Consider the following 143,865-nt stretch of genomic DNA (forward strand, 5'->3'; position numbering starts at 1 on the left):
GGAATTTCTGCAGTACCTTTCTGTAACTACCATGACCCACAAAATAATGAGATGTAGCCACACCCTTCTCAGAACTCTCTTTGATATGAAGAGTTGCATAAAGGAAGATGTTTGTGGTACATAAACCCCCTTTTGTTCACCCTACAAAAACATGGACAATTCAATATACCTTTCAACACCATGTGCTGACACCTTCACCATTTATGTTTAAGATGGTGGCTAAACTTCAGGTCTAGCAGCACTCTCATTTCAGTGGTCTCAACTATCCCCTTATGTCATAAAATCCACTACTTTATTTAGATTACCTTGACATTTTCTTTGTCTTCATGAGGAGGTGCAGAACAGTCCCCAGTATAAAATGGGGCTCTGTTAAGTAACTATGTTCTTAAAGTTTGCTTAGTGCATAGCCAGGGTTGAAACTATATCTCTAATTATGTTTAAGACTTGGATTTCAAAAATTGTGTAATACATAATCATAAGGGGCACATAAACTATGTCATGTAACCTTGACTCTACCCTCCTTGGAGGAGATGACCAAATGTATGAATTGCGCCATGCTCCTGTAGATAATGCACAACACTGGGTTAACAGGGACCCTCCCCACTGAAGAACATAATCTAATGGCTTTTGAATGCTAAGACAAAAGCTGTATATAGGTCAGGGAACTCAGTAAGAGTTAATTACACTCAGCACTCCCAAACAAAAAATCTGCCTCACAAAAACAAGTCCTCATCTACTAACTTTTACAACACTTCATCTCCTTTTTTAATTCTGATATTATACTTACACGTCTCCAGAAGTAAATCTGTCAAACACCCTTCTTAGATGTTCTTATCATTTTTTAAAGTCCACCCTCTCTGAACATTCTCAAGGACATTGTCAAACTGCTGGAGCAGAGTCAAATCACACAGATCTGTATGGTGGTAGTGTGACAGCCCAAAGTCATTCTAAGTGACAAGTCTTAGGCATCCTTTACACAGCCATACAGACCTGAATTCACTAAAGGAATTTACCAATAACTGACACTTTAAGGCCCTATATGTCCAAGCTTTAGATGCTTAAAACATCCATTTTGCTCCTACCAAACCTTATGGAACCAAATTTTCTACCAACAAAACTGGTAAAACACTTAGAGCACAACTGCTGGGCATTTGCAGGAACAATTGCATTTTGATAGCACCTAAGCTCCATGAGATTTGCAAGTTGGGCTTTTACCTGACTGTGGAGATTGATCCAAGTGTTCTTGGAGACTGCCGAATAAGCAAGCTTTTGATATTGTCACACGTTGATATAACACATGACAGGCAGTGATTTGAAATATACACATCTCACCCTACTGCCACACGAATAGCTCTAAGCACGTGGGAAACTTGGTCTCAAACCCTAATTCTGCCTGAAAAAGAGTAGGGCTTGTTTCTTCCACTTCCTAGGAAAGAATCTCAATTGCAAACTCCTGGTGTTTGGGGAGGGTTCCCTCTCCTTTTTCAAAGATGGACTACCTTATGTTATCAGCTGAGGTCTGCTTCATTCAGTGTCTGAATTGTAATTGCCGTTTCATAACATGAACGATGCAATAACCTGTTCCAGATGGCTCAGGCCAGAAGCTCAAAAGCACAGTCCCACACATATTTTCCTTTCGTAGCCAAACATAACACAAGCAAGAATTAACAGTGCAAATTAACATAATATGTAATTGTAAAAACATCACTAGTGCTAACTAAAATGTACTGGGAACATAGAGTCTCTGAGATGTCATGTCGCAGCTCACACTACTGTTTTTAGGAAGGAGAAAGTGTAACAGTTTCTGTTGTGCTGCTGCCTTTTGGGGCTCAGTTGCCTCAACATGGTACAGTTACCATCTGTGTGAGATATCCGTGGAAAAAAGAGCCAATACAGCATCCCTTCCTTCCCTCCCATATGGGGATGTCACCCATCTGGCTGAAGCATGTGTTCCTTTGGGATGACAATACCACTGACAGTATCACTGCTTCCCAAGAACAGTAAGCAGAGTGCCATTGTAATGTTGTAGCAGATGGTCTCAGAGCATCCTACCAGACAGACCACAGGATTTAAAGTTTTTTTTTTACTTTATCTAACTCTACATCTTATAGATGTTACTATCTTTACAGGTCTGTGGTCACTCTGATACTGGTTTCTAACAGCACAGATTCTTTTAGGAAAAAAGTTATCAGTGGAAAACCCAGGCACCACTGGATCCATTCTCCAATGTAACAACACTAAACATGGACTAGTATGTGACTCCACTTTATTGCTTTGAAAACATATTAATCATCCCATTAAATGAGGAATAGTAGAATCTAGCAGGTATATACCAAAACCCAAACAGCTTAAACTTATGCCCAATGAACTGCATCTGCTGTAAGACAAAACTATTTCAGGTATATTACCTTTAGTGAGATCAAGTTTGATGTTCATGATCACCTGTTTAGCTGTAGTGTTTTGTGGGAAGGTCTAGGAAGGCCACCTGAGGCAAAAAAGAGCAATATTCTTGGAAGAATGCTTCAGTATCATTCAGGGTTTTTTCCCCAACAAAAGTAAGGTAAGCAAGCAAACTAAAAGCTTTTTATAACTTTCCCAGGAAAAATACAGAATCTTTCACAGCATTTTTGGTGCATGCGACAACTCTCAGCAGGTTCTTTCCCATTACTATTAATTTGCAACAGTATACAACATTATTCTTGATTTTTCAATACTTAAATGACCAGCATTTATGCTTTTAAAACTATTTTCCTGTAAAAAGTGTATAGAACATCATCCTGTACCTAAAGACAAAAGATGCCCTCGAGAACTCCGCACCTCTTCCTTGAGTTGTTCTGAGTATCTGAGAACATGATGCCCCAGCCACTGTTAACACTTTTACCTTTTTTTCTGTTGCATCTCATCCTTGAGCACAGCTCTGGTAACTGCAATTCACATTTTGCCTGAAACTAGACAGATATTTTAGTTTATTTTATAAGATTGACATGTACATAAGCTAGGCTGCGGTCTTTTCTCCTCTGCATTTTTGTCAAATCATAGAATGGTTTGGGTTGGAAGGGACCTTAAAGGTCATCTAGTTCCAATCCCCTGCCATGGGCAGGGACACCTTCCGCTAGATTGGGTTGCTCAAAGCCTGTTTTGGGTTTGTGTGGCGGGGTTTTTGGTAGCAGGGGAGGAGCTACAGGGGTGGCTCCTGTGAGAAGGTGCCAGAACCTTCCTCGGCTCCAAGTCGGACCCGCCTCTGGCCAAGGCCGAGCCCATCAGCGATGGTGGTAGCCTACGCCTCTGGGAGAACAGATTTAAGAAGGGAAACCTGCAGCAGAGAGGGGAGTGGGATGTGAGACCCACTGCAGACACCAAGGTCAGTGAAGAAGGAGGGGGGACGAGGGGATGCCCCTGCAGCCCGTGGTGCGATGGGAGACTGTGCCCCCCCAGCCCGTGGAGGGGAGCGGGGGAGCAGATGCCCACCTGCAGCCCGGGGAATACCCCACGCCGGAGCAGGGGGATGCCCCCAAAGATGGCCGTGACTCCATGGGAAAGCCCGCGCTGGAGCAGTCTGTGACTGAAGGACTGCAGCCCGTGGAAAGGACTCATGTTGGAGAAGTTCATGAAGGACTGTCTCCCATGGGAGTGACCCCACGGTGGAGTAGGGGAAGAGCGTGAAGAGTCCTTCCCCTGAGGAGAAAGGAGCGGCAGAGACAACATGTGATGAACTGACCCCAACCCCCATCCCCTGTTCCCGTGCTCTGCCGGGGGGAGGAGGGAGAGAGAACCGGGAGTGGAGTTGAGCCTGGGAAGGAGTGAGGGGTGGGGGGAAGGTGTACTAAGGTTTGGTTTTACTTCCCATTATCCTCATTTTGATTTGATTGGTAGCAAATTAAATTGATTTTGTTTGTTCCCCAAGCTGAGTCTGTTTTTTGCCCATGGCCGTAATTAGTGAATGATCCCTCCTTGTCTTGACCCATGAGCTTTTCTTTATATTTTCTCCTCCTCATCCCACTGGTGAGGAGGAGTGAGCGAGCAGCTTCGTGGTGCTTTGTTGCTGGCTGGGCTTAAACCACAACAAAGCCCCATCCAACCTGACCTTGAACACTTCCAGGGATGGGGCACCCACAACCTCTCTGGGCAACCTGTGCCAGTGCCTCGCCACCCTCATAGTGAAGAATTTCTTCCTTACATCTAATCTAAATCTACCCTCTTTCAGTTTAAAGACATTACCCCTTGTCCTATCACTACATGCCCTTGTAAAAAGCGCCTCTCCGGCTTCCCTGTAGGCCCCCTTTATGTACTAGAAGGCTGCTATAAGGTGTCCCCAGACCCTTCTCTTCTCCAGGTTGAACAACCTCAACTCTCTCAACCTGTCTTCATAGCAGAGGTGCTCCAGCCCTCTGATCATCTTCATGGCCCTCCTCTGGACTCACTCCAACAAGTCCATGTCCTTCTTATGTTGGGGGCCCCAGAACTGGACGCAGTACTCCATTCAAATGGTTTAGACAGTGTGGTTGAAAACAATGCTCTTTAATCTTGTGACCAGATGTTTACCAGCCCCCTTTAATAACAAGTGTAAATCCTTTATGGCCAGTTTCAGCTAAGAATGACCTTCCATAAATAAAGACATAAACTGTTAATACTTCTGGACCAAGACTAAAGTCTGTTGCACTATTTGAGCAAGCCAACATTCACTTTTTGCAAGTGCCTGGGATACATAAACCATTGGTCTCCAATTATGACCAGACAGTTAGAAGTATGTACTAAAACCTCCCTTAGAAATATTCAGGACCAATTTATTTTATGCTTAAATGCTTCAAGACTGCAATGTCTTTTGCAGTTTCTCAAGTTCTTTACTGACTTGTACACCACACCGTACACACTGGGCACACATGGCACAACAGCATCAGGCTGCATGTTAGAGCAGCTGACTGGAGACTGTAGTTCACCGTTCCAAGTTAATCTGGCAGCGTTCCCTGTCTGCTGGGGCACGTGTGCTAGTACAGCATCAGCTTCATCTGTGCTTCCTCCTTTCCCAGGTACATAATTTCCATCACATGGAATTTACATTTTGGGTGGGTTTTCTTTTTTTTTTTTTTTTTTTTTTTTTTTCAGATTTAGTTGAGCATCCTTTCTCCCCCCACTTTTTTTTTTTTGATATTTCATTTTGTCTGCTTAGGCAATTCACTTTGTTTTTATCCAGAGCAAAAGATTGCCCTCTGTAGCATCAAGCATATTCTGCATTTTCCATTAAAACACTTCAGGTTCTGAGCAAACCCAAACAAGTCTGTGGAAATGCCATCTCTCAATGGGGATGTTTAAATGTTCACAAGTATGTGTACTATTTTTGTAAGGGCACCTGCCAGAATCCTGCTGATGAATCCAGAGTAGAAAAATATTTGACATCAGCCCTCTCTTTCAGAGCTTCTCTCTTTCCAAGTGGTGGAAAATTTTCCCCTTTTAAATGTTTCACTCTTATAGGGGCACATATAAGCAAAGACTTCGGTTTCTTTTTCCAGTAAAACAATCGGCAAAGATTCCTACATTTTTTGATCTTTTCCTTATGATTTCCAGGGTTAAATGTTAGACAAATGTAGGAGTGGCAGAAAGTTTCTGTATGAGGAGGATAATTTTGACTGTTTTGTCAACTTACTCAACTGCTTTCCTACCCCAGAAGACATTTTCAAACTTCTCTTCAATTTAAAAACTACTACACTTAATTTACTTATTCCCATAGCAGGGATTACACCATTTCACAATTTGCCTGTTTACTTTGGGGGTTTTCTAAGTTAACCATGCTGTTTGGAAATAAATTGGCTATGAAACTGGGTGATAAAAATGATGTGTGTTGTCTTTGTTTTCAGACTCATCATCCACTGCTCTGCAGCAATGAGGGCTGCTATAAAGAAGCAATTCAGAAAGCTACAGGTAGCAATTCCACCGGGCAGGGGATGCTAGTCCTGTTTGCTAGTTCTGCTGTATGCATGCTGTGGGACGCACAAAGTCTTGCAAAATGATGCAGTTTACAGCACAGATTGTTTCTCTTTTTTTAACCTGCTGGCCTCTGCTTTGACTTGTGCTGGCTGTCACAGCAGAAGGAGCTGAGCGGTACTGGGAGTTCCCCCTGCAGAAGCAGCCTGGCTGATCCCAGGGGCTCCAGCCTGTTGGGGTGCTGTGGAGGACCAGAACCTCAAGCAGCCATGTGAAAAATCAGTGGCATGGGACCCTTCTCCCAGCAGAAGCACTTGTACTGCTAACAGAGACCATAGCTGGAGCCTGATAAAGCAATCAGTCCCCAGTTGGTCCACTGTTTCAGAGCAAAATTCAAGAAGCTGAAGTTGTGCCAGATGAAGAAAATAGAAAGGAACAAAACCTCTGACAGGTTAAATGTAAAAAACAGAAAAGCAAGCCAAGAAAGTTTGAGAAACAAATTGTAAGAGGCATAAAAGCTAATAATAAATTCTTTTTCAGACACACCAAGAGCAGGAGAACTGCCAAACAGTCTGCAAAGCCAACAAATGAACAAGGTATAAAAATAGTAAAGATAAGATCACAGTAGAAAATTAAGTGATTCTTCTTCATCTGCATTTGCTAGAGAAACTTCAAGAGGTTCCCATAGTGGAATTAAAAAAGAAATTATACTTGGGAGGATCTGCCTAAAATTCAAGTGCCAGCAGAAAGAGGCTGTAGAATAAATCAAGAAAATGAAGAGTAACAATTCATCAGAACTCACTTGACATTTAGAAATTAAGCGTTGTAACTGAATTAAAGGTGAGGGTATGTAACAGCTGAATTATTTATCCTAAGTGTGACCTCTCACAAAAATTGCCTTAGTACTAGAAGAACATAAGTTACCAAATAAGATACTGTATTTAACAGGTTTCCATATAATGCTTAATAAAATACAGAACAGTAAATCCACTCTATCAGGCAAATCAGTAGCACAGCACAGGAGACTGCTGTTCTTTTAGGCATAGATTTTCTCGGAGATTACCCTTAACAACTACGTATCTCAGAAAACTAGCTCTGATCCAGGGTATGTGGATTTATTTTTACATTTACTCTGTTATTCTATGCAACTGAAACTGGCTCCAGCCGTCTCCTAACTGGCACCTGTAAATAGCAAACATGAAATTTTCCCAGCAAAAACTTGGGAATTTGGGTATAATAGTTGTCATTTATTTCCAAGTCTAGGATTTCATCTACAGCCTTTGTAGCCAGCCTTGACAGCCCAAGAAAGGGACCATGGAATGGGCACTGAGGCTGAGTTTGGTGTGGCTAAGACTCCCAGAGGTCTTGGCACTGGAACATGCCATTAGGAGGTCTTCTGAGATACCTTTAGAAGACCAGGGAGTGGGGAAAGAGGGAAGGATCCAAGAAGGTAAGTCCAACCACTTTTTGAAGTGGAACTTCTCAGCACGAAGCCCATCTCCTCTCCTCTTTTAGTAGCAGTCATAGACGCATCAGCACCACATGCAACTGTTAGGCTCAGTGCCAAGCACAAAGTCAAGACCATGTCACTGTGACAGAGCACGCGTAACCTTGTTCCTGTGAGTTACAGGCTCAATTCAGCCTCAGTTTGGCCTCTCACCAGGGTTTTGGTTATACCTCCAGAACTGGAAGGTTGACCCTTTGGGTTTTGATCAATTCCCATTTTAGTTTCTAGTGGAAGTATTTTCTTTCATGTAACTAGGTTTAGTAGTCACATTTGGCCAGGGCAGCAGAGGCTTCAGGCTGCCTGCAAAGCATCTGACTATTAAATGTACCAGTACAAGGAAGTGAGAGCCACTGATTGATTGAGTTCAGGAGAAGAACATCGCAGCCAGAGTGCTGAGGGCTCTCTGAATCCCCAGTCGAAGTAGGCAGGTTCTGGGCAGCACACCATAGTTGTCGTTCTGTCCATAGTCCAGTAAAGATATAGGTACCGTCTGCAAGACCTTTGCCTGCAGGTGACACTCTGCAGGGCCTTGAGCCCAAGACCTCTGCAGACAACGTGCTATTCAGAGCCTGGGTTTGGGTCCAGACAGATCTGGCAAGTCTAGTCATGACTCATTCATTTGCTTTAGAATGCTGTAGTCCTCAAATTTTTGTAGTTTCATAAGCCTCCTCTAAGTTAGCTGAAAACTGTTGAACACATCTGTTCCTGCTCCTATTGTCAAAAATAAGGCAGTCTTCTGTGTGCCTTTTTATTGGCACCCTTTACTTGAGCATACAAAGTGCAGTCTAAATATTTTCCAGTTCCATTTCCAGAAAAAGTTTCAGTTTTGATGACTATTTTTCAGTGCTCCAGTCTGCCATTCAAGTCACTTTCTTTACTATAGTTTTACTCCTAGTACAATTTACTGCTGGATCCATGGTATGGCATGTAAACCGAAACATACGGATGAACCAGAATCAGCTCAGTGATTTGCTTGTAATTCTGAAAACACACTTTTATTACAAACAAAAGCGTCACTCAAGTACTTTAATACCCTGTAACAATAGAGAAAACTGCTGCAGGAGACAGGGAAACATTTTTACATAAAGGTTAATTTTACAACCAACATTTCATATAGTTGGCTCTTCTCATGACTAGCTGAATCTTTTATTTCCCTTCCTAAATGCAGTTTCTCAGACACCTGCACCTGAAAGTGTTCAGGATCACTCTCATGGGCACTGTTTATTCTCCTGAGAAATAATGTTTGCAGCTCTCATCTTTCATACATGTTCCTATTTAGGAACTAATATTTTTATCCAACTCGCCTTATTTGCTCAAAACTGCTACTATCTCTTACTGTTGCGCTATTTACAGCCAGTTGCCACTTTGCTGCTTAGGCTAAATGTACTTTTATTGATAATACTATACTTACTGTTCAGGAACCACAAGGATTCAGGGCACCCACGTTGTATAAATCAGGGTACCTTTATTTAGTTGTATAAATCCAGATGCACATTTTAGACAGACTTCAGTAAAGGAGCGTGGATGCTAGCAAACACATTTAATCTTTCTCATCTACTTGCAGGAAGTGCACACAATCTCCTTTTTTCAGCAGACTAGGTTAAAATTTACCTCACATGATAAGCATACAGGCCCTAAAAGACATATGTGTTTGATCTACTCAAACATACGCCCAATATGAACATTGTAGCTACGTTTCACTATTGTACATTAAAGCGTCTTCAATCAGGAAATCTGTTGTCCCACACTCGTTTGCCAGTTTGACTTGTTTTCACATCTTCATGAAACATGTCAACTCCTCTGTTGTCACTGACTCTGCATGTACTTGCCAGTTAACCATAAAAAACACCTAAGAGAATTTGGGAATATATTCCTTCAGAGCAGGGGGTGTAAGTCGCAAGACAGGCTGGGTCTTGCCAAAGCAAAACTGGACTTCATTAAAAGTAGATGACTAAGGACTCCTGCACACACACGAGCTTCCCTCCTGGGTCTCTTCCAGCTGACTGGCCATTAGAACCAGAATCTGAGATTGTACAGGTTTTACGATTCTAGCAAAAAAACCCCAAACCAAAACAAAAAAGTTTACACTCATTTCTAGTAGCAAAAAACCCCCCAACTAAAACAGAAAAAAGTTTACACTCATTTCTACATAATTCAAAGGGTAAGATATTTATACTCCTAATATTTGACAGTAGATTGATAGTTTGAGGAAGACTAGCTACGTACAGTATGATCCAAAGACTGCCAGTCACTTAAGAAAATGGCAAGTTGTCTCTCCCAGTATAAATCAAACCACAAGGATCCAAGGGATCCTTTCTCCATGATCTCATATAAGGAAACAAAGCTCTGGCCACAGCTTCTATTGTTGAATAAGAATCTGCAGCCATCTTCTCCTTTCTTTATTGATTTAGGGCAAAATTCCAGCAAAATGGAACACCGCTACAGAGCTTTGTGCAGCTGCTACCATTGGTCACCAGAAACCGCCTAATGAAAATGTGATTATCTGCACTGCTGTCAGTTTCTGGGGCTCAGCTCAGTTCGTATGTGGCTGAATGATCTTGAAGGCATAACCTTAGCTGTGAAGTTTCCTCATTTGTGTATTCAGTGAAGTTCCTTCAAGCTTGAGATGTCAAGTTTGACCTTTCTTTAAATGTGGCAAAGCTCCAATCCCTACCAACACACTGTATCTTTAAAATAGGAATTACTCTTTCATCTTATGAGCATAATGAACAGTTTTGAATTTGTCAGGGGAATCAATGTTAAATTTGATCAACATGTAAGCATATTAAATTTATCAGATTAATTTATTCTCATTTCACTCAAAAACAAGCCTTCTGGGACTATGCTACTACATGTATGTTTTTCTTGACTGCTGTATTTTTCTAGTCCACCTAATAAACGACAACAGAAATCCAGCAAGAGAGAGTCATCTGTGATGTTCCATCCCCCCTCTTTTTTTACCTTGAACTTTTGACTTGGTGTGAATCTGCACCTCTCAGAAATTTGAGAAGTCACTACATTTTCAGCTGTGAACTGCACAACTACATGCAAACATCTGAAAGACATTCTTATCTCTAGTTAGGTGATCTAGCAGCATACACACTCAGCTTCTGCAACCACAAGAGCCATCCCAGCTGTGGTACTACAACATTCGCAAGAATTTATAGTTATAGGAGGAACTCTAAATAGTGTACATTCACACTGGAAGAAAATATTGCTGTGGTAATAGGAATGAAACAGAATTGGCAGAAGCAGACTTAAAAACGGGGCAGTTTCTTTCTGGGTGAAACGTTCCACATAGCTGGAACTATGAGTAGCAAGGGAGCTGCATCATGTTTCCTCAAAGAGGGGGGAAACGTGTATGGTTCCCAGGGAGAACAATCCAAAAAAAAACCCCCCAAAACAACCAACCGACCCAAGGTGTAAAAGAACTCAAATCAAAACACCTACAAATAGAGAAAAAGGGGTGTTTTCAATCTGCTTAGGAGGCATGGGAAATGTTTTTGGTGTTACTGTGGATATTCAGAGTAATATTTATTAGCTGACCATCACAGACTAAAAAAGGTTAACCTTTTCAAAGGCAGTTTGGCAGACTGCCAGAAACTTGAGTGCAAGCAATACTAGTTTTAAAATCTAATCTGTGAGAGGCTGTTTAATGGCTATCTTAATACAAGAGTAGAGAAAGATTAGCTCACTATCAGTGCTCAACAATGAAGTACAACATCTGTGAGCATTTAAAAAGAAATTAGATTTAACCAGCAACGCCACAAGCTCAGTAAGGCACAGAATGACCCTAAATTACTTAATATGGGCACTGACTGAATGATAAATGCCCTTTTTTATGTATGAAAAAATTGCATTATCTTTCAATTGTTATTTCCTACAAGAAAAATAAGCCTTTAATGACTTGATACAATTTTCTTCTCCTTGGCAAAATGTTTGAGAGTTTCAGCAGCATGGCTGAACTCCCAATTTAGAACAGATTTGTCCAAATTAGCCTTTCAACAGATGTAACACAACCAGCAAACAACAGGCACATTTCTTGCACACTTATGCTGGTAACATGTTTAATGACTACTTATTACAAAATGCGTTTCAGAGTTAGATAGGTGATGCTTTCGGATAATGAAATTTAGAATGTCATGCTCTTCTATAAGCTTGAGACGACTACAATAGTCCAAGACTCAGCATTGCTACTGCTGTAAACAACATGCCATGTACAAATTATTTTTTCCTTTAAATAAAATGCCAGCAGCTGTCTATTCCTTTATTTTTTATTGAAGACTGGTTTCCATATTTAAGCTTTGTGGGGCTGCAAATAAATTCAGCAGTATATAATGGCACAACACAATAGAACAAATATTGTAGGCTGGTGATTCTTATATATTACTTCCTAAGAAAGCTAATTAGAAGCTCTCTACCTGAAAGACAACTATGCAACTATTAAATTTACTGGAAGGGGAAAAAAGAGCCAAAATAAAACAAATACATACGATGTTTTTAATTCCTCAAGCCTTATTGCTACCACTGCCATATGTGTATATATACATATATGTATTTTATGTTTTGGGTTTTTTTAAATATTGACAAGACTACTTTGGTTTGAATGCCTAGATAAATCAAAGACTTCTGTTTGAAAGAATGCATAAAGCTGTTATCCCCGCTCTTTCCACAGTGTACTAATGTCTCTCCGTATTAAATGTTTGTAGTTTTTCTTCAAGTAGGTGACAAAAAAAGAATTTAATTTTATTCTAGTTAAATCTACTCCCAAACTGGGAGTCTCTGGGAAGATGCGACATCAAGTTTACAAGTATGTCTGATTAAACGAGTTGAGAAAATTATTCTTGAACTTTCACATGATAATGTGGCAATAAAGTCATCAAAACTGGCAGCAAGATGGTATGAGGCTTAAAATTGCAAAGCTTTCATGAGGTATGTGATAATGTGAAATACTTACAAGGCAAGCATCTTCCATTCTGTCTCTTCTGCTTTATCAGTCACTGCTATATATATTCCAGGTAGCCTGCCTTATTAGTAACTATTCATGCAAAATGGGTCAAGAACATGAATAAGAAGCAATAATAAAATGCAGGCTGGGAACTGACATTTGGTAAAAAAAAAAAATTCTTTCTACACTGGTCACTATAATGTGACAAATTATATAGCTGTGACTAAGTGGGTTAATGCAGGAAAGTTTAATTTAAAAAACAAAAAACCCCCCAAACTGTGCATTCTTTTACAGTGACAATTAGAAAGATCAACCAGTTACTTCCTTCTCTTTGCACAGAATGCAGGATGAGCAAAGAACAGCAAAAAATGAAAGAGTCCAATGTGGAGAACAGAAAATCCTAACCCTTATTTTTCACCCTTATATCAAATTTACAAAATTAATTCCTTACTAGAATTCTGTTAGCTTACCACTAAAGATAACTGACAGCTTGTTAGACCAAAACTAGGCAGACCATACTCTTTTTCCTTGCAAAAGCAAAGTGAAAGAGAACAATTAAGTTAAATGAAGAATGAAAATTTTCAACTACTGCACCTGCTCATAAATTCCACAGAGAATTTTTTTCCCCCCACCCCTGTGTGAAAGACCCACACAATTCACAGGATAGCCTACGTGAGTCACATACTTATATGTGGGAAACTGGTAAGGTAAATAAGTATGAAACAGTTGTCAAGCACAAAGTAAACACAGAAGAAAAATTAGAGGAAAAAATATCTTTCAATAAAAACAAATCTTGAAGGTTTATAATAGTCTGTGAAACAGTCTAAGAAAGAAGAGAGAAAAATAGCAATGAAGTTTTCTACACTTTTCAGTGAGAAAGTACTGCCTGGATCACAGAGCACATTTGATTTCTAACAAAGCAACAAACCTCACCGATGTAGCTGTGGAATAAGCCCTAGAACAGCAACCTCTAAGCCATGGTGATTTTCTCCACAGCTCAGACCTCCTAGGACTTAAGGACTGAAGTCTCTTGTATCTCTCCTGTAGAGGATTTTCTTCTCTCCAAAGTAGCTTAATGAGGAACTCTGAAGTTCTTCAATACCTTTGCTTGGTTTAAGATTTCCCTCCTCAAACTCATAGCTCACTGTATAAATGGAGCTGATTTACAGCATGCCGAAACAAATGGTCTTACTATGTTTTATTTACTGGTATTTATAAAGCTTCCTGGAAAAGAAACAGGTACATATTAAGTTTCCTGCAATTAAAGAAAAACTTCACACAAAAAAGTTAAGATCTGCTCAGTATATTCAGAGGACAGTGAACAGCATAAGTCCATTTGTAGTTTAGAATATGCAAGTCACATAATTTTTAAAAACTAAACATTTCCTTCTGCTTTGGCTCACCAAAAGGCAGTTTTATTCTGAAGAAGCTATATATCCTTAAATAGACATGACTACAAGAACAAGAGCAACTGCACAGAACCCATCTGAGTTTTCTTTATATTTGTTATAGAAAAAAAGGTACCTATTCCAGTCCAGCTTAAATGAAGATGTACCTTTGAAGTACCAAACTGAAATGTTCTCAGCCGAGGTAACTTCAAATTCTCATTACATTTACCATGTAATGCAGAATTTACTTTGGTATACTACGTGTGGCTGCTATCCTTTCCAAACTCAAACTGTCAAATTAATTACCTTGTCTATAATGGAGTAAAAAATTTAAAATAAAAATTCAATATGGTCAATCCACTTCCAAATTTGCATAAGTCTTCCATGAATCATTAACATACTAGAGAAAAGGGACTCAAGCAGTTCTTAAGGTAAATACAGTAATTAAAAAAAATTTGCTAGAGTTCAAGGCAACAAAAGAAATTCACTATTTAACCTCTACATAAATAAATGCAAAGATTTTTTTCATTATTTTGGTTGATTCTGTACAAGTTTCAGTAATTAATTTTATTTAAATATAACTCTTACAACAATTTAATCCAGGATCTTAATGAAAACGAGAAGTAAAGGTTGACAGTTCTAATATAGAACTTGCACAACAGTTACCTTAACACTGACTAAACAAGGAATGGCATATAAAAAGATTTAGAAATTACACATTTTAAACTGAAGATGTTTTATCTCAGATTCACTATGAAGATGACTTTTGCAAGATGACTTCTATCCTTTAGTAGGCAACTTCATTCTTTACCTGCCAAACAAAGCGTACAAGTTATCACAGCAAAATTTACAGAAAAATTGACTTTGGCCTTGGTCTTACAAAGATCTATTTACACATTTGACATAAGCAAGCATCATCTTCCCTTTAAATTCTATACATGTGTTCAAGCTTTAAGCCTATATTTGGATCTACAAAATCCTGCAGTATAGAAAGTCTCTCAAATATACATCTTAGACCATTAGAGTACAGTGTCTTTATATATGTGAACCTATCTTTTGCTGAATTACTCACTCTTCATCACATCAACACCTCTACAAAATGAAGCACTCACTTCCACAGTTAACTCCTTGGTGCTGATGCATTTGACTGCTGAAAGCAGCTATTAGTCTGGGGGGAGAAACAAAAAAATCAAATCATTGTGCAAAAACAGATTAACATGCCTCAAATTGCCCCCAAATGTGACCAATCCTGTAAATAAGAGATACTTGTCCTAGTGCACATTAAGTAAATGTCATAAATCCTGTGTGGGAAGACTGCAGCTGCTCGATAATGACACTCCCATATGATTACCGTCCTATTCTTCGGAGTTTGTGTCATTAATCGAACACGTTAAATAAGATCAATTTTGCTGGTGCTTTTTAAAAATTTATTTTTTTTTTTAAATTCTGGCTCTTGAAGGTCTGCTGCCAATGGCAGATTGTTTTAATGGAAAATCGGATCTCAACACCAAAGAGTTAATACTGTCTATGCATAACTGAAACAACTCAAGACTATAATTAAGGTGTAAAAATCCTTCTATTTGTCTTGTGACAATCTAGCAACAAGATAAGATTTTTTTCTTCTCAGTTTAAGATTTAACCCACACCCAAAATGAATGCCTGCTATAAAGGCGGCAGTTATTCATCCCACCATTAGAATTTCTGAAGCACTGATTAGTTCATAATCAAAAGAAAAGCAAGGTACAATTGCAAACAAGTACATGACTTTTTACAGAAGGCCTCATTGTGGTAAATTATACACAGCATAGTGTTCTCATTTTCCTTAAAGTGCTACTATCATCATTTCGATACAAGATCATCTATTGTTTTAGAAGGTCTTTTAGTACAGCACCAGCACTGGCATCAGGGGACACTGGCAGTGGTGTAAATGTAGGCAACGCATCAGAAATGGGTTTCATAAGCAGATGTCCAGAACTACTAGCAGGTGTTATGAGAGGCACTGCTGCAGATCGAGGTGCTAAAAATGGATTTGTAGCTGGTCTTCTGCTCATTCCCGAGACTGCAGAATCTGAAATGTAAAAAAAAAAAAAAAACAAACCCCAAACCAAAAACCACCAACAAAAACACTTTGTTAGAAAGCATTTATAAGTCTACCCAGTTTTACAGCATTTGTTCACAAACAAGTTCTAAAATTGCCTATTACTTTTGCAACATGAAAATCCTATCTTCTTTCCATGGACTGTAGAGGCTCTCAAAGACTTTCATTCTCTCTGCCTTCTCTCATCTTGGACCTCATCTGCCACTGCTGCTTTTGCTGAACAATTCCTATGTCTACACTTCAGGCCACCAGTTACAATACTGACTTAAAGATCAGGGTACTCCCAGGACCTGCCAACCATATTGTACTTGTTGGCAGCTGAAATTCAGTAACAGCTCAAGCTATCCAGAAAAATCTATGCACCTCTGACAGGCAACATGAACACCCTTTGCCAAGGTTCACTTCACGCATGCAGTGTCAGACATGAAATAACTGTCACATTGACTCCAGGACTATGCAAAGGCATAAGGGCCCTTGTGCATGCACTACAATGCAGCACGCAGGTAGGTTTCCCACCCCATGGTGTATTGGCACAGCTTCCCCAGGGTCAGCCCCAAGAAAACCCCTATGAATAAACATCACGGACAGTGAGTCACAATTTAGTCTTGAGGCAAAACTTAATGTTCGCTCATTAGTCAAATTCTAACAAAACTTTAGTTTTAATAAAGTATTAATAAACTATTTTTTTAAATCTAACAATCGACTTGCCCCTCCTCACCTTTCCCCATCACTCAGCTCCAGATATGACCTGTTCTCAAGGTTCCTATAGTAGATGTAGAGCAGAAACTAAACTGACATTCCCATATCATACTAATTGTTTGGATAGGTGATTTTCTTCATATTTTTTTGTTTTAAAAAAGGTCTTTCATCATGTAAACATCCTAATTCTCATAAATGCATTTCTGTGTGAATATTATACTGACATTTTTGTCCAGTACTTAAGAACTGCTACCATATGGTTTATTTCTAGGAACAAAAAACTTAAAGCACCCAAACAATTAAAGGGATATATATATATATAAAATGGGTGTCTAGTTTTACAAGCAAGCAATTTAGCTCCTGAATGGATAAAAGGAACCAAGAATTTAGTTCTTCCAGACAAGGAAATTGGGTTTTCGCCAAGTAAAATAGGTACTTTACTTATTATATTACTGTTATACTACAAGGAAGAGTAAAAAGAAAATTAAACTTAATTTAGGCTTATTAACAAAATAAATAAATACTGCTTTCAGAGATAAATTGGTATTTCACAGTAGACATTTACACTTTGTAACGTCTAACTACTTTAGGCGAATTGAAAGGGTTTTTTAGCATAGATATCTCTGTAGATCTGTATAATACATAGGTTTTTGGGGTTTGGGGGGGTTTTTTTGAGTTTACAGTTAAAAGTTCCAGTCAAAACAAGCTTCTGCAAATCAGCAGGACTGTATTAATGTGAAGTCTTAAATGCACATACAAAAATTAAGTACAAACTGGATCAAATTGAAGATTTGGATCTTACATTACTTAGACAAAAGTGCATTAATTTCAACATGCATGATATAAGCATAATTGTTCTCTGCCTTAGAAAAATCAAAGTTAACACTCATGCACAGCTTACAGAGACTTCAAATTAGGCCATATACTCAACTGATTTTATTTCAGTCCTCTCTGAGCAACCAGGTTCTACGTACCAGAGAGGCACTACAAGGCTGGTATTACTTGCATTCTTCACTCAGTGAGACCCAAACTGATCAACAGGGATGCTGCAAATCAAGACTGGGTTCACTGATATATCATATGGAGTTGTCTGCACAGCATCTGTTTGGCTCTAACAGGTGCTGTTAAAGCTTTTCCATATCAAAGGGAATTTGGTCCCTCTAATCTTCTGTACTGAGATTTTAGGAAGCGGGATATAGAAGCAGTGGGAAGGAGGCGTGGGGGAAGAAGGAAAAAAAAATGCAAAGAGAAAGTAGGATATTGGGGGGAGGGAGGATGGAAATCAAATTCATAGTTTTCAAGTGAGGAAGCACAGAATCATTGAAATGCCCTTGAAAATTCTACCTTTAGTTATTTATGGTCTGTGTAAAGATTAAATTTTCCTTCAAATGTTACCTTGTGTTTGACTGTTGGATGGAGTACTGCTAGTTTTACCAGTTTCTGCTGCTCCTGAAGTTTTCATATCATGAACAGAGAGCTTGGGTGGAGGAAGGCTTGGACAAGATTCTGTTTCGAGGAATTTCACAAACAATTCTGAAAAAGACTACAAGAGGCTACTAGTTATATTTTACTGATGCTCTGTTGAAAAGTAAGTTAAAAATATGTACACACATAAAACAAAAAGCTGTCAACAACCTCCAAAGAATTTTTTACTCATACTTAGTACCAAGTAGTCCTTAGTGAGTGACAATGAAATTTATTTTCAAAACACACAGTTTTTTGTTGTCTCAGTAAGTGGTATTTATGTGAAACTGATAAACTCTAAAGATAACACACATACTGCCACCATGGTTCCATTATTGATTTAAGCCAATTGTTTCAAGAATCCCATGCTGCTACTGACCTCACAGTATTTCCTGTGTCCATGCTCAAGCAAATCACTCCTCCAGAAACACATAAAACTTAAACTCTTAAACTCTTTAAACTCTTAAAATTTTAAACTCTTAAAACCCACTGCTTGCTTTATTTGACGAAAAGTCTTGAATAAAGGAAGCTTGGAATGATTAAGGTGTCAGTAGCATCACAAGATAAAATTTTGCTTAGTAAAGCCTGTACTATACATACAAAAGCATTAGTTTTCCTCTTTTACATCCATAGTTAATCAGACCAAAATCCTCTGGTGGCCTAAGTGCCTGCATTATTTTAGCGGGCAAAAACCAATCCCTGTACTTCAAGATAATTTACAGGAATTGATTCTCAACATGCTTTTCTAGCTCAATGAGCAAAAAACCAAAGTTAATCGAAAAAGCCCAATCCCTCAGTGCTCTATACTTGAGAGCATTATCTACTGGTCTGCAAAATGTAAAGTTCCATAGATTAACTGCTCCCATGGACCATGCTATGAGAACTGTTGCTATACAGTATTTGAAAGCTTAAAATATCAACTTTATATGCTGTACGTAAGAGGCACTAGCTGCAGCAGCTGAGAAAGCTTTTCAAACGAAATTTAAAGGTCATAAGGGAACAAAGTCATCAAAATATGATGTTGTGGTCTTCTATACTGTTGAGTATTGCAGAATTCCAGACTCCCACATGTATTTAACCTCCAGCACTGTCAGTTTGCAAGATAAAGTCCATACTATAAGAAGTCAGTGATCCCAGGAACCAGTGGAACAGTAATTTGATTTCTGTATTAGCACAACACTTCGTATTGTACACTTTTCATCAATGCCTACATATATATTTAGTGCAGGAAAAAACCTTGTGCCAAAGCAGTTTTACAAAACCAACAAATTATGGAAGATAACAGTAGCATCAGTACATGAAGCTCAATATACTGATGAGCCAAACATCAGCATTAATATGCAACTGTCCCATTTTTTCCACTCAAACGTAGAGAATGCACAATTAATTCTTACACTATTAAAAATGTTCTGATGAGTTGGCCTCAAAGGTGTACTAGGGACACTCTTTGACCCAGCTCCTCCACCAAGCCAGCCAGTCACCCATCTCGTAACTCCTCTTTGGTCTTCAGATAATAACTAGAAAGTGTTAAAAAAAAAAGTTAGGAAACAAAAAAAAAAAGCAGCAGGTAAAAGAAACTGCAACATTGTGCTCATTATATTTATTCTCCATAACTATGTGGGAATCCTACAGATAAGTAAAAACTTTAATTACTGTCAAAACCTTATTCTCTGCCTCCTAAAGACTGGCAGTCTAAAAATCTGGCTCTTTACTTAAAAATAAGCCCCACATTCTTCACAATACCTAGTGGTACATATAAGAACTGGCTTACTTTTCTGTAACTGACATATTACAGCTATTATACACAACAGCACAAAGTTAAATCCCTTCCTTTCTGCATTAGCATTCCTCAGCAAAATGAGATCTATTCTATTAAAATGTTATCAAAAGATTCCATTAAGATCAGCACGTCCCGCATCAAACATGAATTCAGATGAGAGAACAAAAAACATACTTTCCTGACAAGAACAGCAGGGACAGTCACATTTACTTTAGCAGCAAGTTATTCTATTTTCAGGTAAGGATACCGCAAATAAAAAAAGGAAGTCTAGTTTTCTGCAAAGTATTACCTGATCAAGTTCTTCTTTTTTTATTCCCAAGATACTTCCCATTAACCTTAACACTTCAGGACGTTTATTTTTTGGAGTATGAAAATGTCCAACAAAGAGATTTCTCATTAGGAGCCTGCAGAACAAAGGAAGCTTGTTATACAGTCTGCTCTTATGTAACAGCTGATACTGTAATATTGATGCATTTATTCCTCATATTCTTGTCTAATTTACAATAGTCCAAAAAACCAAATCTAATACAAGGAACTAAAAGGGTACCTCACCAATTTCCTTCCCCTACAAGTTGTAACATTTCTTACACAGTAAGTGTTAATTTGGACAGTATTAGAAATATCGTATGCAGTAAGGTGAAACTGAATTGTACACAAGCAAGTTTTGATCCAAGTACTACAATCAAGGATAATGTTTATTCTAAGATCTTGACTCAGGAGAGTGTTTAAACAGATACTTATGTGCAGTCCCAAATCCAGACGTAAGGAAGGGGACAGGGGAACCTATTTGCCTATCCTTGTTTCAGTTCTAATGGGTAAAGAGAAGGGGGAGCGGGGGGGAGACCAAGGAAGAGAGATTTACACAACATTGAGATGATGCTAGCTACATGGAAGGTCTTGCTGTTCACACCTTAGACATTATAACAGATGTTCATTGAGAACTTTTATCTTCATTTGCAGAGCTCGTGCTAACGAAGTCCACTTCTAAGAAGTGTGTGTTAACTGATGTGTTAAGAAACACATCAGTAATCCAAATTTACATACACACTGGTTTTACTAATCAAAATTTACAACCACCAAGCAATTGAAAAATGTCAAAATAATCAAAGTATAATTACAAGATCACATACAGAAGCCCAGTTCTGCACTGCTCTTGCAACTGTCTTAGTAACGTATCTGTACATTGTGAGGAATAAAAACCAAAAATGTATACCAAGACCTTCATTAAAGACTTACTTGTCCACTTTTCCTTCTGTGCTGTTCATAAGATTCATTAGTTTATTTTGTACATCTTCTAACATTTCTCTTCTGATCTCACCTATAAAATGTCACGTCACAGCAAATAAACAAAAATGGAAAGTTTGAAACTGTTGCAAAACTCAATACACACATTTAAAAATAAAAATATGCTAATATTGTTATGGTGCTTTTAAAAAAAATCGGCTTGATTTTTTATAAAAAAATTGTCAACAGAATGATACTCAATGCTAAAGTACAGGAAGACACAGAAAATAAATCAATTGCAGAAGGTCTGATGAACTGTTCTGTTCCACCTAGATAATACAGAACCGGAAAGAAACTCTTGATCAAGGTCTATGGTCCTATGGTGGCAATCTTTTTCACAATCTGACCAAACTGCATGTTGGCATCAGGTCTTTTGATCTCAGTACTTAACCTCCAGTATTTTCTAAACCCAGCTCTTCTGCATATTCTACTACCAGGCTGCTAAAGCCTTCAAGTACCATGGAGGTCTCCAGTCTCCCAAGAGAATTACTGGCTAGCAGAGTAACTTCAGTAACTTGTTGTAGGTTTCTTCTTTTAGGACCTTTCCTGCTCCTGTTAACCAATGCAAGTTCTTGAAACAGCACGCTGGAACACACTAATGCATCCTAGAACCAGCGCTGTGCTTCACAATTCAGTACACTGGCAAGAAAGACTCTGAGGAGATTTATGCAAGATTCCGCATACTTTTGGGAATACAAATGTTCAGTTAAAATGGCACAGATGAAATGCCACAGCCACCATGAACGAAAGACAAAATAGAAGAAAATGGCAAACACTTTCAGTCAGGCATCATGGCCTGCAAATTAAGCGAATAGGCCAATATTGTAAGTTAATTAATATGAGGTTGTCTAGGAGTGTGCTAGGAGTCACTACACAGATTTTCTGCCTTTTTTTGCACACTGACTGCAAGTTCCAATACTATTCTGTAGTGGCTGCCAAGAAATGGGTTCATCTAGGACATCACAACACTGATAATGACATTCTTGGCCTACACAAAGGACCCTATTTTTCCTCTCTCCAAACCTGAAACAGGAAGTATTAGAAGAGTAAGAGAGGAGTTTAGATTTTGCATTTACTAGTGCTGTAACTTTTCAGCTTTCTGAAATTCCTGACCTTAATCAATGTTTTGTCTACTATCTACACACTTGAGCCTCATGATATCAGGGTGTTTAATGAGGGAGACACAAATGTAGTAACCCAATTCATTAAAAGGAGCCACAGCATGATATTGTTATATTCACTCTCGCCCAACAATTTCACAGCACCAACTTCTCTACAATTCTAAAATTCCACTAACATGAATTACTTGTTAGCTCAAATACAGAATGCACCCAATTACCCCAATCATTCCATGTCAGTAACGTGGGCTTCCTCTGACCTCCCACAAAAGTCATAAAAATAAAGCTCATAATAAAGAAAAAAAATTCTCCTAGAAGTTCTACTTGCCATAAATATTTTACAACATTCTGATTGTAAGGAAAGAAGGCACAAAGTTTTCTCTTTATAAAAACTCAGATATACTAGAAACTGGATAAAAGTATCTGATGTTCAGGTCTACACAAATTTGTACAAAAAACAAAGAGTAAAAAGTGCTAGAAAAACTTATCTCACTTTAATCCTCCAACACAGGATTTAAGAACACTGGCAGTAAAATGTTCTCAGACAAGAAAACAAATAATTACAAGGTACAAAGAATTCTTAGAAGATAAACTACAAATGGTTTCACCTCGAGACAGCAAAAATGTAATTTTTCACCAAACTAAGGTTCTGCAAGATACTACCTTTGAAGTTACTTTTTTCCTAATAAAGTACAAGTAAGCCTGAATCACACACAAAAGCTTTACAAATATATTATAATATGGACTGCCCATGTGAAGACTAACTCTACCCTACAGTTATATAAGCAGAAATAATGAGCTTTTTCTCCTCTGCCTCTATAAGGCTGAATGCTTATCTTCAAATCCTATGGAAAAATTGCCAATCAACTTAATTACCCTACCACTTTAACACTTCTCAGGATCATGCTAATTAAAAGTGCTTCATTTAAAAAACAAAACAAAACCCACAAAACCACAAAAGAACACAAAAGATACATTTTTCTTGTATCTATCTTGTAGTTAATTCCTAAAAAGCCTCAACATCTTTGTAAGAAAAGTGACTTTTATAAATTTTTATACCCTTCAAGTCATCTGGGATGCATGAATAACATTCTACTCTAGTTTCCACATGACTTGGAATCTTTAATAAACACATGCCACAACTATGTTGACACAACATGGTTCTCAATTAACACCAATAACTCCATGAGAACCTGCACAGTTTTCTTGTATATATACATCAGAGAGCTAAGTTGTGAAACGGATACAACCTAGTATGTCCTGTTCAAGTACTCCACATCTTTATATAAACATTTTACTTCACAAATACGAATTTTAGAGAGTACAGAGAAGAACAAACTAACTAGTGTCATGCTGGGAAAGTTCTTATTCAAGAAACATAACAATTAAGCTCCTGATTCAAAACAAGTTAAAAATTAAACAAAATTATATATATTATACAACAATATATCTTGTAACAACTACATCCCTATGCACTAAAATCCATTCCAATAATGTGACTGCTCTTCAGCACTCCTCTCTCTCAAAACACCAGGGTGAGGCACAGGAGAATTAATCCATGGTTTCAAGGTTTAAACTCACTTAAAATTATGCTACTTAGTAAATGTGGTTAAACAGGGCCCCAATACTTGAAGGAAAACATTTGCAATATAATTATGGAATGATAACAGTTGTAGGAGCATACACGGAAGTTGAGATGTTATTTGGGTCTCCACAGAGTAAAAGGGAATTAAAAAAGTTAAACTACTAATGCCATGAAAAGATAAACAAACAGCATCTGAAAAGAAATTTCAAGTAAATCTCATGCTGTTGCTATTGCTCTACAAAGCAAGACAATCATGAGTTTCCTTTTCAATTTTTATTCACATGATGAATTTTAAAACTAATGTATTAATAATTTCATTGAAATGTTACTGTTGTTTTCTATTTTTTCCTGGCAAAAAGACTTTTATATCAAAGAGGACCAACTTTTAAGGACAGCTACACAGCTATATTCCATCCACAGTGACTATGCAACTCTATCATTAAACTTATTTTTTAAATGGAATATTTCCTTCTAGAATAGAATCTCACAGTTGAAAGGGACTTAAACTTGTACTTTGTGTGTATGAAAAGACTGAATAACTAAAAAGACCTAAGCCAAAATTCAGCATGGACTGCTGTAAACCAGACATTTACAACAGTCTCCAATAATTTGTTAACCATTTATGGCAATCAAGAAAACCCCATCTGGTACATCTTATACTTTTCCATTAAAATCACTTCTGCTAAAAAAATCCATAAAGAAATCCTTCAAAAGATTTGGCCAACAAAACTGTGTCTGGGAATGTATTTGGCCAATTTTCAGTAAGACATTATATGTTTTCTTGTGTAAATAGAGAAAATGGAGTGCTCTTTTTTTTCCTCCAATAAAAATTATGATTTATTCTACAACAACATTAAAGTGCTGTTTCCTTTATGCAACAAATCCCTTTTCAATTTTTTTAACAAGTAATTCGCTTGCCAATACAACATAGCTTGATAAAATACTGAGATTCAGTTTTCTCTCAAAGTTCAAACCCTTCCTGCTTTCATATGCAAAGGTTTGCAATCAAAATTAACCAGTAATGAAGAGCTCCCCATCTGAGAGCGCCAAATTTGCCTATGCCAAAGTTAATTTCAATCCAGGCTGTCTGAAAACTTTTTCTGTGAATGTCTGTACTGAGACAGAGATATACAGATCAGTCAATTAAAAAACAAATCAGTATTTGGTTGTACATTCATGCAGCAGCTTGAAATTTAATTTAGCTTGTAAAATTCATATGTGAACTCAGGGAGCACTACTATGAGGCCCACTTGGATGCCAAATTGCACTTAGTCACAACTAAATTTAAATAAGTACGCATTCAATTATGTAGTAGAAAAGTTGTAACTTTTTTGTAGAGTTCTTGCTGAAATTGTGAAGACTTTCAAATGACTTTTCACACCACTATCTGATCATAAGCAAGTATGCTTTAAGAAAATATTATTTATTTTGAGAGTAAGACAAATCATAATTTAAAAATTAACAGCAATAATTAGTTGTATATGTTCAGAGCAAGAGTTACCACTGCATCCAGCAGAGATGATGTTTCAGGTCTTCACGCAGCAAGCCCTAATTAAAGGCATTCACCCCCAAAATTCCCAGAGACATGGCAGAAAAAATCCGGAGAGTAAGAGCTGTTAAGTAATTACAGAGAGTGAGCAAGCCTCTGCTCTTCAAGCTCCCTTTTTAGAGCCACTTCAGGGACCAATCACAAGTTTTCCTCTGATTTTAGATTTATCCCATGTGCTCAGTGAAAGCCTGACCATAACAGAGGATGCTGCAGTAATAGCAAAATATGGTGATCCACAGAAATAAAGGGGGAAAGAAAAAGTAGGACTCAGTTGGGAAAATGGGAAGAGGAAAAGACAGATGAAGACAATAAAAAAAAAGAAAAGCAGTCTAATATTCCCTCAGCAGTTGGTACTGTTAGTAAGTTCACCCATATCAGGACTGTCATGCAACTAGACACAGAGAAGTAACATTCCCTTTTGGTTCAACAAAACATTGCAGACAAAATTAAAAGTCAGGGCTGAAATGTAAGCACAGAAATCCAGCAAAACCATTATTAGTCCTAAGTCCTGGTTTAGCTAATGCTATGATTACTTTCTCATGAAAATTAAAACTAATGTAGTAATGAAAAAAAAAAAGTGACCTTATGTTACTCATATAGCTATTTTGTCACCTCCAAGTGAGTCTGAGCTTATAAATCTTGCCGATGTTTGATATAATGTATTTGAATATAGAAATTACCCTTCATTTTTTCCATTTGATTAGACTAAATAGCATAAGGCCCCAAACCAGAAATACATTGAAATGGTATCAGTTTTTAGTAAAAGGTTATTCTGCCTTTTTAGGCTTTCCTGCAGTTTTAATGTTAAACATGTTTAGAATAGAGAAGGCTATGCATCTTTTACAAAATTCATGTTTCAGTGATGTCAGAAAGAGGGAAAAAACCCAACCAAACCAAAACCACACACCAAAACATTCACAGAATCACAAAATCAAAGAAACATTTATGTTGGAAAGGACCTCTAGATCATCTAGTTCAACCACCCTCTGCTCAAGCAGGGTCATCTAAAGCAGGCTGCCCTGGACCATGGCCAGTTACGTTTTGAATGTCTCCACGAAAGGACAGTCCACGTCGCTGGGCAACCTATTCCAATATTTGACCACCCTCACCGTAACTATTCTTTCTTTTCAAAACTGTTTCTTCCAGCAAATTCCTCTACCATCTGGCCAAGTTTTGTCTTCAAATCCAAAGTAATGACATCCATCAAATATTAGAGTACTTAATCTGAGAAAAATATGAAAGGCATCTTTCTAAATATGAGCAATCAGGAAGCTTATTTGAAATGAGATCTAAAATACAATCTAAAGATACGTCCAAGACCTTCCACATAATCTCTTCAGACAGTCTCACATCAGAGCAGGAGCTGCTCCCTCTATATCTCTTACCAACAGCACACTCCTTCTCTCTTTCTCACTGTATTCCTGTGTCTATGTCAAATAGGGTAGTTAGTTACTTTGGAAAATCTGAAAACATTTGGTATTTCACAAACTTAAAAAAGATGCTTACAAAGCTAAATCAAGGGCTGTGGTATTTACGGGGACAAAACCCACAACCCAAGTACTACAGGGCTTTCTTTTGAGAAAGATCCCTAACAGAAGGTAAACATACTTTTTCAAATTTGCTTTATAAACAAGGAAGTCCTCAAAAGGTGGCAAAGAATTACTCTTTTCCTCATAGGAGATGAATTTTGGTAAGTTTCTAGGAATGCTACATTGTCTCCTCAGCTGCTTGGAATGTTTTAAACAGAGATTAAAAAAATGTAATTACCTTCTTTCTTAAGCTCTTCAATCTGCTCCTCTTTGATGTCAAGCTGCTCAGTAAGCCTTGATGCTGCATCCAGTGCAGCATTTGCCTCTCCTAAACTTTCCTGAATAGAGGGCAGGAAAGCGACAAAAAGAGAAGCAAAGGAGTTCACTATCACAATTACACTAATACAAACAGATCAAACATAACAGATGCAGAGACTTCATTCACTTGCTCTTTAGAATAAGTGGATTGTAAATATCCTCAGAAAATGGATGGTCAGCAGATGAATGCTACTTTGCTGACCTTCTTTTAGTGCCCTCCCCGCCCCCCCAAGGAAGAGAGAATAATTACATAACTTGACGTATTCTTAGCAATACTTAATACAGCAGTTAAAAACAAAAAATTCAGTCAAGAATTAGCACTTAGTTTCATACGGTTCAATTTCATTATTCAGCCCACCTGCAGCGATAGAACTTTTTCTTCTAAGCTTTCCGCTTTTTTCCTCCATTCTGTGCTCTGTTTTTGGTGTTTCTCCAGCTCTGCTGAATACATAGCTTTTTCTTCTAAAGAGTTAAAAATACAAAACAAACAAAAAAATCTTGATTCACAACATGTAACTTTTGGGGATATGCAATTGCAAAACCTCAGCATTATCATATCTGGTCTTCATGAAGTAGAGGTGGAATTCAAATTTCATAAATGGGATAAGGACCATGAGTTTTCACAGGGCCAGATTTGTTTTTATAAGTTTTTTAAAAGACAACAGATTCTGAAATTCGAGCTATCAAAAAGGAAACCAGGCAACTAATATTTAAAAAGCACCAAAACATAGTAACTATCCCAGCTAAAAAACGCTTGTTGCAAGCTTTTGCCGTTTCTTGACAAAACTTACTTACCCTGTTGGAATTGCTCTAGCACCATCTGCAGGTTGGTCAGTGACAACGCATACTGCTTCACTTGGTCCTGGGAGATGGTGAGCTGTAGCACTGTTTCATCTCTCTGCTTGGAAACCAGGTTTAATTGCTCTTGCAAAGATTCAACTTGCAGACTAGCTTGATGACTTAATGAAAATAAAATACATTATTTATGAAGACAATAACAGAAGTCATTACAAAGCAAATTAAATCCCAGCAAAAATACCTTACCTTTAATTTTTCAGCTCAATTTATAAAAATGAAGGCAATTTTTTTTCCTGATTCCTCTTTAAAAAAAAAATCCAACAAAAAAACAACCTAACAACAGATTTGAAATAAGTCTGGTAATAAAATTTTGGTAATCAAAAAAACCCCTACTTTTGTTTGAAGTGCATTAGAGAAAGAAGAAAACTAATCTTTGTTGTTCATTATTGTAACAGTACCTTTACCAAAAAAAGAAACCATATCTTGCTAACTGTCTGCTTCAGTTACTACATGAATCAATAGGTCTTTCTACCAGTTTTTACTTTTAAAGCCAGTCTCCAAGAACTCGGTATATCTTGCTCCATACTGACCACTGAACGCCCCATTTAACTTCCTATTATGAAAAAATATTATGAATCTGATTTACTCCTACGACAGTCTTTTTAAAGAGTGTGTATCAGGTGGGAAATAGGCAGAATTTCTGAAAAGGTATTTGACAAGTTTCATGAAGAACTAAGAAACATTCTGATGAACAGTTTTTACACAACCTTCTCCCAACTCTTCCATTTTCTCCACAATTTTTCACAACAAATTCTGCTCAACTCAGAAATCTCTTTGCTGAGAACGTTAAAAGCAGAATCAGTCTTTGGTACTTAGAAAGACTGCAGCTACATACATATTTTTTGATTAAAATACTTGTTTTTTGGACAACTGTAATAAGATGAAAAAAATAATTCTTTTGCCCAAAGTAACCAACGTTCCCTTTAAATAAAACAACATTAAAGCAGCCAAGATAGGCATTGAGTAATTTTAATACTTGGGTTTTCATTGTTCTAGCTGAAAAACATGGTTATGGCAAATAAATAAAATCCCCAATTAGCTCTAGCCTCCCAGATTCTGCTACCCATGAGAACTTCAATGCATCTTGCTTTATATATATGCCCTAAAAAGAAAAAAAGCTTACAGCAGCATATACTTTCCATAGTATCAGGTATAAAGTAAGGATAAGTACTTCTTGAAAGCAATTCACAAAGCATGACAGTCACATCTGTGCACTGAAGCGTATAAAGTAAGACTCTAAGTTAAGTCCATCTTTTTTGATTTGACAGCCAACTAAATTGATGGGTTGAGGGATTTTTGTTGTTTCTAGTTCTAAAGCACTGTCAAAGATGTGAGATTTCAATAGTTGCTACTAAAAGGACAAATACTTTAAGTTCTGAGCAGTAGCCAAGTATATCTTAAATCACCTTGATTTAGAGTAACAAAAGTTCATACCTTTTTGTTTTCTCAAGTACTTAGCATGTTATAGAATGGTAATTCAGTAAAATAAAGCCATCAGTAGCAGTCTAGCTAACTGTGGTATTTACAGCCAATGCCACTGCTGTATAAATTAAAAGGCTACCTGGCATTCTCCACTGCAGTAGACGAAGACACGAGTTTTTCTTCCAAAATCAAAACTTTCTTTCTTAGCTTGACCTCTCTGTCTTCTGCAGCTAAAGCTTCTCGCGTGTAGGAGTCTTCCATTTCTAAAAGGTGATTACGTAACCTCTCCAGTTCCTGATTTAGGCGCTGCTCTTTCTCACGCAAATGCTGTATCTATGTAGAACATACCTTAAGTAGCTCGTACTATCACCTTTCATAAAAATAATGTAAGCAAACATAAAGCATGTCCATTGAAGCACACCGCATGTGTATTGATTTTAAATGCTTTTTACAAGTGATTGCTACCAAAATAACCCAGAAAATATTACAGATGCAATTTCTTATTCTTTTTTATTTCTTGCAACTGTAAATTATTTGGTGGTGTACCTCACTCTGCAGGGCACTGCTCTCCATTTGCTTCTGTTTGAGTGCTACCATGACTTGGTCTCTCTCTTGCTGAAAAGTAACAGCCTTTTCTTGCATTGATTTAACTTCATTTAACAGTTGATTCAATTCTCCTGTCTTGCCCTGTTGAAGACACAGATAAGCATTTCAAATGTGGCAAATGGTTTTACCAATGGAGACACAGTCTTTGCCCAGAAGAGCATAAAGACAATACTGATCTAACAAGGAAAAGGCCAGGATACCCATGGCCTACAGCACAGAAAAACATCAGGGAAAATATTATTTTGAAGTTATTTCACCCACATGTTACAAGACAAAGTAAAAGTTATTGCTAAAAGACACTATATAGATGCATTGTCTTAATTGACTGCTGTGAACAGATACATACCTATTTTAGATAAGAGAAATGTATCATGCACATAGTCTCTCAGACACTTGTATATTTGAAAATTTCACTTTTCCCCCAGTGTTCGGAAACTATTCTCTGTGATACCCATTTATTACGCCATGCCCATGTAAAGCATCAGACTAGGTAGGTCAACTTGTCTGAACTTAAAAAGACTAAACACATGAAGAAATCTTTAAAAACAAACCATACGGTGACCTCATGCCCAAAGATTAGACTTCAATAAATCACAGTAATGTCCATCATGTTTTCAGGTGTCAAATTTCAATGAATAATGTTCCCGCTTACTTCCCAATTTACTACAACTTCACTTCAGCATATAAAGAAGAAGTGTGAGTATTGCAGTTACAGAATTCACTTGTACACGTGAATGCATTTTCAGTTACTTGAAATTTTTCAGCAAGCTCTTCACCTTTTGTCTCATACGTTGTTTTGGAAGCAGTTACTTTTATTGAATATGTTGGATGAAAGTAAACCAATCTTTGTTTTTATCACTAATACTTATGAGCTTCAATTATTTGTTTTTATTAATCAAACTGAATATAGTAAAATTCTTTTTGCAGTAGAACCATAAACCTGCAGGCAAACCTTCTCTTTTTATGGTGTGTTATCTTCTGACACACACACAAAATACAAAACTGTTTGAATACTATTTTTCCTAGTTCTCCACGCTGAACACAAATGTGTAACAGGAACTTCTCAGATTTGTGCAAGAAAGATGTCCAGACAAACGTTCCATGCTTGTGAAATTGAAAGCCTAAGCCAAAGACATGCAACACAGAGAACCTAGCCAGACAATGCAGATTTCCACAAGTTAGAACAAAAAAAATAAAATAGTAAGAGAGTGAATTTGTAAAGTATTAGTGTATTTTACATGGGCAAGACTGATGAACATAAAAAGTCCCAATGGTAATTCAAAGCTATTTTTCACAATGTAACTATACTTTGAGACAATAAAGCTTCTCATTGTAATTCTATAGTATTTCTTTAGAACAGCATAGGGAAACCTCTACTATGAGCAAACAGAGCTAAACATCTGTCCTAAGTCAAACTTCTCAAAACAACCCCAAACCACCCAAACACCTTGTTTTTCACTCGTCAAAGTTGACACTTCAAAATGATAAATTTAAACAGACACATATTGTTAAATGTAATTCATATTTTGCTTTTCCAAATACATTACACTGCAGATTTAGTTGGTAGTTTGAAAATGCTTCAGAGATCCGGGTGGTGAGACAATGGAACAGGTTGCCCAGAGAAGTTGTGGATGCCCCATCATTGGAAGTGTTCAAGACCAGGCTGGAGGAGGCTTTGAGCAACCTGGTCTAGTGGAAGGAGTCCCTGCCCATGGCAGGGGGTTGGAACTAGATGATTTTTAATGTCCAGGTCTCTTCCATCCCAAACAATTCTATGATTCCACGAAATTTTTTGTTATACTTATAGCAGAGGAAAAAAAAATTAATGCCAAGTTACTTAGCTATGGATTGCATAAATACCACTCTGATAATAGGCAATACTTATCACTTTGGAAAATGAAAAGGCATGCTAAAGGCAACAGGGAGAATAAGAACAGTATGCCTGGAGGGGGACGACTGTAAGAGAAGATTGAAGAATGGCGACCAGAACCACCAAGATGAAGAGAATGGGGACCTGGACAGTACAGAGGAAAGAAAGAAAATTATCTGTTTGGAATTAATTAGAAGTAAAGACTGCCCACTAGGACATACTCACTTTCAGAGCCTACAAAGCAAACCAAAAGTATCTAGATCCTGGAGTTCTGCTGTCAAGTGTTTGTCAAAACTACAGGAAGACTTTTGCACTGTACTTAACGCCTATTTCTCAAAGAGAAATGGCAATTCACACATTACTTCATTAACTCCAGCAGCAGCAGTTCATACAACATGCTGTTGACCTGTGAATCAATGATGCCACATAATTCGTTGGTCTTCTAAAAAAAAAGATTCTTCCTCAAATTACATAAGTGATAATTAATAAGCAGCTGCAACTTTTCTCTGAACATACGCTTTGAAAGAAGTATAAATTTTTTCCATATGTCAAATTCTAGAGAATAAACCATTAATTTAACTTGTCCAATCTTTTTTTTTTTTTTTTTACCTCCAGTGGAGTTTCTCCAGCCATAAAAGCAAGATACATAAACCCATTCATCTCACAGGGACATTGTGAAGCAATCACATTGGAATGACAAACACTAGAGGAAAGCACATTGAAAAATTAGTCCTGTCAGCCAACTCTGCAGAAGTCTGAGCACAATACAGGAAAAATAAAATAGGGCATTTAATGAACAACAGGGCCAAAGCAAAATATTAAGCAGCTGCTCAGTAGATGAGCAATTTCCAAATAAATGAAAAATGTAGTTTATGGCTGCACAATTAACAGATAACCTTGTAAACCACTCACCTGCTGACTTTTAATTTCTTAACTTTGCAGGGGGAGGATTTTTGTTGTAGTGTAATGCAGTAAGGAGTCACAAATGGATTTCAGGCAAACACTTGATGGCTACATATACACACAAATGCATTACCACGTGACTAATTTTAAAAGATATTCATAAATATGAATGCACATACCTCTTCTTTTTCTTTCAAGAGCTTCTCAAAAGCACGAGCTTTTTCTGTCATTGAGTGAGACTCAAACTCTTTCTCTTTCAGCATCATTGAAAATTGCATATTAGTCTCCTGAAGTGCTCGGAATTCAGTTTCTTTTTCCCTACACCTTGCAACTATTTTTTCATTTTCTTCTTTCAGTTTTCGAATATCCATTTCTAAAATTAAATTTCTTTCTTTAAGATTAGTCACAGCTTGCTTCAAAAGCTCATTTTCATTTTCTTTGTTACTAAGATTTTCACTCACAGAAAGTAACTGATCACTTTTAGATTTAATTAATATGTCTTTTTCCCTAAGTGATTTCTGTAAGACATCATGTTTTTCTCTGATTTGCCTCATCTCTGACTCAGTCCCTTCTTGACTCTTTCTTTCAATCTCTGATGCTGTAGCCACAGAATCAGATAATCGTTGATTGTTTTCCTGAAGAGTCTTAATAGTTGAATCTTTTTCTTGCAACTTTTTTTTCAGTTGTTCCAACTCCTTTTGAAGGAGTTTAGACTCATCGCTGAGTACATCAGGAGCACTGTACTGAATGCCTGAAAGCTGTGAAACAGTGGAAGCCATTGCCACAGATGGTGTTACCAAATCAAGTTTACTCAGGAGAAGATCCTTGGTGTTATGAAGCTGTCCTATGCTGTGTTGAACTTGTGCTAATTCCTGACTAAAACTTTTCAGCTTTTTCTCATTCTGTTCGTAACTCTGAATCAAGCCATTATAATCTACCTGCAACTTTGAATTACTATCGCTTTCAACTGAAATTTGTGCTTGAAGCCTGTGTAACTCTTCTTGGAGGTGAGCTGACTCATGCTGCATGTTCTGAACTGTGGTTATTACTTGTTGCTTCCACTCATCCATCTTCTTTACTTGCTGTTTTAGTTTATCACGTTCTTGTAGAAGTTCCTCAAACTGGTTACTGTTAACACCTCCTGATCCATTATCAGTACCTGTACTGGATGTCTGCAAGACAGTCAATAAGGTTTGACATTTTTGACTTAGAGCATCTATTTCAATATCTTTTTCTCGAATGATACGGGATAAATTCTGAATAGTTTCTCTAGACATGTCTTGACTGCTGTTTTCAGATCTATTACATAACTTCTGATTTTCCTCTTGCAACCTTACCAAAGCTGCTTCTTTAGCAGCAACCATATCCATGATATTACGATACTCTGTTTTTAACTGACTGTTTTCTCTTGTCTTTTCACTTAGAACTGCTAATACTTGTTCTCTTTCCATAACATAAGCTTGCAGCTGCTGCTGAAGACAAAGAACATCCTGCCTATAGGAAGCTGAGGAGACTCTAGCATTGAGAGCTTGTATTTCTAAATCCTTCTCTTGAATGATCCGAGTAAGTTTACCAACTTCATCCTTAGACAACTGATCAATTTGCTGACTTAGAGAAACATTCTTTTCATTTAGAAGCTTAATCTCCATCTCCCTTTCTTTGATACCTTCTACCAGTCTTTCAATTTCAGCTTTAGATAAGTCATGTTTTTCATTTCCATTTTCTCCATTAAGAGTCTGAACTTTGGTTTCCTGAAAAAGATCAGAGGAATCAGTCTGAATAATCTGTCTCTCTTTGTGCAATTGAGTTTTAATTTGTTCAATTGTTTTCTGCAAATTTTTAATTTCCTCATCTTTCTCCAAAGAAAGTCTTTCATGAGTGACATTCATTTGCTCACACTGAAATTTAGACTCATCTATTTCCTTTCTTTGCTCCTGCAAAGACTGCTGAAGTTGCACTGTTGTTTGATTCTGATCTTCTATTGTTTTTTTGTGAACTTCTATTTCTTCTTCAAGATTATTCTTTATCACCTTTAACTGCGTTACCTCACTTTCAAGTTCAATAATAATATCTAGAGTTTTAGGCTCAACCACAGGTGTAGATCTAGTCTGCTGATCCTTAAGGCGTTCAATTTCTTCTTTCAAATGATTATTTTCTTCCTTCATGACTGCAAGACTTCTGTCTTTTTCCTCCAAGTTTTGTTTTAAGACATCCTGCCTTTTTGAAACTTTCATATATTCTTCAAGTTCCTGCTTCACCTGAAAGGCTTGATTTTTAAATTTTTCAATAAATACCTCTTTTTCTTTTATGAGTTCTGTCAACTGCTTTTGTCCTCCTAAGCTAGTAGTCAACATCTCTTTTGTTTCTTGATGGTCAATTTCCATCTGCTCAATGCTCCTTTTAAGTTCAGCAATCTCAAAGTCTTTCTCTTGATTGAATTTAACTAGGCGCTCATGTTCAAGCTGCAATGCAGTGGTATCCATACTACGTGCGTTTGATAATTCCTCAATAGTTTGCTTATACTTATGCGCCTGTTCCAAAAGCCTCTTTTCCGTCTGGTTTAATTCGCTCTCTAACTGTCTTTTTTCCATTTTCAAAGCCTCCACAACAGTGTCTTTTTCCAAGTAAACTTTATTTTTCTCAGAAATGGCATCACTTAACTCCTGTTTTAGTTCTTCAGTGGCTGCTATCAGCTTTCTATTTTCTATTCTGAGATCAGACAGAGATTTCTCTAAGTCTTCATTTAGTTGTTTATTTTCTGAAATGTCATTCTGTAGTCTCACAATTTCTACTTCTCTTTCTTTCAGAATCAGATCTTGACAAGTGTAGTTAGATTCCTGATTACTTTTTTCTGTTAATTTTCTCAAGGATACAGAAAGTTCCTCCTCTCTTACTTTTAGTCTCTGCTGCAATTCTCCAATTTCTTTTTTATTATGCAAATTACAGTCCTGGGCTTCCCTTAATTGTTCCTGAAGATCTTTAATATTATCTTGAAGCTGCTCCTTACTTATATGCAAATCATTAAGTGCATATGAACAATGGCTTAGTTTTTCTTTCTGACTATCTAACTCCTTAATAGTTTCCATCTTCTCAATTTCTAATTCTGATACTTTCTTTCTTTCAAAATCTATGTCAAATTTCAGCTGTTTGATGATAGTATCAGTTTCTGTATGTTGTTTTGACAGCTGCTCTTTCAGTGTAATCATATGCTGAAATGAACACAAACAAGAATTCATTAGGAGAGGAGAACCAGCCAAACTATACGTTTCATTAATTTTTATCCTCTGAACAATAAAAAAAAAAATTGAGAGGAAACAAAAATGTTTCATAGTTGTCAATGTAAGCTGGCAAGTAGTATCAACTAGTCAATGCTTAATTAATTAAAACCAAATATCAAACAGGGAGAGATTACATTTCACTAAAAACAAGAACACCATCTCCCCCAAAAGAATGCTAGCTACCTAAATCAAGGAACAAAAAGAACTACTTAAGAAAAAGGACTGTCAGAATTTGTCAGGGCAGTTGGAATGAGTATGCAGCAAACACCCGCTACTTAAAAACAGGGAGGCAGTAAATTTTAAATAACAAATTACAGAAGTGAATGCATATCTCTATTTTCAATTTCTTGTTTGAGCTTATTTTTAAAACACCCTTGCTAGAATTCATCTCCTAGGAAAACACTTCAAGTGTTCAATTCCATAAAGTAAACCAATATTGAAAACACATGGCTTGCAACTATATGTTTACAGGCCAAATACATCAGAACAGTGACAAAAAGGTACCATTCCATTTTGCTTACATATAATTGGTGACCTTTTTTTACTCCACAAATGCTCGTATTATGAAGAACGTCTAATAAAGTAACTTAATTATTCAACATAATTAAAAATAATGAAAGGAAAAGAAAAAAAGTTTAAAAAATCATTCATGTTATGTGTACTGTCATAAGACAGAGGTCACAATACTAGCAGGATAAAAACCATCAAAAGTCTTGCAAGGAAAAATCAAGTAGTATTTAACTGCACTTCGGAAAGTAACATCCCTTATCGATAGCTGACATGCCATATTATTTCTTTGTCCATGACAAGTGCGTTTCTTGCACTTCAGAATTTCACACTGAGATGGCAGATATGGAGAAACACTGGTCCCAGGAAACACTGGTCCCAATATTCTTTTTAAGCATCAGAGGATAACTTGTATTTCCCTGCTACCTATGTTCAAAGATCAATTGAAAACATAAACACACACACACAAATCTAAACATTTATTTTAGCAGTTCAATAATTAGCTGCAGTATTTATTACCTGAGTAGCTTCTTGATTCTGCTTGTCTAGTTCTTCCAACTCTGCTATTAATGTTTCTCTTTCAGCAATACTTTCATTTAATTCATGTTGTTTCCTCTCCAAGTCTTGTCTTAATCGACTTAATTCTGAATTCTGATCCTCATTATACACAGAAAGAATATTCTCATTTTTACGTTGTGCACTTGCCGGTTCCTTCTCAAGTCCCCCCTTAAGTTAAAAAAAATATTTCTAAATATTAGACCTTACCTTGCTGAAATTTATAAACTGTTTAGATTTGAAATGGTTTCTTTTTTCCCCTCAACAATTAAAAGAAAAGCATGCATTTTTATGTTAGAATCTCTAAGACTACACGAATATTATCTCAGTTAAAAATTCTTCATTGTCTCTAGCATTCATATATACACATTTATCTTCTCATCACTAAGTTTAGGAGTGCAATTTACAAACCTCTGCACAAAAAGCCATGGTCTGACAAGCAAAGTTATATCCACCTTTGAGGTATGGATCCGCAGCTGGGGTAAACTATTTTATTCCCAAGGCACACCCTAAACATGTAGTATGCTGCATGGTGAGACAGGAAGTTTTAATTAAGGACATCTGAATAACGTCCTTATGAAAAATGCCATGGGAACTCTTGAATGCATGCAAAACGCAGAAGAGCCCCGTTGAAAAATACTACTGGATACAAAGTAAACTAAGCCAAAGCTCTCAAGCCTGAGATAAAGGACTAAGTCAACTTTGCCAAAAACCAAAGGTGTGTTCCAGAGAAACTGTTCCACTGCTAAACTTCATCACTAAGGTGGAATGTAGTATTATTAGAGTACTACATGGAAGAAAAGAGATATTTTACAACTGATAACAGTGTCAAAACTGAAATGTGCCAAAGTAGAAGAGGTGAAAAATGACAAATTTTACAGAATGTACTATTAATGCTTTTTAAATGTATGTTACAGCAGCCTAAGTAGCAATGGGATAGGCGGAACTCCACTAGTTTTCTTTAACAGAGTATGCTGTGGAGTTTCACAAGTCAAAATGTATTATTTCTATCAACTGCATCTAATCTACAATTATTTCCTCGATTACAAGGTTATTTATGTAGAAGTGTGAATGCTCCAAAAAAGTATAGTGCCAGAATATGTATTTTCCATCAGTTACTATTCTTACGAACTTTTTTGTTGGCTTAATTTAGAAGTTGCTTTACCTGATTTAAACTTGAAAGTCTTGCTATTTCATTTTCCGCTTCTATAAAGGAAAACAGAAAATTACATCATTTTCCTGCTTTCCAAACAATAAAACCAAATCATTCTGCCACCTTGCCCCAACAGAACTCTGCTGCTCAGAATAGTTTTCACAGAATTTTGTGATGATAAGCATCGGTGCTGTGAAAGATTCAAATTGTACCATCAATCACCCCCACCAAGTAGAGTATTACTTTTACAACTGAGCCCACATTAGGAGGACTTTGGTACTACAGTGTATCAGTTATGCAATATTAAATGATTTTCTACATACAGATATACTTCTTAAACAGGTATGTTTCAGTGTTTCTTTAAGGAGAAGGTATTAGCAATGGACTGCCTTACACACAAAAAATGTACTTTTAGAATTTAAACAAACAACTTTTATTGAGGCTTACTTACTTTTAAAGAAAGAAAAACCTATCAAACAGTTGGCAGACATGATTACGTACCTAATCAGAAACCCCTATGATAATCACACTAGTCCTAATTATGTCTCCTTTTCTGCTTAGCCTTACCCCAAAGGACAACCCTTTTCTAAAGCAACAATTTTTAAAAGGTACATATTCTCATATTTAGTTCCAAATTCTTAAAATAAATTCTGAACATGAAAAGTGAAAACCTGTGAATATATACTAAAACTAAAAAAATAAAAATAAAAAAAAAATCATCATCTTTGTACCTAACAGTGCTTGCTGTAGTCTGGCAACATCTTCTGGTAGTGACGTCTTTGATTGGAGCTTCTTCTCCTGCTCTTTCAGGAGAGCATCTTGCTCTGCAAGAGAACTTTGAAGCATACTAAAGTCAGATTTAAGATTTTCATATTCTTGTGTTATTTGGATTTTTTCTACCTTTGCCAATTCTTGCTCTTTTAGAAGAATTTTGTTTTCTTCTTTGGCAGAAGATAATTTGTGATTTAATTTTCTTATTTCATCCTCTAGGTCCTTTACAACTTGCAACTCTTCTACTTTTCCTCCTTCTAGACTCTGAGCATTTTTCTTCTGTTCACTAATTTTAGAGTCATCCATGGCATCAGCGCTCACACCATCTAAAAAGCAGAAAAGATTGTTTGCAATATTAACCAAAGCCAGCACTGCAGATCTTTTGCTTTAAAGTCTCTTTTTCCACCCCTTCTCCTAACAAAGGGAGATAGTCTAAACCAAAGACATCATCATCATCAACAGAAAGCTTACTTAAATAGAATTAACATTTGAAGCAGTGCTATACATATTACTGGTTTGATAAGCAGCTTTTCAAATACTTCGGCATCCCTGGCTTGAAATACTTTTAAAAGGTAAGTGTTGCAAGACTTACATTGTTCACAATTTACTTAAAATATACTTGACCCCCACCTCTCTTGGTGGGGAGATGACAGAATCTAATTTATCAGGATTTGGAATCCCTCGATTTTCTAAAAATAATTTATAAACCCCATCTAATTCAGCCTGATGCAAAATCCCTGTTTATAATGTAATTAATTTCAAAGGCTTGCTGAATGGTTGTTATAGAAAACAATTTGCTACAAATGAGTATATCACTTGTTAAACAATGCAGAGTTTTTCACCTAAAGATTTCATTTTGCAGAACTGATGTTTTTACAGATCCACCATACTATGATGACATTCATAGTTCTGTACAAGCCTCACAATGTAATTTCCAGGTAAGTTACAGAGTATAAAAAGGCGTAATCAAAACATGTACAGAAAAAAAAAGTTAAATGAAAGCACAGTGCTTGTGAATTCATTTTAGTGTAAGCTCAAACATTTCCTCCTGTCCCAGTCTGTATTACGTTGTTAAACAGAAGCAACAAAATAAAAATGTAAAATACTCTAATTCTTCAAAAACTGTAAGCAGTATTTATTTTACAGATAACTTGTAATGCAAAAGATATGGAACTTCTGTCTTTGACTTCATTAAATTAGTCCTGCTGGTATACCTACATTCAGTAAAAGACAGATTACATCTTAAAGGGCATCTGATTTTAAGAAATAAATTCCTTATCAGCACTACCCTAGAAATTAAAAGGCTGTGAAAATATTTCCCTTCTTTCAAAGAAAATGGATCTCTCTTTCCAAAAGGACAGTATAGACTCTTTCGAAGTCAGAGTTTTAACAGATAACAGAGGTTTACAGGCAAGTCTTATATATTTGTGCAAAGAAGCCCCTAAAGGAAACTCGATATGACTGTTTTTATGGAATATGAAATACCTACATGTACTGGGTCTGGCTAAGATGGAGTTAGTACTCCCCACAGCAGCCCTCACAGCGCTATGCTCTGCATCAGTAGCTAGAAAGGTGTTGATAACACACCAGTGTTTTGGCTACTGCTGAGCAGTGCTGGCACAGCATCAAGGCTGTCTCTCCAACATTTTTGCCAACCCCTCAAGGGCAGGCTGGGGCAGGGCAAGATCTCAGGAGGGGACATAACCAGGACAGCTGACCTAAACTAACCAAACAGATATTCCATACCATATGACGTCAGCTCAGATATAAAAGCTAAGTAAAAGGAGACGGAAGGGGGGCATTTTTGTCTTCCGGAGCAACCACTACGCGTACTGAAGCCCTGCTTCCCAGGAAGCGGCTAGACATCGCCTGCTGATGGGAAGTAGAGAATAATATCGTTTGTTTTTCTTTGCTTTTGCGCGCAACCTTTGCTTTCACTTTATTAAACTGTCCTTATCTTGACCCACAAGCCTTTTGTTATATTTTCTCCCCCCTGTCCAGCTGAGAAGGGGGAGTGATAGAATGGCTTTGGTGGGCACCTGGCATCCAGCCAGGGTCAACCCACTACACTACAAGATAACGAAAAGCTCCTGGTGAGAACTACTGAGCTTCTCCTACAACCTACTCATGCCACAGCCTAAGGCGTGGTCCTTATGGCAATCTTTGAGCTTTTGTCAAGTAACCCAATTGGCACATAGTACTTCTCACCAAAATGATTTTTGTGCTGAGATTTTCTTACCTTCAACTTTGTATGTCTTGTCCACACCCATATTCAGTGTAACTTAAAAAAACCCAGGAAGTGTAGAATTTAGAGTACAACATTTGATATATACAGAAAATGACCCTCTAGACTGATATATGTCAGAAGATGAAATGCTATCATTCCAGTGTCCAAGCCAACCACAGTGAATAAAAGATACTAGGACACACATGTGTCTTAAACATGAAGGGGAATTAAAGTTGAAATTCGAATTTCCAAACATCATGTATTTGATATCTATTACACTGTTACATACATATTTGATACTTTAACCAAAATTCACTGTACATTAAATTAAAAAAAAAAAAAGCATGTGGTAATAAAGACCTTGCTGTAACTGATTCTCAAGTTCTTCAATTCGCTCTTCATATTCGCTCAACTCTTCTCGGTGTCGACGACTTATCTCTACCAGCTTTTGTCTGTGTGCATCCTGCAATACTGAAAGTTCATGTTGATGTTCATCTATTTCTTGACTTAAATTCTGTTTGAGCTCCTACAAATATCATTAGAGAAACAGAATGGTAAAATACAGTACAGAAGCTTAAGAAAGAAAAAATACAGAAGAAAGAAAAAAGTTTTCCCTTGTAAAATTAGAGATTTATTAAAGGATTTCTCATAGGAGAGCTCAAGTTTCTTGGCTTTTGTTGGTTTGGATTTTTTTAAACATGTTAAAAGACATCCCTTTTAAAAATATGTTTACACAAACAGTATGCTCTACACAATAGCAAATACTAAACCAATGTAGAGACATTACAACTCTGTCATAGGAAGTGGATACACTAGGACATATTTCTAGTAACTTTCAAGGATGACATGCAAATCCATATTTTGCATCTGCAATGAAAAAAGGCAAGATGTTTCTGAGAAGGGAGAAGAAATTATTTTGTGTATCTAAAATTCAGTCTCATAAGTCATCAACAGCTTCTGAAAGCGATTTGCCCTCATAAATACTAATGTCATTCTTTTAAGCTTACATGCTATATTCATCAAATCACGTAAATAGCCCTTCTCAGAGTAACTGACTGTTTTTAAATATTGTACTGCTGACTGAAATGTTGCTGTGCTATTACATGCCCACATGCATTTTTAATAGAGAAAATGTAAGTGCTAGTGTTGTACACATTTTAACTACATTCACAAGTCATGTGACCATATGCAAAACCATCGAGAACACAGCAGTCTAAGTGTCATCTTACCTTAACAATATTTTGCAGTTTGCATATTTCACTTTGTTCAGCATCATGTGTCCCTTGCGCTCTGGAAGACTGAGAAAAGAAAAACCACATATCCATGTGAAAATTGTGATAAATACACGTGGTTTTCATGTGCTTCCTCTACTGATACTCAAAAGTAGAAAACAACAAAGCTAACGTGAAGCAAAATCCAAATCTACAGTACTTTTGATCCAAAAAAAAGACATTTTAATGGAAACGTTTTGATTTTCCATGGATTTTTTTTTTTTATTATTACATGCAAACTTGTAAAAGTTTGGGGTGGGCAGTGTTATTGCACCTAATAAGACAGCAGGGTTGCTTAACTTTACTTGAGTATTTCCACATGGGAAAAGTATACCTCTGAAATCTGGCTATAGCTTGAAAAATGATGACTCGCATCAACAACAGCTTGAAAGATTATATTCTTTCTTGTCTCAGCAGACCATGAATTACAACTGACTTATCAAGGACTGAGAGAAGAATAAGTAAAAACAGCGTGCAAGTATCCAACTATCACTTTGAACAGTACTGTGCTGTCAATAAATAATCAATATCACAGCCAGGAAGAAGAAAAGTATTTTTTGAAAGGCTGCACAAAAATGAAACCCTGAAGTAGTATTCTAGGCAAATGTTTATGAAACCCTTTTCCTAACATGACAAATCATGTATAAAAGCATCACAAAAAAGCATTTGGAAGTTAGTCACTGAATGTGTCCCTAGTCATGTGACAGCAAGAAAATGACTAAAACATTACTAGGTTTCAGCTCTTCTATCAAACCATGTTACTTCTAGAAACTGTACAGCATGAACTTTCAAAAGACCCACTCCAAAAAACCCAAATGCAATGAAAACGCTTATTTGGAGGGGAGAGGGGAGTGTAAGATAGAGGGGAACCACTTACCAGTGCTATCTGCTTCCAGTGGTCAACCTCAGATTCAAGCCTAGAAACTTCATTGGACAATCTGTTTATTTCTTGTTGTGACCAGATTATATCTCCAAAATCCATGTCGTCTCCTTCAAAACCTGAGGAGTGTCTGACCACTGGAACATAGGAAGCTGATGTAGCAGCTGGTGGCAAAACACCAGCTCCTGACTGTGCTGACTGAGCAGCCTTCTGTACTTTCTGCAGTTGTTCCTGTAGAGCATTCTGTCTAGCTTTTAGGTGGCTGATTTCCACCTGAATATACAGAATAAAATGCATTGTTTCAATACGAATTATCAAGATACACTCTGCTTTAGCCCTTGTGGCCTTATGAAATATGAACTAACCAAACAACTCCACTCCAGCACAAATTACTGATCACTTTCACTAAGAAGAAAAAAACCCCAAACACTCTCCTAGTGGAGAAAAGCAGCCCTAGCCGATGTTTTACAAAGTATCTCATGCAACAACACATATTAAAAGTTTTAATAGTTTTCAGTTAAGTAAAAGTTCAGTAAAAGTGTTTGCTGATTTTTTCAGCAGTCAAGGTACCCAAGTACTATAGCAAGATTCAGGCTAACATGTTGTACAAGAAATTAGGTATTTAAAGAGGGTATTCAGATATGAAAATTAAGCAATATATGATGCTCCCCCAGTTATTTATATTACATTTTATTTCTCTTAAGTAAATTTTCAATACACTGAGTTGTTAAGCCTATTTACAATAAACTGAAATTAGCTGCATGCAATTTTCTCATAACAACTCTATTATTGTATTTAATAAGCAGAATTCTATATATCTCAAAATTCTGCTTCCTCTAGTTCCTACATGCATTTACAAATAAAGCAGAAATAAAACTCCTATTGTGTAATTCTAGGCATACTGGTAACTTTCTTCATTTAAAAGGCTATGAAATTTCATGTCACACAATAGGCTATAAAGCTGATGTTCCCATCACAAAGGGACAATTCTCAAATTATGAAAGCTAGTTCTGTTCCCTCTAATTGTATATGTTAAGATAAGTAATTATATCTACAGACAATATAACTGCTTCAAATGAGAATTTGTTCCTGTTGTCTTCCTTAATAGCAGTTTAAGTGTCCTTTCTCACAGTTACTCCAGAAACAACAGAGATTCTGACATATGCTTGACATTCTCAGAGTCTTCTCTTGCCTCAACTACCTCCCTGCAGCTCTGCTTATATTACATGACTCAATGAAATACATGTCTCAGTCTCTCAGTGTCTACATTAACAAACCAAGAAACCATAACGTGACCAATACTTCCACTGAAAGAGCACAGATACTATAACAAAGAGATTACACTGCATAATACATACGTTTATTGGACATACTTACTCAAATATTTTACTCTGTATCCTACCTCTTTCTGTTGAAGCTGATTGCGGTACTCTATAGATAACTGCTTTATCTGAAGCTCTGCTGCTTCATGCTTTTCTTCTAAATCACTACAAACTTTTTTCAGTCTCTCGTTCTGGCAAAAATGAGAAAAGAATGTTGGTAAATTCGGAACAGTTCTTATAGAATTAGAAAAGCATAAGTCTGCTGAACAGTAAAGAAATCAATTAAATTGTACAGATTTCTCATGTTATTTCACTCAAAACACACAGTAATAGTAACTTCCAAGTGCGGGCCCAAAATCATGTTCATGTCCAAGCTTTCCATTTTTGTATCCCATGGACCCTAGCTTGCTTTCAGAAAAAGGTTTGTGGTGACCAGAGGTAAATGCCAAGAAGAAAAATTCAGGGCTGAATTACATCTTAGCATGATCTACAGGTTAAATTTAGGAACAGCCACAGAGCACAAATCAGAGCTAATATCCATACAGTCCGCTATTCTCTCTCTGACGTTGGCCAATAGCAGACGGCAAGAGTCTAGAAAAAAGGACAAGCAGGAACAGTTACTTCCCCAAAATACCATCGTAACTTCTCAATGCTCTTGAGGGCTGAAGATATACATGAAAGTTGTTGGTTTGTGTCCATGAAGTCACAAGACCAACAAGTCCTTTGTAAAAGTACAAAAAGTCACTTTCCGCAAGGGCACATGGGATTTGTAAGCAGTTTTGGAAGAGCACGAGCAACTGTAGCTATGTCAAAATGACCATACAGTAGGGCAACACAGACAGAGAACTGCATCAGGGAACATGTACACTCTATACTTTGAAGCCTGCTGCAAAAGACGTGCTGTCCAGCATAACTGGGCATTCTAGATCTGCTTTTATTTGTGGTCGTATACAAAATGCTATAAACCAATTTTAACTCTTTACCAGCTAAAATTTATGAAAACTTAAAAGATTTTTGCATTTGCAAGCTTTTCAGAGCCAAATCTATTGCTGCAGTCCAAGTCCACGTGATAGGTAGGAACAGTTGCAGGATGCAGCAGTTAGCAGAAGATGAAAACTTGCACCACATGCATACTCCAATAAAAAAACATACGCCCCTAACTGTGATGGTGGTTTGTCACCAAAAAAAAAAAAAAAATAGCAACATTCTAATGCCACTGTCACCCTTGTTTCTAGATTTACCCAGGGACAAGCAACTTCACTGCAGCATTTCACCTTTACAAGAAACAAATGTTATTTATTGCTTTTAATTACATTAGTGTTCCAAAATGTCTTACTTCAAACTTTTGTGCTGCATTAATACTTTCTACTTCTCTGAGTCTAGAATTGGACACGTGGAGTTCTGTTGCTGCATCTGAAAGAAGGGAAAATTTTCATTTTTATTAAACTACTTTTAATCTGTTAAGTAGACATCAGTTAAGACCACAGTTTTTAGTAAGTATCTTACTTCAGGCTGCTTCAATGTTCATTCCTAGGTAAATATCAAAAGCTGCTTTTATCAGAACACTGTCAGAATTATTTTTCAGACCAGAGAGTCTTTCTGAACCTAATTGAGTTCTCTCTTATCTAGGCTTTAAGTCAGATCACAAAACTAACAGAAAATGTATGGATTTAAGCTTTAAAATAAGGGAAAGGAAAAGTTTTTACGTCACTATTTCATGTCACTGAATCTGTTTTTTCATTTAGGACTTTGTACCTGACACGACAGTTGTTTCTCAGTAATCTCATGAGAAGTTTCAAAACAAGAATTAGTTCCTTAACATACATACAACAGTGACTAAATTTTCAGAAAAAACACACACCCAAACCCAACGAAACCCACAAAATAATCTATACAACAAAACACCAACCCTGCCACCCCTGTAAAGGCACAAAACCCTGTAAAACATGCTTTCATTTACAAAGGTGACACAATCTACCGTACCAGTTTATCTAATACAAAAAGCACATAATCCTGTCCCTGGATACTCTTCCTTTAATGATCAACCTTCCTCAAATAGGCTATGTTTACTTCTCCCATGTCCCACTTCTAATGGATAGAAGTAATGCATTTCCTTTTAGTAATGAGAAATCATCCTGAATTGACTATAAAGCAACCTTGACAATTTTTCAAAATTTGAAATAAATATAATTTTCAAGTAAATACTGTACTTCTTCATTTCCTACGTGCTGTTTAAAACTGATGCAGCTCAAGTGCTGCAGAGGCAACAATCTTCCCATGAAAACTGCTAAACTGAAGACGTTAAAGTCTATAATCCACAAACACCATCTTCAGTTCAGATGACAGTCAAAGCAGTGAATGTAAGGGATAATATTAAAAATTACGAAATATAAGAAAATTAGGGAATAAAAAAAAAAGGGATGCAAGGAACTGCTTGAAAAGCGTTCTTTAGGCCACATAGTATTTAAAGGTCTTTAAGGAAGAGTACTTAGATGCCACTAGATTTTTACACCCTCAAGGCTAGTAACCCATAAAAACATACTACTCTGAAATTTTTTGGAAACCTAAGTTGTTCACAACAGTATCTAGCAGTCAAGTACCCCTGGAGGTAACTACTGAACATCAGCACACCTCTCTGGCACAAACTAAACACAAATGTGTGAATTGGAATCTCAATTTATCTTTTAAAAAGGCAAAACAAACGCACTAGATGACTACACAGTTCAAAGGTGTAAATTAAGCTTCCAAACTAAACTAATGCGGATTTTGGAATGTAAAACAATTCTAAGCAAGTCTTTCAGAAAAGCAAAAAAAAGAGATAACTTTGCAGTTATCAGAATAAATTTCTCTTTTCCGAGCAGTCTACCCGTATACAAAAAAACCCCATCCATATGAGACCAGCAGTATCAGCTTACCAACAAGGTTTATACAGTACTTTCACAATGGTTCATAGTTGTGAAGTTGCAAACAAAGTAGAAGTGTTTAATTTCACGTTTAAGATGAGTATTCAGAAGTCTTAGCTGTTCTTTGTGGTTGCTACTCTTCACACTGTTTTGAGAATGCTAATTTTTCTCAAGAAGTTATAGTTTCAGGATGGTAAACGGTACTAGTGGTATTAACCTACTGATATTTATTACCATGCTATACAATTGCTTTACTAGAAAAAATCAAAAGTTTTATTCAAAAACTCATAACCAAAAGGCATTATCAAAAATATAAACAAAAAACTATAGTCTAGAATAAATTTAATATTACTTTATTGAATATCTTACTCTGGTATCTCAGCTTTTTTGTTTCAATTTTGTTTCATAAATAAATCATCCTAGCTTCTAATCCCTACAAAACAAGGGCCATGTTCTCCTACTTGGCTGTAGGAGAATGGTAGAACTCCACAGGTTTCTCTGGGCCCAACTGAAATATGACAAAAACATCAGAAACACTGGACCTTTGCCTGTGTGACACGTCAGACTTAGATCATCCCAGTAGCAAAAAAACTCCTTTGCACTACTACTACTACTCTGCAGCGTTATGAAACCACTCTAAAAGCAGCTAATCAAACGGGGTTTTAGATGAAATAAGCAAACAGAACGGAGGAAGAGCGTTGTTTGTGTGCTTTCGTTACTGATCAACACAACGCTTCACGCACTTCAGAAACTTCCGAATAATAAACCTAGAACAGGTTTACCTCTGCTATTACAGCCTGGGAATACGTGTGTTTATTCTCCAGATCCTGAGGTCACTGGCGCGGAATAAAAACGAAAACAAAGCCAGCAAAGCCAGCGACTCTCCCGAAAGGTACCCAGCCGCGGTTTGGCCGGACCCTTCAGCTCCCTCACGGCCGGGTGCGGGTGCCGGTACCGCCAGCGCAGGCCCCCGCCGCTGCCGATCCCTGAGGAAACCGACGGCGGGAGGAAGGGCTCTCTCATGAAACCAGGCCTCTCCTAGCAGTGGCGCACTCAATAGAGACAGCCCCGGCAAGCCCAGACACACACCCCCCCGTCCCCCGGCCGGCCCGGCGCCTCAGCCCCCCTTACCGCCCACTTCCTCCGCGCCCTCCAGCAGGATGTCCTTGGTGAAGCTGGAGATCTGGCCGGTGAGCGAAGACAGGCTGCCCCCCACCTGCCCCAGGGACTGACCCAGCCCCGAGCCCAGCCCGCCCAACCACGACGCCATCGCCGCCGCTCAGAGGGCTCCGGGCCTCGCTCAGCCCCGCGCCCGGCGGCCCCCGCAGCTGGCAGCCGGCTCCCGCGGGCGAAGGGGCGGCCGCGTCCCCTCTTCTCCTCGCTAGGGAGGGTCAAGGCTCCCGCTGCGGGCTCAGCAGACCGGTCTCGGCGGCCCCTCCGCCAGCGCCACGCACATCCCCCTCCGCACGACCCGGCTCAGCGGCTCCTCCCGGCGGCTCCAGCTTCTGCCACCTCGACGGTCGGCATGACACCCCCTCCCGGAACACCATAGACAGCGGCCGCAGCCAGCTAGAGCGCCCCCGCGGCGCCGATGACGTGTACGAGGCAGCGGAGGATGCCGGGACAGTGGCGGAGCAGTGACGGGGGCGGTCGGGCGGACAGTAGCTGGCGGCCGAGGTGTGTGGCGGGTGACGCACGGAGGCCGAGGCAGCGTCCCCGCGAGCTGACAGGCTTCCCCCACGGCAGGCAGCCGGCCCGGGGCCGTGGGGACGCGAGGTTTTGAAACGTGGTTGCCTTCAGAGGAACAAAACCACAACCAGGGTACGTGGTTGAGTTTGAGCTGCTGCTGCTGGGCCCACCTTGTCAGCAGGCCCGGCCGGTGTGCCTCGTGCGTGTGTGTGTAAAAAATAAGTAAATAAATCTTAGTCCGTGTAAAAGTAAAGTTGGGGGAACGGAGAAACTGGCACACGAAGCTGTAGTGAAGTTGGGGGAACAGAGAAGCTGGCGAGGCCGGGCGGAGGCAGGTGCCAAGGGGGCCGGTGGTGGGGCGGGGCAGGGCCGGGCCGCCGGCGTCACGGACACGTCAGCCGGGCGCGGAGATGGGCCTGTAAGGGCCTGTGATTAACGTAAACCCGGTGAAATACACGTACTTGGGTCATGTGTCATTAATAAAACACCGTGTCCGACTGCTATAGGAATAGACACAGACTGTATTCGAGTACGTATTTTCACAAAATGGGCAAGTTCCCGAAACGCTAGCCCCTTTCTGCTGTGGATGTAGATGTGGTAGATGCCTGGGTAGATTTCCAGCCACAACCCTGGCACTGGTCCAATTCAAAGTTCTTTCCAGTTTTGATCAAACGAGGTATGTGAAATTATTAGGGACCTCAAGTAGTACTACACTGTTACAAAAAATACGGTATTACAGCAGTAAGAAAAATACTGATACAAAAAATTGCCAATACTGGAAATGAAATACAGGGCAGCTAGCTCGTGTTTCAAATTAATAACTACATAAAAATTAATAAATCACCACATCAATGGTAAAATGAAACTGAGAAGAAAGTGTTTCACAGCTGAAATCTTCACATTTTTAGAGAGGAGCTGAGAATGCAGCAAGCACAATGCACATGCTCTGGAGTTAAAAGCTGACAAACATTACCAGGCAGCTATGGAAAAACTATCTTTAGTTACTTCCCAAATGGTATCTTGCAGAGCCTTGGTGAAGGCTGTGTAGCTGGCCTGCAATACTGGATTGCCTTTTTAGCTTTACTGTCCACTGTCACTCAGAGGCAACTCTGAGGTTGGGAACAGCATGTGGTCCAGGAGTTTAGAAGTTAAAAATAACCAAAATAGCTATTGGGTTTGACAGTTTTCTAATAAATATTGCTTTCCCTCTTTTTCAGTGAACAATTTTTCCATCAGGTTTATACATTACCGAATTTTAATAGTATATTTACCACCTTTACAATTATCCATAATGATCATACACTATTTCAAATCCAGTTCTAGCTCAAAAAAAAAAAAAAAAAAAAGCACCAGAAATGTAAGAAGTATTAGCATGAAATGTAAATGTATCTCTTGATCAGTTTTGTTAATTTTAATTTAAAACATTGGGTTTAATGGATATGAAATGTTTACAATGCTCAGAACACCCTCTACTGTAGCTTAACAAAAACCATATCGGTCCACAGGAGATAAAAGATGTCATCTTTTCCAATACCATTTGATTAATTCATTTTTATGGGAAATTGTCTCCTATTGTGGTTTATTTTATAATGCTAAGTAAGGCAAGAAGTCAAGAAAGTAGCACAGAGGGCTTTTTTCCCCCCAATTCTTTAAATTACTACTTTTGAAAAACCAGAAACTATTTAGCTGACCGGCTTTATCTACTGCTGAAAAGGTAAGCAGAAACCATCCAGTATACTCTGTGGATTGACTAAGCTACAAAACTGCATTGTGCCACAAAAAGAATGTATATTCTGGTAGCAAAACAGGAAACATTAGCTTATTTTAAAATTAGAAAGCATACAATTTTCAAAGACATAGCATAACTATCATCAGCACCAACTTTCTTCCTAAAAGGAGTGTCTTTACATGAATTTTGGGATATCAACAGATGAAAAGACATCACAGACAACAAAATGTCAGTTATGAGCAACAGAAAATTACCCCACTGCTAATATATATACACAACATCTGGTGCAAAGCCTATTGATATCAAAGTTGAGAATTTAATGTTTGATGATTCTGTGCCCGATCCACATAAGGGAAAGCACATACGCAATTACTTGTGTCAAGAGAGAAACATTAGAAGCTATAGTAATATTTATTTTAAAAAGTGATATCAAATACAACCATATATATTTCTGCCTACTTGGAGAGCATTTTCAAAATATCAAACAGCACTGCCATTTTCCAGTGAAAACAATGACAAAGCATTTCAGCTTTCCTTTTTTTAATCTTTTCAGTATTATATGCTTTATATACACAAAATAGAGACAATTGTATAGGAATCCAGAGCCAAAGACATGATACTGAAAGCAGTCTCAAGACAAAAAAATCTATTACTGAAAATTATTTCTAAAATACACAACTATTAGACAAGAGATGAAAAAAATTACTCCCTTACAAAATCCTAACACTACAGTGGTTTGTACACATGGGGTTTCATGTAGCAAAAAATAAAATTTTATCAATGCTTGCATGCTTTAAAGACAATATCAAGGTTTTTCTCCTTTTTTTGCACAGTGGCATTTAAATATTACATCCCTTTCGGTTCAAACCCTTTTATAAATTTCCCCTCCTGAATTCACACAGTGGCTATACTGGGGGAGTGGTGTGTGTGTGTTAAAAAAAAAAGTTATCTAAGTGTAGTAACAATTATTTGCTTTCCTTAACAAAGAAAATAAAAACATTTTGATTTGGTAAAAGCAGTTGAAAAGTCACATGTACTTTAGCATTCTAAAGAACTGTAATTGGGGAAGTAGGTGACTATGGCAGCTTAAATACTAAAGCATTCCCTCCATGTCTGAAATGCAAATAAGGCAAAATGTATGCAGGTTAAAAAAGTTTATTGCAAAACAGCCCATACTTTTAATATGCAAACCTGGATACAACACAAAGCAGCTACTAATTCGAAACTAAAGTATTGAATATTTGGGCCTGGCCAGTTCAAATGTATTAAGTATTGTTCTTACTTGAACAACCGATTATGTGTATGGGGGGAATGGGTACATATGTTTACCCATTAGACTTTTTTCTTTTTTTTTTTTTTTAAAAGATTTGTGAGTAACTATGAAGAGTTCCCAGGAATTAAGTTCGTTTGATGCAAGACAGTAATGGCTTACCAAGCAAGCAACATAATCTCAGATATAAGCCCTTAAAAAAAGTTTCCACTTCAGTTTTTCTTTTCCCTGGATTCTTTTTTTGATTCCTTTAAAAGTATGTGCTGATAACATGAATTGTACAATAATACTTCCTTGTAAGTCTGAGTTCTAGAGTTCTCCAATCCCATTCCCCATAATATTTCTCAGTAAAAAGGCCACCATTTGTACATTTTCATCATTATTTGAAACAATAACTAAATTCTAGAAAATTTCAGAGCTGTAACATGTTCTTGTTCATTTTTAAAAGCCTAATTGTCAGTTTTGTAATAAAACAAAGCAGCTTGCAAATGACAGTATGTGTCTGAAATACAGAAACAGAATTGCTTAGTAGACATGTGCTGAAGGCATTTTAAACTCCCCACCATTTTATAGATTTATAATAGAAGCAATAGTCCAACATTAAAACACATCAGAGATTTAACGTTGTATTGGTTATTTTTAAGTAGTCTGCAAAGTAATTAAGTATGAAAACCAATAAGAGTACCTTAGCTGAAAATTACATTTAAACTTGCTGAAGTTGTTTGAAGGGCACAAGGAGCCCAAACATTGGAGAGTAGGCCAGTATTGTATCAGATTAGTTTCAAGCCCAGAAAAATGTGAGCATTTAAATAGCTCACGTTTATACCTGCTGTGCCTAACAAGAACTGCATTCAAGCATGACTGCATTACAACACTTTTTCCTCCTGCCCTCATTACAAGACCATGAAAGCAGTTTACAGAATTATACTTAGAGAACTCATTTTGGAAGATATTTAATGTATCAGTCATTCCCCCCACTCCTTTGACTTCTATAGGCAGAAAAACACAAGTTACATCACATGGACTGTTCACTGTAAGGAAGACAGTAAACACCTGTTGGATGAATGAAATCTGAAATTCCCTCAAATGTCATACTGCAATAAAAAAAAATTAAAAAAACAATTTCTGCTCCTTTACAATGGACTTCGGCCTAAAGCTACAACATGGGAAAAAAAACTTTCAACTTGACAGAATAGGTAACACTAGGAATAGGCTCTAAATTAGTAAACGCTTTATGTGCATAGTTCAGCCACATTGAGAACTGTTTATCACTGAAAGAATGCACACCAAAAAATGAGATCAGCTTTTTATTGACAGCTTCTTGGCAGGTCCACACATTTTGAACTTTAGGTCTGGGTTATAAAGTATGTACTGTCATCAGTTAGTATTAGTCTTTTCCTTTGGTGCAATTAACATACGTAGCTTAAATTGCTACCTCTTAACTGCTTGACTAGGCAGATACACCTACTTCATTAAACTTGACATTCTTCTGAAATTCAAACTGGTATTTGTAGAGTGACAATGTTTCTACACAGAATGGAATATGGTTAGCCCTGTAATGATTGACACAGTTGTGCTTTTCAGGCACTGTTACTTTATATTCCTTACATAATAAAACACTTGGGTGATGAAATAACTTACAAAGTGACATGAAAGTTCAAATGCAAACCTCCATGCTTTAGTGATTATAAAAACATGTAATTGTCACAGGTTACGGTTAATGTAATTCAAGGGGCTTAGATTTTTTTTTTTCTTTAATATAGGGCTGCTACACTATATAGCTATAGAAAATAATACATTCTTATTATATTCTTATAATAGAGGATAAAAGGTCCAAGTTCCAAGTACTGGTATCAAATTGCCAGCCTGTAGCTATTTATAAAATTCAGAGTCTTATTTCAGAATCAGTTTATGGCACAACAAAAGAAGGGAACTTAAAGCTGTGGATAACTTATAGATGAGCAAAGAAATAATTCAGTGCTTTAGAGATTCCTTTCCTGTCTCCAGTTTCATATAAATTTTTAAACTGAAAGCAGAAATTTACATCCTGAAAAATATAGTATTTCAAAATGGCATATGCACACACGGACTTCTAAAGCCATTGTTTAGCTGTATTAATTTGAGACATTACAGATATTATAATTAATATGCATGACAGAATTATTTAGAAAAGACAAAATTTAAAATCAGGTTTTAAAAAGTAGTGCTGTCTCATGTCAAAATCCACATTGTCTTACACATACCAGTAGTTCTGGTGGAAATTCAGCACACAGGTAAGGAAAACAGAATTTAGCCCAATTATGTATAATACAATAATATCCTAAGCTATCAAGAAACCATTGCTGTAAACAAATCTTTACTGAGAGGTAAGAGCCCTTTCACGTACAGTACTACTTGATGCTGAATGTGTATTTCCATCTAGCTACTATTCATTTCACACTAATTTTAATTAGATGTTACTATTGTGCAATGATATAACTTCAGAATATTTTGATAAAGAAATTTGGGGTTCCCTTCAAAAGATTCTTAGAATGCCTGTGCTAAGTGTTAATGCATTAAGTGGACTACAGCTTACATACTCTATCTACAACATATTTCCATATAATTTATATGTAAACAGAATTTGTATTTCAAGCACCATTTAGGAAAATGAAACATCTCTCAATTGTTGCACTGAAGCTGAAAGTCAGGTTTGGTCACCCTGTTACACATTCATCCTGGATACCAAAGCAAATGTCTTACAACCAATAGCATAAGCTATCTCACATACTTTGCTCCCCAATTTTTCTCAGGATCAGAAACAGCATGATAAAAAATCGTAAGGTGCGTGAATAAAGGCCATTCCTGGAAAAGCTGCAACATTCTGACAGACACTCATAAAAAGTATTTCGGAAAGAACATCCACACAGACATAAATATTCATTCTTAAAAGAGCTACTTGCACAGGGGTCATTTCAGACTGCAGGAATGCACCTTATGGGTGTGGCACTGACTTTATGGCACCTAAATCCCCTCCTCCTTTCTCCTAGACTCAGTTACAGCTCTTTCATACTGGAAGGCCAGAATGAAGGGTTGAGCTTGAAGAGGAAAAAAGACTCCAGAAGAGGTAGAAAAGAAAACCTCTTTAACCCAACTAATTCTACACTACTTTTATAGTAGATAGTAGCATAACTAGAAAGAGCATAAGAAAGCAAAAGCAAATAAAAAAACCAAACCAAAGAAGGCAAGTTACCCGCCAAATGACAATAAGGCAACGCAAAAATCCTACTTTAAACATGGATCTGAAAATTTTAGTTGCGACTGAAGAAAGTAAAACCTACAGTTAGAACTGGAAGTAAAATCAGAAAGTATTAGAAGGTCAGAAGTCACTGAAAGATACAGAAGTAACATCATAATCAACAATACACTGAAGATTTTCTCTTGAGTTGCAAAGTCAGAAATCTATGGATTCATGTTTCTCCTGCAGAATGGGTCATTTCAAAAGTGGACAGCAGGACTGAAAAGTTGACATTAAGTCATTCAGAATAAACAATCACAAAATATATTATCTAAGATAAACAGAATTTAATTCTTTTTCCCATTTTACGTGATTTCTTATAAAAACTTAGTCATTTGTGAGCACAACTTATTACTTGTATCTATTTTTCCATTAGTACTGAAGGAAATCAGTTGACGCTGGTTTTTGGCACCTTTTGTATTTTCTATATTCTTCAAAACAACGTAAACTTGCTTTTAAAATGCAAGTTACAGCTGCTACACATGTCTAACTTTGTTCATGTGAATAGTTTAAGCAATTTTAATACAGCTACTCTGTGAACAGATGTTCTGTAGTAGAAGTGCTACAGTTTTCTAAATTAGTGCAATCTTTTTTGTATTTGCAGATTCCCTCTAAACTGACCTCCAGACCCCCTTTCATTCCTGCTTCCAGAACTCTGAAATGAACCCTGCTTGTGCAACATCCACACAGTAAAATTATAATGGAGACTTAGTGTTTTGCCAAGGGGGGGGGGGGGGGGGGGGGGGGGGAGTTACATCATTTCTCCTCTTCTGTATTCAAGTGGTTTCTAACAGATTCCAGAGACATATTCATGGCTGCTTGAAGCATGTCTTCTTCACTCATATCACCTCCTAAAGAAAATAAATGCATGTAAGTTATAATAAATGCACAGAGCTAGTTCTCAACTGTAGTTAAATGCTTTCGTTGTTCCTTTTGTCCACACCCACCTGTTTCCACCCCACCCCCAAAATTGTTTTTGTTTTTTTAAAGTCATTAAACATTAGGCACTTAGTTTTCCATCCACAAGTCAGTTTGTAACAAGTAATACACATTAATTTTGGATCACCAATACCTAATACTGGTAAGGCCTACATACTTGTGTTCTGCTGAAAACTGGTTCCAGTTATTTTGTCAGATATTACTCCAAGTTTACTACATTGTCATGCAACTTTAAAAGTCATTTCGAAAACAAATTGTTGGCACAAATCCCATCAAAGATTACAATTTGTAATGCTCAAGCCAAACAAAACAACAAAAAGCAAAGCCAGAACTCAAATAGTCTAATAGTAACGCTCTTCACTTTGCAACAGGTTATTGACATTCAAAGCAGAACAGGCTTTTCAAGAAAGTGAACATTTCCTTCACTGCCAAAACGAGTAATGGCTGTGACACAGTTTGAATAGCTGCTGGAGCGAGGAAGTAGGCAGACAAGGAAAGTTAAGAAACAGAGCACAATACAAAGGTGAAAAAGACATAAATATTTCAGTGTTGGAAATAAGTTTAAGAAACAATACCTGGGTCAGCTTCCGGAGTGCTTGAGCTTAGAGTTGGCTTATCATGTAGGTTCAGGGTCCGATCTTGCTGCTGTAGCTGTTGTTGCTGCCTGAAAGTGTTATAAATTTATAAAAGAGTAAGATTAACATCAATATGAGACCTGTATCAAGTCTATGTCATTGTAAGGAAGGCCAAGAGTCAGCTGTTTGGTACAATAACACCCCTGCACCTAAATTGTCTTCAATCGTTTCACCTTCCTAACCTTCAGACACCTATCCTCCCAACATTATACTCCAAGACACATCACTATTTTCCCAGAATTTGGATGGTCTGCGTTCTTATCCTCTCATGCAAAGTCTAACTCCTCCCATCCATAGCATTTCTCCCTGGTCTTTACTTCCTCCATCACTAGGAGACAGAGATAAGGAAAAGCTACAACAATACCCCAACTATGTGTTAAGAAGGTACTCCAAAACAGCAACATAAAATATCATCTAGAACATTTTCATGTGATGCACATCAGAGGCTTCATTACCAGAAGCAAAGTCTTAGAGAAAGAATACTTTTCTTCAGGAAGATAATTACAGAAATTTACAGGATTTCATTTAAAATACTTCTATAACATGTATGTTTTCTTTCTTCACAAGACTGATGTTGCATTACTAACAGATCCCCTCTTATTTACAGGTTTCTGTTCTTCGTAGGAACCACCTGGGAATAGCAAAATTCGGGTACTGTTAAGACAACATGTTAAGAGAGAAAAGTTAAGCTAGACCTCAGTTAGAAACCCATCCACATCCCAAAAGCACCAAAAAATACAACATGTACTTCCACATACAGTTTTCAATTAACTACTTTACTTTTCAAAATATGCTTGTCTTCTCCTTCGCAGTTCTTCTGAAGAAAGGGAGTCTGTCTGACTGGTGTGAGGCAACTGAGGAACATTCTGTGGTAATGAGTCCAACAACTCACTTCGACGACTACCTAAAACCAGAACATGCCATATCCTGCTAATTACAGTAAAATGAAGTTAGTAAATGAAAGATAGCTTAAGGAAATGTCTTCAAACTTCAGAGGAAGAGACTAACTTGTTGGAGAAATGAGCACCTAGGCTAACTTCGCTTGATACTATCTCTCCTCCTCACCTTAGGACTGTTGCCCTTCCCTCCTGCCACCCTTTGCCAATTTGTTCTTGCTTCCTAATGATCAATGCGAACATGAAAGTTACAGCTTTTCAAAAAGCAGAAAGGAGATAGCTACAGGAAATTCTGGATTGTCCTTCCATGCCTCAAAGCCAGTCTCTTCAGAGAGCTTGACAGATGCTGGATAAAGTGGCTGACTGAAACTGGTTTCAGTAGCTGCCTAAAGCATAAGCAACATGAACACTGTAAGAGAAATTTAGATGAGTACTGCACCTTGCATGCTGAGTTGAATGGCTCTGCGAAGATCAGCTTCTTCATCTTCCATATCAATTTCCTGCCTACTTAGAGCCAGGGCTCTCTGAAAATTCTCTTCATCTTCATCTAACATGCCTGTTCCATCAAAAGGATGGTTGACTTCTATTGCTTGGTCCACATCACTTCTGGGGAGCCTGTGAAATGGATACATTTATGGCAGAATTCAGACAGAAATGATATTAACTTTTACTGTGAGATTTAAAGTAAGTATTTTCTGCTGATTTAACTCTACTTTTTTCCTAACTTTGGAAAGAAACATTTCTATTGTGAAAATCTGCTATATAAACAAATATTTTCATTTCTACATGAAAAAGCACAAAAGGCCTACAAAAATGAAAATCCTGCAACTCTAAACCCATGCACATATTGACAAGAATCTGTTCTATAGGAAAAACTTCAAAAATAATAAGCCTACAAAAAGCAGTAATACATGTTATTCAAACCTATTGCTATTTAAACAGTTACACCAGAAGAAAATAGTGCATGTGGTCTCCTTCTTAGGAAGCTTTGATGACCATGCTAGAGCAACAGATTCTCTGTAAACTATACATGCTTCCCATGTTACTGCCAAGTAGTTTGTTTTTATTCAATCAATTTACAACACAGTTTACCTTCATAAAGTGGAAGAAATAATAATTCCTCTGAAAAGCCTTAAGCCTTTTTATCAGTATGCAATTTATTTGCTATGAAAATGTGATAAAATTATTGCAGTAGTAGTACTTCATATGCTTTCAAGGATGTTTTATATTAGCAGTATGCATCACAACAGAGCACCACAATATTTACAGTGAAATTATTCCAAAAGGAAATGCTGTATGATTTATATGATGTACAATTCAGATACAGGTTTCTCGTTCTTTTCTACTTACGACAGAATGCACAAGCCAGTCTGAACTATAGATTGATCACTATTAACCACAGTTTGGTAAGATTTGCTAACCCATTTTACTATAATTGGAAAACTATTGTAATCATGAAGTTAAAAATCTGCACTATACAACACTTACACACATGGAAAGATTAAATCCTTATTAAGGTAGTTTTTGCCCACTTAAAAATACACCATCTGTATTCTACCAACTTGCTTTTACTGTGTGCAACAGTAGTAAGCATATTGCACTAAAGGTACTTCTAATTACTTCTTAAGAGGGTTGTCTCCACATATGCATTAATTGTGGAAACCAATCATATGGAACACTGTTAAAATGAAATCTATTTACCTTACCTCTGATCTCTTGACTGTGCTGTCTCTTCTCCAATTAGTTTTGGTCGCTGCATCTGCTGTACCCGAATCATCTGCAATAGCTGATCAGCCTCGCAGTCTGGCAGGTCACCTTTTACTACAAATATGGAATAACCTGAGAAAAATAAATTGTAAGTCTACAGCGTTAAGGTGCATGCATAAACACTCTAAAATGCACGCTATAAGGAACACAATGATGTGCAATTTATTACAGTGTAAGGCTCTACCTTTCATTATAAGGACTTGGGTTATTTCACTATTTCAATCACAAAACTAAGGGTAGTTAAGTGAATACATAAAGATCTAATAAATAATGATTATTACCTACTTTTAATTAATGAGATTTAACATCTGCAAGTTACTATTACCTTCCTGTTGTAATTGAGCCAAGAAAAGTGCAAGATATGTATCTGATATTAGTTCTGGACCCATCAAGAGAGAGTTCAAGTTAAACCACTGTAATTAAGAAAAAAAAGGTTTGAGAGAACAAATTAGCATAAAGATTACTCGGTAATCCATTTCTGTACATTGTGGTCATTTTCTATGATGGAATATCCGAATAAATCTAGTAAATAAATTATCAAATTAAAAGTCTTTTGAAGCACAATACCTATACTGCTAAAGGTTACCCTTCAAATACTCTTCAGCTAACAGGAGATCCGAAGTGGGGAAATTACTGCATGCTCTCTCCCATTACTGAACACTGGTACCAGGCGAACAGATTAAAACAGATAAATCAAAATATAAGGGTAGAAGAATTATTTCAGACATAATTCCAAAATTCTGCTTAATCCTAGTTTTAAAACTGTTCAGAGACTAATGAAGGACAAAACCCTTCATAAGCTAATGCTGTATCTTAAAAAATTAATAGATACAGGAAACAGACATTGAATTCTTTCCATGAAATACTTCCATTAAATATTCTGCCTTTAATAGCTGGTGATGCTGAAAACTATTTTTTACTTCTGAGATAATTTTTAAATTTAAAAATTAAGAAAAATGAACTCAAATTTAATATGTTGATAGTACAGCATAATATTACAATAGGGGACACTTGAGATAAATATACACAGATCATTTCTGATCTCCCTGAAGAGGACTAGTAATTTATAATACTTCTTCTATAGAGAAAATAGATTCAACATGGACAACAAAATATTCTACCTTTAAAACACCATATATATTGCAATCAATCTGAAGAACCTTTTTTATACCATACTTGTTCAACATTATTCAATTTTAACCAGGAAGCACCATTGCAGATAGCAGAAGGAGAATTCTATCTCCATTCTCACAAAAATGCATTTATCTACCCAAACTTCCACATATGCAGTCACACAATTGCAGTCAGGCCCATACTGTAATTCACCTGGAATATAGGTAAGTGGCTATCTACCATTCTGTCATTCAGTCACGTAATTTGTCAAAAACACCCTTTGCCACTAGGAAAGGGTAAGAAGACCAACAGTGTAGGAGTGGAGAATAAAAAGTCATGTAAACAAATACAACGGACAGATTACAGACAAACTTTCTAAAGGGAATATGGAGGAGGAAGGTTTGGTAGACTAATTTTGCTTTAACTGTAACAGAAGAGAAGCAGGTCAAATCTAAGTCAACCTATTTTGTCTATCTTTTCTCATTACTCTATAGGTAACAGACACCTAGTATTGTCTTCAAGTGGTTACAAGCCACATGTACAAGCAAAAGACATCCCTCCTCCAACTTAAAACATTTTGGAAATGGTTGCTATCTCACCCTACATGGCTGCATATATAAGGAACATTCCCATACTTTTAAGAGACCATTCAGCCTTTTTGATATCAAATATACAAAAACTGCTTGTAAACATTAGCCATACTTTTAAACTAAAGCAGAACAGCAGAGTTTCATTTGTTTACTCACAGGTGAAATGTTTACTTTCAGGGTTTTTGTTGTTTTTTTTTTAGTCTGGATGACAACATAGGTAGACACCACTTGCAAAATGAACCAAATGGGTAAAGAGACTCCTGTCTACTACTGTAGAATCTAAAAGCTTATTTCATGAATATTTTCTATGACACAAAACCCAACATGAAACCAGCTTATATTGTATAAAAGCTTATGCAGTATGATCCAGAACAATGGCTACTGAAATAAAACACTGCATTGGTGTTACAAGGGACATGGATGTGATTTGCGTTATTATATATGTACCATATACTTGTATGGCTATCCCTTACCTTTAATAGCTATTTCCTCCTTATAATACAACTGTTTCAGAAAGTTTTCTAAAGTAGTGCAAAGTTGTGATTCTACTTTCCCCAACCTTATGTTAAATACTAGCAATCAAATATTACATTTGAAATTTGAACTTTTTCTTATATCTACTGTCCATTTAAACAAGCAAAATTATTTTTACAATGTCAATAACTTAGTGCATTAAAATAAGTTTGCAATCTATAGGGATCCTAATCCTTGTCTAGGACTACCCCCTGTCCAATTTTTCTGCTATTTTTCATGCAGAAAAGAAAGAAAAGAGCTTAAGACATCACACAGACTCTACCAGAGCTGCAGCTCCCTAGAGGACAGGTTCACTTTGATGGGACTGATCCTAGGGTCTTTCCCCAGGCTAACATTCACAAAAAGCTGCCTGGCATTTTTGTGATATAACAAACATTTACTTTTTTTTTTTTTTTTTTTTTCAATATGGGATACTATTAAAGCAAACTGCAGCAAAAGCTTGCGAAAGGCCAACACATGGTTTACTCGCAACCACTTTTCCACCCCCATTCTGAAGTCAATTTTTAAATAAAAAAAGACAATGTCACCTGTTTTCCTAACTTTCGAACTGTAAACCAGTGTTCCTTATAATTACAAATAAATGATTTTTCATTTCTGTAAAAAGAAAAACAAAAGGTATAGATAAAATTAAATACTCTAATATTGGAGTGCATATTAATGTTTAAGTTCTTTGCTACCACTAATTTAAACTTATATATTAAAATTTCAGTAATACAACTGTTGATGTTACAGCATACTCATAGTGCTTTAATAACATTTAGGAAGTTGTCAACGTTACTGAAATCTCCATATACCTGTGATGCCACAGATACCGAGATATCATGAAGGCACAGAGGACAGATGCTCACACACACCCCCAAAAGGAAAAAAATTAAAGACAGAGGGGATAATAAAAACATCAGAATGCAACAGAGCTTGAAACAGTAATTTTAAAGAAAGATTTAAATCATAGATTAAGAGTATTATTTTTCTGTAAAATGAAAGCAGGGTGCTAAGAAAAAGTTGTCTTACATAGGGTCGATCCCAAGCCTCTGATACTCTGGGCTGTTGAAGAGGATTAGTTCTAAACCCCAAACTTTCAAAGCATTGCTTATAACCTGTCAAAAAAATAGCACTTTTCATGAGTGAAACCAGTCAAATCTAAATTTAAGCAATGCAACCATCTTAGCTGCTATAAACAATTATACTGTTTTAATAAACCTTAGATTTCAAGACATTGCTAGCAAACCTAGCAATCACATTATTCAAAACGCAACTGTCATGAATCTACATGCAAACATAACACACATTACTGTATCTAGGGGGAAGTAACAAAACTAGGATTTAACCAAGATGTGTTAATAGGCTTACTCCCCCAGACAAAGCTGTAACTTCACCTCCCACAGACACTTCACAAGTTGTCATCTCTGCTCTCAAGGTACCATTCTGCCCTCCCTCCCCCCCCAATACAATGTCATCCTTCCCCACAGGAACTATTGGAAATTTTGCACCACTGGATTGTCACAGGATCAGTCAGGTACATTAGCACAAACTTTTACAATAACTGTTTAAAGCTGTCTTAAATAATGCTGTAGGAAATTTTAAATTAACAATTCATCTTCCTTTCAGTGAGCCAACTATGTAGCAAGCGAGCAAAGCAATGACAGGACAAAAAAGTAGAATATGAGGAAGCATTATTTCTCAGCTTCAATACTGAAGCAGCACAATCAAGAATACAAGAAATGCCAAACTGTTAATGGTTTTTCACCAAATAGAAAAACAGCCCTGTCCTGCCATAAAGAAGAGAAGCTCTCAAGGGATTCTGGAATATTGACAAGCACCTCTGAAAGCTCAGGAGACAGCCAAAGGTACAAAGCATTGCTTACAGCTCTAGTGCTAGACACAAGCCCCAATTCAGTGTTCAATACCTTTTTTTGTTGTTGTTCTGGTTTAAGTATTTATTATTAATTACTTTTCCGTTATGGTCCTTAAAAAAAAAAACAAAAAAAACCCCCCAGCTCTAAAGTGTCTGAAGTGTGTTGTAAAAACTGGAATGCAGATATTGCAGCTTTTTCCATTCTACAGATCACCCTGTAACCACTGCCAAGGGCTTTGCAGTCTATAATTAGAGAAAACAATCTCAAATCTGCTTTTTCACCTGTAGTCTATGGGAGCCAAGGTCTACACCTGAAGTGCCCATAAGAAGAAACTTAGAAATCAGACTTATTGCCAGCAGGTGTCATTTCACAGTTCAAGAGTCCATGCTTCTACTGTGTGTTTAAGGGCGCATGAACTGAAGAACTGCAAGTCACTGCTCTTAATGGAAAACACTCTGAAGATTTAGAAGTCCGGCACTTAATCCCATTTAGCCTATAAACTGGAAACTAGATGAAAAGGCTTGACACCATTTAAATTATATGAGAGAACCTATGTCGCATAAATAAAAAATTCTGGCAGTATAAAGCCATGCTTACTTGAATTGAGAAGAATCCACTGTCATCCATATTTACAGAAGGCTGCTGCTCAGTGCAAGGTTGGGAGGGAGAAAATGGGAAAATGGTATAAGCATAAAAGGTCAGAAATAATTCAGTTCTGAAAATAAATATAACTGCATATACTTCAAGCAACAACTCAATATGTCCTAGTCTGTAAGGCTGATTACAATGCCCAAATAAGCTTATTAATTAAAACTTCAAACCTTTAAATTAGAGATGCCCAGCGCTTAAAGAACAGACAGGCAGGGGAACTTCTGTTCCTATCTCTGCCACTGGCTTACAAAAACAATAGGCAAATCGCTGATCCTCCTCCTTGCCATGCCTGACCTTCCTACCTGTAAGATGAAGATAACGTAGCTTTTTGTAGAGTTATTGTAAAGCTGTACTAGTAGCATTTGAAAATGCCAAATTTAAGATGCGTGAATGACAAGATGTATAAATTTAAGAAGTTTTAGCACTAGAAAATTAACCTTCTCCAGCTATGCAAGAATATGTGCTACACAATATTAGATTTCAGGCAAATATCAAGCCTCAAATTAAGATGATTTTACCTGTAAAAATGTTCTATATTCTTCACTAGACACTCCTCCCTCTGCCATTCTCATTCTTTCTTCCTCATCCAACTGCTGTGCAATAGAGGATAGCTCAACAGGACTGAAATATTCCCCTTGTAGCAAATTATTCAGACAGTGCTGAGCACACAATGAGCCTTCTTGCTAACATTGGAAGAGAAAAAAATACCAAAGACAACAAAAAAAACACATTAATGTTTTACTCTGTAAAATGACTCAACCATTTCATCCTCGCAAACTTCCTGCCCTCCCCACTCACCCAGAATGCCATATATTCTTCAGATGTATTACACTGCAAGCTACAGAATACAACCCTCCCATCAATTTGATGGGAAAAAACCCAACACACATACTACTTTATTTTCTCAGAGGAATTAAATTTCATGTAACAATGTTATTTTTGAAAAGACTGTAAAAATTGCCAATGGCCTGACCAAATCACACAAGGACTCGGCAACCATCAAGACAATGGATTCTGTCCTCTTCCAAATCTCTTCCACGTAAAAATGAAACAGTTTAGATATCTACTTCCCAGTAACAAATGTTTTCTGCAACAGATGCTCTCGTTCTTTTTTAAATTTCTCCCCTGCCAGATGTGACTATTGGCAATCTGCTCTCCACATGTGGCTAAAGAAAAGCAGACTATTAGGACTTTGGAGAGATTTAAAAGTATACATCTACAGAATTTATTTCCTTAATTTCAGGTTACTCACCCAGTTCGGGTTATAACCAATTTGTTTATTGCCAAGAAAGTAATTAGGAGCTGGATGAGCAACAAAGCTCATTTTCCACATGAAATTTATAACTAGATAAAAGAAGCTAATAGTACTGGTTCTAAAATCTTGGTGAGAATGATGAGGTGACAAGAAAAAAATTAAATTCAGCATATTAAACAATGAAAATATTTTTTTGTTGATAAACCATTTAAATGGAAAACACTTCAGATACTTTGTTACATATCCAGCACATTGGAGATAACAGAACTGTAATATAACATTTTTAGACTGTCAACCCGAATTAAAAATGAGTAAATTAGAAGTGCCAGTCATGATTTTGTATTCATTCAGATCAGATATTTTTAAATTTGTGCTACATATCACGCTCCATCATTTTCATAAGTGCAGATAAATACTGCCTTGTTAAAAAACCAAAACCAAACCAAATCACAGTTGCCCATGAAAAGCAACTAACCTTTCATTACAAATAACAAAACAAGTGCAAGATAAGATTAACATCAGTTTCAAAATCCTGCTTTTCTCTTTTGTTTTAAACAGTCCTCATTTTTATTTACAATAAGAACTCTAATGTGCATGCACTCTATTAAAAACAAAACTAAAACCCCTCAACAAAAATAAAGAACACCCCTCCCTCACACCAAACCCACAGAAACCAAGAATACAAGAGCATGCCTTGGAGGAATATTCTTTAAACTTCCATGAAAGCCTCATACAAATCATATGCACAAGTCTCCCATGATCTCCCTTACAGCAGGAACCTAAAAAATTCCCTTTACCTCAGATTACAGAATCTTCCTAGGGCTTCATCACTCAATTGAGCAATGAGTTATTAAAGCTAGACTGGCTTTACAGCTAGGGTTCAACAGAATCCAGAAACCTCCTCCAGCTCATGTCCTTCCCACAACAAGAAACTCAAGACTAAACACCAGCTCCTGTCCCTTTGGGACCACATGCCTGGTGCTGGTCATATGACAAAGCTGTAACAGAAGAACCTGCTCAAGAATCACAGGTTTCTCCACCAGAATTATATGAAACTGAATTAGAAACAGAGATGTATTAAAATACCTTTGAAAATGAGTTGTATTACAGGCTTTTATCTTAGTTTCACTAAAAGGACCTTTCTGTATTTGTACAGTTTTACCTTAAAGTAATAAACATTAATTTTCATATGGAAAATTTGTACATACTAAGTGCAAAGTACAGAAAACTGATCTTACAGTTTTTAACTGACATTAACTTCAGGGTTTTTTTGTGCAAAGAATACCGCATCTTTCCATAATCTGAAATCCCCTCACTGAAACCTATCATGATATAAACTAATGCCCTGCTTTCAGTGTTTTCAATCACTTGTACCTTAGCAAAGAATGGACCAACTTCTAAGATAGGGGCTCCTTAAGCCCCACCCCTATGTCCTACTTTCTGCAATTGTCATTCCCCTGTTACAAATGCCACATTGCTTAGGTCTTTTGTCTTGTTAAGTTTCCTTTATAAATACCATGTTTCTCATGCCTTTTTACTGGAACATCTGAGGTGTGCAGATTCAAGCAAGGGGTGTGCGTGTACATGCAGCACTTTAAATATTTTGACAGGAACTAAGATAGTGCACTTGATGGTGGGGGGGAACCCTTAAGAAAAAAAAGACAGACTGTCAGTTAAATTTTCCCTAGAATAATAATGATAATGAAATAAAAATATTTGGTACTCCAATTTAAAACAGGCATTCAAGTGTAACTTTGTAACTAACTTACCAGGGAGCAGTTATGTTTCACATGTGAGACACCCAAGACTGTACCTTTCCTTCCCCCAAAACCTGTAGCAACTACAAATTACCATCAGCTCATAACTTGGAATGTATTATGCTCTGTCACTTAAATTTCAGCAGTTTTGTTATTAAACTAGAAAGCAACTTCATCATAAAAAAAGTTATGATTTCATTATGTGATAGGCCAGGACAGATAAGAGAAGGGTACACTTGTTTTGAACTCATTTTCAAATCTAGTCTGGAACTGAAGGTCACTGTAGCAGAGGCCATAATGGCTGAAATCCAACACTCATCCTCTGAAGTTTGCAACCCCAAACCTGCAAGAACACTCCTCAGGTTCTATGGATTTAGAACAGGGATTTGGGGGGTTTTTTTGGAAGTTATACAGCTGTCTTGCTTTATTTGCTAAGTAAACCAACCATTACACATGAGAACAGTGTATAAAAGCCAGTGTTAATCTTAACACAATAAAGCTGCAGAGACATTGGCAAAGTACATGAAAAAGACAATTATATTTGAATAGCATTAAAGCATAAATAGCTCATATTTGGGAACCTGGATAAACCACAGCAATTCATAGAAACGTTTGTCCTCCAAAACAGGAAACACTGTTCGGCACACAGAAGCACAGTACACGAATTAGGATTTCCTTCACAGCTCCCCCTTTCCCTGCTCCTTCCACAGCCCCAACCAAGCCAGGCTAGTGAAGAGATGTGTCTGAGAGTACAGAAACAGCCCTGCCTGCCGCTGCTCATCTTCATGGTCATTTCTCAGCCGTGCGAGATCTCTCTCAAGAAACACAAGCAGCTGGAGCCCGCACCTTCCCATACTTGAGGTCTGTTTCTAGGGACCCAAGAAGAGCGGTCACGGTGCGAGGGGAAACGCCGAAGCTCAGCCCTGACCCTCTTTGATCTCCAGTAACAACATTTCCTTTCCCCGCAGAGCCGGCAGGCCTCGCAGAGCCGAGCTGGGCCAGGCCACGGGCACTGGCATCGCCGCGCGAGCGGGCCCCAGCTCTCCCCGGAGACAGAGGAAACCTTGCCGCTGCCTCATCCCGCCACGGGAAGGATGCCGAGGCGGGCAGGGTACAGGCCAAGCGTACCGCGTGGGGACCGGGGGCTGCCTCGGGGCCAGCGCAGGGACGGGAGACCCGGCCGCCGGCCCCGAGCAGCTCCTCAGAGACAGCAGCCCCAGCCTGGACGGCCCACCCGACGACGCAACCCCCTCTACCCCGGCCGGCCTCCGCCAACAGCGGGACCCCTCCCCACCCACCCCTCACTCACCCGCTCGTGGAAGATTGACTCCATGTTTATTGTCAACGGCAGCAGCCTCCGCCTCACGTGACCTCCCCAGCCAATCAAACCTTCCCTTCCTCGACGACCCGCTGCAGCCAATCCCCGCAGTCCCCCTGCTGAGCTAGGCCGCCCGGACGAGGCCGGCGCGAGGGCTGGCAGTCGTGGCGGCGCCCCCTGCCGGCAAGGAGGCCGCCGGGCCGCCAACTCCCGCCCCCGCCCTGCCGCCCTACGCGGTGCCGGGCGGGCGGGCGGCCGCGCCCGCAGAGCGGCAAACGAAGGGGTATTGCCTGTTCTTCTCGAGTGGTCGGCGCGAATTCTAGAACGCCCTGAATGCCCCGTTCCCTCGGAAAGGCCAGATTTCCCTGCGTCACCGAGTTTAGCAAACGCCCCGCAGTGCCAGCTCCCTGCTTGTTCTCAGCAGCTGCTCGTCCCTTCGTTGCACCTTCCCCTTCTTACGCCCGGGGACGCCGCCGCAGCCCACCCCCACCCCCCCCCCCCCCCGCTGCTCCGGGCAGACACGGCTACACAGGGAATCTGGAAACAAACTTGTTTCGATTCAATGAAAAAAAAAACAAACAACCGTCGACCACATACATTCTGGGTCCGTGTTAAGTATTCCTTTCAAGGCGAGTTCATAAATTAGCTAGAAATACATGAACTCCACACCATACCGTTCAGTAATTTTTGCATAGTTTTTCTTTATTACATAATTCCCCCTCCCTGCTCCAGGGTGTGATTTCTGGGGACAAAAGTTTCTCAACACTTATGGACTAATGGAATTCCTGAACGCATACTAGCCATGTAATTAAATCATCTTCCAAAAAGTAAGATTGGAAATTAAACTAGCACTGATGAATTGCAGGTGTCCTTTTCTGTAGCTTTACATATTCTCTCAAGATAAAAACCATAATCCTAGTCTTTCAACTTGTGAGATACGATGAGTAATCAAACGAAAATATTTTCCATTTCATCAGCAGCCTTTATTTCCATGTAACTTCTTCACCAGGCTTCAACTCTCTGTGTGGAAAGAAAGGAAAGAAACTAAAATTAAGATAATTTTTGCAGAATAATTACTAATAAATGTAATTAATTATTCTACAACACCTTAATTTTGAGAGTTATGTATAAATTCATCTTTCCTTGCAATCGTTGTCAGTTAAAAATCTTTCAATACTGAGAAGCTTCCTCTTTTCTTTCCAAAGCTTCAATGGCTTGAGTCCTCTTAACTCCCCTTCATTTAAATGGAAGCAAAAACCAGTTGATCTCTGAGGAGTTAACACACTTTTTACATAATGGGATCCAAAAAGAAAAATTCTACTTCTTTTCAATAAAAGAAAAATCACTGCTTTGGTGGGAAGAGAACTAGGTGTGAAAGCAGAGGGGATTTTTGCAATATGCTGAAATACCAGCCCAACTTCACCCGCAACTGCAGTAAGGAAAGTCCTAATGTAACAGTGGGGTGGATTATGTCGTAAGCTTACTTTCTTACTCAGAACTAATTTAGGTGAGACCAGAGTAAAAAAAAAAAATCTACCTGCAAACTGAAAATAACGTTCCTACTATTAGTCCATGCTATGCAGCATGATTTTTTTTTTCTGTTTCATTAACCCTATGGTCTAATACAGAATTTGGAGAACTGACATAGATGACGCAATGCATTAAGTTATCTAAATTCTCCCTGAGAAGTCAGCCACTAAGCCCAAAGTGATCAGTGTATATAATCACATCCTTCAGTGAAGGTACAGCAGTTGCCAACATAGATGTTGTATTAATTTTAAAAAACTTGATTATTTTTAAATGACACAAATTTATAATTAGTTAAAATGCACTGTGATAATTTTAAAATTAAGACAGAAGCTTGTGATAATCCACTGAAAAGTTGAAAATTAAAATTTAAGCAGTGTTTCCTGCTGAAGTTTTAGAGAGAGAGAAAATGATGGTTTCCGCATTTCATGACTAAGAACTTGACAGCAGTTAATGATCCTTTCTTTAATGACTAAGATGGCTCCTAAAGCCCCGATATTCAGAGGGCATTAGTGACCTATTGTATAACCCTTCATGTATGCTTGCTGAAATTTTTAGGGCTTTCTTCCCTTTAATATTTTGACAACATCACTGATTTTTTTTGTCATACTTAAAGACTCTCAAAAAGAACAGAGAAGCACTCTACAAGGTAACTATTTATATATTTAAGAGGCATCATAAAGCAGACCTTCTATATAGTAAGCTCTTGTTTCTGAAGGCAGACAGTTTTTCATCATTCCTTCTGTCCAAATAGCATCCAATCACAAATCCTAAGGGAACAAGGATGTGAACCCAGTGATCACGCACAGCTTGGGCGAAATTCACCATGACTGCTAGAAAGAAAAGCATTAACAGGTAAGAGTTACTGATAGATCTGTACATGGAAACTGTTGCACACCTGGCACCTTTAATCTCACTTTCTAGGATCCTACAACACCATAATAAACACGAAGGCCATCAAACACCTCCTACAAGACACACGCTGTTCACAGATCCGTACACAGGGTTCTTAGAAATAATCCTAACTAACTCTTGGCCCTGGGAAATAGGATTTTATCCTAAAATGGAAGAGAAACAGAACATCTCTTTTAAGATATCCCCGGTGAAACAGTTCCTGTTAAATGTCCTAGACTAATTTATCCATTAAAGTAACTCTAGCAATACAGAAGTTTGCTGTTCTGTAAAACGCTACAAATGCATTTATAACCTCAACTCCTGCAGACAGACGCTTTACTATCTGTAACAAGGCTGAAAGATACGCTGCACATTCGGTGGGGAGCTGACAGATAAGGAAGAACGGACATTTCTAAAACCCAGCGAGCCTTTTCCAACCCAACCGAAGCCTTCCAGATTAGCGTCTTGCTGCAAGCTACAAGAGACACCAAAGAAGTCATACAGCCGCGAGCTCAAAACGGCATGCTAATTACAGAGGACAGGCACCAACGGCGCCGTTCCTCTCACAGCCGCTGCGGGCCGGCGGCACACCGAACACCCGAGGCGGTGTGGGGGAGGGAGCACGGCGGGAAGCCCTGTCCTCTCCCGGTCCCTCCTCCCTCCGTCGCCCGCGATGGCGGCTCGGGCCGGCGCTCACGGTACCGACCCACGGGAGGGCCCCGCCAGCCTCCCGGCTCCGCCGGGCGCGGAGAAACGCTGCCCCCAGCCTGCCTGGGAACCCGACCGCCCCCCGCACGCCCGTGCCCGCGGGGGCAAGAGCGCCATAAAGCCCCAGGGCTGAGGGGCGCTCCCACTCCCCGGCCCCGTGTCCCGGCCGAAGGGGACAGGGGACAGGGCGAGGCGCCCCCAGCGCAGACGGACGTCGGTACCACGGAAACACCCTCTCGGCTGCTCCCGCCCCCCGCGCGGGCCCCAGCCGGTACCGCTCCTCGCTGCCGACGGGCCCCGCGCAGCGGCCGCACCAAGGGCAACGGGCGGCGCGAGCAGGCCGGGAGAGACCACCGGCTGCGCAGCGAGAGGGGGAGGAGGGCCCTCACCCCCGGCGGCCTCGCGGTGGTGCCGTCCGTTACCCTTCCACCTTACCTCCTCCTCCTCCCCGCCTCCCGCAAGATGGCGGAGGGTGCCGCACGGGGCGGAGGTGGCGGGCGCGGGCCCCGGTGGGCTTGAGGGAGGCCGGCGCGCGGGCGGCCCGCGAGGCAGGTAGCGGCGGCGGCGGCGGCGGCTCGGGGGGCAGCGCTGCGGGCCGGCCCCAGCCTTTGCTGCTGAATGCCCCTCTCCTCCCCGTGGGGAGCCGGGCTCGGCCCGGTGCTGAGGCGTGAAGCGCTCGGCTTGTCGTCGCCGAGCTCGCCCTTCTCTTCCTCATCTTCCTCTTTCTCCTCTTCCTCTCGGGACTGGCGTGGGCGCAGGACTCGGCCCCTTAACGCCGGGCCCGGCCGGCGAGGTTTGCCCCATCAGGGCCGGGCCGCGGTCTCGGCGGCGGGGCCCGGCAGGGCACTGGAGCCGCCGCGCGGAGCCCCCGGCCCGCCCCGTGCTGGCCCCCCCGCCCCGCCTCGGGCAGTCGCTGGGCTTGCGGGGCCACAGCCCTGGATGCGCCATGTCCCGGTGCCCCCATACGCCCCCGGGTGGAGCCGCTGTTAACGGCACTGCTCCTAGTGAGCCTTTTTTTTTTTTTATTCCTTGTTAAAAAAACCCTCTTTCTAATAACAAAAGACCTACAACGATCAAAAGTTACTATCTGAGAGTTAATCGATATCCAGTAGCTGTATTGAACAGTATTCCCGCATGTTATCCTGCATATTCTCAGAAATGTATGAAGTTAGATCTAAATAAATAGACTTTTCCCTTGGTTTAGTCAATGAAATATTTTCTTCCCCCGTTCAGATTGGTTCTTTTGGAGATTAAACAGTTGGAGAGGAAAATGACATCGATTATCAAATTAACTACGCTTTCAGGGGTGCAGGAGGAATCTGCCCTTTGCTATCTGTTACAAGTAGATGAATTTCGTTTTCTTTTGGACTGTGGCTGGGATGAAAACTTTTCTATGGATATTATTGATTCTCTGAGGAAGTAAGTACTTCAGTTCATACACTTTTTTTTTTAATAGGTTTTGTACTTTTCTGAAAGTTTTCAAAATATCATGTAATGGTATGCGTATGGTGATGTTAAATACAAAACTGTTCTTTTGTTGTTGTTTGAAGTATGTTTTATGTGAAGGGAATTATGCTGCTGAAACATTTTCAGTAAAAGCTTTGGTTTTTTCTTGTGAGTCTACTGAGTTACATCTTTTAACTGTAATTCTCAAACTGTTCTGTGTTTGTTTTGGCTTGGTTGTTTTGTTTTTTTCATAAACATCACACAGAGAAGACTGACCTTGGCTCTAAACTAATTTGGAATGGTTAACTAAGTTTTAAATGAAAGAATCCTTAGTGTATGTAGGTGGAATACAAACTGGTTCAACTCTAGCCTCTTGTTTCAAGTTGAATAGACTGTCAGTCAGGAAAACAGCTTCTCTTAGTTATCCCAGCCCTGTAAAGAAATAAACCTGTCTAGACTTTAATACTGAACTTCTGCAGGTTTACAGCAAGGAGCCTTGCTGATGCAAGCATTGATTACAAGGTTAGGACTGAAACATGGAAATTCCTGAAAGAAGCTAAGCTTTGCGATGCTATTTTTATAAATTCACTTTTCTAGCATTGACACACTTGTAGTGTTTGAAGTCTTAATTGAGGATTAGTAGGTAGTAAGGATAGTTTATAGAATTTTTCGAGTGAGGATAATTTATAAAATTTTTTGACTGTCTTACCTGAGAAGCAATTAGATTAAATCCCCTTTTTAATAACAGCCATTGAGAAGAATGTCTGTGCCCTGATTACTATGTGAGGGAACAAAAAGCTTTCAGCCCAACTTGTATTTTCACTTGTTGCATGTGTTTTATGCCCTCAAGTTTTTCAGTTATGATAGGTGGTAAGTTTTTAGTCTGAGTTCTTATTTTATGCGACACTTTGCAAGAAAAAAAACTTCAGTTTTTAAAATTAATAAAACTCCCCAAATTTATGTACCACTTAAATGATATATTTGACCTTTTCTGTTTTTAAAGAAATATATTTTGATTTGATCCTTATCAGTTCAAGGATGGTGGTGTCTTTGGTCCTGTTACTTGATCTTTCTCATCAGGAGAAAAGTTGTAGCATGTCTGCATTGATAGTATTTTTGGCCCCTCAGTTAATGTACTTTCTGGTGTCCAGGTATATATTAAGGTCTTTTTAATTAAGAATTTGGTGTGAAACTTAAGTCTTCCAGACCTTGAAATTATGTTTTCAGAAGTCACTTGCATTTTAAAGTACTCGAAGATTTGGAAATAGCTGTAATTTTTAGTTATGATTTTTAAAACTTTGTTCTAAAGGTGGAAGGATTTAAGTTTTCTTGTTTGGCATTCAGACTGTGTATGTGTTCTCAAAGTAGCCATAATAGGGAGTATCTAACACCATACAGAACTCTTTTCACCAACTTCTGTTGTCCCTCTTTTTGTAGACACGTACACCAGGTTGATGCTGTTCTTCTTTCTCATCCTGACCCTCTACACCTTGGTGCTCTTCCATATGCAGTTGGAAAAATGGGGTTGAATTGTGCAATTTATGCAACTATTCCTGTATATAAAATGGGACAGATGTTTATGTATGATCTCTACCAGGTATACTTAAGTTGATACTCTCATACACAACACCTTTGATATGGTAGAGTGCTCATGTTCTTGAATGCTCTATACTTCTTATTTGTTTTAGTCCCGCCATAATACTGAAGATTTCACACTCTTTACGTTGGATGATGTAGATGCAGCCTTTGATAAGATACAACAGCTGAAGTTTTCTCAGATTGTGAACTTGAAAGGTAAAGTTGTCACTAAAGTTTCAATAAATGACTTTTAGTGAAAGGCAGCAGAGTCATTAAGAGTTAAAGTAATTTTTTTTTTTTCAAGGGAGTAAGTTTTGAAATGTGCATTTTGCAGGGCTGAATTCAGTAGCAGTGTGCGTCAGTCTATATCAGCTGAGTGTTTGCCTCAGTAATTGTATGTGGAAGTGGGTAGAATTTCCACTTAACGAGGAGGAGGTCATGCCAAAGCATATTTAGAGATTTGTTTCTCTTTTGTGTTTTTGTAACTTTTCTTGGAATTAGCGCATGTCTCTCAAAAGCATTTACTCATGCCTAGTGGTAGATACCTCAGAACTCTTCAGTAACCAGTAACACAAAGGAAAGCTTTCTAGAGAATGGATAGGTTGCAGAGATTAAGTTACAGCATGTGTATGATTTAATGAGGTCTTCACTGACTCTGAATGATACTTAGTGTAGCTTATTGCTAGGAACTGTGCAGCTTTTCACTCTTGTTGAATTTAAAGATCAGAATGAAATGGAAACCATGTTCTTGAACAAAGACACGTACAAGCTGACCACCAGCAGCTTGTCTCTGAGATGCAGTATGTCCTAGTTCCTGAATGCTGCTTGCCAAAATACTTGCCCTGTTATTTGGAAAATAGAAGTGGGATGCCATCCTTGAAAGTCTGCTGACCCTTTTTCAAAATATTTGTAGCAAGGCTATGTCCATGCTGCTAACTTTTACATCCTAAAAGTAATTTTAGTGAACAGCTTTTTTAAAACACCCTACTTTTTTCATATTTAATGGAAGTGACTCAGAAAGACTCAACGGATGCATCCATCCAATAATATATGTTTTAATTATTATTAAAGCTGTGTGCTTCTGTTCAAGTTGGTGGAATGCAGTGAAGTCAGTGAGTAATGGTCATGGGATGGTCTAGTTTTAATCTGACAAAGATATGGGCTAGCACCAGTGATGAGGAGCAACAGTGCATTATTTAAAAAAAAAAAGGCATCAGGTGCTGAAAAGATTAGTCATCCCTGACTGCAGCACATGAACACCTTTCCTGGTATTGTTTGACTTGCATGTTTGTCATTCTGGAAAACTTCCAGTTTGTGTAATTTATATGTGTGTTTTAAGTACCTAGACAGTGAATGATATATGAAACATTTTGTGTTGCCCCAGAGAGGAGTCTGCCTTTCACCAGTGTACTTGCTTGCATGCAATACGTTTGTTATATCATTTACTGTTGTTTAGGTCTGTAGTTACAGCAGCTCTGCAGTGCCTCTGAATACTGGTGGGTGGTGGAGGGAAGAAGTGATCTTCACTTTAGTTTCTTTTTGTGGAGGCAAAATAGAAGTGAATTGCAAAAAATTTTGAAGTTAGTGGTTAGATGGGAAGGATAGATATGTTACTGATTTTTCATAGTTCATTTGACTTTTATTCCCCAGTAATAATTTCGGCATTCAGCTGTTTAAAATTACTCTCTCTTATTCAGAGTAATGGATTTTAATACATGTAATGTACCTAAAATACTGAAAACTTTTGTAGGCAAAGGACATGGTTTGTCAATCACACCATTGCCAGCTGGCCACATGATAGGAGGCACAATTTGGAAGATTGTCAAGGATGGAGAGGAAGAAATTGTTTATGCAGTTGATTTCAACCACAAGAGGGAGATGTAAGTTCGACATAGCAATACATATTTCTTAGATGTTGTGTTAGGTGTGCATTGTTTAGTGTGTGATAAACAGGTATGGTAGTAGTAGTGCCTTTCCAGTTCTAAGATGACCACTAATTTCACTTGCATTCAGATTGATCAATTTGAAACAAGCATTAGCTCTGGGTTTCTTCATTCCACTCAGTTTTATTTATTTCTAAGTTTGAAGCAGGAAACATTCAGCTACTGGGGAGTTTGATTTCTGTACATGCAAACATCTGGAAGCTAGCTGTCTTATTTTTTCTCATAAAATACAAATGCAAAAAGTGAGATTTTGCCTTTTTTCCACAGCCATCTGAATGGATGTTCCTTGGAAATGTTGAGCAGGCCTTCATTGCTTATTACAGACTCATTTAATGCTACTTACGTACAACCCAGGAGGAAGCAAAGAGATGAACAGCTACTAAGTATGTATTCTGTTTGGGCTTGAAAATAGCAATAATGTGATTTATTAGCCACTGTAAATTGTTTTTCTATGAGAAATTCATAACTATCCAAACTAAGAACCTTTATTAAAATGTAACAAATTTTGAATTACTCTTTTCTGGTGGTACTGATCCTGTGGGTTAAACATTTTCCTGAACGCAATGAACCTTATCTGAAAAAAGTGTATTTTACCCAGTATCAATTAATCTCTTAAGGGATTTTTAAATTACCTTCCTCAGCACATTCTTTTTTAAACTCCATTTTACTGGGGTTTTTTTGTTTGTTTTTTATAAAGAGAGAAAAAGTAGTATCAAGGCAGAGAGATCTTCGGAGCTACCAAGAAAACTCCAGCTCCCTTTAATTTTGGTGGAAATGTGGTTTTGGATCTCTCTTGAATTTTGATTTATTTCTGTGTTCAATTTGCTTTTAATTATGATTGCTAGTGTGGTATAACAAACCAAAAAAGCCAAGCCACAAACATTCTAATTTTGGTTCAAAGTGTAAGTGGGTTTTTAATGTTTTTAATTCTTCTTAGCTAATGTTTTGGAGACATTACGAGGTGATGGAAACGTATTAATAGCCGTGGATACAGCAGGCAGAGTTCTGGAACTTGCTCAACTTCTTGATCAGATCTGGAGAACGAAAGATGCAGGATTAGGAGTCTACTCTCTAGCACTTTTGAATAACGTCAGCTACAATGTAGTGGAGTTCTCCAAATCACAGGTTTGTTTTGATTTTAAAATGCAGTTATGAAGAGAGTAATGGAATGTATGCAAAAGCATTTTGTTTTTCTTCTTAACAGTAAAAAATGGCTAAATGCTGGGTGTTGTCCTTATTCTATAGTACATGTTTGTGTCTCATATCTTTTGATCAAGTAACACAGAGTCCAGTCATGGCTATGGGCATGTTTCTTGATACTCATTTCTGTTGTTATCACAAGACTTATTAGCATAGTTTATAGCTGTTAAAAAAGAAGACATAAAGTACTTGTTTCTGTGTTGTTTATGCTCAGCATTATTTCTACACTTGCTGAGAAACACCGGTGTAATCACGTGCATATTGCGTCCTGTACATCATATCAGGTTTGTACATTATTGTAGAACTTGTATTCTTATAGGTAACTTTTTGTTAATGCATATTTTAGGTTGAATGGATGAGTGACAAGTTGATGAGGTGCTTTGAAGACAAGAGAAACAATCCTTTTCAGTTCCGCCATCTCTCCTTATGTCATAGTCTGTCTGATCTGGCTCGAGTGCCTAGTCCAAAAGTGGTTCTTGCCAGTCAGCCTGACCTAGAGTGTGGGTTTTCTAGAGATCTTTTCATTCAGTGGTGCCAGGATTCCAAAAACTCTATAATTTTAACTTACCGCACTACACCTGGAACACTAGCACGATTCCTGATTGATAATCCTTCTGAAAAAGTTATAGATATTGAGGTAAGAGCTGTCTGTATATCTCAAAGTTTTTTATTGTGGGTCATCTGCGGGCATATGAGCAAAACAGAACTTAGTTTCCTTTTTGATCTACTGAAAATGCTTCTAGTGGCAGAGGGAAATCTGAAATCACTGTGTTGCATGTTTAACCAATTGTGGATAAACTTACATAAAAATAGGTCTCATACTGGGAACTGCAAAATGCTTTTTGGTGGTGTGGCAAAATTCATATTCCATAGAGATGAGCATGAAGTTGCTTTTAAATATTTATTTTTAGAGAACACTTTGTGGTTTGGTTATAATAGAAGAAATTCTGCTTGCAGTTGATGTACAGATCACAATATATAATGGATTATTCTTGCTGGAAAATACTCTGGTTTTGGATGAGGGGAGAATCAAGTCAAATTAGTATAGTATATCCCACCAGAATTAGAAAGATAAGCAAAAGTTAGAAATTATAACACAATTAATTATTATTCATGCTTTCAAATTGTTTTCAATAATTTATATACCTGTGTCTACTTCTCTCGTAAACATTTCTAGCTTATGGGAGACCCCTGTGTTTGCAGTGATAATTTCAATCCTGATGATGCAGCTTTAGTTTAGTTTTAGATTGGATTGGGAGCATTGAATTACAGTATTAGACTGTTACTAGAATTCAGTATTATTTAGTGTGACCTATACTCTAATTTGATTTTCAGAAAATAAGAAACAGAACTTACCATTGTTTTGCCTGCTAGTATGACTTTGCCAGGTTTTTCTGGTTTGACATTAGTGACACAAAAATTATAAAAAACACTGCTCATCTCAGAATATTTGCATTCACATATTAGAGATATTTCCTGAAGATGTTTCAAGAAATTTTTGTAAAGCTATTTGATTTTAATACTTTTAGAAATGCTGTTCTGTTAAAGTAGACTGTACTAATTGATTACTTTGTCATGATGTTGCCATGCCAAGGTGCCACATGTTTGCATAATCTTGTCTTGTATGTGACATACAAGTTGTACTTGCACTTGGTACTTAAATACAAATATTCTAGCCAGCAGTGTGTAGGAAAAGTAGTAAAATCATGTCAGCTACTCACAATATTAATTTTAATTCTGTCTGCAGTTGAGAAAACGTGTCAAGTTGGAAGGAAAAGAGCTTGAAGAATACCTAGAAAAGGAGAAACTGAAGAAAGAAGCAGCGAAGAAGTTAGAACAGTCTAAAGAGTAAGTATATTGGCTGGTCTTGCATTCTTCTGTTATAGTCAGAGTTGAGATTTCATTCTGCTGCTTCAACCATTTAGAGGGATAAATGAAAATCATAGTGCTGGTAGACTTGTCTGAGGGCACTGAGGAATTGGGAGTGGTTGTCTTTTAATCTTCTTGTTATTATAGATCTGTTTCATCTGCTGTTTGACTGCGAGCTCTTTCTCAGATACGTAAACTGCCCTTGTCCTTGGTTAGTGTTATGTCAACTGTTATTTTCCAGTCAGTGTGTTTATGTAATATTAAACCTGAAGGAAAAAAGGAAGTGCTAGTTTTTTTGGAATGTCATTTCAGGGCAGATATTGATTCCAGTGATGAGAGTGATGCTGAAGAGGATATTGATCAGCCAACTGTACATAAGACCAAACATGATTTGATGATGAAAGGTGAAGGTAGCCGGAAAGGAAGCTTCTTCAAACAGGCAAAGAAATCTTACCCAATGTTTCCAGCCCCTGAAGAAAGAATTAAATGGGATGAATATGGCGAGATTATCAAGTATGTGGTGGTAATGTATACTAACATGTAGTAGCTATGAAATAATTCAAAACCAGAAGTAATAAAAATAAAAATCATAATTTTGTACTCTCCCAACCACAGTAACTTTTGAACAGTTAAGGCAGTTTGTGTTAAGTCTCACAGGAAGCTTATGATAGGATTGAAGCTGCAGAGTGCTGATCCTTGGCCTGTGTTCACATGTTCACACCTCTTAGGATGTGCTTCCACTCCAGGCTTTTTTTTTTTTTTTTTTTTAAATCTTGTAAGATTTAATTGATTTTTTTTTTTAACCTGACTTTTTTCCTGCTTTAAGTTACACATAATTTTGATAAATTTATGATGGGGGGAAGAACATTGTTCAGCCTAGAAAAATCTAGCGATACTTGTCTTATTTGCGTAAGGAATACTGCTAGGAATCCTCAATTTGCTAGTATTTCCCAAGATATCTTTGTTAAGATAGGAAGGTGATAATTTCCAAATGACTTCTGTTCAAATATGGAAATATTGAAGGCAAGTGTAATAAAATTGTTGGCAATAACAATTATAAAACATCTCAGTAGTAATAATCAGCATTGTTTGTTTTTATATTATGTAGTGCTTTGGTTTTAGTGTAAGACTACTAAAAGAAAAATGCCTTTCATTCTTTAGACCTGAGGATTTTCTAGTTCCAGAACTTCAAGCAACAGAAGAAGAAAAAAGCAAATTAGAATCTGGTTTGACAAATGGAGAAGAGCCTATGGACCAGGATTTGTCAGATGTTCCTACCAAATGTATTTCTGCAACAGAATCCATGGAAATTAAGTGAGTGGCTTTGTTGTTCTTGTCACTTCTGCTAAAATGGTGGCATGGGTATGGTTCAAATTGGATAAAAGGCTAGCTTGGAAGTGAGAAAGTGGAAAAGGGCTTGCTTTTTAGTTTTTTCCCCCAAGTAATCTAAGTTATTTTTTTGCCAGCCTTTCTGGGAGCGTAGTACAGAGTGTTACAGTTCCTCACTGTCTTAAGAAATTTGCAGTTTGTTCCCTGTCTGATGGGAGACAAGTGAAGGAGGAAGAACAAATGATACAATAGTATGTTAGCGTAGATACTCAAGTGTATATATATGTATTTTGTTAAAAGAAGAACTTACTCAAACATGCTTATCTCGTGTTTTGGATAACTATGTAAGTGAATGTTGGGAATTTATGGTGTTAAGTACGCATACATGCTGATATTTGGCAGGTCTGTATTTTACTGATCCATAATATATATTGTGCTGACAGCTTTTGCTGATGTAGAATGATTTCAAAATATCTTCCATTTTTAAATGAAATATTTTGGAGCACTCGAAGGTTTAATCTTTTAAACTAAAAAATGTTATTCTTGGGGGTTTTTAATTCAAACTAGAGCCAGAGTTACATACATTGACTATGAAGGACGCTCAGATGGGGACTCAATTAAAAAAATTATTAACCAAATGAAACCGAGACAACTGATCATTGTCCACGGACCACCTGAGGCCAGTCAGGACCTTGCAGAATGTTGCAGAGCTTTTGGTGGAAAAGATATTAAAGTTTACATGCCAAAACTGCATGAAACTGTAGATGCAACCAGTGAAACTCACATTTACCAGGTAAGGTACTGGAATTTGTTAGTTGTGTAACTACTGTGAACTGTAGTAGAGCTGTATTGGCAGACTCTAATTTGGCCCTCCGTCCTTTGGGAGAGGCGAGATGATATTACCTGTGTGTACACTTGGTTTTGTGTGATCAAGACATTAGTAGCATTTTTCTGTCTTCTAGGTAAGCATTCTCCTTATACTTACTATTCAGAAGTGTTTAAGAGCTTAAACATGGGATCAGTGCGTTTTTACCTGTAGTGCAAAAGGCGAGGTTCATGTCCATGGGAACATCAATTTACTTTACTCAAGTCTTAATAGCTTTATAATGCCTATATTTAGAGTACCACTGTACAGTACTTGTAATTCAGGATTCTTTTTGGAATCTGAAGGGGAGCCTTAGAAAGCAAAGATAAAAAAAGTCCTTTGTGCCTAAATAATACTTAAGAATGAACATGTAAAGGTAGGAGCAAGTTAATGTTATCAGTAAATAAATAAGACACACCTAGTGCCTGAAAAAAGTTAATGTGATGGTTCTTGGAAAGTAAGGTTATAATACATGTTGTGATATGCAATATGTGTTGCTATATTGCATTTAATTTTCACGGTTAAGCTCTAAATAAGAAAACTTGGCTAATTTGTCTGAAGTATGTGAAAATTGTGTATGGTCCTGATTCAACTTTTGAAGTTGTTTAGAGGAAAGTCTCTCACGTGCACTTTAGGATTAGTCCTTTATTGCTTCTGTCCTTTTAAAGTTAATAGAAAAACATCAGTAGAATTGTTGAAAGAGGTATTTCTGCTTCTTTCCAGAGAAGAATCTGTTGCCCTGTAGCAAGTGAAAAGTTCCAGTTATTCAAAATTATCCCGTTCTGACGGTTTTAAAACAGCAGTGTTTTCTGTGTTTGGTTTGTTGGTTGTTGGTTTTTTGTTGTGTGGGTTTGGTTTTTTTTTTTTTTAAAGCTATGAGGATTGCTAGTGTGCAAGAAGTTACAGGATTGTGATTTTTTTTTTTCCACAAAATATTTATCTGAATAAAATTGTAATTGTCTCATATTTAGTATAAATTTTTAATATATATATATAAAGGGGAAATTCAATCTTCTGCATAGCTTTAGTTTGCTTTTCTGTTTGAAGCTTTCTGGGCAGATGAAGTACACTGGAGACATTGAATTAGAAAATAATAGATATGAGTGGGGCATCAGAATCCCAGTGTCTTTTCAGTGAACTGTGTTGCAGATGGATAGATAGTTGCAGTATCCTTCGTACAGTTGCAGTCTTGATTCTGCTATGGGCATGATGCACAATCTCATGTGGATAACAGTCTTTCAGAGTAGGGCTTTATTTAATGGGTTAAGGTCCTGGAATGCACCAGAGGAATCAGTGTAAGGTAATGTTTTGGTCACTTTAAAATGTGATATTTACAACATCCCTTCTTACAATAATATATTAATTATAATTTGTTTTGGAGGGTTGAAATTTGGAACTGCTGTCCAGTAACCTAAATGTATCTATAGAAAATTTCCTTAGATTTACTAAGGCCAACTGAGGAACTTCTTGGCCACAAAAAAAGTTTCTGGTGTTTTAAAAGGAATTGATTGCACTTGCTGTAAGTTTAACTCAAGTTTGCAGTTGTATAGGTTCTTCTTTTATTTTAACCAAGACACAAAAGGTATTGATCTCTGCTGCTTTTTATGTTAAGTAGTGATGTGAGGGTTATAAGAATTATATTTTAAAACATACTGCCTTGGTGATACCAATTTTCTCCTTTCCCTCCCCAAAAGAGTGTGAATCGAACCTATGCGGAGAGACAGTGAAAGGAAAACTGCTAATTTTTAAAGCTTGAAGTAAGAACTCTCTGTATTTTCCATCAAACTAACAGTACTTTTGTGCAACCCAGGTCAGGTTAAAAGATTCTCTTGTCAGCTCCCTTCAGTTCTGTAAAGCCAAGGATGCTGAGTTGGCTTGGATAGATGGTGTTCTGGACATGCGGGTTTCGAAAGTGGATACTGGAGTTATTTTGGAAGAGGGAGAGCTGAGGGAAGATGAAGACTTAGAGATGCAAGTAGATATGCCTTCTTCAGACTCTAGTGTCATTGCACAACAGAAGGCCATGAAAAGCCTCTTTGGTGATGATGACAAGGAGATGTGTGAGGAGAGTGAGATCATTCCTACTTTGGAACCTCTGCCACCTCATGAGGTACAGAAATTATGCTGATCTGGACTTCGAAGAGCTCTGTATTTATTTGTCTTTTTTGAGTGCTTAGACGTTGATACAGTGATCTTATTCAAATGAAAGCCTAACTGAAACTGGATTTTCATGTTTGGTTTTCTCTTTGTTAAACCTGGTACTGTTCTTTGTTCAGATTTTATGCTTTTCAGCAACAATGATCTCTTGCATATGCTAACAGTGCCTAGCATACAGTACCATCTATTTATGAAGATAAGATTTTAATTAGCATGTTTCATATTTGTAGTTAGTACTTGCAGATTGGGAAATTAATTGACGTTTAGTCACTCTTGGATTTTATTAACGTTTTGTTGATGCTATGGAAAATACTTCATATACTGGAGATACAGATCTTTGAAATTCATACGTCTGCTTCTATAGTAGTGATTTGAGAGTTCATTAAATCTTTTCTAGAAATTTATCTTTACTCTTAAATTAAAATACTTTGCATGTGAGTAGATATTATTTTATCTTTTCATTGAATGGTTACAATGCCTTGTAGTCCTGGAATTGCTTTTTAAGATACTCTTGCAGAGTCCTGAATATAGTCTGTTCTAGGAGTTAGATAAGTGTGGAGACAACTCTAAAGCCTGTTCAGATTCATGACAACTGTCATAGAAGTATTTAATCTGATCAGCAGTACAGTTTACTGCAGCTCTGTCCCTGGCATAACATGGCTTGGAAGAGAGACCTTCAAGGTCAGCTTTCCATTTGTCTTCAATATGTGAGCAAAGACAGAAACTTTTCCTTTACTTGACAGATAACTTCTAAGGCCTTTCTATTCTGGAAATGTATTGCTGCGGGTGAACAGAAATAGAACCAATCTTCTCACTTATAGTCCTGTAGTCTAGGCTACACTGCTGCCAACACAATGATAAGGAGATCTTTGGAAAAATTGAAGGTATTAAGTAGCAGAAGTATTAAAATTGTGTGTATTGTTTAAAGGTTCTTGGACATCAGTCTGTGTTTATGAATGAGCCAAGACTGTCTGACTTCAAGCAAGTTCTCCTGCGAGAAGGAATACAAGCTGAATTTGTAGGAGGAGTGCTTGTGTGCAACAATCTGGTGGCTGTTCGCAGGGTAGGTGTTCTGTGTCTTAAACATTTTGGTAAATAATATTCTGAATGAAAATTAAGTTTCTCATTGGTGTAAAGATAATAAATTGAAACATGTCTTTTGTTTCAGACTGAAACAGGGCGCATTGGATTGGAAGGCTGTCTCTGTCAGGACTTCTATAGGATAAGAGACCTTTTATATGAGCAATATGCTATTGTCTAAGGAAAGTGCTGCAAAGATGTTTTTACTTGAACTTTTAAAGACAGTGGGGATTTCTCCCAATTTTGACTTTTTGTAGTTTTCTAATTTATGTGGGGGAAACCTAATTCATAAAGAATAATTAACTATCCTGAACATGTAAATAACTGCTACTGTCATTCTTCATAAATCTGTTGGTACATTCCATGTTGTTGATTTTCAAACTGTTACGACTTGCCGTCTCCCACATAACACATTATAAATTAATTTATGACTGTGAACCCTTCTCAGGAAGGGTTCAATTTGTCAGGGTGTGTTTTGATTTCATAGATTCCCTGCCAAAGAGTACAAAATAAATAAAAGTCATTCTTCTGTTCTAAAACAAGATTAGATAGGGAACTGTGGTTTTCTTTGGTTTTGTTCTTTTTGGGTTCTGTGTGGTTGGTTTTGGGGTTATTTTGTTTGTTTTTTTGTTTTTTAGTAACTTTGAGGGGACAGTCTTGAGATTGTGGGTGTTTCTTATTTGGTTGGCTTTTTTTTGGTTGGTTGGTTTTTGTTTATTTTTTTTTAAATGGAGGTTAGTTAAAGTGCATTTTTAATAGCCCATGTTAAAAGCTAGACTACCTAAACTTTCCCCCAGTGTTAATCTGGCTACATCTTAACGTATCTGCTCCATTTTACTGATTTGTTCCAGAACAGCATTTCATATTCTATATAAAGTATTAATCTGCAGGATCAAAAAATTACTTTGGAAAGGACTCTAAGAGGACTGGATAATATTGTCAGGCACTTTAAAATCCAGTAATTGTCTGCTTCAGATTAACTTCTGTACAAACTTACAGGACTTGTAACTTCTAGCTTTTGCAGAATTATGCCAACTATAAAATCTTTTCTGAGTTCTGATTTTAATACTTTCAAAGTACTTTATCCATGCACTGCTGTTTGTTCAGAGTGCCATGACCCAAGTTCAGGAAGATCCTTTATCTTGAAATCTGAGTTCATGTGATGTATTTAATGCTGTTGTGCCATGTTTCATTCTAGTTGCATGTTTTGTGCCATTTTTCATTCTAGTTGACAGTGGGACTTACTGTAGCTGCTGATGCTAGGAATTGACCTTACTTTTTAGGTGAACCTGAGCACAGTTTTGGGCGCCTTAATTTCTCAGAAATTAACTTATGCAAACAAATGGCCTCTCAAGTTTATTTAATCCCTTTTTTTCCCCTGTCCACATGTGAACCACCAGCCTTGGCAGTGGAGGGTTGCTTGCTTGTTTTTACATACAACAGCAATGTAATATGTGCTTTCTGTGTGTATGTTTAAATAAAACTGTTTGAAAAAGTGGCAAAAAATAGCCCTGTGGGCTGTCAATGGAAAGGTAATTTACTTTACAATTCATTCTTGACAATTAGTTTTCTATTTGATCTACAGACTATTTATTCTATTTAAAATAGTAACTCAAAACTGAAGACTGTGTTTAAAAAAAAACAAAACAAAGCCACAGAAAAAAAACCCCAAACCCAAACTGCTAGAACTATATATATTAAAAATGTAAAAAACTTGAAAATATAATGGTGAGTGAGAATGTATTTTGTTACACAAAGAAAATCTTGGCTAGGAATGGCTGAATGGCTCAATGTGTTGGGGTTTTTTGGTTTTGTTTTTTTTAAGTGTAGAAAAATGTTTATTTTCCATTATATTGGCAGCCAGAACTTCGTAGAAATGCTCTGTCTTTGTAGCTGTTTTGTAGCAATGCTATGTAAATCTACATGCTACTGGATGCTTGTTGGTGAATACTGTTGTATTCCTATTGTTGCTGATACAAATGAACTTTTATAAAGTGAATTACTTTGTACATGATCATATTGGCCTTAGGACTTTTTAACTTGAGGGCTTATGGTGGGCAGAGATCACACATGCCTGCATGGAACATACTAATAAAGAAAACACCCCTTGGAAAATCAAACTGAAAATAGTGCTGTTTTTAAGAAAGGAATAAAGACAGTGTGATCGTGAACCTTTCTATCAGTTTTGTTTGGCACTTTTAACCTACTGATTCAAATTCGGCTAAGTTTAACAAAAGTTTGGTGTTATCATTCACTAAATTCCTGTATGTTCTGGTAAGAGAACCCCAAATTAGTGCCATCACTAAGGAAAAGGCTCAAGTATGAGCAAAACAGCTAACTTCTTTTTTAGTCTATTCAGCATGTGTGGCTTGAAATCAGACCTAGAAAGCTGATATGCAAGGCGATAGTAGTCATCTGAGTGCTGGGACTGGGGAAAGCTGGGCTTGTGGACAATTCTGGCAGTGAGAGGGATGCAGGGGAATACAGGAAGTCTGTAGTAAACATACCATAGGCTGCAGCTGCGTTGTGGGGCAGGTGTGCTCCTTGGCTATGCATTCATTACTTGCAAGCAGTGTGGAACTGAAGCAAATTCCCATGAATTTTGCCTAGTCTGCTATCAGTTATCTGATATATTATTATTGTTCTTTTCTTTTTTTTGTTTGTTTTGTTCTTAACTGTGATTTGCTTTAAACAATAACTGAACTTCTCTGTGTAATTTTCAGAGTTACTAATCTGGTTCTTGTTTGTATCTGAAATGGAAGATTCATTTCCCCTTACCTTCGCAAATGTCAGTGCTGCCACGGACTATAAGCTGTATTTTCTGACTTCTGCATCCTCTTCATTAGCAGTAAAAATTTGATAAGGAGTACCATTTCTTATTCTTTGCTCTATTGCTCTTAATGGCAAGCATATTAACTTCCAGTCAAACCTAGTTTTGGTGCTTAATGGCCATTTAAAAATGTTTCTTTCTATGGGTCTTGAATAATTCAGATTCCTCAGCTAAGAAGAGCCAAGGGGGTGTGGAGACACAGGAAATGCAGAAACTTGCCTTCCCTCATCCCCAAAGTCTGTAGTAGTTGTGGGTAAATCCTAGCTTTTGTATTCTCTACTTCCTGTGCCTATGTAGTAGAATATGAAGGTGTATTTCAAAAGATTAAGGGAATGTAGAAGCAGAACTCTTCAATAATAATAATAAAAAAATTCTAGAATTAATTGTTAAGCTGTTCCCATTGTCTAAATATAGCTTTACCCTGAAGTTAAATAACTTTATGGTGGGTGACAGTCTCATTTTTGATCATTTTACTTTGACAGTACATATATTGGAGGTGAAGTGAAACTGAAAATCTTTCTTGTTCTCCTTCCTTGGACAATATTTAGACTTAACCAGATCCACTTCTCAAAATAAGCTGTTAATGGAAAGGTAGTGTGCACTGCATTCGGTTAGAGTAACAATCTCGTGAGAGCATTTGAGATCTATTTGCTGGTAAAACTTGTTTGGAAAAGTAGGAATTCTCCTGTATCTGTACTAGCTTTTAATTGCAGTCAAACCCTATTCATTTGGAATAAGCAAGCAAAGAGACACCCTACCAACCCCAAACCTTGCCCCCTCCGCCCCATCTAAATAATTGTTCTAGATGGTTGTACCCTAAAACATTTACTTTGTGCTGAATCAAGATTTCTTTGATAAGGCATGACATGTATTAATATTTCAGTTAGGAAAGGGGAGTGTATTGCCTGGGGAAAAACACTTAAAACTATTAAAATTTTTTGAGACTTTGGCAAAAGAAATCTTACTGTAAGGATCTGAACATTGCATAATATTCTGTTTCATGGCTTTTGCAGATGTGTTCATAGTTTTAAAAAGATGGTGCTGGGGAAGATGATCTCGCAGTCAAATCTGATAAAGAAATGTAAACAGTAAACGATTTTAGGTCTTGATCTGAAAAGTGCATAAGGAACCAATGGTAGTTCAAACTGGGATAATGAAACTAGATCAAAAGAATCTTTAAAATTGCCTGTTGAAATTTAATTTGAAAAATACTTTAAACAGTCTGAAGTCTTACCTTCTGTCGTGGTTTAACCCCAGCCAGCAACTAAGCATCACGCAGCTGCTCACTCGTTTCCCCCCCCTCCAGTGGGATGGGGGAGAGAATTGGGAAAAGAAGTAAAACGCGTGGGTTGAGATAGGAAGGGTTTAATAGAACAGAAAAGAAGAAACTAATAATGATAACACTAATAAAATGACAATAGTAATAATAAAAGGATTGGAATATACAAGTGATGCACAACGCGATTGCTTACCACCCACCAATCGACACCCAGTTAGTCCCCGAGCAGCAATCCCTCCTGCCCCCACTACCCCCAGTTTATATACTAGATGTGATGTCACATGGTATGGAATACCCCGTTGGCCAGTTTGGGTCAGGTGCCCTGGCTGTGTCCTGTGCCAACTTCTTGTGCCCCTCCAGCCTTCTTGCTGGCTGGGCATGAGAAGCTGAAAAATCTTTCACTTAGTCTAAACATTACTTAGCAACAACTGAAAATGTCAGTGTGTTATAAACATTCTTCTCATCCTAACTCAAAAACATAGCACTATACCAGCTATTAGGAAGACAATGAACTCTATCCCAGTTGAAACCAGGACACCTTCTCTGAGACTCTTTCTGATTGGAAAAGAGATGTGATGCAAAGATCAAAGTTTGCATCACTAGAATTTATTTTGTAAATGGGAATCAGTTGGGTGGCTTGTTTCCTGCAAGTATAGAACAGGGTAGTTAGCCAAAGTTGATGTGAGCAGCGTTCATCTTAAATGAGAGTACTTTTATTCTTTCTAGTGAATTTGAACGCTTCCATTATAATAATACAAGCTTTTGTAGAAAATCATCTTCCATGAAGTTTGCCAGCAGGGCAGATATTTCATTGAATGTTTTGGATGGTCTAAAATTGCATCCTCCCTGCATGATAAGCAGTATATGTTGTGAACTGTTAGTGTACATCACACTGCTTGACCAGTAGTAGCCAAGAAATGAAAGAGCATGTTGTTTTGATCAATCTAAATTACTTTAATTACATTAGTAAAATTCTTAATTCCTTGTCCTAAAAGGTGCCTTAGTGTTTCTGGCAGAGAAATTCTGAAGAGTAGTTGCAGTTCAGTGGTAAGTGAACTGATCACTCCTTTCAGCTCAGTAACGCTTGCTCACAGTGGTAGAAGAGGACTATAGAAGTAGTATTTAAAATATCTATTAATTGACAAGTATGTCGTCTTGTGCATAGTGATAGTGTGGAAGTTTGATAAATATGGGAGAACTAGATTGTTTCATGCAGTGCACTTTAATTTTACTCTCCTTGATAGGTTATGTATTACCACTGTGATAAGAAGTGAGAAAAAAAAAAAAAAAAGACTGTATTTTTGAGTACAACTTCCAATAAGCTATGTAGCTGTTTTCCTGGAAAGGGATCCATAGGAACTAAAAATATTATGAAGATGCAAGTTTTGTATATTAGCTTTAAGCAGTAATAACCTGCTGGCTGTTGCATAATCCTCTTGGGTGATGCAAGCTGGATCTGTGGTTCAACAGCTGAGTGATAATGAGCTAAGCATCTGCCAAAAAGTATAGTTTGTAACTGCAATCTGGTATTCACAAATTTTGATAACGAGCAAGTACATGATTTCAGTTGTGTAGGCTTTTCTTAATTATTTATTTCTCATTTTCAGTTCAGTTTTTCTGAAGTGCTAAAAAGTTCTCTAAAAGGTGTTTTTGACAAACAGTTCTAAAGAAATTTGCAATGATGGTAATTTCAGTTAAAAAAGAAAAAAAACCCAAACCACAAACTTTCTGTCCAACTCAGCCCAAGGTTGGTACCAGTTTTTCTAAAGTTGACTTTGGAAAATTACATAGGGAAATCAATGGAAAGAGTTCATCATGTGGTAGTGGCTATGGTGCCCTTGCTGGTATTTAAGATGTAGAAAATAAAGCATAATATTTAATGTCAAGTAATAATGTCAGAACATTTGCAGCTAAGTAACTATTCCATCTCCAATGTATTAAAGGATTTTTTTAGATACAGCCAAAATTTTTTCCTTTGTGGCTAATAAGTTTATAGGAAAATTTAGGTGTCAATTATGAAGAATGAACTCGTAGCAACACAATTGTTAAGCAACAACACTTGGAGTGATCAGTTTCTTAAGCTGGTGGTTTCATCGATACCTTCTTAGAGTTGTCACTTAACTCAGTTGCCTTGTCTGCAAGGAGTCTGGTTTAGTTGTCTCACACCAGTTCTAAACCATAATGTTGTGACACAGAGCACAGTCATTTTCTAGACTGCTTTACAGCTAGGTAAATTGGAACAAGAACTCTGATCTGGAGTGAGGTGGCTTAAATCACTGAGAATGAGTTCCTGCAAAGAAAAAATAATCAATAGCTAGCCTTTTATTGGGGTTTGTTTAAAGTTGTAGTTTTATATAAAACCATTGCAGTTAATCTAATCTGGAGAAACTACTGCTTCCTTTCCAGATCTTTATATTTTTGTAGAAAGTACAGTTGGCTTCAGAAGTGACTGGCCAGGTATCAATGATAATACCTGCCTTAAGGTATATTTTACAGTAATTGCTTAAAAGTTAGTCTTTTTTTTTCTCTTTTAAATCCATCTGGGTAAGTTTTATAGGATGCTCATCTCAGCTGTTACTACCAGTGTTTCTCAGAAATAAATCTGAAGGGGGTAGGTAATATGTCTTTATTAGTAGTAACACTCAAATTGTATAGAAAAATTGTACAAGAGGATTTTGAAAGATCCTTGAAAGAAAAAAATGGAATGTAGCTAGAACTTAGTCATCACTAAAACTCAGGACTGTCAGTTTAATTACTGTATCTGCTAGTACGCAGTGATAGAAACAGGCTTTTAAGGAATACTTTCTGATGACATTGTGCAATGAACTATTCAAGTCAAAAAAAAAAAAAAAGATTACCCATATTTAGTTAACTGGCCTGTTGCATATGCTTCAAGATGTGAACCTGAAAATGTTTGCATGGTGTAGATTACTTATCAAAAAATGGGAGATGGGGCATACAGTAACATTGCCACCTATTTTGCAATTTTGCCACATGCCTAGGGCAACAGTTGTAGCTTATCCAAGTAATTATTTGTATTGGGACAATATTGTGTCTTCTGTTGTTTTCAGGGAGCTTGTTTAGGTGCTGTGGAGAAAAAACCCTGAGCATGATGTGATCAATACTTCATAAATTATTGGTAGGTGCTCTGCAAGCCATAATAATGAACTCTCCTTAAAAATCATCAGGGAATTATTGTTTTGCCATTTGCAGCTCCTGAAGGAGTTGCACAGCTGGCAGAGCATATTGCCTGTCACCATGCCAGACTTGGCATTTGAAAGCCTGCCAGATTGCTTTGTGCTGTTGCACTAGCCATGGATCAGCAGTGTGCAACGGTATCAAGATAGTAAGCGTTTTATTTTTTGCCCTTTGTAGGATCACACAAGTTAATATTGCATGTATAAAGAGTCCAGCCTGTTTTCTGAACCTGCCAGGTACTTTTGTTGCGTTACCTGGGTGGGTTAGCCCGCATGCTGCAGGAATCTATAGAGAGATTATGTTCTTGATGTATTCTGGTAAAATGTCTGTTAGTACCGAAGTTTAGAGTCACTCTGTATAGCCTGCTTTTCATGTTTTATGTAATTTTATTATGCTTCAGTATTTCTTTCATAAGCTTCCTGATTTTACTAATGCACAATATTGCAAATGCAGTATAAAACTAGTCAACAGACTTTAAATCATTTGTGTATCTCTAAACCTCTTATGCTGATTAAAAGTGTTAAGGCTATTAGTATTTTTTATGTAACTGGGTCTAAATTTAGTTTCTGTTGCAGTCAAAAAACACTCTGGTATTGCAAACCATGATCCTAATCTACTTCCTCTCGGAGATGATGGCAACAGTTCTTCAGCGCAGCTTTTGTGTTTCTGTGTATTGATGACTTGAATAGTTAACATCGTGTTTATCACAAAAATTCAGTAGCAACTTTTCATAGTTCTGATTTCTCTTCCAGAAGTGTCAAAATACTACTTTTATTCTTGTGTGGAATAGGATTTTAATTACTTTTGGGCATTGTTTTCATTAATTCTTGACTTTTTAATACGTGATTTGAGTAGCCCATTGGCTACTGCTCCATTGGTTGGGAGGAGGGGATTGGTGATAATTTAACTTACACTAATTTCTTCTGGTTCTTATATGGAGAGGCAAAAAGAAAAAGAAATGTTAAACTGGAAAAAGTAGAAATCATGTATGTAGTCTATACCTTCCAAACTGAATAGCTGTAAAATACCTGCATGACAGTCTCATCCTGCAAAACTGCACCTGTTTGTTCATTCTGTGTAGCCAGTTCTTACTGTTTTAACAACTTAATTATTATGAAAAAGCCATAAAGTCATGCCATCGTATATTAATGATTTTATTTCCTGCAATATTGTGCATTGCCTTTGGTCAGTCAAGATGCGTTGTCTTAATTTCACATGTGCACAAGTTTTATGTCATAGCTGGCAGCTTGCTGTAAAAAGCCAGCTTTAAAAAAACAAAAAAGACTGCATTTGTAATTGAGGTATTAGAATATATAGTCAATGAAGTCATCAGCTTTGTGTTGAAGGAACCCGTTGGAGAGATTGAACATTTGACTAGTAGCCTTGCTGCTATTTATATATAAAATGAGTGCCTTTAAGCTGATGTACAGAAATGGGTAATTTACATGATTTTTTTTTTTTTAATAGAGAATTGAAGCTTATTTTTGTAATGCATATGTTCATGAGCTCAAAAACAGCTAGAGACTGCATTGTGTGAGCTGTGTATATATAAGAGTCAATAGTTATATACCTAAGAGTACAGGACTTGAGTGCTTCACACTTCTGGTAATTTTACTCCTACATTTGCAGGACCATTCAGTTGATTGTTTTGTAAGAAAGAAATAGCTTCCAAACTATACAGGTATTTTTTTGATCTGTGAATGGAATTTTCCTTTGCTTGTGAGAACATGTGCTCTAACAATTTTGAAATTGTTCTAAAATAACCTTTCTAGCTACAGAGGGAATATGTTTTCCTTAAAGTTGAGCTGCTTAAAGAAACCTACCATGTTCTTGAGACTGGGGAAGGATATCTGCCCTGGTATTCTTAGTTTGGAAATAAGGTACAGATGGAATGAAGAAAGAGCTTTAGACAACGTGGAAAGTAAGGAGAAATAATCAAAACTGTGATGACTTTTCTAGGGAGATGTTCTGCTTTGCTCGAGAGGGTTATGGATGTTTTGTCAACTGTTCCCCGTAGAATTAGGCATGAGTTTAAGATTTGGGAGGGGAAATGGAGAGTTTTACTGGCATATCTTTCAGTGTCTGTAAGCCTATCATGTCAGAAGAAAAGAATGGTATATGTTTTTCTCCAGGTTAAGATTAGGTTAAGATTATGAACAGCATCAGAAAGAGTTAGACTTACTCATGGATCACACAGCCAGGGTCTGCAGGTCTAGGTTTGATGGCTGCAAGTGGTTTATGAAATGTTCTGTGCTGGATGGTTTGGTTTATTTGATTTATAGTTTAGGTTATGGCTAAGGACAGGGTTAGAGGCACCAGGGTTACAAATCTACATTTTGTTGCATGGTGCGAGAAGTTAGAATGAGGCTTGGTATTGATAATACAAATGGAGTAGAGCACTGAAGGCAAATCATGGATATTCTTGGCAAATTATGCTTTATCAACTGGTACTGGGTTGACAGCAACAACAAGAAGTTACAAGACTCTTATTTCTTGTCTATTCATAAACTTTTAATATATGCAGCACTCCATTCACTGTCACTGGTCAAAGCATTGGTCTTTAAGGTTTTGAATACACAGCTTTCTGTAACTTGTTGGACTAAACAATATTTACTTCTGCTTTTTGTTTCATTGTATTAATCATACCATTCTGCGGCATAATAATTCATTAAATAGTTCAATCATATGCAATGTAATTCTATGAAATCTGGAATTAAAGGGAGTTTTTATGATTGGGCTCCTAAATATTGAAAAATCTTCCTAGTATTCAATGACTTTTCATTATGATATTAGCCTTTTTTTTTTTTAATTCCTTGAGCTTTTTAAAATTGTGTTTAAAGCAGTACTGATTTCCTAAATGTATACTTCTGTAAGCCTTGATTTCTTGTTGCAAGAGCTCTGCCACATCTTCTGTGTATTGTGGCTGTAAAAGGGCAGATGCATGGAAGTCTCTAAACAGGATATTGCACTTTGAAAGTCTGCTGCTTACTGATTTATGTACAAGTGTAAAATCTGTGTCCTATCAGCATTGCAGCACACTTCTTACTGCACAGAGCTTTGACTTCCTTTATGGGACTGATGAGAACTGCTGAAGTACAGCATTATTTATGTTATTTTGAAAACTGTCAAGTCAGCTCCTTGGCTTTGACTCCCAGGGTCTCTTTTTCCATTGTCTAGCAAATTTGTAGCCCTGGAGTTGGTAACCAGTTTATGACTCTATGTAAGCAGATGAGATTTAGCTAGCAAGGCACCTTTAATGTCTAGTCTAATTGGACATCTATCTATGCTGACAAAATGGTATGCTTCAGGGAACACAAGGGGGAAAAGATTGAAGTGGTGAAGACAGGCAGGTTCCTACTTGGTTGTCTAATTATACTTCTGTGGAATACGCGTAAGAATTACTTTCTGGATCATTAGCTTCACCCTATTTGTGATTTATGTTTATACTAGTCTGCTTTAGCATAACTATCTCCTCAAGCACAGGGCCTTTTCCTCTTTTCTATGTTGTATCTGTACAAGTCTTCCACTCTTTGATCTGTTACAGTGTGTGGGGAGAAGAGCAGTTACTCTTTTACTAACACCAGCTACGCCATTTAGGTGAATAGGAGCCTAGTGTTCTCATGCTGCCTATGGAAACTGGAGGACGTGATTCAGAACATGAGAACCCGAGATCTTCCCTTGGTATCAAGTGGGTTTCCACGCCAGGTCTCCTGAGTTCTTTGTGCATTTCTTCCCCTTTTTGTCTTTTCTGTGAACTCTTCTACTCAACCAACAATGCCTCATTGTTTTTCACTTTTCTAGGCTTTTCAGCTTGTGGAAGTGGCAGTTCTGAAATCAAGCCTAAATTAGAAGGTAGTCTCAGTAGTTCAGAAAGCTTAGGAGTTATCTTGTAACAGTTGTGACATATTGACTGTTTATTGAGAGAAGAGTTGCTGTTCTTCAGGGACGTAAGGATGCCTGTATGGTGCAAGGCTGTTCTCGATTTGAATTCTTCAGTCAAGAAATGGGATATTAGGCTGTCGTGGTTTAACCCCAGCCAGCAACTAAGCACACGCAGCCGCTCACTCACTCCCCCCCCACCCAGTGGGATGGGGGAGAAAATCGGAAAAGAAGTAAAACTCGTGGGTTGAGATAAGAACAGTTTAATAGAACAGAAAAGAAGAAACTAATAACGATAATGCTAATGCTAATAAAATGGCAACAGCAATAATAAAAGGATTGGAATGTACAAATGATGCACAGTGCAATTGCTCACCACCTGCCAATCGACACCCAGTTAGTCCCCGAGCGGCGATTCCCCGCCCCCACTCCCCAGTTCCTATATACTAGATGTGACGTCCCATGGTATGGAATACCCCGTTGGCCAGTTTGGGTCAGGTGCCCTGGCTGTGTCCTGTGCCAACTTCTTGTGCCCCTCCAGCCTTCTTGCTGGCTGGGCATGAGAAGCTGAAAAATCCTTGACTTAGTCTAAACACTACTGAGCAACAACTGAAAACATCAGGGTTATCAACATTCTTCGCATACTGAACTCAAAACATAGCACTGTACCAGCTACTAGGAAGACAATTAACTCTATCCCAGCTGAAACCAGGACATAGGCTAATGGAAGTTGTCTGCTTCTGCATTGCTGCTTGTTCATTATTGCTGTCTGATTAAACTAGTGCAATTTGTGGAATAAACATCCCAATAATCTAGTCACAAAATGTGTAGAAGTTATAAAGACTCTGTCATGCAGTGTTTGAGCCATGAAGTCTTTTACTCCTAGAAAAACATAACTGAAGAAAAAGCATGTCTTGTTTTCTATGACTTCTGGTGAAATTTGATGTGCAGGACTGTTAAAACCAACACTGTCTTTTCAGAATGTTGCATTCCTAACGATAATGTTGAATCTTCTTCTGCCATCTTGAATGATGAAATATCAAGGAGGCTCTAGATTTTTTTGAGTGCTCTTCATTGTATACAGTAGCTGTAGAAACAACGCATTTCAGAATCCTCTTTGCTAGTTACTAGTAGCCACATCATTAAAGAATATGGTAGAAGGCATTGTAGTTCAGAGATGAAAAGTACATTCTCTTGCTACGGTCACATGAAAGTAACCGAAGAATTTCAGTGCAAACACCTCCTCTGTGCTTTTTCCTGTGTTTGGAAAGAAATCCCAATATAAATGACTGCAAGTGCAAGTAATTTTGATTAAAAAAAAAAAAGGGGGGGGGGTGGACAGTTGTGATACCAATGCTACAGTTGGCCAGAAATAACAACTGGTGTGGCTGTTAGTGAAGACCAATCCTTTGTCGTACAAACCCAACTCATTTGTCTGTATGCTGTGTCTGGGCGTAGTGTCTTGCCTGCCGTGTTCACCTCCTCAGTTTCAGGTTCTGCACTGCAGTACATACAGCACCATAATGCAGAGCCTGTGCTTGCGGGCTTGGGGCACATGTTGTGTCTCAGCGGTGGTCTGAGGCTGGAGCTTTGAAGGAGAAAGTGGGACATCAGTGGTGCTGCTCAGTGTAGTTATAAAGAAGCTCCTTTGGAAAAGCAGGGTGTATGTGTGTCTGTGCCCAAATTAAAGTCTCTTTTTAGGAAAGTATATAATTAGAACCAATGATACTTTTGTGTTTGAAATTGCATTCAGTGTCTGAACAAACACCTCCATTATAATCTTCAAGTAACTTAAAAAGCCTCACTTCTGATATCCCACTTAGAAGGATAATTAATTTTTTTTTAACTCCCCCTTTGTACAGATATTTGAAACCTCCTGCAGAAAATGTTAATTTGTTTTCAGTAGGTGTATTTTTAAAGCATGAGTTCCTTAGCAAGTTATGCAAGCCTTTGAAACAAAAGGAGCTATAAAAAGAAATCTGAATGAAACTATTTGCATAGCAATATCAACCCAGTTTTGGTATATATGCTAAAACAAATGGAAATCTGCAGGGTGAAAAAACATGCCAAATCTAGAACAGATAAACAAATCCAAAGTAAATCACGAGAGGATTTTCCACCATTTCATGTGAAAGACTGCTGAAGTGTTAATGCTGTTCTACTTTAATATTATTTCAATATTTTGACTTACACAGTGGTGTAAGAGCAAGGTAGACTGAGATTACTTTTTTTTTTTTTTTTTTAAGTAGTTTGACTCTAATGCTTTTAAGCTGTGTGGTGCACAGCAGCTTGTCGCTGCATGGCAACGTACTGTTTGAGCAGCAGGGGCTGCGGGCTGCCCTGGCTGGGAGGCAGCCATTGCCTGCCCTGTGCCAGTGCCAGCCAGTTCCAACCAGTACGGGCAGCCCATGGCCATCAGCAGTGACACGTTTGAGCAAAAGTGGCAGCTGTGGGGGGCCGGAGACACCATGCTGAGGGAATGGCTGTTCTTGGAAGAAGGTGACCCACGCCAGAGGAGGCATCGCCTGAGGGATGGCAGCCGTCGGCACCTCACACCAGGGTGGGGATTGCCCACCCCCCACCCCCCCAATGGAGGGACAGCAGCTGTGGGTGCACCACTGGGTTGGAGACAAAGATGCGGAGTGGCAATGGAAAACCAGTAAGATGGAAAGAGCAGCGGGCGAGACTGTTATCACACCACCCCGACTGCCTGCCTCGTCCATCGCCTCAACAGGGAGGTGGGACGGGCTGACCGTAACTGGCCATTGACGCAGGCAAAGCTGAGACTAGGAAGGGGGAGGAGAGCTGTTCATGGGTGTGTTTGTGCTCTACTCCCCCCTGCCCCCCAGTACTGAGATCAGTGATCAGAAGTTGGTGTTAACTGGCAATAAATTACACTGAGAAAACATCCCTGAGTCTGTTCTGCCTGTGACAGGCCTGTGACTGCCCACCCTGAGAAGGTCCCTTCAGGCCCACTGACCTGGCAAGCAGAGGGTCAATTACAGGCTTGTGTAAATGTTCAAAATGGTGTCAGCCATTAGTGATTGACTAGCAATATTACAGACCTCATCAAACATCCCATTTGCTATGGACACCTTTAAAAGGCTTATGCAGTGTATGATTTTTCACCAGATAAGTGAATTACATGGAATGTGGAATTTCTTGGAACCAAACCGCTGTTGTCTGTCTTGCTTGTGGTATGGTTAGGCAGGCATGAGCCAGCTAGCATCAAAGCAACAGATAAACTTGTCATTGAGGAACAGACACTAACAAAGTGTGAGCTGCAACAATACGTGGAACAAACATCTTTACAGTGTCAGTCATGAATTTCTCTTGGCTCTTGTCGAGCTGAGCACTGTGGTGCACCGTGTGCTTTGTAGGAGGCACATGGAGAGATCCTGGCTGGGGTAAGAAGTTAGAACAAAGCACTGAAAGTTGAGAGTTAGCGCTGAAGTTTTGGGAGACATGGGATTTCTAATAGAGTTGCAAGAGATTTTTTTTTTTTTTTTTTTTTTCCAGCTGGTACTTAACAGCCTCAGGCATAAGGGGTCCACTGCATTTCTGTGTGCCTAGGTTTGTATTACAGTGTGTCTTGCTGGCTTTCTAGAATTGCATTGCCTACTGTATTATTAAATGTTGGAATACATTTACCTACGCATCTCTTGCATCTTTCATGATACTGATGCTTCTCTTTGGTATTGTACCTTTTGCAGTTGTGCTACTATTAAACCTGTTGGACAAAGGCCTAATGGTTTCCTGGGGTGGTGGATAGGGGAGAGAGTATGTTTATGTGGGGTGGGAGGTGTTAGTCTAGCTGCTGGAAAGCCAGAACCTGTCCCAGGGAGACTGCAAGGTGAGATGGTGCTGGCAGTGACAGTCCCCTCCCACCCCTGGTCTGAACAAAATTGCTCCTTTACCTTTTCTCATAGTAGAGCAGTCACATGAGTTCTAGCAGTTTGCTGAAGAAAGGGAAGAATCCCACCTGGTCCGGGAGAGAAAAGAGGGGCAGGGTCCGCTGTCAGCCTACTAGCTTCTGCCTATACTAGCATCCTAGATAGGGGGCATGGTGTCAGACTTTTTGGGCAAGGTAATACAGAAATTTAGGTACTGTGATACAGTCACAATCTTATCATTTTGCTATCAGGTATGCTTAGGCTTGAGGTAATGTAAGTCTAGTAGAGTATTGCCTATTGGTTGAGCTACATGCTCGGATGAATTACTTGACGAGAATCTACAGATGTTTTTCTCTGTTGCTGCAGTTGATGTTTTAAACTAGCCTTTCTGGGAGGCCAGGGCTGTATCCTCTGGCCAAATATTTACCCAGCTTTTTGGATGCATTTTCCAACCTCTGCTGAGTTTTGTGTTCTGCACTAAAATTCTGACTTGGGTACAAAGTAACTACTAAGACTAGTTGGCTGCAGTCATAAAGGTAACAACTAATGATGGTCCATGCTGCTGTTGAATACTAATGTGGTCAGCTGTCAGTCACTGAATATGTCCCACCATAACACTAAAGCTGGGTGTGATCAAGATGCATGAGTGAATGTCAGCTTTAATGTAAGTGAACTGGACAGGAACTGCAGACTTGTGGTGGGTTCCTGATAAAATGAAGGAGTTGTATTGACAGACAGGGCCTGCTTGCTGCTGCATTTTATGTTGGCAGGACAGGGATAAAGTACGTGTCAAATGGTTTAATCTAGCTTTCACAGTCTGGAGCTGTTCATTTTTATGTTGGGATATAGTCTGGGCTCACATGGCCTTGCGTTGGTGGAAGTATAAAGGTGGCTTTAAGTGCCAGATGGGCCAAGAAACAGGGCCTGGACTGAGGAAAGAGCAGTATTTGCTGTTTGTTTCGCTGTTTTATATCTACTTCGGGTTTTTTTCATTTTATTAAATGTACACGGACATGTTTGCAGCTCCAAAGTTCCTTCTGGGATATGTATTAAATTTGTTTGGATAGAAGTGGGGGAAATAAGAGGTAGTATAAGAGTTGCACATGCACTTTACTCCCTTGACTGACTTTCACATAAATAAAACATGAATAAGAGATGCTGTTACACAAGATGTGATTTCTAGCTACTCTTTAAAATCTCCCAGCGTGTCAGGAGTTCCAGGAATCTTCTGACATACGCTGTCCTAATACTTATCTGACCTGTACTCAAGTGGTGAGTTACAGGCACTTGCGCATTAGTGTAGTGCATATGGAGGAACCCTGGATTTTTAGAGTGTATTAAATTGTGTAGTTATGGCTTTGTAAATGGCCTTCACAAATCAGTAATTTGATAATGCAGCATAAATATAACTGCTTATAATGATCACAGAAAAAATATTAGATGATGAAAATTAGCCTGATCAAAGTGATTATAGTGATGGGATACAAGCATATTTTTTACTTTTTAGCATGTGAATGGACTGTTTTCTCTCTTAATTTCTTTGCTTACTTTTCTTTCCACAAGACTTTAAAGTCAGACCTCGTTACAGTGACTATGTAGCGAATCATTCACTGGGGACCCACATGGATGAGTTACAATAAGGTTAGAGTATAACTGTTGTCCCTGATTCCTCCTGTAATAGCAGGGAATTAAAATTAGGTTTGATGAGTAAGTTCAAAGAGAGAGCCTCTTACAAAGCAGACATCTCACTGCAACTCATGGCTAGAGCCAAACATGTAGACAAGATGAAGAACAGTCATAAGAACTGAACTGGGAACATGAACCCTTTCCCCAATAAATTATTATGTGTTTGCTCACTTGGTATTAGTGTTATCATTTCAATTGCATGTTGATGTGTGAAATAATTTTTTTTGGCAGATGAGCCTGAATTTTCTCCTAAAGTGGTAGGAGATACTTGTAGAGAGCAAAAAAAATTCAGCTGGCCAAACTTTCCTCAGCTTTGCAATCAGAGGCTTTAAAACTAGAATGGCCATACTGGGGCATTGATGACAGAGCATTTTCTCAGCAGAAAGCAAACACTTGTCCATTCATCCCTAAGGGTATAAGGGAAATTGTTAGGAAAAAAAAAGTAATGAAAAATTGAAAAACAAGGCCACACAGTGTACAGGGTGTGAACTTAATTGGTTGCATTGGGAAATCATCAAGAAAAGTCCCTTCTTTTGATTTGACTCACTCCAGACTCTCTTTCTCAAGTTGTCACTTGCCTGTGTGTGTGGTAGATTAAATGGCATCTGTTTCATTTTGCTGTAGAAGTATGCCTGAACATATGAAGTGAAGCGTTTGGTTGATCACATTTTTTTTTTCCTAGTGCAAGGTCTCCAGGGGATCACCCAATAAAAACTGGAAAGTGCTACTGTTAGAAATAAAAGCAGAGCCCCTGAAATCAAATGGAGCTTACGTGTAATTATAAAACCCACACAGAGATGGAAAACCAAAGCCAATTAGCAAATGGTATCATTTGCGCCTCTCTGGGATTTTAGCTTACAGTCTCCACTCTTTGTTAATACATGAATGTAGATTTGATTGTCAGTAATACTATACCATTTTGCCTTAAGAAGTAAGACACTGCATGCTTCTGTGTGCCTATTTCAGAGACAGAAGTTTTCCAAATCCTGGCGTGGTGGGTTGACCCCGGCCAGCAGTTAAGCACCAACACAGCTGCTTGCTCACCACCTCCTGCAGTGGGGAGGGGGAGAGAATAGGAAGAACAAAAGCTAGAAAATGCCTGGGTCAAGGTAAAGACAGTTTAAAAGTGAAGGAAAGAGGGTAGGAGGAAAGGAAAGAGGGGAGTGAGTGAGTGAGTGAGTGAGTGAGCAGCTGCGTGGTGTTTAGTTGCTGGCTGGGGTTAAACCACGACAGTGCTGCAAAGGCACACTCGCCATCTCTCATGACCAGACTGATGCCCAGCCAGTCGCTGAGCAGTGGCTATGTTGGAAGGTGTTCCACCCCCCTACCCGAAGTTTTTATCACCGAGCATGACATCATATGGTATGGAATATCCCTTTGGCCAATTTAGGTCAGCTGTCCCAGCTGTGTCCCCTCCTAAATCCTTGCCCACCCACAGCCTACCTGCCTGGGGAGACAGAGTGACAAACAAGAAAGCTTTGATGCCGTGCAAGCACTGTTCAACAACAGCCAAAACCACTGGTGTGTTACAAACACTGTTTTAGTCACAAACTCAAAACGCAACAGGACATGGTCCACTATGAAGAAAGCGAACTCCATTCCAGCCAGACCTGGTACACCACATTTGGATACCATCTTTCAAAATTAAGCAGTCCTTCCTTGTTAGATGAATTAGGTGCTGCAGGTCTGATGACTGATGAGGACATTTCTGGCTATCTGAAGCAAGGTAAAATAAGGATATTCTGGAAATGGGTACCAAAGTACCAAAAAACCAATAAGTTAGGTAAAAAGTTTCACTGATTTTTTTTTTTCCCTTAAATGATTAATTTTGTGGAAATAGCTTTCAAATGGACCTTAATCAAATGTCATGATGATTAATAGGAGACTTTCTGATACATTTCCAAGGATAAACTCCAAAGAGGTGAGGTAACATAAGTACTGAGAAGAGGGAAGGAATCTGTCTCTCTCTTTATTGCTTGAAAATTAAAGTTGAATGGGAGGCAAAAGGAAAAAGGAAGGTGAGAGAAAGAAGGAAAAAAGGCTTTTCTGATTAAATCTTACCAAACTTTCTGTAAGTGTGACAAAATATCTAATAAAAAAACAGTGTCTGTAGGGAACAGAAGATCAGATTGACTGAGAGATCGAATACTAATATTCATCCAAAGGTGGCACTAGTCTTTTGCAGTTGGAGTTTTTGTTGAGATGAGAACTGCAGATACCAAGAAGTCCTCAACTAATCCAACGCTTATCATTAATCCCAAACAAAGCATCATTAGTATCTGGTTTTATCCTGCTTAGTCCTTGCTGGATAGTAAATTATGTAACCTTTGTTTTATTAACGTTTAATGGAAGCTTATTATCAGGTAGGTTACCTCTGAAACATGGGAGAGGAAAAAACCCAAATTTGCTGCTTTCTGTTCTTTATTGTTTGTTTGAGGGATTTTTAAGGACTTCTTTAAGAAGTGAGTGGATACTTTGTGATAGTTCCATAAATAAACTAACTTAAAACTCACTAACCACATTGCTTGATAAAAAGCAGCTGTTTGAAAAATTACGTAGACCTTTTCTACTTAACTAGCAGATAATGTTGATAATCATAACTTAGAATAAGACTACAAAAACTTACCTTTATGGTATGAAGGAATTTGACCTGATATTCAAGTGCAAAAATAGATATTTTAAAGTCTTTTCAATGAATGTCTGTTCTTGTGTCCTCACACATTGTAGCAGACTGATTTTAGTAGTTATGGTATGAATAAGATGACAAAATTTCCATGGGTGCGAAGTATGGCTTATTATGCTCAAGATCTTGGCCTTTTTTAGGAGGAGGACTTGGTGCTGGAGTTGTAAAAGGAAGTCACTAGGTGAGCATTGCAGGGAGGGAAAAGGATTTTCAGGTAAAAAATGTGAAGGAGAAAAAAAATGTCCAGTGCCACAGGATGTTAGGATTTTGACATACATAGGATGCAGTATTGCAGTGGCTGGTAAGCAAATAATTTCAGAGCACTTATCCAAGTTGCATAAGAATAAATCTGATATAAAAGGAGAAAAAAAATTTTGTAACGCATGATGGAAACGTGTATGCTGAGCAGCAGACCTGCAGCAGATACTCTGTGTGATTTGAGTACCTATAATGTGTGATAAGAGAATATGTTTAATTCCATTTGCCAGATGTTTACTTTCAATATCTCCCTCATTTTTCCCAAATGATAATGGTTCATTATCAAATTGTCAGCATTTTCTCAGTATTGGTAGAACTCCAGAGACAGAAGTCGCAGCAGTCAATGTACATAATTAGTTCATGCCCACACTGAAAGAGATGCAATAACAGAGACTCTGCTATGGCAAGTGTTGGTACAGTGGTCTCACCGAAACCATAAGCTGGACAGTCCTGATTTGATGTGAAATCTGTGGAAGCTTGTTGAAGATCTCACTCAAGTGTACTTTCAGCTCTTGAGTCTTCTGTGTCCTTCTGAGCTTACTCACGCAGCAGTTCAGCTCCTGCAAAAGGCTGAAGATTTTAATTGTTGGAACAAAATCCAAAAAGCTCTTTTGCTGTGTATGTGAGGTGTTGCATCAAAGTTGTTCATCCTGTTGATTGCCACATCTGAGATTATCACCTGACACACCTTGATAAAGCTTAAATGCCTTTCCAGAAGTGACAGACTAATCAAAAGGAAATTTATTTTTAAAGCTCCTCTTGGGAGATTTCATGCTTGTTTGTTTTGTTTGGGTTTTTTTAATAAAAAAAAAGTAGTCATTCCACTCACAGAGTAAATGGGTGACATCTTGAGTGTTGATGAAAGAGCGCTACAACTGTAGATAATCATTCCTAATATTGAGTCAATCTTGCAGCCTCTATCTTCTAGGAAACATAACACATTGAGAATAGTATAAGGTTAGAGGAACTTCCGTATGATTTTGAAGGCAAAGTTTGATGTAAACAGAGGTAGAAATGTTCTGATTAATATGTTTGCAACTACCTTTCTGGTTTACTACTGCAAAGAAGTTTTGTGATACTTTGATGATCTAAAACTGACTCAAGACATTTTGAAAATTTGGTAGGAGGAGAGCAGCTTTTTTATTAGATTGATATGTTTTGAAAATACAACCCTTTTTCTCATAAATACATCATTTTTTGTAACAAAAGATTCTGCTTTTACCAGCAAATTTTACCTCTGATGTTGCTAGACCATCTTAGCTACTGCAGTGGTATATAGCCATAAGAAAAACTGTGAATCATACAGAATGCTAATGAAGGTGTTTTGATGGTATCTTCAGAAAGTACGAGTTTAATCTGTCTATTGCAAAAAAGTATACTAGGAAAATCAAATCACCAAATTGTTGGGAAAAATGCCAGCAATTTCATGAACTAAGTAACACAGTATTACATGAACTTTTCTGTGCCTGCTTTTATCTGTGAGCATTGAGTGTTCATTTAGTTTATTTTGAAAAGCTCAGAACAAAAAAATAAAATTAGGTATTTGCCACATACTTCAATGATTTAATGTGTTCGATTTCAGCAAATATGTTGTAGGACACCTAGAAAATTGTGGATTCAGCACACTGGATGATTTAAACCCCCCTGATATTACTACTGATTCTCAGATTAGATGAATCAAAGAATTGTTTCTGGAAATAATAAATTTTTATTTGATAATAATATGCAGTAAAACTCAAAATTACTATTTCTTATCCTTTGAATCACAAGATACTTTTGTATTAGTTCATCTGAGTCAACGGTTTCCTAGCTGTTTAAAATATTGTTTTTATAATGCGTGTATTCGTCTACCATCTTGCACTCTGTATTCTCGGAATTTCCAGCATGTCCCAGCTTGTTGTGTTGCTGTTAAATAGTATTGGGAGAGAAGCAGAAATATCAGTTTGTTCTTAGAAGAAAGTAGTGTCAGGGACAGAAGTTTGAGTATCAAGATCCTGCAAGGTATGCTGCTTGACTCTGCTATTGCCTTGTTTAGATTTCAGCCATATCCCTTTTTCCTCTTTATCAGTTGGAAAAAAGGGAAGGTTAAGTGATAACTTATTCAGCTGATAAACATCCACATTGTGACACTTCTACTAATAGAGTGTGTTTTGCGTGGCAGCCAAAGGGATGATAATAGCCGGTCATCTCTTGGAAGTGAAATGACACTGGAGGTAAGATGCAAAACATTAACAGTTGAGTGCAATAGCAGTTGACAGGGTAGTTTCCTCACTGGGTGCAATTTCAAATTGAAGCTGAGTATCTTGTGAAGGCTTGCTTCAACTCAAAGTTCTGAGCCTTATAAACAGTGGATTTAGAACTGGAACAACCATGTGAAATCCTCTGTGCTGAGTACTTGTACATAAGATGATGGTAATGTGGGTATCTGATCATCCATTAGTAGGGAATTGTGAACGTGAATTATTATGCCTAATGCTTGTAATGTGTTCCAGGAGCCTTGGCTGAGAGATACAAATGATCATTAATTGCTACTATTTCATCTACTTTATATCAAACTAGATAAACTAAATCAGTTTGAACTGATTCTGTCTTTAAGATTATCTAAAAACTGAGAGCATAGGATAAACTTTCTATTTTTGACATGTTTTTTATTTTTCTGAAATACATGGATAAAGGGGTGAGTTATAAAGAACATGGACAGAGTTAAACTGTTGCATCAGAACAAGGACTGACTTCTGATCAGTTAATTCAGAAAAATATGAAACCTTAAAGCACCAGGAACTCATTGATTCTGGGGGGTAATATTGAGAAATCACCAAGGATGTCAGCAGAGTCAAGTTCTCTGATAGAGCAATTGCATTCAGAAAACCTGAATGCAGCTGGGGTGGTAGGTTATTTCCAGCAGGTGGAGTTGGTGCCAGCAGCACGGTGCAATGGCAGTGTGCTTGGAACGGCTGGCAGTGTGCAGTACTCTTTGGGTATGGGTGGAAACAGTGTCGTCGTACGCCAAATCTTACAAAGTTCTGTGTGTGCCAATGTTCTGACATCCCCAAAAATGTGGGGATTCCTTTGGTTTTAAACAATTCAACAAGTTGCCAGCAGAAGAAGTGCTAAAATATGGGTTTTATTCCTGCTCCCCCTGCTTCCCTCCTTTACTATAGGAATTACAGTAATGGAGAGAGATGTCCTACAGAATTCAGAATCCTCCTCCAGTGCTTTTGACCCCCTAGTGAAATACAGGAGACACTTTGTCACTGGTGTGGACTTCCAGACAGAGGTTCAGCAAAAGAAACCCACTCTCTTGTAAATTGTGTAGAGATACTCATGTAACTTTCTACAGATGTTGTTAAGTTTCCATAAGTGTCATCACTGTTATATTTTTAGGGAGTTGTGCCATACTCTATTACTTTCTTTCCTAAACATCAGGTATTCTCTGCCCCAGATTTGACAACATGTTGGAAAATGCTGCAACTGGAGAGAATCCCAAGGTGAAATACTCGGGCAGAGCAGAGAGCAATGGCTTCTTCCCTAGCACCAGTTACGTGCATAGACTGTGCTAGGTGGTGGGGAAAAGTAAGTATGCAGCCCTCTGCAGCTCTGTCAACAGGATGGGTGACTCTATTAAGAGATCTGTACTGAGCAACAAATGCACATGAAGTAGCAGGTGGTTGTCTGAGCCAAGTTAAGAAAGATGTGCCTAGGCACATTAAATCCAGCTCAAATAATCTTCATCAGTGAGGACAGCAGATTTATGTTCCTATGAACAGGCTGTGTCTGAAATAGCGGACACGGCTCCCAGAAGGGATTTTCACAGGCTTTGGCAAGCAGCCTCTGGAGGGATTTTCACTGGGTGGGTGTTCCGAGAACAGATCGTGCGCATTATTTTAAGGGAAAGTTAAGAAATGAAAGCATTTCCCCTCTATTCGAACACTTGGCCAAGTTTGAAACCCTTCCTTGTCGGGTTTCTACTCTGCTGACCTGGCTGCAAGATGCCTGACAAGCGTAGATGAGGCTGGGAAAAGTTCTTGCAGGCTAATGCCGGCTGTCCTTGTGTTAGGTGTCCAGGGACTGTGCTATGTCTATATGCCCAGTAAAGCTGAATTGAGGGAATTGGATGATGCTGGAGGAATGGGAGGGTGCTTTGCCCCCCCCCCCCCCCAAACAGGGTGTGCTACCATAAGGGTGCACACCCAGCTATCTCAAGAGTGTCTGTGAGACCACTGAGCAGTGACTCTTCTAAGCCCACCAGCACAACCAGCCCGGTGGCTGAGCAGAGGGGCAGCAATCCAGCAGCAGCACTGAGCACAGAAGCAGCAGAAAGGGAGGGCATCTGCCCAAAGGCCACAGCCTCCCTCCTCTGCCCTAAACACACGGGGAAACTTTCTCTGCCAGTAGCTGCTTCCTATGGCTCTGTCCCTAGTTGCAAACCGTTCACTATGCTGACTACTGAGAAAGCAGCTCCTAGCCAGTTTCACTGAGTGTCCTCCCCACCAGACCCTGTGCTCCCATTGTATCTGTGTGTCTTCAGGCCAGCCTGGGCTCTGCATCTTTACTGTGCAAAATTGGATCTTGCCCTGGCAAGTTAATGCAATTGATCTGGCAGGTGATTTTCAGGATCAGTTCTGATAACAGCAGGTAGGTGGGGCAGCACAGACTGTGGAAAGCCAGTAGAGTTTGGGAATTATAACGTGTTGGTTTTTTTTTTCTCCAGGGCCTGGGGAAATTTGTGAAAAACTCCTTCAGCCTAAACCTGCTGTTTCTTAATACAAACAAGCCCTAAAACAAGTGGTCCCCATGTCTGCTGTTGTCCTGCAAGTGCGATGACTGGTGGGTGGCCCCTGTGTCTGTAGCTCCCAGCAGTGCAGGTGAGTCCCTCCACTGCAGTGCTGCCCTGAGGTACAGCGTCCGGGAAAGATGTGTCAACTCGGAGTGGCACAATGCTTCATTTCATTGTAGTTTCAGGAAACCTTATTAGTTTCAGCAAAAAGTAAAAAAGTTTTCTGTTTTGTTTCCATAATGACTCTTGCTGTGCCATCTGCTGCTTTTTATTCTTGAACCTGGTGGGTGCTATGTAGCTAATGAACAGCTTGGGTGCTTGCTTTCTCAGTAGTGGTGAGGACCTGCAGCTACATGCCGGTGGTCCTGAGGCCTGTGCCCTGGAGTAGCACTAGCAGAACTCCCTTGCTTCCTGGGAAAGGTGGCCAGATTTTTCAATGCTACACAATCCACACCTGTGTCATTTTACTCACCTGTACTTTGAGGGTCTGGCGCATACATTCATGCTTGAAAATATAGTGGGCCTCAGCACCCTGCTGATGTGAACAGGCTTGAGTCCTTTGGCGTTCAAGAAAGCTGGTTTACACTGACTGGCAAAAAGGTGCATAGCATTTAAGACATTGATAGCCACAGGCACAGACGTTTTACATTCTCAGTGATCAGTGGAAGTGAGATGAGAGGGCTTGTCCCACTCTTGCACTCATTTTACCTGAATTCAGTGCCACTGGTTGTGGTAGGACTACCCCGGATTTGTAAGTGTGTGTGAGCAGATATGGGGTTTCTCTTCTGCTCCATGTCACTCGGCGACATTTATACCTTGCTTTCACCCATTTAAATCCTGATCAAACTGGGAAAGCAATGGCAGATCATTGCACCATACTGCCCACTGGTTTGGTTTCTCACAGTAGTTGTATGCCCCATTCATATCAGGATACAGTTAACTGCTATTTAAGTGAGATTACATTTGAATGCATTGCTGCTTGGAGAACACCTCTGGATAACAAGGTAAAAAAAATCCGTCAGACTTCTGAGAACTGACTTAGTCTCTCATAACAGTGGCTTTCTAGTGTAGCTAACTGGGAATATTAGAAAGCCTCTGCACTCTCACAGAAGTGATACTCAAGTTTTGAACTAGTTTCGTTTTTAACAGTTGTCTTCACATGTAGCATTATTTTTGGCTATTTTGATCTAATATTTATTGATTTGAGTCTCCGAATAACTGTGTGGCCTAAGAAAAGTCCATAGACAGTGATAACACAGAAAATTGGCCTTATGGTCTATTACCTATACTAGAAAACTCTTTTTGAAGGTATCCATGCCAGGTATTTGTGTTAATCATAAATCAGGCTTGGCAAATACATGGTTTGGGTTCTTTTATATCTACATTTCAGCTTCTGAACATGCTGCCCAGGGAGGATGTGCAATCTCTAAATTTGGAGGCTTTCAAGCCCCAGCTAGAGAAAGCCATGGCTGACCTGTTCCAGTGTTGGAGATGATCATCCTTCAAGTGAGAGATTACACAAGAGCTGTCCAGGGGTCCCTTCCAACAGGCATTTCTGTTATTTTGAATCTGAATTACATTTATCAGCTTTTTCCACAGTCACAAAACCTTAAAATTAACTTTTACAATTACATGAAGTCATAAAAGCATAAAGGAAACCTTCTAATGTTGAGACTTGAAGTGACAAGCATGGCAGTGCTAAAGAAGAGTGGTGCCTGAGATTTGCTTCATAATGAACTTGAACACAGTCTCAGCAAGTTTCTGATTTGACCTTGAGAGCTAGCCCAAAAAAGACACTTTGGGACCTTATTTTAGGAACATTGGAGTTGACAAAGTGACTGTCTGTCTTGAACGTATCTGGTACAATAATAAAGATCTGTCCCCACTGCATAACCTTAGGACTCTCTCCAGTGGGGATTCAGCAAGAATAATTCCCTGAGTAACATGGAGCTCCTACAAATACAAACACCTTCCTCTTTATAGAAGTATGTGGGAAAGTAAGTGTTCGGCTCTATAATGTGCTGTGGAATCACCGGCATAACAATTCTGATCAAAGCTGACACCTCCCATCTGTTTCTATATGCAGTCTGTTCAGCATAAATCAAAAACAGATGGTGTCATGGTGTCAGTGTCTCACAAGTCATGCTGCAGTCACTGGGTGTTAGCTAGGGCTCAGTTGATGCCTAACTTTGCCACTTTACCCTTAATTGTTGAGTGTGTTTCATCCATAGAAATAACCTTTTATCCATCCGAAGCCAACTGCTCGCTGGTTTCCATGGCGTGGGTGGCCAGAGAGAACAGGTTTTTCCACCAGCCGAGCTGTTCATCTTCCAAAGCTGCCTGGCTGCAGTACCCTTGTCAACAAGTTTTGCAGAGGATCAGGGGCTGGTAATGCATACTGGCTCCCTCCAACCCATTTCCCATCTCTTTGCCGCCCACATAGTTAGCCTGATTCTCAGAGCAACACATGCTTTCGCTCTTTCATCCTACTAATTTGTTAGCTGGGGTAGCTAGTCATCTTACTTTACTCCACTTGATCTCGCAAGCTAGGCAGAGAGTTGGAAGAATAGCTACCTTCACATAAGAAGCCTCCCATCAGTCAAGGATTTTGAAGGATTGGATAATGGTGATGTAGGGCTTAACCCTTATTATTTGTGACTACTGTTGAACATCTGGCACTTTAATAGGAGTTGTTTCTGGCTCAAAATCTAATCAGCTAAATTCTTCTTCTCTGATTTCTCCCTGAAGTTGCAGCTGAGCATATTCAACTACATTTGAATGACTGAAATTAATTTTTCTCCTTTGTGATTTCCTCTTTGGCCATATCAAGGATCAAGTTTGAAATTTATCTCTCTGTTGCTGTGATTTAGAGCCTAATCAGCAAAGCTGGAGCAAACTCCAAAGTTTCTTAGTTCTCCTTGATATTGTTGAGATCCAGAGTCTTGGCTATGTCCTGTTCAGAGAGAGGTTGCTGCTTCAAAGCTTGGATGTAAGTCCAGACCTGATGAGCTCAAATGGCTGGGAATCATCTGCGCCTCAGTTTAACTGATACCTCTATCAGACTACTGGGCAACCACGTTTAGCAATGCAGCTGCAACTCTGTGATGTGACATTCTCTATTGACAGCTCTGTCTCAGAGCCCATGGCATGGGATGGTCTTTGTCCAAAGCAGAATGAGTCTTAGTTTGCAGAGACAAAGCTCCAGGAAATTAAATCCTCACCTCAGCAGTAGCTTCAGCTCTTCTTGGGTTTCTTCAAAGCCTATGAGAAAACCACCCTGTGAGCATCAACACCACCAGAATGTCTTGCAAATCAGAGCAGCCAAAGTTCAGCTGCTGTCCTCTCACTTTGACATGCGTGTCTGTGTTTAAAAGTGAGGCACCACATCAGTGATTTATTTCAAATAAAGCAACAGCAGACAAAACTCTAAAGCAATTTTCAGCCTGAGTAATCACTGCAAATTTGCTCCAAATGTTGAACAGATGGAATCTGTATATGACTTCTCTGAGTATAAACACAAGCACCCTGTCATATTTCAATTGCTGATGTAACAACACAATGTGGCTCTTTCTAAAGGGAAAGGACATGAATTTGGGGGTCTGGTTATTTGTTTTCTCAGTGCAGTAAAAGATCTGGTGTATTCACTTGCAAATAACACATGACAATTGCCAATTGGTTCCACTCCACTCAAATATTTGCTCAGCAAAGCGGTAGTATGAGTTCTCTGCAAAAGGTGTATCCTTGATATCAAAACCAAGTTATGCTTAATTTGGCTCTGCTATTGCCACATTTGGCCACTTCTGAGATTAAAACCTCAGAGATGTTTGAGAGGCGTGAGAACAGAAGTGGAAGAGAGGGGGTCTTTTCTTGAGTTGTGGCTTCCTCCCTGGTTGAAGAGGAAGGCGGCCTGGCAAGCCTCCTACTGTCTCCTCACTTGCTCTCTGGCTTTAGGAAAATCTCTTACCAATTTATGCCTGTATCTGTGAACTGAGAATAGGTGGTTATTTTTGTTCCATAAAATGTTTTGAGATCTGTTGATGAAAAATATACAAGTTAATATTCTTACTGTTATGGCTTAAGATGGGGATTTCCAATGGGGTGTGACGTTCTTGTCTACCTCTGCTGCTGGTGTTTGTGACCCTGCATAAACACTGTTGCAGCAAAGGAGGAATAGGGGTAAGACCCCACCTGTACTTCTCAAAGGAATGACTGGAGGCCCAGCAGGCTTCTGGTAGGTTGTCTGGGGCAGGTTGTCCCAACCCTTCATGGGTGTCCCCCAGAAAAGACCTGTGCCCTCCTCCCCAGTGCCTCTAAAGGTGACTGGGACCACAGTTTCCCTATGAACGTGTGCAAACTCCGTTGCTGTTCCCTCCCTTGATGCCTGGCTTTAACCTCTCTGTATTTTCCTTCTACTCCAAAGAATGAGCTGGGATATTCCTCTATCTTCTTCCTCTCCACTGCGGTGGGTCTCCTAGTGCTGTTTTCAGCTCCTGAGCACCTGGGCTCACCACCCCTTTCCCTTTTCCCCCTCTGCCAGCTCCAGACCTGTGAGTGATGGGAGGTGTCCCAGTACCAGCCCCCTTGCTGTATTGCCAGTGCAGCAGGACTCTTCCTTCAGAAAGCTTAACGCTGCTGCAGACAAGTCCCCTGAGCTTTTCCTGCCACCTTTTTCCCAATTGCAGAAATTCATTACATCCGAAACATATCCTGAATGGAAGAGGGGCCAAGCAGCAAGATGATTGCTGTAGCTGATTGCAGCGTCTGCTAGAGCCTCATCAGTATTTTAGCTTTCGGACGTAGTTGTGGGATAGATTTGCTAGCTTCATTTGCTTCCAGCAAAAGCTGCTTTAGGCTTACACATGTGAGGCCAAGTACCCTGAGGGAGGATTTAACATGGCAGGCCTACGTGTTAATGTTTTACATAATGTTTAATAAAAAAAACAGCTGTCATTTGCTCTTAGTCAGTTGACTGGATTTTCAGCAGTTTCCAATACTTGTGGCAAAATTCCTTCCTGCTGGAGATGCTAAAGGTGTCAAAACCTCACACATAGTAAAATGTTTGGGAATGTGCAATAATCTGAAATGTGTGCAGGAATTTCCAGCTTCCGCTCTTTCTTTTTGGATCCTGCTAATATCATCTATATAAATATACAGACATGCAAATTTTCACACCTCAAACTTCCTTTTACTTCTCTGTTAGCCTCCTTCTCTACTTTTTAAAAGATATCTTAAAACTCTTCGCTGTCGGCAGGTTCTCATCACCAGCCTCCACTCTGAATCCAGTTATATCTGCCTGACTTTTTTTTTTTTTTTTTTTTTTACTCTTTTCCCTCCACTAGAGAAATAGAGAAGGGGAAGGATGGTTAGAGCAGTGTTCAGTACAGATCTCCCAAGGGACCTCTCTTCTTGTGCCTGTGGAAAATAGTTGCTGGAATCTCTCAGCACTGCCATTGCTGTCACAAAGTGCACAAGTTGGTTTGTGAGCTTCCTATAGTATCGCATGCTGACTCTGCTGTCTTGTTTGTGAGCTCTGATACTGAGGCTGATCTGATACTTATGACAGGGGCTTGCTGTCTCCCCTTTGAAATCTATCATACTGAAGAGCTGTCAAAATATTTATCAATAATATTGGTAACTGGGAAGCGTGTAGTCTAGGGGCTAAACAGGAATTTGCAATTTTGTTTTTTCACTGATGCTCCTCCAAGTCTGTCCTCTGTGTGTCTGTCCCCTCTGACATGTGAGCAATTACTTTCAAACGTACAGATTCAGTCAGATTTTTGTTGCTCTGAATTATTTTTTGCTGTTTTTCAGTGATGGGGGGTGTGTCATGGCTCACAAGTCACAGGATGGTTTCCTGATTCTCACATGATCAAGTAAAGAAAATTTATTTTAGTGCCCCAAAGCCTCTGCTAGTCCCTGCTTGCTATGTACCTTTCTCAGTTACGTTCTGAGTGGCTGCATAAACCTTTTCAGGCCACATCCTCACTGAGTCTCAGCGTCCTTTAACTGGAACCTCATCATCCTAAATGTGCTTTGATCTTAACTGGCTTGTTTCCATTTGACGTTCTGCCACTGTGAGTTGGGTACTGCTCAGTTTAATCCCACTGTTGCTATTGGGTGGATTTAATAACACTTTGCAATCTGATACAGCACCTTCCCAATACTAAGGCAGGTAATTCTTCTAGTAGTGCTATGTATGAGAATTAAAGGAAAGCACATTCAAAGATATAGTTATCTTCTAAGTGACAGAAAAGGATAGTCTTGTTTCTTGCTCCACTCCTTGATAGAGAAAGCCACAATTGAAAAAAATGCAGACTTTGCAAAATCAGGGTGTTAAAATCTTGTTGAAAAAATGATCATTAATATGTTCAGGGCTAAGCTTTGTCTTGGACATTATGCAATGTATTCTGTGGGTAAGGTAGTACCAAATGTTACTGCTCTGATGCTATGCTTTAGAGCTTTATGCCTCCTCAATATCACTGTCCAGGGGTAGTCTCCAATACCATGGATCTAATTCATACTGCTTGCAACAGGAACAGGCTTTAACCCTGCATGTCTTTTAACCTGCTCCTGAGGGAGGGGGCTTGGATTGTAGGATTGATCTGGTTTAATTTTTCAAGATCCAGGTCATGAGCAAATATTTTTCCTCTTCACTAGTGCCACTGAGAAAGCACTTTTACAGTTTGGTATCAGATAGAAGATGCTTTACTGAAGAAAGTGCAAGGAAAGGCATGCCCCTGGGGACCTGACCTCAGTCACGATGTGATACTGCAGATGCTGCTGAAAGAGAGACTGACCACTTGAAAGATCATGAGATTTGTGTGATGTTTCGTAAGCTGTCTGCTTGTTCATCCACGTGAAACATAGGTAAAAAGGTCATGTTGTATTTTATTATATTGCTCTTCCAAAATCAGAGTGTAGTTTTCCAAACTATGTAAGTTGCTCTACATGTGTTTTGTCATCTGAACAGTATTTAGCCCCACTGGCACTTTTTAACTTTCAGCGTATTTTAAACCACTGCAGATTTTAAAATCCTTCCTATTTCATATAGCTTTCACTGTTTGACTCCTTGAAAAAAAACTTGAAGTTCCCTGTACTTACACTTTTGAGAGATGAAGCTGTGCCAGAATGCCTTCACAGATCCTGAAAATGGTAATTACAGAAATGGAAGTTACACGTGTGCACCAGGAACCTGGGGAGCTGCAATGTTTCTAGCTGCAAATATATACACGGCCTAGGAAAGTTTAGTGTGGTGACTGAGGCATGTAAGAAATGTGGACCAAAGCAAGTATTTTTTCTTTCTTTTCCCATTATTATTGCTATTTTCAGTATTACTTTTGGCCACACATGGCTTCTCAGAGGAAAGCCCCCACTTAAGTCTCTTACTGGTCTCTACTCTCTACAAGTTTATGTGACAATCTTAGCTGTGGAAGAAGAGAAAGAGGGGGTATGGTGGGGAGAACAGGACCAGAAGGCTGCTGGGTAAATGAATGCCAACTTAGACATGGTGAGAATTTTTTTTCCCTCCATGGATAATTCTAATTAAAAATAAAATTCATAAAAATCAGTGGGGTTTTTTCATTCTCAGCAACTGAACTCCAGGAAACTGACAGTTTGTCACCTTAGCCAAGTTTGTCTATATTTTGGCTTTCTAAAGAAAAAAATATTTTTTTTTTAAAAGAGCTTTACTCAGAAAAGTATTTGGCTGAAACATGCTCTAGTTTCTCTTCAGATCATATAAATCTTTCATATAAATTGTATACTGTCTGTTGAAAAAAAGTTTTGAAATAAAATTTCTGGTCAGCCTCAGTCTTTGTACTCAGCACAGCAGCTGGTCTGAGGCCTCAATTCAGACTGAACGTTGATTGCGGTCATGCTGCAAATGTCCTTCCTCCAGCATTTCTGAAGGTTGCTGTTTTTTCACCGAATATTTTTGCCTTGGTAGTTCCCGGCATGGGGCAGCTTTGCATGTTACCAAAGCATCTTTCCTGTGCTGTACATAGCTAGCGCTGCAAGTGCTGTGTCTCTAAAGGTAGGAAAGCAGGCTGCCTAGGAGGATGAAGGGCATCGGGCTGAGTTGTACTCACTAGAGGAATCTAACATGCATAAAGATGGCTGAGCACAGCTTTTGTGATTCCCGGGGTGTTGATGTTCTCCTAGGAAGTGTTAAAGCAGCCTCAGTGCTGCTCTGCCTTGGCCTGGCTCAGGATCACTCACAGCAGCACAGTCACGCTGGTTAGATCTCCCCAGGGCCCTTCTGCAAGCACTTTCTCCCTACAGGGCCTGTACCCTGGGCATTAACAGCACACAGAATTTATCTTGTCTTCTCAACACTACCTGAAGATTTCTCCATGCAGCGACGATGTGTACCTGCTTCTTGGAACCAGTTTATGGCTTCTTTGTGTTCCTGGAGCTGTGCACAGGTACTGTTTTGACAGCCAGGATCCCATCTAGAGGAACTCAGAAAGAGAGCCCTGAGGTCAGCTTCTCTCTTTAGTGAGGAATTTATATTAATGTTTGTATTTATTTTCATCAAATATGTGACTTAGAGTGAAAGGACACATACAGCTTATGGTGTCTAGAAACACAATCCTGGTTTTGTTGAGTTGTGACATCACTGGTGATGAAGGTCTTGCATCGCTGATCTCAAACAAGGATGTCTTCTGCCGCTAATCTTTGAATAGATGAGCAGATCCTCTAACAGACACCCTGAAGACATTTCCATATATTCTGAAACAAATTTGGTAGCTTGATATTTTTCCTAACAAATGATGAATTATTTATGGTAATTAAAGTGATTATTTTATTATTCTTCCCCCATCATCTTGTTGTAAATCATTTCTTTAATCCATCACAAATCTGTTGAGAGCATTTGGAGAAAAAGAAAAACCTAAAAAGCCGTCGCACCCAAAACACTGCTCTGCCTCACTGATCGTTCTCACAGCCATTAGCTACTCAGTGCCCCAGTTCAGTGGAGATGGCCTCTGAAAAGATTTCTGTTGTTTTCTAGAAACCTTTTTGTAAGAACAGTATCAGAAAGATGACAGGGAACATCCACATACATTATTCACTGCTAATACCAATACCCTCTTTTGGTCTTTTTATAAGCAACGCCAGGCGAAGAAATCTGTGACAACCTGCAACAGAGCAACCTACTTAGCTCTGCTTTGAGATGGGCCTGTTCTTAAGTAAAGGACGGCTCAAAATTTTTGCAAATGCTATTCAGTAACTTCCTTTTTTTTTTATCACAGAGAGAGCGTTGGGTTTTGTAAATGCCTTCCTTGCCTGCAATTGCTAATAGTTTTTCAGATTATGAAAAATGGGATTGTGTAAGAAACTTTCACTTGCTTTTCTCTGATTGCCTTTTACATTTTCGCTGGAAAAAATCTAATAAATTTCTTTAATTTTTTAAAATAGCCTCTCTGCTGCCTGTTTCCTTTGTTGGGCCATATACACTGGCACATTCATGTACAGCATGCTGCTGGCTCTGCATCATTCAGCTATGACCCTTCTCAGAAACACAGCCTGAAAAGGTAATTTCAATTGCAAAATCAACCCTTCACTTCTAGATTCACCCTTCTCCGCTGTAGATAACTAACCTAATCAAGGTTTTAGGTGGATCTTACAAAGTTGTGCCTCATTTCTCTCCATTAGCAGTAGAAGCTAGGGGTGACTGAGCTCCTAACTTGTTTGACTCAAGTTACATGTCTGAAGTGTGATGGGATGAATCCAGGTTACTGCCTCATGCCCTTTGTGCATCTGTAGTGGAGTTAAAAACAGCATCACAGAGCACAGGACCCAGTCTCATGTGTTGGAGCCTGCTCTTACTACTCACAGTAGGGTTTGCAGCAGTATTTCCTGTGTGCTCTTTGAGTCCCCTCTGAAAGCAGAACTAATGTTTTCTGGGCAGGTTTTTCCTGGCACTTATTGCCCTCTCCATGCTCTGTGGAATTCAGTGATTTGACTGCCCCATCCCTGGTTTGCTATTATCCACTTCTTGCTGATAGGAAATTGAGGGAGCGAGAAAGTAAGGGCAAAAATATCCATGAGATTTGGGCTCTTGGGGCAGCAAGGTTATCTGCACTTTTAGGGCTAGTCCCTCTCCTGCTGAGATGCACCCCTTTTCCAGGGAGGTGTTTGGATATAAGACTCTGTGTCCATATAGCTAAATAAAACAACATCCAGTAGTGAGCTTAAGCACTGGACAGTAATTATCCATATCACTTAGTTGGCAGGTTACTCCCTGCTGTGTCTGGGCTATGCCAGTCGGCAGGCTGTGTGGCTAAGGGAAGATGATGCTCCAGAGACCATACCTCACAGGCAGAATGGAAGACACTGTGCAGTGTCTGCCCCTCTCCTCAGTCCCCTGACACACTCCAGCAAGCTGGCTTCCTCAAACACTCCTGTATGCCCTTATGCCATGCCGCGTGGCATGTACATTTCACATGCACTTGCTATAAAATCATCACTCTGCTGAAATCACATGATGTGTTTAAATCCCATGATTTCAGGCATTTTTAATTGAACACCAGCCCCTGTCCCAGTAATGTCTTAGGGCCACAAAGCATTACATGGGCCCCAGAGGACATGCAGGGCCAAGTCTATGCAGTGTGGATGTGACCCACTGTGGGTCACTTGGCCTCAGTCTTGGTCCTGTTGTTATTCAGCAGTACAGATATAGGCAGAGAGGCTGGAGGTCTGGAGCCGGGTACTTCTGTGGGGAAAGAGCAGGGGATGGGGTTGCTGACTGTAAGACCTGGAGCTGAGGGAGCTCCTGGTGTTTAGGACGAATGGGGAAGAGCCATCTGCAGCACAGAGGCACTGGCAAAAGGCTCTTCTTTGGGCCAACAGTAATATCATTTTGGGATTTATGCAAGCTGATGGTGCAGCCAAAAAATGATGCCCTGAAGTGAGGGTTGAAACAGTCATTGCCTGTTGGGATTTATCTGTGCTAGTTGTCCAGGTCTCCAGCCCATAGTCTAGGGCAAAAGTCACATGATCCATATGTCCTATTTTAGGTGTCTAAAAGATCTTTAGATCTTAGTGAAACAAGGCACAGCCTGAAATCAGTTAGGCAACTACACTTGGATGAATGGCTCTCCCCTTTGTGCTAGGACTTGTGAGGAAGGTTGACAGCCTGAGCCTGATTTGGCTTCCCCCTGCCCCCCCAATGCCATTTGGTACCAGAGTTAAATGCAGCAGAAGTTGTGTCCAGTGGGAACTTCTACACATTTGACACTTCTCTGAGCTCTGGCACTGACAGCTAGAACAAAGCTAGGATGAATTAACTTGATCACAGATGTGAATATCTGCCTCTATCAGAATACTATAAAAAAATAACTATCAGTTATTTCTGATAATTTTCCTTCATGCACGTCTGCAAGGCTTTTTCTCCACAGAAATAGAAAATGGGAAGTACTTTTTGGTCAGACATGTCCTCTGTAAATTCTGTGGTTTGTGCTCCTTACAACTGTAGTGACTGACTAGCAACAAGTGGTTCCTGTTTTCTGTTGTTATTTTTAGAGCCTACATATAAATGGTGCAATAAAAGTAGAGAGGAAAAAATAATGTAGTGCTTCAGACTTGCAATGTTCTGAAACCAGGTACTGAAATCAGAGGCTCATAGACTAAGCTCTGGTATACCTGGTAATACTGGCAGGAGTTGGGTATACATGTCTGCAATGTTGGGAGTTAACAGCAGGTGAGAGGTGTTGCAAATAAACCAGACACGACATCTGTAGATCACAACCTGTACCAAAACCCAGTGGCCGCATTTCATAAGGCTCACTAGGAGGCATAAGTCCATAATTTTCAGTAGTAAGCCACTAGCCTTAGGCTCTAACAGCCGGAAATTATGGAGACTGTTAACAACTAATGAATGCAGAGTTAGGCCCTGTCAACAGATAACTGAATGCTAGTACTTTACTCCTGGCTTTGCCCTTGCAATTCTGGGCAATGGTGAAGGTCCTTCTGTAACTAATTTAACCTTTGTAACTCCATTTCCTTGTCAGCAAAACGGGACAGTGGGTGGTTGTGTTTGCAGACAAGATCCAGTGATGAGAAGAACCAGATTACAACTTGGGGGTATGCTTGTTTGCCCACATGCTGAGCAAGCCTTTTCTTTGTTCTTGTTTTGTAATGGCCTGCTTGTCCTTTCCTTCACCTTGCCTGTGACGTTCCTCTAAAGGGAACCAAGTGGGAAAGCCTGTATGAGACAGCCTCGATTGCTCCTGTATTCCTGTGCTGAGTATTATCTGTTAGCTGGCTCTAGAAGGGTTTCCAGTCAGCCCCGTGATAGGCTCAGCAAATCACTCTTCGGATGTGCCTTGCTCTTGTCATTGTTTAGATACAGCAGCAGTTCATTCCCTCTGAATACAGTCCATGATGTCAAAGCAAAAGCAAATGCCCTTATTTTACTTGTTTTGTGAAAATTGACTGAGAGTAATATTTATGTGACTTTCATTTGGAATCCGAATTCCACTAGGTTCACTCAAATGTTTAGTCAGCATTGCTCAAATGTTTTAGCAACTTCCTACTGAACCTCAAGATTATAATAAAACCTGAAACTGAGCAATTTATTTGCAAGCCTTTAAGACAATTCAGAAAATTATCTTCTTTTCAGAAATGCATCCTTCAGGAGCACAGAAAGTAATAGCTTTCCATTTCATGCAGAGAAGAATTAGATTTCATTTTTAGTTAGACTTTTGCACATTCACATCCTTCCTCTCTAGGGAACTTGTTTTACCAAGCTCCCAGAAAGAAGCCAGAAAGGACTGTAACAAGCAGACGTTTCCGCAGGACATCAGGGTTACGCATGAAATGCAGACACGGTCCATCTGTAGCTCAAACTTTGTACCAAAGACTCCTGCTCCAGCAGTGCAGCCTGCCAGTGCGGAGGCCCTGGGGAGGACCAGGGGGTTTAGATGGGTGCTCTGGTTCCCTTCCACCAGTGCAGCATGCACCAGGTGAGGCTGAGCAAAACTCATCTACTTTCCCCACCTCAGTTCTGCCACCATTTTTGAGCCTTACCTGCAAGAACCTCTGCCCTAACCTTTGCTGGGCTAGCAAATTCCACCATCTGATATTTTATTGCATTTATACAAACATCCAGTAATGACTAAGCACTCCATCTACAGAGTGACGTAGGACCAAGACCCAGAAAGGACCGAGGCCAAATTTTGGTGCCCAGTTCCCAATCTGCAGGAGTGGGGTTCAACTGTTCCCTCTCCCTGCCAATTCCTTCCTAACCTTGGAGGTTTCCAAACTCCATAGGTATCTGCATCTGTTAGTAAGATGTTCTGCAGATACCTTCAGAAGTTACTTTTTGTAGGGCCAAACAGGAAAACCGCTTTGCTTATGTGACAGGGTGTACTGGGTCTGGCTGTGATGGAGTTAGTTAATTTTCTTCATAGCAGCCTGTATGGTGCTGCTCTGAAAACCAGATTGCTCAGAGGCTTGTTCTGGTGGCATATTGGGTGTAGATGGCAAGGTTTTGATATGAGGCGGTGGGAGGTGGGGATGCAGGAGTGGCCTCTGTGAGCAGAAGCTGTGGTTCCCTCTATGCTGGACACAGTTGGTTCCACCAGCTCCGCAACAGATCCACAGTAGGACCCAGCTGAGCCCCTCAGTGAAGCTGGCAGGACCTCTGTGAAAGTGTATTTAAGAAAAGGCAAAAAATGCCAGAGAGGAGGAGGGAACAAAAAGAGTGAGAAACAGCAAAGGGAACACCAAAGTCAGAGAAAGAAGTGGAGGAGATGCTCGTCGGTGCCAGAGCAGATATCCACCACTGCAGCCTGGGAGGGACCCAAGCCGAAGCAGAGGAAAAGTGTGACCAGGAAGAAGCAGCAGAGAGAAACTCCTCTGTGCCACTCAGGGTGAGGGCTCAAGTCTGGAGAGCAGGAGTAAAGTTGAGCCTGGGAAAGGGGGCAAGAAAGGTGTTGGTTTAATGTCTGTCTCCTTGTTTCTCACTACCTAAATCAGTAATTAAATATCTGTTTTAACTGACAACAAATTAAGTTAATTTAGGATCATAGAATCACAGAATGGGTTTGGTTGGAAGGGATCTTTAAAGATCGTCTAGTTCCAGCCCCCTGCCGTGGGCAGGGACGTGTTTCACTCGATCAGTTTGCTCAAAGCCCTGTCCAATCTGACCTTGAATACCTCCACAGATGGGGCATCCACAGCTTCTCTGAGCAACCTGTTCCAGTGTCTCACCACCCTCATCATTAAAAAATGTCTTCCTTTTATCCAGTCTAAACCTACCCTCTTTTATTTTAAAACTGTTGCCCTTTGTCCTGTCACTACAGGCCCTGGTAAAAAGCCTTTCTCCATCTTTCTTATAAGCCCCCTTTATATACCAAAAGGCTGCAGTAAGGTCTTCCTGGAGCCTTCTCTTCTCCAGGCTGAACAACCCCATCTCTCTCAGCCTTTTTTCATTGGAGAGGTGCTCCAGCCCTCTGACCATTTTTGTGCCCATTTTCACTTTCTTACCCCAAGTTGAATCTGTTTGTTTGGCCCATGACAGTAATTGCTAACTGATCTCCCTGTGTTTATCTCAACACATGAGCTTTCTTGTTCCTGTTTTTTTCCCCTATTTTCTGCCCTATCCCATTGGGGGTGTGAGGTGGAGAGTGAGCAGCTGGGTGGGAGTTTGACTGTTGGCCAAGGCTAACACACCAGACGTAGCATCCTTGGAGCACATTTAAAATACAATCATAGAACAGGTTTCTGCCAAAATGGCTCCTCTTGTGGCTGGAGTGTTTGCCCGTGGCATACATTCAGTCCCTTCCTCTGCTTAAAAGGAATCAAATTCTTACCAGCCTGCTATGGCTATGTACTACTCTGGCTTTCTGTCTTGCCTATTAAAGTTGTGATTTAAAAAAAAAAGTCTAAATATTGGCTGGACCAGAGATGATAGGGAAAAGTAAGTAAAAGTGGTGCACTGACTTGGCAGGTTGATGCTGGCTACTGTCCTGACCAACTGTTTCATGTGGACAAGTCATTGAAGGAGATGTATAAACAGTCCATGGAGCAGGGATCAGGATCTGGGGGATTCCCTTATCTGCCTGTGCAATGGATCTGCTCAGCAGGCCAAAGAGTTGTACTCCCTTTTTGTCTCTTAGGGGACTGAAGGATGTCAATCTTTGGTTTGAGAGCTAGTAATGCAGGCAAATTATTTGGTGAAAAAGGACTCCGTCTTCTAGGGACTAGAATTTCCTAAAGTGTCTTTGGCATGCAGCAAGTCTACAAAGCTCAAAGAGATCATGCAGGCTTGCATCACAGAGTTCAAATCCTTGCTCCAAATCAGCCAAAAGCGGTAATTTGAAATTATCTAACCATTAGCTGGACCTGTGTCTCTCTGATTTTAAACAGCCAATCTCAGAAATGGGCTCACAGCTGACATTTCTAAGCAGACACAACTACATGTTCTTCTTGGTGGCCTTCCCTGTTGATTAGGCTCAGACAGCCCTTTCCTTGGTTTGCCTATTTCCAGTGAAGCCACTTTCTACTGCTTCATGACATTACCTGGGGAGCCCCAAACACCCTACCCAGGACTGTGAGGTCTCTTCGGTTCTGACTAATTCAGTTCCTCTTTGGATTTAGCCCTTAGGTCAAAGTATCAAATTTGTCTTCCTTGTGATTGATCCTAGTTTTAAAAATAGGTCTGTAGAAAGGTGAAACATTCATGTGTTGTATTCTCTAACTTTGCACACTACACAGGGGCAGGTTGGAGACTGCAGCCTCTGAGCTAAACAAATCTGAGACAAACTTTTGCAGAGACGTAAGAACATTCTGAGAGTTCCCTCCTGAGTCCTCTCTTCCTGTGCTAATCCAAAACCAGTCTTTTAAAAAGTCAGGAGGCTTGTGCTCCTCTTAATCCCAGCAAGACTCTGCTAACCATGCTGCATTTCAATACTCTGGGCACTAGCTGATCAATTGTATTCTCATGGAGAAAAGGCAGGTTTTTCTTATATTACCATCAGTCATGGAAAATAAAGAATGGAATGGAATGGAATGGAATGGAATGGAATAGAATAGAATAGAATAGAATAGAATAGAATAGAATAGAATAGAATAGAATAGAATATTTCAGTTGGAAGGGACCTACAATGATCATCTAATCCAACTGCCTGACCACTTCAGGGCTGTCCAAAAGTTAGAGCATGTTATTAAGGGCACTGTCCAAAAGCCTCTTAAACACTGACAGGCTTGGGGCATCCAGCACCTCTCTAGGAAGCCTGTTCCAGTGTCTGACCACCCTCTCAGTAAAGAAATGCTTCCTAATGTCCAGGCTAAACCTCCCCTGGAGACAAGATATGCTAATAAACTACTTTTTCCATGACTATACTAGGAAATATCTTTACTTAATTAGCTCAAAGGATTATAACATCACAATCACACATAGAGGTGCACTTGGGTTTAGGAAAAGGCTAGCTGTATGTGGAAGGGTTAAACTGAATCAGTTCTTCCTGCAGAAGTAGCCAGATGTGGTTGTTTTCCTCTCCAGGCAGACAAGGCTGGCAGTAGCCCTATGAGGATATAAATCACTGTGAAGATTGTCTGTGAAGCTCAGCAGTGTGGGCTGGTATGTTCCCAGTTTCATCTTTCTTTGATCAGCTGTGAAGCCAAGTCTGGTGAGGATATGGTCTTGTGCTACCTGCAGGCTTGTTTGGGTTTTTCGGGTGATTTTTTAACTTCTTCATGTCTTAGTTCCAAGTTCCTAAGTCTAGTTTACTTGTTGACCGTAGACCATGTGTTGAAGTAGTAAGTGTCTGTTTTCTGTGAGTTTCCTCTGAGTCATGAAGAGTTGGACAGTAGAAGAAATAACCAGAGTCCCAGGTGCTACTTACAGCCTCTTCAGATTAGCTTTTGAAGTTGTCTTTTTAGAAATTACCAATTATTCAGATACTAACAAAAGCCATAAAATATATTTTAAAGTATTGAGTTTTCTGTTCTTTCAGCAGCAATGGCTCTCTGTAGATAAAAACCCAGAGAGATTGGGTGAAAACCAGTTGTATTGGCTTTGTGTGGCAAGGTTTTGGTAGCGGGGAGGGTTACAGGGGTGGCTTCTGCAAGAAGCTGCTGGAAGCTTCCCCTGTGTTCAAGAGAGCCCATACCAGCCGGCTCTAAGACGGACCCGCCGCCGGCCAAGGCCGAGCCAATCAGCGATAGTGGTAACGCCTCTGTGATAACATTTTTAAGAAGAAAAAAAAAAAGTTGGGACAGACGGTAAACGGCAGCCGGAGAGAGGAGTGAGAACATGTGAGAGAAACAACCCTGTGGACACCAAGATCAGTGAAGAAGGAGGGGGAGGAGATGCTCCAGGCGCCGGAGCAGAGATTCCCCTGCAGCCCGTGGTGAAGACCATGGTGAGGCAGGCTGTCCCCCTGCAGTCCATGGAGGTCCACGGTGGAGCAGATATCCACCTGCAGCCCGGGGAGGACCCCACGCCGGAGCAGGTGGGTTCCCAAAGGAGGCTGTGACCCCATGGGAACCCCGTGCTGGAGCAGGATCCTGGCAGGACCTGCGGATCTGTGGAGAGAGGAGCCCACGGAGCAGGTTTTCTGGCAGGACTTGTGATCCCGTGGGGGACCCATGCTGGAGCAGTGTGCTCCTGAAGGACTGCACGCCATGGAATTGACCCATGCTGGAGCAGTTTGTGAAGAACTGCAGCCCGTGGGAAGGACCCACGTTGGAGAAGTTCGTGGAGGACTGTCTCCCGTGGGAGGGACCCCACGCTGGAGCAGGGGAAGAGTGTGATGAGTCCTCCCCCTGAGGAGGATGAAGCGGCAGAAAATAACGTGTGATGAACTGACCGTAAACCCCGTCCCCATCCCCCTGTGCCGCTGGGGGGTTGGTAGAGAATCCGGGAGTGAAGTTGTGCCCGGGAAGAAGGGAGGGGTGGAGGGAAGGTGTTCTGAGATTTGGTTTTATTTCTCATTACCCTACTCCAGTTGATTTGTAATAAATTGAGTTAATTTTCCCCAAACTGAGTCTGTTTTGCCCGTGACGGTAATTGGTGAGTGATCTCTCCTGTCCTTATCTCGACCCACAAGCTCTTTGTTATATTTTCTCTCCCCTGTCCAGCTGAGAAGGAGGGGGAGTGATAGAACGGCTTTGGTGGGCACCTGGCGTCCAGCCAGGGTTAACCCATCACACCAGTGCAAGCAACAACTCTACTTTTCAGCCACTGGTGACTGATCAGATGAGCACAAGCAGTCGGTCCATCTCTGCTGTTACTCTTTCTCAGCAGTAGTGTATATCTGACTAAAAACTTTGTTCTCAGGTTTTGTGTATGGCTTGAGTCCCTCTCTCTGGGAATGTACAGTGCTGAGCAATGCAGCTGAATTTTTCCAATGAATCGTCATATTTCCTACATTGTAAACTGTCCTGATGGCATATGTACCTGTTCTGGGCTCATCATGCTGTTTTGCTTGACTCTGATCAGGCACATGTGCTCTACATAAGGATCAGCAAACACACCCTTTCTGGACTGTTAGCTCAAACTTGTGTTCTGTTCTCTTCTAATTTGGGAATTTGGGAGAAAAACAAAACCTCTGTGACATTAACTTGGTGAATACTTTATTTTAAACTGAATTATCTTAGAAGACAGAAGTAGGCCGGAACTGAAACTTCACATCTGAAATACTTCTATTATATCTATTTTGTTGGGCTGTACCTTGCCTGAAGGTAACTTAGACCCACTGCATCTTTAGTAGATATCCAGAGTTAGTTACAGCTATATCTTGTGGAAACACAGGTTTGATTCATATGCTAGTAATATTTCTCTTCCATCTTCTCCATCTCTTGCTTGGTTGAAAAATTCTGTTGTTGGTCTGCATGTGTCAGTTGATAGAAAATTTCTTTGGCACATCCACATGAAGCTTGTGGATGATGTTTACTGCTCCTCAGGCTGTGTCGTGGTTTAACCCCAGCCAGCAACTAAGCACCACGCAGCCACTCACTCACTCCCCCCCACCCAGTGGGATGGGGGAGAAAATCAGGAAAAGAAGCAAAACCCGTGGGTTGAGATAAGAACGGTTTAATAGAACAGAAAAGAAGAAACTAATAATGATAATGATAACACTAATAAAATGACAACAGTAATAATAAAAGGATTGGAATGTACAAATGATGTGCAGTGCAATTGCCCACCACCCGCCGATCGACACCCAGCCAGTCCCCGAGCGGCGATTCCCCCCCCCCCCACTTCCCCGTTCCTATACTAGATGTGACGTCCCATGGTATGGAATACCCCGTCGGCCAGTTTGGGTCAGCTGCCCTGGCTGTGTCCCCTCCCAACTTCTTGTGCCCCTCCAGCTTTCTCGCTGGCTCGGCATGAGAAGCTGAAAAATCCTTCACTTAGTCTAAACACTACTTAGCAATAACTGAAAATATCAGTGTGTTATCAACATTCTTCTCATACTGAACTCAAAACATAGCACTGTACCAGCTACCAGGAAGACAATTAACTCTATCCCAGCTGAAACCAGGACAGGCTGTAACAGTAATTATGCATCAAATGGCAGAGTAAAGCCTCTAGAGATTGGAATTTCCTCTAAAATATGAAGCCTGTGACAATGCTGTCCACCTTCTAACCATGTACTAATTATATATGTATACATAAACTTCTCCCTAATTTTATTTATATGTCAAAAAGATAATTTGTATTAAATCTTGTTCTGATGTAAGCATTAGTTCTTAAATGCTATTTTTGGATGTCAGTGGTTTGATTCTCATCACACAAGGAAGTGCTTTTATCCCAAAGTACAGATGGGAAATCTGCGGCAGAGAACTCCTGTGTGGCTGCCAATAGAGAGGACTTGGTGAATAAGAGGCAGGGGAAGGCCGTGTGGGTGTACGGCTGTGCTGGAGTCCCGTCTACCCGAGCAGAGCTAATGGATTTGAGTTGAGATGCGGGGGAATCATTGGTTCTCATACTGCTTACAACAGAGGAAACCAGGGGCCCTCCCTCCCTGCTCTTCAGTGCCACCTGGTAAACACAGCTTGAGGACCTGGATAGTGCAGAGCCAGGATGATTTAAATTCATTATTTAAATAGATACAGTGACTATCTTATTGAATGTCAATGAATTGTTCATGTGTGAACTGCCGTTTGAAATGTTACCCCTAATCAAACACTAGGAGAAAAGAAGCCTTCACATTTTCATTGAGCTCCAATGTTTCATTTTATCTCATAATGAGAGTTTCCCTATTTTATTTCCTTTGTATTGAGCCTAAGATCAAAGCAATAACTTTGTTAAAAAGCAATCAATTCTAATCAATTTAATAAGCAGCAAAGGAATTGCTTTGACTAAATGAAAAGCTTTTAGCCAAGTCTCTGTGGCTACCAGACTGTGCTTGCTGGCACCGCTCCGTGCTGCATGTCTCAGCTTCCCTTGGTCCCGGCCCCGCTCAGTCCCTGGGCAGTACAGGGCCTGCCTCACAGCGCTGCGGGTGCCCGCGTGCTTTTCCCACTCTGGGAGTGTGAGCAGCTTTAGTCTATTCAGCTCATATGAGAAAGGCCTGAATAATTATACCTTGGAGACTTTCCTGGAGCTGAGGGTAAACAGCAGGCAAGAGGAATTTTATTCACTTTTAATCTAAGCAGAATTTACCCAGCTCTTGGTATCCAGTGTGGAACATCTCAGTTTATTACTTTTTTCATTTACCACTGCCCAGTCCAAAACCAAGCAGTAAGTTGGTGCATGTGCTCAGGTCATTCACTTCTTGGGGCTTTCACATACCTGGGCCACATTTCTGGAATTTCTCCTATTCTTTAAAACATAAAGCTCCAGTTATCTCCAAGCTTCTGGTATTAACTATGTTCCAGGCACAAAACTTTACCTTTCTGCAGACCAGTTAGGACAAGATATTGCTCCTCCAGAGGCGGCTGCTGTGAGCAAGGTAGACCACAATTCAACAACTTAATTTACTGTTCAAATTGCACAGCTGATCTGGAATGCCAGGCAAGGAGGCAATGACTGGCACTTGCATTAGCATTAGCTTTAAGATGGGAAGCAGCCTTTGCTGACTGGTTCTGCCTATTCTCTCCCAAAGGCTATTTCTGATATGCACAAACCTGCAAAGAGGAGCAGGGTAGAAAAAGAGGGAAGAGCAAAATAAATACACAAGACAAGGGCTGAAGCATCAGAAGACCATCATCTGCTGTAGTCACAGTTCAGATTAGCCAGTCATGCAGGACACTCTGGCAGCACTGCAAAGAGATGCACTCTGCCATAGCCAATACAAATATTGCACCAAGGTATATATCTTGGTTATATAGGTAAAAATGTATGTGAAAATGATGAGCGTTTTCATTGCATGGCCTCAGAATGCCCTACAGAAAAGCACCCTCAAAACTCTTTCAGGTCTCAAATCTGACTAATTACTGACCTCAGCAGTGAGTCAAAAGACAAGAAGAAAACTTTTATTTTGGCCTCTTTTAAATTAGAACAGTATTTATCAGGCCTCAGATATCTTTGGTACAAAGGCACTATTTTAATAGATTTAAAATGATAAAATCTGACAAAAACCTGGTAGAAAATGTCCTTATTATGTATTCTCACATGGTCTTGGCAGGACACTTGAGAATGATTATAATTATCTATGGAGCTTGTACTCAAACTTAAAGGCAATAAATGATTTTGGTTCTTGAGCAGTGAGCAGCCAGCATTGCATCCTCAAAGGAGGCCAGAGGAGTATTTTAAATGCTGTAAGTGGGAGTTTTAAATCCACTCAGGACTTTGTTAGTGTTTGCATATTTTGTAAGAAAGACATTCAGGTACTACTAAAGTGATGAGCAGCAAGATAAAACCACAAAGCAGAGTGGTAGTAATAGCTACCACTGTAATAGCCGTAGTTGGGTCAAGGACAGACTAAGTCCATTTGTCAGAAGTAAATTCAGTAAATTCAGAAGTAAAGTTCAGAGTTTACACTCACCTGCATTTATTTGATCTAATAGACTTCTGTGGTGAGCTGCCAGTAAGGTTAGCTCTCAGAAAGTGAACATTAATGCAGAGCCTGTGGATTGCTTTGCCAGTGAGGCAGAAGTCCCATCTGCTTCCTGTTACCAGTAGGGATTTCAGAAAACTTATCATGACCTGTATATGTTTCCATTGCACAAACAGATCTCAGACACACACAAGAAGCAAGTGCCTTGTAAAATGAGATTTTGGTTCATTACATAGAGATCATCTTTCAAAAAAGTATAAAAATAACCCACAGAATTCAATCCCATTGAAGGTATAGGTTGTAAAGATCCTATTTCTACCTCTTGGTCTGAATACTACGGACTTCAAAACAATTCTTATTTAAGACCTATCCCTTACCCCCAATTCACCTTGGGGGTAACTGTGCTTTAAGGGTTGCCTAATTACATATTTAACTGTGAGGCTGGAACCCTTCTGTCTCTTGGGTGATAAACCTGCCTGAAATACCTGAAATGACCCAAGATATGGTGTCTTAAGTAAATGAAAGACATCTTAGAAATTTTCTCATTGGATATTTGCCATTGAGACTACCATAGCTCACAGGGGTCTTGTGGAGAACATAGCAACGGCACGCCCAACAGAACTGAATGCAAGAAAAGGAAATGTCTTTAATAAAGAGCCTGATCCAGCTATACTTAATGAAAGAAGGTGTCTTACCAATGCTTTTGAAAGAAAATTGAATTGAGCTTGGATAAGATTTGAGAAGTTGCTGATGGATTTTGGTACTGCTGTTATAGCTGTTAATCCCATAGGTAGGCTGCTCTGACAAGAAGGTGATCGGGAGCAGTCAGCATGGCTTCACCAAGGGGAAGTCATGCTTGAGCAACGTGATAACCTTCTACGATGAAATGACTGTCTTGGTAGATGATTGTCAAGAGCAATGGATATTGTCTACCTTGACTTCAGCTGTTGACACTGTCTCCCAGAAGATCCACATAGAAAAGCTGATGAAGTATGGGCTGAATAAGTAGACAGTGAGGTGGATTGAAAATTGGCTGAATGGCCAGGCCCAGAGTGTGGTGATCAGTGGAACAAAGTTGGAGATGAGTGGTTTACCCGGCGGGTCAGTATTGGGTCCAATCCCGTTTAACATCTTCATTAATGATCTGGCTGATGCGGCACAGTATACCCTCAGCAAAACTGGAAAGAATGGCTGATATACCAGAGGGTCATGCTGTCATCCAGAGGGACCTTGACAGGCTGGAGAAATGGGCTGACAGGAACCTCATCAAGTTCAACAAGAAGTGCAAAGTTCTGCACCTGGGGAGGAAAACCCCAGGCACCAGTACATGCTGGGGGCCACCCAGCTGTAAAGCAGCTTGGCAGAAAAGGACCTGGGGGTCCTGGTGGACAGCAAGTTGAACAGGATCCAGCCATGTGCCCTTGCAGCAAAGAAGGGCTAATGGTATCATGGACTGCATTAGGCAAAGCATTGCCAGCAGGTCCAGGGAAGTGATCCTTCCCCTCTCTTCAGCACTGGTGAGGCCACACCTGGAGTACTGCTTCCAGTTCTGGGCTCCCCAGTACAAGAGAGACATGGACACAATGGTGAGAGTCCAGCAATGGGCCATTAAGTTAATTAAGGGATTGGAGCATATCTCTTACAAGGAAAGGCTGAGAGAGCTGGGACTGTTCAGTGTGGAGGAGACTCGGGGACAGGAGTGTCTTACCAATGTATGTGAACACCTAAAGAGGACGGAGTCAGGCTCTTTTCAGTGGTGCCCAGTGACAGGACCAGAGGCAGTGGGCACAGACCGAAACACAGGAGGTTCCCTCTGAACATCAGAAACACTTTTTTGCTGTGAGGGTGACCGAGCACTGGCATGGGTTGCCCAGAGAGGTTGCGGAGTCTTCAATGCTGGAGATATTCAAAAGCCATCTAGACATGGTCCTGGGCAACTGGCTCTAGCTGGCCCTGCTTGATCAGGGGGGGTGGACCAGATGACCTCCAGAGGTCCTTCCAACCTCAATCATTCTGTGATTCTGTGACCTTTCCCTGTAATGACTGTGAAGGCAGCGGATGAATTTGTCATTTGATTCAAATTTAATATTGAGCATCTTTGCTCTAGCTAAATTAATATATGAGAACAATTTCTTGGTGTAATTCTTTTCCCAGATCAGATAATTCGAACTGGAGTGTAATAAAGGAATTGTTTACCTGAGACTGGGGACTGAAGGAAGCACCCAGAGGAAGAATAATGCCTAAAAATAGATGTAGCAGATGAACATGAGCATTTCTAGGTGCCAGATTACATGTTATATAATCATGCTCATCCTTTGCCACCCACGACTTCCTCTGGACACACACCCTGGCTTGGGCAACACATGAACAGCACTGGGGATCTTGCATCCTTCTTCAAAAGTAAAAGGTGTGAAGCAATTCAGCAAAAGGTGAATTTCAGACAGCTGATGGCTGGGCAGGCCCAGGTACAACAGGGTACTGTGGGGCAGTCTTGCAGAAGGCAGTCTGTACACAGACACCAAGTAGTTCTTCACACTATCAAAGGTCTCATGATATGGCACTTGGACTGTGCTTTTCAAAGTACACTCTGCATAATTGTATTTTTCACTGCAAAGCTGTATAGAGCTTTAGTACAAGAGTGTAATCAATCACTACTGTGTTTTCTGATGTCTGCTAATGATCAGCTGTGACATGCTATTTAATATGAAAACAGGAAGTGTTCGCATCATTTCTACTATAGATTGACACTGAATAACATGGTGGATATATTAACCTGTTCATTTGACTTTAGTTTGTCTAAATGCTTCAATCTAGGCTGTGAATTCTTTTACTGAGAGAGCATTCATCCCTTTTAAAATAGAGCACCCTACTTGCCTTCCCTTTTAAATACCTCTGCTAGAAAACAACTGCAAACACTAAAGCCAACCCAGCAAACATTGAGGCAATAATCAGGTGAACACTATTATTTTAAATTTACTTTCAGGTACTTTTCCTAACAATATCAGGGATATATTTCTTGTATTTGATAACGCACATCTTGCTGACAAGCCAGGTACTAATTGACATACCCTGCATTTAAGATTCCCTAGTGACAATCAAAGAACAAAGGTCTTGGGAATGATTAACAATAAAAGCTAAAGATAACAGTTGACTTCAGATCAATCTCACCTTTACCAGAATGCATTTGGCTACAAAGACATGAAGTAACCCCTGTAATCCTTTAAGTGAGGTTACTCCAATCATAAAGAGGCCATAAAAATAGCACTTGAAATTTAAGAGGTTTACGGTGGTCAGCGCCCTAGACCAGTTGTTCTGAAGAAACATCAAAGGAAAATATTCATTACACACACAGCCTGCTGAAGCTCGGGAAGCCATTTAACACTGATAGCACATTTCAAGCTGGGGAAAACGCACTTCTCTTTCCTATCTTCTACACAACCAGTTAACTCTCAGTTCTGTCTCTCCCTCTGCCCCCTCATCTTCACTAAATACAAGAGATCTCTTACACAACATTTAGGTGACTTACTTTCTTTGGAGTGTGCTGTTACACTTCACTGTAAATATGAACATCTCTTTGCTTTTTCACCTTAATATGCTGTTTTAACTATGCCTAATCCTAAAGCATATTCTATTTTGGGAGCATCCTAGCTTTTGGCAAGCTTATATACCAAGTTCTCAGCAACCTGAAAGTAGAGTGATGGTTAGTGTCCAAGGCTGCAAATCAGCTTAGCTTGGTTCCTGATAGATATGACAGAAACACGTGTCTGCAACTAGTAATTTTGTCTTGCCAGGACATTTTTAGGGGCAAAAAGGAAGATTTTAACACATCCAATTGAAAATCTCTCTCAGACACATTATCTACATCTTCTTAACATACTTTTCTGGGGCTGTTAGAGTAGAAAGAGCAGGAAGAACAATTTAAACCTTACTGAAATTGAGCAAATTGGATTGTGGCGGCTAAGTTCAAGTGAAAGCTTCTTGTATATGATGAGCTTACAACTATTTGGCTGGCAGAAAGCCATGTGATCTTACTCTTATAATTAGAAGGAGACTTCTAGATGGTGATAATTCCTACTGCTCCACCAGCTGCACACGTGCAGGTGCAGAATCACAGAGGTACTGAAATGAATAGTGAGGGATGAACAGCAAGAAGGGAAGGCAGGATGCGGCTGCTCCGTTGTCAGTGCTGCCACTTGCTCTCCTTGTGACAATTCTGTTACTGTAATTTCCACTCTTATTTATCACCTTAATGCCAAAGACTCAGGAATGATGGACTCGGTTCCCAGTGTGGTAGGTACTCTGCAAACACAGAACAAAAAAGCAATTTCTGCCTCTAACCCCTAGCTTGCCATCTAAGAATAAGATACGTTTCAGCAGGATGCAGACAGCTAAATGGGAATACGTGGCATCCAGTGGAGACATTATGCTTAGTGTCAGAGGCAGGAAGCTCAAGCTACCAGCAGCCTAGCTAGCTGGAGCGTTTTGGTGACATCATGGCAAAAGAGAATTTAATAAATATTTGAGGATTGTTGTGGTTTAACCCCAGCTGGCAACTAAGCACCACAGAGCCACTTGCTCACTCCTCCCCTGGTGGGATGGGGGACAGAATTAGAAGAGTAAAAGTGAGAAAACTCGTGGGTTGAGATACAGACAGTTTAATAGGTAAAGCAAAAGCCTTGCACACAAGCAAAGCAAAACAAGGAATTCATTCACCACTTCCCCTCAGCAGGCAGGTGTTCAGCCATCTCCAGGAAAGCAGTGCTCCATCACTCGTAACGCTTACTTGGGGAGACAAACGCCATCACTCCGAATATCCCCCCCTTCCTTCTTCTCCCCCCAGCTTTATATACTGAGCATGACGTCATATGGTCTGGAATATCCCTTTGGTCAGTTGGGGTCAGCTGTCCCAGCTGTGTCCCCTCCCAACTTCTTGTGCACCCCCAGCCTCCTCACTGGTGGGGTGGGGTGAAAAGCAGAAAATGCCTTGACTCTGTGTAAGCACTGCTCAGCAGTAACGAAAACATCCCTGTATTACCAACACTGTTTCCAGCACAATTCCAAAGCATAGCCCCATACTAGCTACTATGAAGAAAATTAACTGTATCCCAGCCAAAACCAGCACAAGGGTGCACATAAGCATGTCTGTGGAACTTCATAGAGTGCCTATCTTGTGTGAGGGACAAGATAAAGAGAGATGATGCATGTTAGGGCTCCAAATAAGTGGGTCCTGACACACAGTCTGATTAGAAGCATGTTTCGATCCCTCCTAGAATGACTACAAGACAAGAGCTAGGATGGGGTGGAGGGTTGAAGAGCTGAGAGTGAAAAGATGAGAAAGACATTCATGCAACGCAGGAGGAGGAGAAAGTGAAGGATCCAGGCAGCAGCACAGGAAAATTATTTTCTAGAAGGATTTTGAATGAGACAAGTAGATAGCAGGGATACTGGTAAAAACAACCTGTCAGGCTGAGATGTTGCCTGGACATGGGGGCAGAAGATGAGACACAGAGTGGCAGGGGTGAGAGGATGGCGGTGTTATCCCAACTGAGCTAGAGAAGAGGGAGGAGACATGTTGGGACAGACTGTAGCCCTGTTCCATTTGTGTTAGAGATCACATATGTATAAGGAGGTACCAGAGAGACAGACAGATTTGCATGCAAGTGAAAGGCGGGCCCAGATGGAACAAAGCAATAGATCTGTCAAATACCTATACACAGACAGCAAGTGTATCAGCTTGGCTAGTAACTGGTGAGATTACCAGGGAACAAGTGTTGATGGAGAGTAGACGATCAAGGATGCAGCTCTGGGAAGGGTGCTCAGGTGACTGCTGCTGCAGAGGATGCAAAGGAGGAGCAATTAGGGAGGAGGGGAGAATCAGAAGTCACTGAAGCAAAGCTATGAAGAAAAGCGTGGTCAGCAGGAGCTGGCAGCTTGCAGTGGAGGAGCCTGGTTCAGAGCTACACCTTGAGCTGTGCTTTGAACCAGGTTGTTAGACATCCCAGTGAGTACAGTGCTGCCATATTTTTTGCTCCAGCACGCTCCTTCCTGGCACACCAAGTCCTGCTGGGTGTTTTTTTAGCATCTGGTGAGGCCTTTTTTCATGCAGAGACGAGATGCTGTCCTAAGGGCATGAGCTTGGCCAGCCACAGTAGACAGCAGACGTTTTGTGGGAGCTGTCACAGCAAAGCCCTCGCACTTTCCTGCCACGGCCAGCACCTGTTATCCCTTTCTTTTCTTTTCCAGCAGACTGCTGGAATGAGCCAGTGGAAGAAGAGAGGGATCAGAGACAGCATTTGCCCAAACCAGAGCTGCTTCCTGGCAAGTTTGCCCACAGAAAAGCAGCTGTGCTGAGTAGGACCAAGGTGGGAGAGGGCTGAGTGGGCAGAAGCGTTTGCAGAGAAGTGCTGCTGAAGAGCTACGGAAGGAGGGCAGCGTTTCTATGGACAGAAGACCTGAAGGAGAGGTTGGGGACTTTTGGGTTTAGTCCAAGTTCAGTTCATGGTGTCAGTTTGAGTGAACGTTCTACCCTTTTCTACCCTCTCTGTCATTCAGCTACCTGTATAAGGTAAGGGTAGTGTTAATTGGATGGTATGAGGTTTAACTGATATATGTGCAGTGGTTAGAAACCTCTGCATGATCCTGTTCTCAAAATGCAAAACATTATTTACCCCAATCTTGCAAATACATTCTTCCCGCTTTTCATAAGTTATTTTGGTAACTAGAGATTTTTCCACTTCCAGACACCTGTTGTTGTTTCATTGCAGGTAGAAAAAAAAAGAAAAGTAGCTCCATGAATTTCAAGGAACTCTGCTAGTCTAAAGGAGCAGTCTGAAGACCATGAGGTTGTGGAGGATGAAGATCTCTTCAGTTTCCTTTCTGAAAGACACCTTAATCTAGCCAAACTTCTCACATGCATTAAGCCAACAGACTTTCTGTGGTTTCCCAGGTTACAGTTCATTAGTGCCTGTATCACAGAGAACCAGGAAGCACACTAAAATAAGGACACTGCAGATTTCATTGTTGCGTGGTGCTAACAGAGAACTCGCTTCTCTTACAGACAATTAGACAGGCCGCGGTACTTCAAATATTTTTAACTTGTGATCTGATGAGAATTTTAGAAATAGGAGAGCTGGCATAAAGGATCACACGTAAATCCACAGTTCAGAGCATAAGGCGGTGCTCTTCCAAGCTTACAGCATCTAACAGCCACTGTGACATAAATGACACCTGCAGGTGGAGAGTATTAGTTTGCTGAACTGTCTGGTGGACTCCTTTTTCTAGAACCTGCATGCTGGCAGGTTTTCTGACTACAGGAAGGATGGCTTGGGGCCTGGGGTACTGCTGGAAAACTGGCACTGTGCGCTAAGACACCTACCCAAGTGTGTGGTCACAGAAAATAAACACCCTTAGCATGCTCCCCACCCCACTCCAAGGAAATATCTCTTTGAGCTACATGACAAACAACGTGCCATTTAAAGGTCATGGGGAGATTGGGGAGATTTTCCACATTTTTGTGCATTCAGAGGACCCAATCTTGAAAGGTGCTTACTGTGGGAACACCACAGCCTCTGCACAGGGCTCCCGCAGCCTCAGTGGCCACCTTGTAGATGCAGTGATCCAGGCACACAGAACATCTTCGAAGGACCAGGGCCATCAGTAATCAGTCTAGGAGCTGGGACTGCTCATCCGCTAGAAACCATGCTTGTCATACTGAGTAGTGCTGCTTCCTTGGTCCCTGTATTCTGCTCCCCGGGTGTATCTCACCAGCTGTCTTGTTCTAGATCCTAGGGACATGCAGCTTTGACGGTCAGTGTTTAATAGTGCCCAACACCATGGGCACAGTATTGCCATAGAGTAACAGCAGTAGCAGAAACAGGCAGGAGGGGACAGTACACCTTTTGTGCTTGATGCTGTTTCAAAAAAACTGCATAGCAATATATACTAAATAGCTGGAGTCTGACTTCAAAGACATTAATAACTAAGCTTCTGTCCTGGTTTAACCACGACAGCTTCATAGTGATTAAAAGCTACTGAAGAAAAAGATGAGCCTGGAAAATGAAAACAGGCTTCCTCAATCCCTTTTCCAACCATCCTGCAAAGGAGGAAAAGGGATCTTGGTAGAAACTCTCTAAGAGTATGTTTCTTCCCCAGTTACTTTCCTGGGTTTGCTGAGGGATGGCACAGCTCACTGCAGAGGTTATTGGTACATTCAGACATCAGTTTCATAAGCCTATTATTACTAGAATCTGTGGGCTAATTAATGCTTGCATGAGAAGTTAATGAAGGACAAAGATTCTTTACTGCTGATGGTCTCAGTGAAACAACTGTCTGGAACATACGAAAAAGCTATTGTCAGTAGCAAATTACCATTACAGAGAACCCCATGAATATAAATCTCTCAGAAAAGCTGACGTGCTCTTTATTTTGTGGCTCTTATTCTAATAGTGGCCTTATGGTCCATGTGCAGCATCTCCCTGAGGCACCCATTTGGCTTCTTGGTGGGCGTCTGTACAGTTCAATGTCTCATTATTCTGCAGTTCTGGCAGAGTCCTGTTTACCTGCCACCTGAGACTTGTTCTGTCTAAAAACTCATCGTCTCTTCTCAGCCCGATTTAACTGTGTCATGACTCATATGATCCCTGAGCCAAACACCTGGATGTAATGCCAGCATTTTAAGCAACATTAATGTCATTGTGTGCCACTGAGCAAACAAGTGTAATGTGCCCTTCACCTGTGCAAGGTACTTGTGTACAGTGTTGCTAACTTGAGCTTTCATTTGGGTGGTAGTTTTATCTCTCTAACGGATAAAGGCCAGCAAATCCTTGGACATGGACTTGGAGGTGCTTTAACTCCCATCTGGTAAATCAGACTGGATGGGGGTGTGCATTAGAGCACAAATCCTGCTTGAATTCAGGCAAACTGAGAGAAACAAGATAGAGAAATGTAGGTCTGGTTAACAGTGTTAACATCATTTTCTGATAGGACTGTGTTTGCTACTCAGTTTCAAAGAAATGTGACATACAAGCTAGATGTCACCAAAAGCTACTACATTTTCAGCTCCTTTTGTCCTCTCTTGCACATTTAAGAAAATGTAATATAAAACAGAATTGCTTTTCCTTCCAAGAAAAAATCATAATTTCTGCTGAGTTCTACTTGGCTGGTTGATGAAATGACTTTCCACGTGGGTCATGATTATCTGGCTGGCTGGCTATAAGCTGTTTTTTCCTCATCCCAGCAGGCTGTGATTCTTCTGAGACTGCTACAAATCCCATGAAAGTCCCTAAACTCTGAGTTTTACCATTATATTTAAGTTAGCTTAAAGATATGTAAAGCTGCCAGGGGAAAGGGAGCCCCTTGCTCATTTGGTTCTTGTACATTTTTTATCCCTGCCGGTACTTGAAATGACTTGCAAAGATAAATTGGTGCATGGTTTTACTCAAGTTGTCTGCGTTGCTCAGGGTAAAACCCTGAAAATGCATACCAGCTAGGGAAAATGCCTTGGATGTGGCCAGTCAAGTTCTTTCACATAAAACTAAGCCTACAATAGAGGAAACTGGCTCATCCCACAAAAACTGTCTGGTATTTGAGGCTATAGGTGACCCTATGAGCATCCTCCTCATTCTGTTTTGGGAGGGCAGTTCATGTGTAGACCTGCATTCTGGATCAAACCTTTACAGTGTCACTTCTCTTGATCATTCTTCATTGATCTTGCTAAGACAGGAGCCCATACCTTGTTTGCAGAGAGGTGGTTTTCATGCAATTACTTCACAGTGGTTATAGTTAAAGGAAAAAGTGCTTTTACTGAAGAGGAAGGGAAGGGCTGCAATGCTTCTGTTGTTAGCATCTTCAGCCAGGTAAGGGCACACAATATGCCCACATGATCCCATCTGTATGGAGCATTCTTATATATATCCACACATGGACTGCATCCAAGCCTGGTTGAAGTTTTAGTAAAAGCTTATTTTGAAAATATCTTTAATGTAATAGAGAGTAAAACTGGCTTGTTCTCTGTGTAGACTTGAGAAGAAAGAAGGAAAACAATGAGAAAATTGTTTTTTCTGTCCTGTAATGGATCTGATTGAGCTTGAGGGGCACAATACTGGTGACTCCTCTGCTGCAAACTTTCTTGACTTCATAATGGTCCCTGTGCATCTCTATCACTATGGAGCAGTCCTTTTTGGCATAAATACCACAATTAAATATTTAGTCATCTTGGTACAGACAGGGTGAGTGATTTGTCAAAGGTCATGCAGGAAGTATAGTCCCAAGCAGGGCACTGACCTGTGGTTTTCCACAGGTACTATTCCATATAGGAGAAGCTGTTGAATGATTATACCTCAGAGTTCAGGGAATTCTACTTTCAGGAAGTGCTAGATGAGTGGACAAAGTAATTGGAGAAAGGACTAGCCCATTGTATGGCCTGGGATCTTTCTTAATACTGAATAGCACAAAGGAAAAGAAGAAGAAAAAAAAATAATCGAAGAAACCTGATTATAGCAACACCGTAGATTTTCTACCCCTGCAGGGCTGGACTTAAGGGAGGATCGGTTTAGTAGCACTAGTGTGTAGATATAATGCAAATCAGAGTAAGCTTAGCCACACCATCAGCTGCAATTGGTAAAAACTGCTACATGTGTTAGTAGGAGCATCGAACCAAGACAAACTGTATAAAATCCTAGGGATGCTTTAAAAACCATTTCATCTTTCAAAAGATGTCATAAATAAAAGGTTTCTTTGTGAGAAAAGATCTGGAGAAACAATAGACCAGCATATCACAAAATAGTCAGCTCCTGGATTGTCACTTCTAAAAAGGTGAATGTGTCAGAAATGATAGGGACAAGAGAAATGTGCTTGACTAAGACTGTTCAGGGAGCTCACGTTAACTTTACTAAGAGCCATAGACATGTACACGTGAACACATTCATCTGCAAATGCACAGCATAAGCGGTGAAGAAACTGAGGTAATTATTTTGCTCATGAAAACCAAGGAAAATACATCAATATTTGTGCGAATGCAAAAGGCAGAGAAACAAACTGAATATAAAGGAAAACCTGAAGGTATGATGGAGAGTAGAAAATGCTAGTGGAAAACGTTCTGCATATTGGGTCATGTGTAATAATTTTTGCAGAGTTTACAAATAAGTAAAATGAAAAATAATGAAGCACCATACCAAGACAAAAAGCAGCAACTCCAAATGTGAGATTTGCTATGTATAAGATATGATGGAAGGTAAGTAATTTTCAAACATCTGACTGGCCTTAACTGCAGAGGTCAGGCAGGGATACACAAGCAGAAGTAGCACAACATCAAAAGAGAGTGAACAGTTTCTTTAAGATCAAGAGGAGAAACTGGAATTGTCACCCAGCAAAAATGAGTCATGTAATGGAGAGAACAGAGTGAGATGATAGGTTTTGGACCACAGAGGATAGCTAGCTTTCACATCAAAGTCAAGTAAAAGCTATCTGTTAAGAATGCTCAGAAAACTCAACATGAACTCAGCAGAGAGCTGTAGACATCAGGTTCTGTATTGCCAACAGGGTAAAACCACCCCTGACATGATAGAGAGTATCCTGCAATACTGTATTTCCATGTTAGGACTTAGACTCACAAATCTAAGGACAGGGAGCAATTCAAAGCATTTCAGTGTTGCCACGAGGAACCCAAAATATTTTTGGTGAATGCTATTGGAACTGCAACTCTGCTCTACATTAGAAAGGGACTGACAGGGGGACAGACAGACAACTGTTGTCTTATCTAGAGCAGCCTTCTAATATGAAAAGACAGCAACAGAAAATAAACTATGCAAACAATACAGACACCACTTTCTTGTGAAATGTCAATGAA

At 39.4% G+C, this 143,865-nt stretch overlaps 4 protein-coding genes and 2 long non-coding RNA genes across 13 annotated transcripts; 3 read left to right on the forward strand and 3 right to left on the reverse strand.

Moving 5' to 3' along the window:
• Positions 1-13,661: 13,661 nt before the first annotated feature.
• Positions 13,662-49,230, reverse strand: TRIP11 (thyroid hormone receptor interactor 11). Of its 2 annotated transcripts, XM_052783007.1 has the most exons (20): positions 48,844-49,230; positions 46,146-46,222; positions 44,890-45,000; positions 43,485-43,760; positions 42,566-42,634; positions 41,697-41,862; positions 39,070-39,435; positions 38,351-38,391; positions 37,150-37,356; positions 33,025-36,054; positions 30,013-30,153; positions 29,606-29,799; positions 27,982-28,145; positions 27,545-27,648; positions 27,107-27,206; positions 21,040-21,121; positions 20,093-20,207; positions 19,418-19,540; positions 17,955-18,102; positions 13,662-15,830 (listed from the first exon to the last, which is right to left on the reverse strand). In XM_052783007.1, the coding sequence occupies exons 1-20, from the start codon at positions 48,980-48,982 to the stop codon at positions 15,622-15,624; spliced, it is 5,862 nt and encodes a 1,953-aa protein (XP_052638967.1). In that variant the 5' UTR covers positions 48,983-49,230; the 3' UTR covers positions 13,662-15,621. The 2 variants fall into 2 exon arrangements, with proteins under 2 accessions (XP_052638967.1, XP_052638969.1); XM_052783009.1 differs by lacking the exons at positions 41,697-41,862; positions 42,566-42,634; positions 43,485-43,760; ... (1 more) ...; positions 46,146-46,222; positions 48,844-49,230 and adding an exon at positions 41,349-41,600.
• Positions 49,231-49,247: 17 nt separating this feature from the next.
• LOC128139899 (uncharacterized) lies at positions 49,248-58,154 on the forward strand. 3 transcript variants are annotated; one of them, XR_008234547.1, is made up of 4 exons: positions 56,474-56,547; positions 56,988-57,139; positions 57,859-57,902; positions 58,064-58,154. It is a non-coding gene; the product is annotated as an uncharacterized LOC128139899 (long non-coding RNA). The 3 variants fall into 3 exon arrangements; XR_008234545.1 differs by lacking the exons at positions 56,474-56,547; positions 56,988-57,139 and adding an exon at positions 49,248-49,533; XR_008234546.1 differs by lacking the exon at positions 56,988-57,139 and having other exon boundaries at positions 56,467-56,547.
• LOC128139900 (uncharacterized) lies at positions 49,542-51,902 on the forward strand. The gene is made up of 2 exons (XR_008234548.1): positions 49,542-50,077; positions 51,298-51,902. It is a non-coding gene; the product is annotated as an uncharacterized LOC128139900 (long non-coding RNA).
• Positions 53,695-69,074, reverse strand: ATXN3 (ataxin 3). 3 transcript variants are annotated; one of them, XM_052783010.1, is made up of 11 exons: positions 68,980-69,074; positions 65,177-65,341; positions 64,605-64,649; positions 63,163-63,248; positions 62,679-62,745; positions 60,240-60,327; positions 59,854-59,986; positions 58,587-58,762; positions 58,032-58,155; positions 57,192-57,280; positions 53,695-56,528 (listed from the first exon to the last, which is right to left on the reverse strand). In XM_052783010.1, the coding sequence occupies exons 1-11, from the start codon at positions 69,001-69,003 to the stop codon at positions 56,434-56,436; spliced, it is 1,092 nt and encodes a 363-aa protein (XP_052638970.1). In that variant the 5' UTR covers positions 69,004-69,074; the 3' UTR covers positions 53,695-56,433. The 3 variants fall into 3 exon arrangements, with proteins under 3 accessions (XP_052638970.1, XP_052638971.1, XP_052638972.1); XM_052783011.1 differs by lacking the exons at positions 62,679-62,745; positions 64,605-64,649; positions 65,177-65,341; positions 68,980-69,074; XM_052783012.1 differs by lacking the exons at positions 60,240-60,327; positions 62,679-62,745; positions 63,163-63,248; positions 64,605-64,649; positions 65,177-65,341 and having other exon boundaries at positions 68,980-69,019.
• A 595-nt stretch (positions 69,075-69,669) lies between these two features.
• NDUFB1 (NADH:ubiquinone oxidoreductase subunit B1) lies at positions 69,670-72,516 on the reverse strand. 2 transcript variants are annotated; one of them, XM_052783016.1, is made up of 3 exons: positions 72,393-72,516; positions 71,204-71,348; positions 69,670-70,008 (listed from the first exon to the last, which is right to left on the reverse strand). In XM_052783016.1, the coding sequence occupies exons 2-3, from the start codon at positions 71,341-71,343 to the stop codon at positions 69,972-69,974; spliced, it is 177 nt and encodes a 58-aa protein (XP_052638976.1). In that variant the 5' UTR covers positions 71,344-71,348; positions 72,393-72,516; the 3' UTR covers positions 69,670-69,971. The 2 variants fall into 2 exon arrangements, with proteins under 2 accessions (XP_052638976.1, XP_052638977.1); XM_052783017.1 differs by having other exon boundaries at positions 71,204-71,345; positions 72,393-72,493.
• Positions 72,509-86,126, forward strand: CPSF2 (cleavage and polyadenylation specific factor 2). Of its 2 annotated transcripts, XM_052783014.1 has the most exons (15): positions 72,509-72,669; positions 73,351-73,536; positions 75,001-75,160; positions 75,252-75,357; positions 76,892-77,021; positions 77,352-77,467; positions 78,022-78,209; positions 78,631-78,921; positions 80,032-80,132; positions 80,466-80,666; positions 81,315-81,467; positions 82,050-82,275; positions 84,158-84,457; positions 85,433-85,567; positions 85,673-86,126. In XM_052783014.1, the coding sequence occupies exons 2-15, from the start codon at positions 73,388-73,390 to the stop codon at positions 85,763-85,765; spliced, it is 2,349 nt and encodes a 782-aa protein (XP_052638974.1). In that variant the 5' UTR covers positions 72,509-72,669; positions 73,351-73,387; the 3' UTR covers positions 85,766-86,126. The 2 variants fall into 2 exon arrangements, with proteins under 2 accessions (XP_052638974.1, XP_052638973.1); XM_052783013.1 differs by lacking the exon at positions 72,509-72,669 and having other exon boundaries at positions 73,044-73,536.
• The last annotated feature ends 57,739 nt before the right edge of the window (positions 86,127-143,865 follow it).

Source organism: Harpia harpyja, chromosome 3 (genome assembly GCF_026419915.1).
Source record: "Harpia harpyja isolate bHarHar1 chromosome 3, bHarHar1 primary haplotype, whole genome shotgun sequence".
Classification (NCBI taxonomy): Eukaryota; Metazoa; Chordata; class Aves; order Accipitriformes; family Accipitridae; genus Harpia; species Harpia harpyja.

What these genes read in the sequence shown, in the direction of transcription:
- CPSF2 (XM_052783013.1), top strand. Translation starts at nt 73,325, where the DNA reads ATGAAATATTTTCTTCCCCCGTTCAGATTGGTTCTTTTGGAGATTAAA. An exon ending in TTATGTATGATCTCTACCAG is followed by an intron (nt 75,161 to 75,251) that starts GTATACTTAAGT and finishes TATTTGTTTTAG; the next exon opens with TCCCGCCATAATACTGAAGA. An exon ending in TCAGATTGTGAACTTGAAAG is followed by an intron (nt 75,358 to 76,891) that starts GTAAAGTTGTCA and finishes AAACTTTTGTAG; the next exon opens with GCAAAGGACATGGTTTGTCA.
- ATXN3 (XM_052783010.1), bottom strand. Translation starts at nt 69,003, where the DNA reads ATGGAGTCAATCTTCCACGAGCGG. An exon ending in GTGGATTCTTCTCAATTCAA is followed by an intron (nt 63,249 to 64,604) that starts GTAAGCATGGCT and finishes TTTTTTTGACAG; the next exon opens with GTTATAAGCAATGCTTTGAA. An exon ending in GGCTCAATTACAACAGGAAG is followed by an intron (nt 59,987 to 60,239) that starts GTAATAGTAACT and finishes TATTTTTCTCAG; the next exon opens with GTTATTCCATATTTGTAGTA.
- NDUFB1 (XM_052783016.1), bottom strand. Translation starts at nt 71,343, where the DNA reads ATGGTGAATTTCGCCCAAGCTGTGCGTGATCACTGGGTTCACATCCTT. An exon ending in AAGAGCTTACTATATAGAAG is followed by an intron (nt 70,009 to 71,203) that starts GTCTGCTTTATG and finishes CTTTCCACACAG; the next exon opens with AGAGTTGAAGCCTGGTGAAG.
- TRIP11 (XM_052783007.1), bottom strand. Translation starts at nt 48,982, where the DNA reads ATGGCGTCGTGGTTGGGCGGGCTGGGCTCGGGGCTGGGTCAGTCCCTG. An exon ending in AACTGCAAAATATTGTTAAG is followed by an intron (nt 41,863 to 42,565) that starts GTAAGATGACAC and finishes TGATATTTGTAG; the next exon opens with GAGCTCAAACAGAATTTAAG. An exon ending in AAAAAGAAGAACTTGATCAG is followed by an intron (nt 19,541 to 20,092) that starts GTAATACTTTGC and finishes AACACTTTCTAG; the next exon opens with TTATTATCTGAAGACCAAAG.